The following is a 121,896-nucleotide window of genomic DNA, read 5'->3' as shown; positions in this document are numbered from 1 at the left end:
AATAAAACAGTGGAGAAATATTTAAAATGTAGATGCCTTTGTCCACCAGGACTCGCTGAGCGCTTCGGTGAGGATGAAAACGAGGTGAATAAAATGCTGCGGCCTTTACAGCCACCAGACATCAGTTTAACACCCATGGGAGAGACTTAATGACATAATATAAACTTCTTTATGTCCAGCTGTGCTTGTACTTGACCTCAATGAGATCTCTTGATTCAATAAAAATGAGGGAATATCTTTCCTTTAATTTGTCACTCGTCATTACCAGGGCGTCAAATGTCACCGCTTTGTCACCACCTTTGCCGTCTGATACCGACACACAAGGGACCCTTTGGTGTGAGACACTAATGTAGTGTATCACAGCAATAAATGGATGCATATGCAGGTTTCCTGTTTTTCCTGTGAGAAACCCAAACTGAAACTAAAGTTAACCATGTTTTCCTAAATCCAACCAACTGGTTTCAGTGCTTAAACCAATTTGTTTTACTGCCTAAATCTAACCAAGAAGTTTAGTGTGTAAACCACATAGTTCCAGTGCCTAAACCTAACTAAGCAGTGTTAGTACCATAACTAACCAAGTGGTTTAGTGTCTAAACATAACCATGTAGTTCCAGTGCCTAAACCTAACTAAGCAGTGTTGGTGCCATAACTAACCAAGTGGTTTAGTGTCTAAACATAACCATGTAGTTCCAGTGCCTAAACCTAACTAAGCAGTGTTGGTGCCATAACTAACCAAGTAGTTTAGTGTCTAAACATAACCAAGTAGTTCCAGTGCCTAAACCATGCTGCAGGCTCAGAACATTAACCACATTTTTATTGTTATATATTGTTTTTATTTTTTATTGTTATCGTGACAGTCAAGTCCATCAGTATCTGACGGACAGGAGATGAGAGCTGTTTGGAATGAACAACAGTTGCTCTCAGCGTCTAATACTGACGTATAAGAGCGCCTTGTGTGTCGGTACCAGGCGCCAAAGGTGGCGACAAAGCATCTGCACTTATATTTAACACCCCGTACATGTGACTCATGTGTTCCAAGCTGTGGTTCGCTGGTTATTAGATGGATGAAGTCCTCTAGTCACTGACTTACTGGCTTTAACTTAAACAAACCAGGTACAATCATGCGTAAGAAACTCCACTTTTCAGCAGGGTGAAGAAACGTTTTACTCCAAGCAGGTTCCATAAAAACAGAAACCGTAAAAGCATTTGAACTTCCCGTTGAAGCCCGGTGTGGAAGCCCCTTCCTGACCCTGAAGGTGCTTTAACATGCTATAACTGTGTAATAATCCATGTGTGTAAATATAGTTGGTTGTCAAATATTACATTCAGTATCAGTGTCGTCCTAAATCTAAAGTAGTAAATGCTGTTCAGGCCTTTATGTGATCCTCTGTAAAGCTTGGTGTGTTGCTCAGGCTCGTGTCGTTTCTCTTAAATAAAGAACATCGAACATCGGAGAGCTCAAACTTTGCAGCCAATCGCGAGCTAGCGTTTCTCCAACTTTCCCAACATGTGCTTATAGAGTTGCTTTACAGCGTGTGAGCTTGTGTTCATAACCGGACATTCGCGTTGCTCGCGGTGAACTGTGCTGTAATTTGTGTTTTGTTGAGTAATTTAGGTTAAAAAAAAAAAAAAAAAGCTTATTATGAAGTTCCAGCTTTTCCAGTTGTGTTACTATAAAAATATGAAGCAGCACAAATCAGTTTCTGCAAACTTTTGGCTGCAGACAAACACAAAATATGGCTCATGGCCACATTTAGTGACACACGAGTGATTTGTGGATAAATGTTCTTTTAATTTTACCATAATTTAACCCACTTCATCAGGACTGTAATCACCTGGAGAGATTGAGGAGCTCCACTTTTTAGAGGATTATATCATGTAAATGAGGCTGCGGCTGAGTAGCTGGAAAAACCTCCTGAGATTTTTACTCAAAACAAAATTACTCAACCTAGTTTTTTAATGTGTTTGGGGAAATAACAGTCAGAATTTTGTATCAGAGTTTGTATTTGACAGATTTCAGACATGACGTGGGGGATTAAAAACACAGACGGGGCTCGACTGTCATTTAAAATCTGTGTGAGTGACTCAGGTTATAATCGTCCAATTCTAATAGGGCTTTAAAAATTCAGGTCTGAGTGTTCAACAAGAGGTCACGAGGTGGAGACACGTCTTAGAACGTGCGGTTGAGATTTAAAGAGGAAAAAAGCAGCTCAGTGCTTAATTTCTTCTTAGAAAACCTCAGAGCTGCAGCCTTAGAGTCTGAATGTTCACTTTTTCAGGTACTACACTGAATTTATTGTATCTTTGCAGCAGGAATTCACTAAAATGTCTAATGAAGATCTTTTTTGTCATTTTTCCATGTATTCAAAAACAACTATTTCTGATGAGACCGTACTCATCAACACTATCTGACCAAGTTTGATCATAAATATTCAAATGCAGATTATTTTGAGGTTGTATGATTCTATTCAGGTGGAGTTTGGCACACAGGAAGTAAAATAATCAGCAATATTAAGATGTTTTCATTAAATCCTAACTTAGAGTTGAGCCACTATTTTGCTTTAATATAATTTGATCATCAGGTAAAATCCATTTGAACTGAAGCTCAGCGAAAGACGGACAGACAGGTGGTTTATATCCCTGAATTCATGTGCCAACAGAGCAGCAGAGATTTAGTGTTTCAAATTCTGTCGTTTTCTCTTTTTTAACTGGAAAGTTTGTATGCATAAAGTGGTGACATACAACAGAAGAGCACAGTGGTGTGAAAACAAAGTGACAGGATCAGAAACTGACCCTCGGAGGATTTACAGCACGGCGTGAGAAAAGCAGAAATGGTGAAACACGACTGCCAGCAACTAACCAGCGCCTCATCAGCCGAGTCCCTCTTTCTCGCTGTCATTCACACACACTGTCACACACACACACTCATATTCACACTCACAAAACAAAGAGACAGGAGACTTTTGGTTCCAGTATCACCCTCCAACCGTCACCCCTAGGATGGTGCAATATCATGCAAACCATGCAAAAAACAATGAAAATGTATTCATATAAAAAATAAGTGTTACAAAATGGCATAGCAAGTATATGTATCCATTCAATCGCTTTTTCCGTTTCCTGATATCCTGAACTTTGCAGTGTCTACACTAAAAATCGCATGCGTCACATGCAGTGCGGTTGGCTTTGCAGCGATAAAGCTTTTGGGTGTATATAGTAAGTATATTAATGTTCTTTTTAATTTTAGCTAAATTTCTGCGAAGAGTGCGCTGTACAGAGATTTACTTTACAAACTGTCTGGTTTCCCTTTTTTTTTTTTGTGGGCAGTCTTGATGCCATGGCTCTCCGTCTGGATGGCGGTCGGTTTATGAGATCGGCGGTGGCCCCTGAAGGTCGGTGACCTTGCTCATGACCTCGCAGCATCAAGGCGGATCAAACCACCTTTCCTCCACGTGGTTTGGTCCGGAGGTGTGGCTTTGACCCAAACGGATTTGGGTTTAGAGGCATGGGTTGGATTTTAGGTCTTAACTCAGAGTTGTGGATTTCTGCGGGGTCACACGAACACCTCTCAGGGCGGCGTGCTCCACACAGCATCGCCAAATCCCTCCCCCGTGGAGGAGAGCGGCAGGGGCCCCCCGCTGGGTGTGAAGGGGTCCGTGTCCGTGTCCGTCTCCCCCTCCGCCAGGTAGCTCGGTCTGGGTCTCGTCCAGCTGGCATCCCCGGTTGCCACCCCGCCCCCCATCGACAAGTCCTCCCCATCCTCCCCCTCCCGTTCCCCGGAGATGCTGAACCCGCTGGGCGAGCGCTCCAGCTCCTCGTGGTTCACCGATAGCATGGAGAGCGGCGAGTCGCCCCCCCGCCCCCCTGTGGTCCTGCCCAGCCCCACTGACAAGTCCTGCAGGGAGCTGATGGGCAACACTGTGGGACGCTCGGTGTAGGTGGGGATGGCAGCTGGAGGGTGGCGTTGGTGGAGGTGTGACGATGGGGGTTGATGGTCTGAAGGTACGTGGCTTCCACCAGCCACCCCCGGCCCCTCCCCACCTCCTCTTCCTCGGCCATAATACGGATTCACCTTGCTGACAGGCACCTGGTACGACATGTGCGGGAACGCCTCAGCGTAGTTGAAGAAAACCCGACGGATCTCACCGTTGCCCGTAGGGTCGCACGTCTCCAGGGTCATGTGGGCGCCGCCGGCAGAGTCCACCTGCAGGTGCTCAGTGTGCTGGATGTGCATGTCCACCAGGAAGTCCAGCTTCTTCTCCATGTCCTCCACCTGCGACAGGTACAGATATATTCGAACAACTGAAATTTCATCACGGGTTAAAGTATCTCACAAGGTCCTGTGTAGTTCTCGTCCTCACCTGTCTCTCCACCCTGACAAATCTACCCATCATGCTTTGGTCTTCGGCATCTGGCATGGAGGCGGCTTTGGCTAGGTAGGACTCATGCCTGGAACACAGGGACACTGAGTACGTGAGGACTGCATGGACATTTGTTAGGGGGAAATAACCCAACTAACACATGTAACATTCCCATAATGTTTTTTTGGCGTTCAGTTCTATATTTGGTGACCCACCCACAACGTTCTGAGAATGTGGTTCAAATGCTTTTGTTCAATTTATCGTTCTCAAAATGTTCTAATAACCATATGAAGTACTTTACTTTTTGTGATGTTCTTCTGAGGTTCCCTGTGGAATTTAGAATTTTTAGCAACCTCCCACAATGTTCTAAGAATGTAGTAACCCTCCTGGAACATTCTGGAACAAAGTAACCAAGTAACCTTCAGGAAACATTCTGTTAACCTTCCTAGAACGTTCTGGAAATGTAACGATAACATTAGTTTTATGTGAGGAAAAACTTTACATCTAGGGAACGTTAGGGGGAGCATTCAAGTAACTTTCCTTGAACATTCAACTAAACTTCCCAAAAATGTTCTTGGAACATAAAAATAAAATAAACTAAAGCCATTTTTACACCTAGGGAACATAAACGTTCCCAGAACCTAAAACAAACATTCTCTGAATGTTTTGGGAACCAAATTTTACTCACTGGCAAAAAACAGTGCGAACAGTGTGACTGTACCTGGGTGACTGGTTGGGCGGGTAGGTAAAGGGCGTTTTCTGAGTTTTCTTCTGTTTGGGGGTTGAAGGGGGTCCAGGGGCAAGAATCATGTCGATCCTTAAAGGAAGAGAGACAGGATGAGGATGAGGATGAGGAAGAGGAAGTACTCCGACAGACTGCCTCAGCCGTGGTGCAGTGTCTGACCTTGTCTGGAGGTATTTTATTCTACAGAGCATGTCCAGGTGTCCAGCAGAGTACTGCTCAATCACGTCTTTGACATCGTAAGGCCTCAGAGTTTCCTTAAATCGCTTCTTGTTCAAGAGGAATTGCATGATCCTGTGAGACAAAGATTTTTAGATTCAACAGTTTGGACAGAAAAAAAACACAGCGACTTCCTGCTTCAACTTTGATGCACTTTACTTAACCAGTGGTTTTTCCAAAGCAGTGAGGGGTGTTAACCATCATTTATTTCAGACGTGGTAATCCTTGGTTTCAGCTACAAATAATACATTTATACAATATTCATTTTATATGATATCCACATTATTGTGGGTCTGTAACCTCAGTGATCATGTGAAAACTCTTGTTCCTGCCCTGTTGGACTATTATAATTAATAATTATGGGGCTGTTGTTGGAACTATATATTATACTTCCATATTTTCTGTCAGACTGATTTTAATCGTTTAATGCTGGAATCAGATATTCAGGGGCTACTTATGTGAGCCAGAAAACAGCGAGGAAGAATTACGGCATATGGAGGAAAAGGAGAGTCAAGCACTGCCACCAGGATAGAGGAGCAGTGCATTCTGGGTGTTGTGGGTGTGCATTCACCAGACAACTCTTGCTGATTGTGCCCGGGACCAAAGAAGCCATCCTTCAGTTCTTTGAAAGTCACCTTGGGGCTCCGTCTTTTGCCCCCCCCTGCAGTCCCGCTTTGAGCCGACTTGAACCTGATTCTTCAGTACGAGCGTCGCTGTTTGGCAGAAAGTCTTAGGTGCTGAAACTAGAACTCGCCGGGTCTGAGCATCCCATTCAGAGACCCATTCAGCCCCGAAATAATGGCGTGGAAGGAAGCAGCACTTTCACAGGGTTAATCACTCATCTCACAGGCCCTCACACTAGATTGAGTTCCTGCATTATGTCAGCTGTGTGGCCTATAGGTTTACCAGCACGCTGTGAGCATGAGTGAGTCCTGCCGAGGCTCTCTGGTTTCCACTGAATACCTGACTGTGTATCCTGATTTAAATGACCATGAAGGTGCTGCTTTCTGTCCTGTACTGGCTGTTTTTGAGCAGGTTGATATGAAGACCAAGACGAACTGATTTTTTGTGGAGCTTTAGGGTTTTGTTGGCATTGTGAAAACTTATTTTCACTTATTTCACAGACAAAAACCAGTCACATGATCACTTCAGTAGGCGTATTCAGAAACGAACAGATATGTACAGACAGGCCCTGTTCATACATTTACAGATATTTTTGGAATTGTATTTTTTCTGCGCTTTCGCCTCTTGTAAACACAAAAAACGGTGGAAAATTGAGTTCTGGCTCTCTGAAAACGGAGCTTTAGGAAAACACCATCTAGGGTGAAGTTCTTCCAACACACTTGTATTTATTCTTAAAAACAGTGATGTTGCCAGTGATGAAAAACCCACAGGGTGCCTTTAACTTGACACCGTGATCACCTGGAGTACACTTCTACATCACCGCAGCAAGAAAAACAAACCTGGGGTTCAGTACAACAACATTTTCAGCCGCTAAGAGGTTTCTGAGTGCTTCCTGGATTTCTATTGCATTTAGTTTCAGCTACAAGAACAGATTCTGTAAGAATCACACTATCCAGTCCTATAAAAGTATAATTTTCTTCTTAAATATCACATTTCACTTTCAATCGATGTTGATTCATGGACCAAAAAACCTCAAAAAGCTTTTTTTTTTTTTAAGGGTGGCTGTGGTTCGGAGGTAGAGCGGGTCGTCCATCAATAGGAAGGTCGGCGGTTCGATATCCGGCTCCTCTAAGTCAGCATGTTGAAGCGTTCATGGGCAAAACACCGAACCCCAACAGGAGGAGACTATTCTTTCATAGTTATGCTTCAGTGTGAGAAAAAATAGTCTCCTTCAGCTTCGATTCCTCCTGTGTGAATGACTCGTGAATGATGTGATGTAAAAACGTCAAAATGACTACAATGACGCTCTACAAATAGACCAGACCAGCGTGAAGTGGACATTTAAAGTTCCTGACCTGACGGCCCTGATGACCAGTTTCAGAGTGGGGATCATCTCCTCCATGAGGATGTCCGGGGGGAAGCCCCGCTCCTCTAAGGCTGGGTCTGCCAGGGCGCCGGCGTCTGACAACGAAAAACACAACCGTAAGAGTGGCGACCCAGACGCAGTTAGAGCCCGTACACCTGTGCCCTGAGCCCCACAGACCAAACCCATGTTTTCATACCTTCGGAGCTCTGGCGGAGCGTGTAGGCCTTCATGCGGAAGGCGGTGCGGAAGCGTTCCCGGTTGCTGAAGCCGGCGGGTTTGGGCTCCTTGGAGGGACTTTCCTCGATGGAGTCGGCGTTCCCTGTGAGCTTCTTGGTCGACCCGACCGACGGCCGCGCATTGGGAAGGCGAACACGCTCAAGTAAACTCAGTTTTTGGCTGAAATGGAAGGAACAGAGAGGAGACGTACAGTGTGGAGGATGAGGACGTGATTAACAAAACTATTCACTTTATTTTCTGTGGAAATACAGACGGAGCCAGTTTGTGTTTTCGGTCCTGCTTCAAAGCGGTCGCCCGTCATCAGATAGTCACACCAATGTGCTGTATCTTCCTCTGTATCTTTCAGGTGCCATTCTTTTGAAACAATCATTTTACATATTCGTGCTGAAGCTAATATTAGAGCTAACCTTAGCTAACTTGGCTAGTGTTAGCCTAGCCACTGTAGCCACTGACTAATCCATATTCAAAAAATACTTTTGTTGTTTTTCAGCATGTTTATCACACCTTAACATTTTCCAGGAGAACGTGACAAATTATTTATTATTCATCACAAATACTTTGAATAGGTAACTTTTTGCTATCATTGTGGCATAACATTTTATTGTACGTAGAAAATACCCCCAAAAAATGATATTTGTATTCAACTTTTATTTAACCAGGAAATGTTTACGTCCACTCCAAGTGGTCGTAGGCCTAAAACACTTCAATCTGGAAAAATATCTGTCATCTAAAAAACATTTTTTAACACAATTTCTACCGATTTAAGACCCTCAGGCCGGCTCCTGCCTTCTGTGGCCGAACCAACGGACACCAGCATGCTCTACAACTTCTGGTCTCAGCTACAGTTTCCTCGACTCTGACTTTGCTCTCACAGAGGAGTCAAAGTCTTCAGGGTCTGCTGCCTCGGCGTAACAATGCTGCTCTCCTGGCAGAAGGAAGCCTCAAAGAGCTGCAGGATTGGTCTCCTTTATTGTCCAGCGGCTGACAATATTTGGCAGCACAAAGACAGGAGCTCCCTGGGTAAAATAAGACTCCTGTGTGCCTTGGAAGAGGCAGAGAGGCGGGGTAACCGGAGCCGACGACAGCCCGAACGGGGCCTCTGAAACGTGGAGCGTTCTCAGCGACTTTGCTCCCACAGCGGACACACAATATGAGCCTCTATGTGGCCTCGGGGCAGAAAGGGGACGGCAGATTACGGCGCTGAGAGGCTGCAGAATGGGAAGCTTTAAAGGAAGAGGGAATCTCTTTCTGACTGCTTCTCCCGCGAATAAAGAGCAGAAAATTACACCTGATTATCCCGTGGCTCGCTGTAAACGAGGAAACACAACAGGAAAAAATAATGCTCCTTATCTCCCACAGCTCTGGCTTCCCAAAACACACACACACATATATCTATAAATATTGGTTTACTGCACAAACCTGCAGTGACGACATTAAAGGACTCAGCTCAGTCACTTAATTACCCCAAATGGGAAACTACAGTCGCAGTCAGGGGCACAAAAACAAACATACAAAGACGTTTCCTGTTGTTACAATATAAAGAAACCAATAACACAACACAGCAACCTTCAAAATACTAAAATAGCTAATTACATGTGCAGATTTCGGACGTTACTAAGCAGTTTTTACTCTTATTGCACTTGAAACTGTTATAAAGTTTCAAGTCCTTCCTTCTCTTTAATTAAAATTAGTTATTATTATTATTATTATTATTAGTGTGCTGGGTGTTCAGCGCTATTGTTATCCATCACAACTATTTTCCTATCTTATTTCTTTGATTGGCCTCACCTGAGCAGGTGTTGGCTCTGTCTACTACCGCCTGTGATGTGTTCCTCTGTGCTACCTGATGAAGGTCTGAGGACCCAAACTTTAGATTTACAATAAAGGTTTTAAAGAGTTTTCCCTTTTTCCTCTCTTGCTTTTGGACATTTTCTCCTACATTCCTGTACACAAAAAAACTATATATAATATAAAAATATATAATACAATTGAATACTGAGTTCACAGGCTTCACGGACCCTCAGACCCCCTCTGATCCTGGTTCTGTTCCAGGTTTCTTCCCGTTAAAGGGGAGTTCTTCCTGCCACTGTGTCCTAATATAATATCTGATGCTGCTCATTCTTGAATCCTTAATGTTGAATTCCTGAATCTTTGGGTCTCTCTCTCTTAATTAAAGAGTTTGGTCTAGACCTGCTCAGCGTCGAGATAACACAACGAGAGTGATTGATTGATTGATACTAATAAATTAATAATCCACTAAATGAAAACCTCTTACATGACCGTTAAGTACACACAAGCTTCTTAGAGACTGTTATTGGTGGTCTGCACTGAAAATAAAGATCCTACACACACACACACACACACACACACACACACACACACACACACTCTTGCTACTCAGATGGGGTATAATTTTCTCTCAGTGTTGTGTTGAATGGACCACACAATGCCACTGGGTGACTCAGATAAAAGGTCTAATATCGCTCAGTGCTGTGAAACACACACACACACACACACACACACACACACTCTGAGTGGCTTATCGCCCTCTCGTTGAACATGGCAGCTCTGTTGTAGTTTCTGGCCGTCGTCCACCTCTTCGCTCAGAGCAACAAGATAATGTCAGACTGCTAATTTCCCAGCCGCTGATCCTACGAGGGACCAAAAACTCTCTGAGTCTCTATTTTCTGACTCCGTTCTTCCATCTCTCCGTCCTCCAGGCTCCCTCTACCATCTGAGTCCCTTCTTTCTTTCGCTTTGTTGGTTTGTTTCTCTCTCTCTCTTTCCCCACCTCTACCTCTCTCCTCTATTTTTGGCCTCGGCATGAAGCACCATGATTTATTTTATCTTATTTATTAGTTTATTTATCAGGCACAGTGCACATTAATCTGCCAGAATTAGCCAAAATGCTAGTTTTCATCTGGGCAAACAAAAAAAAGGTAAATATAAAACAGAGATATTAGAATAAAGTGCATGCAGCAACTTTTAGGTCCTCACAAACTAAAGGTCATTTCCGACCTTTGTGCTGCACTGGAAGCAGAAATCTCAAAACCTGGACAAATAAAAACAAAACTGTGGGTGTTTTTTTTTGGTAATTTGGGTGAACTGACCCTTTAAAACAAACAGTATTGCCCTCCTCTCTATCGGTGTGTGTATCAGGGCTCCTGTTGTAGCTTTTAGTGGCAGTAACTTAATCTGGCGTGCTGAACACGGCGGCGCGGTGAAGGCCAGGAGGCGTCGGAGCAGAACGAGGCTACGTTACGACCCGGAGAGTCGAACAGCTCCACACGGACGGAGGTCACCATCATCACGGCGGTTTGTGTGACATGGGTAGTGTACAAAGAGCTTTAAAGGGCCATACCGCTGTTTTCCTTTATATTTAGTTTCCACAGTTTTGTTGTGGTTGGTTACGCTGGTGCTTCTGTGTCCAGATGCTGCAGTTCTTCTGCTTTCCATTTGTTTCTTACTGTTTAATGCTTTAAACTTAACGCTCCTCTGACGTCATCTCTTGGAGGATCTTCAGATGCTTCATGTCCCTGAAATCTGTCCAACCTCAGCTAAAAGGTTAAAAGAGCAACGGAGATTTGATAGAACAGAAACATTTCCCCAGAGCCTCCATTGGTGTTTCTGCTTATTGTCCTCATTGTGACCTCCATAGACCTCCACTACACACTGACACACTGACTAACTAGCACACACACACACACACACACACACACACACACACACACTATAGACCTCCACTACACACTTCTCAGCAGATAAGTTTTAAAGAGTCCCAGGTCCACATTACATTCAGTAAAAATGGCCGCCTCCTCTCACTGCTGGATTTAAAGAGAAAAGAACATAACTGTTAACTGTCTGAAATATGCGGGCAGACGTACTGCAACCAAATATGACCGAGTATTGATTACTGCAGGAGACTTATGGCAACATTTCAGCAGCTTATGAGGACGAGATGGATTCATTTTACCAATCAAACATCCTCAGTGAGGCATTTCAGTGACGTGTTGATGTAGAGACTCGTTAATATCCCTCAGCACAGCGCAGAAAAAAGGAAATCATCAAACCCAGAGACCCCATCTCAGCCCCTAATTACTCGATCTTAAGTGTCATTCATTATTGAAACATAACTAATGGACTCACTAATAGGTTTCTAAAAAAAAATCTCTTTGCTTAAATGTCTTCAAAGTAGCTGATGTGGAAGGCAGCGCTATTAAAGAGCGAGACGAGCTGGAGCGTTATATCACAATTCACATATTTACCATCAGCCCAGAGGTTTATATGACGTGTGAATTATTATAGGAAGCTATTTAAAAGCGGACATGGGGATATTCTAGGAAACCATCATTAGTCTTTGCAGCGTGTAGGGCTAATTAAAGCGCCATCAGAAGGGCGCTGTGTGATTTAAACAACAGTGACCTACCTCGCCATGACCTCCAAGTGATCCTTCCTTTGGACGCAGAGAGACACAGAAAGGACAAAGTTAACACGTTTGCACGACAGAGTTTAAAGAGATAGCTCAGATTTTTTTGGAAGTGTGGTTGTGTGAGGTTCATATCCATAGTCGGCCAGTTAGGAGAAGCAGGGACGGACGCTAAGCTGTGAACGGAGGCGGCAGGAAAACAGATTTTAGCCTCCTATAAAGGGGCCCGCCTAAAAGAATCAACATCAGCTTAAGTATATGTTATATTTAGAATTATTTGACAGCTTTACAGAGTCGGCAGATGTCTTTTCCCTCTCTAACGTTGCTCTCTTCAAAGTTGCCAGACTCCATTGACAAAAACAGCGATTTTACCTCAGAGGACACAGGAGCTGCTGGACTACCGCTGCCTCAATCACTTAGTTTGTTTTGCATTATTGTGTGACTTTGGTGTTTTAAATGGTTAGTTTGGGCCCGAAGTAACATGTTAGCCTCATTGATCGAGGCGGCAGAAGACCAGCAACTCTCGTATTCTGGTATGTAAAATTGCTGTTTTTGTCAGTGGAGTCTGGTGGCCTTGAAGTGACCAAAGAGAAAGAGAGAACGGCTTCTATTCCCCATCAAAACAGCTGTATGACTAAATATAGAGTGCATTTAAACTGATGTTTAACGTAGGTCTTTTTATATTTTCCTGCCCCCCCCCCCCCCCCCCCCCCCCCCTCTCGTCCACAGCAGCACAAGGCTCAGCGTTACAGCTTCTCCAAACTGGGTGCGTGCAGACCAACATCTACAAAACAAAACAATAAAAACACCACAATTCATGTATTTTGTGTTCATGCACAGGAGTGTTTGGAGGAGCAGAAACTTCTTTTTAACGTTTCATGTCACTTACCTGAAACAGGGAAGAGAGATGATAGTTTCATAAAATCTCCACGTGGCAATGAGGTCTTCCCTGATTGGATTGGTGGAATAATATCGCCAGGCAGACTTGAAATAAGCAGAGAAAGAACAGTAAATAATGTTAAAGTGGACACTTGTCCATGTTTCAGATTGACACTAGGAGCACGGCTGTGGTCATGTGAGAAGGTCGCCGATGATGTCGGGTGGCGTCTCACCTGGATGAGCCCGGCGGCTGGATGTCGGCGCTTCTCAAAGTGCTTCTGTCTGTGCTGCTCCTGGACCTTCAGAGCCAGGCCTGATCCCAGGATCCCCTGCAGCCACAAAACATCACGGCTGAGCATAAATACCACCAGGGGTTTAAATTAAGCTTCTTATGGTCTCATCTGTCGAGGTTCAACGTGTTAATTTCCCGCCGTAAAGGGCAGAAGACACAAGCGGAGACTTTATGCTCGTCATTTGATGCTCTGACGTGGTTCAGACGGAGCAGTCGAGGCAAAAAAACGAGGATGAGGAGATCCGGGTGCTGCTTTCCTGCTGCGTCAGCATGTCGCTGAAGGACTTAGAGCCAGCAGGTCAAATATATGTGATTTTAAACATATCGTCAACACGTGCTAAGAAGAGGTTGATTTTTCACACGCTGACAACAACACAGCATCAATATGATAGAAACATGTTATCAACACGGCATCAGGACGTTAGCAACATGCTAACAACATGTGTAAAGTCAGCATGTTCTTTATGTTAGCAACATTAGTATTCAAGTGTTATCAGCACATAATCAACATGTTGTAAAGAGTCAATGAGAGCAGGACAGATCCTCTAAACTATAAATGAGCTTTGTGTTTGTTAAGTTTTGGAGTCTTAGCTCTTCATCAATCACACTTTCTTAGCAAATGAACCAACAATGTCTGCGTGTATTCAGAGCTCAGTGCTGGTGGATTTCATATGTGCTGTACAGGAGTGAGTACCCACTGCAGGCAAAGCGAAGAAGGACACCCCGATCAGAGCAAAAGTGCCAGCTAACAGTCTCCCAGCCCACGTCTTTGGGGTCTTGTCCCCGTAACCGATGGTGGTCAGCGTGATCTGCAAAAGAGACACAAAGTTTACAGTATTTCTCTCTGTGTTTCCAAGGTTACCGTCAAACGTCGGGGCTGACGAGGACTGTTTGAGGGATTATTCGGCTCTCTGTACCAGCAGTAATGGCTGCGTTTCAGAATCAGTGTCCTTCTCTCTGCAGTAATGTGCTGCAGAAACTCGTCTGTGATCCCCGCGCTGCTCTGTGACCTCAGTATCGATTCACCGAAGGACAGTTCGGTGTTTCAAAGGGTCACAACATCATCTACAACCCGCAGCCGGCCACGATTGAGCGTCCTGCTCGAGGACGCTTCAGTGGGGCAGATGCTCGCTGTCACAGAACTTGAACTCCGGCCTCCTGGTTGAAGGACGGTCGCTTTAATGAGGCCGCGCTGCTGCAAAAGTCGCTCATTAGAGCAGGAAGCTGTGCCAAGACTGCACCGCTCTCCACCAACAGCGCTCACTTTTTGTCTCTCAGTTTGGATTTCCCAACAAAACATCATGTTGTGCAGGAGCTGACTTTGACGTTGTGAATGTCTGAGCTTCCCAACGACCCGAAGATTAGACGGAGCAGAGTATTAGCGCCTGAAACTGATAATTGTTTGTTGGCAGAAATCGCTCATTTGAATCGCGGCCAAAATGTTATCAGTGGATCTTTTGGCCGACTGCAATCTGTCGGCGCCGAAGCTCCAGCCGAGTCCACACCCGACTGAGAGGATGTCAAACTCACAAACTGACAAACGGGGGAAGAAAATACAACCTCATAGCAAAAAAAACCCATAATTTAACCCGTCATTTAGTCTTTTATTCAACATACAAGACTTAATGTTAATGTTTACTCTCTGGTATCAAGTTAGAAGGAGCTCTAGAAATGTATTGGTAAAATAATCTCACCTCATTGGCAGATTTAGTCACTTTAATTTAAAAAACAGTGTATTAAAACAAAAAATACTAATATTTATGAGAAAAAAGCTCAGATATTCTGATATTATTACCAAACTGCACCAAATCTGACAATAACGGCACTAAAATGTTCACCAACTGTGCAACAGATTGATTCAGAACAAATGTTTCCTCACTTTATCTTCTACATTCCCTCCTTTTACATCGTTCCTGTTTTTATACTTCATCTAGTTTAACTTTTTTTATGTGTATCTCTGTCCACTAGATCATTATCTATTGTATTATTTATTGAACTGTGCATTTACCCCGCAGAGGGACTAATAAAGGAGCATCCTAACATCTTATCTTATCGCTTAAATTAGTCATAAATTAAATTGGATCGACAAGTTTTCTAAATTTTTGTCTTAAATCATTTGTGAGTTTGATCTCAGGGAGAATTTATTGGTTTAGGACTTTACAATCTTGGAGAATATTAGAATTTTCTCATAAATGTGTGAGTTTACTTTGATTTTAGAGGAACTTTTTCCTAAACGAACCCCTTTCATCTTGGAAATCCAAAATGATCTCTTAACGGTCCGACTACTTTTATCTGAGATCGTGTTTGTCAGAGATCCTGCAGGAAGTCTTTCCTGACGATGCATTTAAGGACTTCACATTAAAACAGAATAATGGAGCTTTATTTAAAAGCTGTGTCTGGATGAGGAAGCGGACGTACCAGCCCCCACCACAGAGCGTCGGCGTACGTGTCGAAGTCCTGCGGTTTGGGCTGAGCGGTGGGGTTTTCGTGGTCGGACACGTCCATGGAGACGTCGTCCTTCTCCACCAGGTAGACCAGGAAGGACGCCAGGATCAGAGACAGGAAGCCGATGTACCAGGCTGTGATCAGCTCCTGCACACGCACACACACACACGCACACGCACACGCACACGCACACGCACACGCACACGCACACGCACACACACACACACACACACACACACACACACACACACACACACACACACACACACACACACACACACACACACACACGGTTTCACATTAGCCGATTCATTAATGTCCATTCTGCATGAATTATCGCTCAGATGTTTCACGTGTTGTTTGGAAGCTGAACTAACCAGAACCAACCAATGTAACTTCTCAGTCTTTACAGGCTCTTTGTCTTTCTCTGCAGACATGAAGAACTTTTCTCTGATTTGAAAAATGTACCTCCCTGGTGTGTGTGTGTGAGCTGTAAGGAGGTAATAAATACTCTTTTTCCATCAAGATATAGTTTCAGAAGTGTCCAACATGTAACTCAGCCTCCACAGCATTCACAGCATGAACTTAACACACACAGATTAGTCTGCAGATCAATAAGACTGATAGAAATCAGTTCATCTTCTGCTACAACATTCATGTAAATGGCTGCAAAATTCCCATAAATTTCATTCACTTTAACTCCACACGGCGTCTCAGCTATCAGCAGCTGATACGACAATAATTCAGTTCTTTACTGTCGATGTCGATGCATTTCTGGATGTTTAGTTTTGTTTCCTGTTTTTGGATGTTTGGTTTTGTATTTTAATTCTATATTTGATGGGACAGGAAACACAGATGTGCAGCAAAGTGTCACAGGCCGGACTCAAACCCTGCGGCGAGGATGAAGCCTTAATGGTACAAGCTCTAATCTTTTTGTTGCTTTGTCGTTGAGATGTTTGATTGATTGATTAAATCATACTTCACATAAGGTTCTACATCATTTCTATTCTTCATGTTTATACCACACTTCTGTGAGGAGACTTTGTCCCAAACTCTCTTGAATATTGGACGTTAGCAAGGAGCAATTAGCTTAGCTCTGATCCGGCTCTCCTCTTCCTTTACACAGATGTTTAGCCTTTAGCCTGCTGTCCATATCCATCCTAACATATTCACATTTATATAAATCTATAAATTCACACATACAGTAATATTTCAGTGCTTACACTCCCTCTGACACTTCAGCTACTTTCAGTCATTATTTCTCAAGTTACACCTCAAATACCTTTTCAGCTCCTTTTACTGCCATGTTCTGTTTATCTGCACTTTAAACTGTTTCAGCTGATCAGTTTTTCCATCCAGTCAAACTTTGTCCAGATGTTCTGAAACTGATTTTGAATCGTAGATGAGAAATAGTTGAGATACTCAGTCTGTTGTGCAGACTTTAGGAGACCTAGAATATCTCCCTCTGGTGGGACGATGCTCCGTCACACCAAACAGAGGGGGCGGGGGGGTCCGTTCCTACCTTACTGTGTGCGTAGATGGCCGACCCCAGCAGTTTCCAGGTTCCTCCTCTCCGGTCCATGCGCAGCATCCGCAGGATCTGCAGGAAGCGCAGGCTGCGCAGGGACGTGGCCAACACGTTACCCTGGTTACGCACCGCCACCACCGGCACCGAGGCAATCAGCACGAAGATGTCTGGGACAGAGGAGACGGGGGGGCTCATAACAGAGTCTCCGTGTGAGGCTTTGATTAATGAGTCTGACCCGGCGCAGCTATTAAGTCTTTGTGAAGGATGAAGAGCTGCGATGGAGAGCGACGGAATTAAATCCTAACGAGACGAACACAAAAGACGACGGTGAAACGCTGTTAATAAGATTTAGCTGCAGCACATCGAGAGCAGTTTAGTGGAGGTTTGCATCAGATTAGATACATCAGAGTTAAAGCAAACCCAGGTAAGATAAGATCAGGTGAGATCAGGTGAGATCAGGTGAGATCAGCTAAGATGAGATAAGATAAACTTTTGCATCGGGGGAATTCACTTGTTGCTGCAGCTCAGAAATAAGAAAAATTTAGAAAGAGAGTATAAAAAAATAGACTGAAAAGATACAAATTTAGTAAAAAGTAAAAAAATAAAAGTAAATCAATAAAATAAAAATAAACTTGAAAATGAAAAGAAAAAAATAGAAATAAAATAAGCAAATGAATACTAAATAAATTTAAAAAAGAAAGAAAACAAACAAAATTAGATTTAAAAAAATTAAAAAACAGCCTGTTTAACAGCAAAACAACAAAAAAATCAGGTGTATTATAGTTTTTACTTTGTTTTTCTCTCCTTTTATTCGTCTTTATCAGCCTGTTTCATTTAGTTCTTACAGGATTATTATCAGTTTTCTTGTTTCTCTTCTTTCTTACTACAGCTACATACGTCTCTGTGTTAATTATCCGTCAGTAAACATCCAGATTTTCAGCCTCGTGCTGCTTCTGTGTGTTTCTGAGGCTCCTGCAGCCGATAAACATCACAGCTCAACGTTTTCTTTTACTGGTTCCTCCAGAGGTCACAAACAGAAGCTAACAGAAGCCGCTGAAGCCGATTCTCTGCATATTCGAAGGACAGTTTTATGTTCAAAGTATTTTACCCAAGATGCACAGAGGTTTGCGAGCGAACTTCAGCCTCCCCCTCCATCCTTTGTAGCGACAGCAGCATCCGGCCGCCCAGATCCTCAACGCAAACTCTGCTCCGAAGATGAAGATGGCGAAGGTTTCCTGCATGGGGAGATCAGAGAGCAGCGAGGGGAGAAAAGTCTTCTGGTGAATCTTACTGAAGGTTTTCTGTTTATTGTTCATTTGTATAATTCACATTTGAACATGTTTATTTCTCTGACTGTCTTAAACACTTCCAGGTAAGAGAGGTGCTGCACAAGCTCAGTTTATTTTAACTAAACAACAGTTCTTCTTCACGCTTTAAAGTAAGAAGGATTTTTACCATCTTTACTCCGACAACTCTGAACCATCTTATCTCAAGATCAGAAGTATTTTACGATAAACTGGAAAATCATCATCTAAAAAAATGCTGCTTTTATCCCCACAACTACTATTTTCTGTACAATATAATAGAAAATATAATAAATTCATACTATTTAACACATGTTGACGAGACCTGGGGGGAATGTTTAAGCTTCTTAAGGAGAAATAAAGGAGGAAAACTGGAAATATAATAATAATAATAAGTCCTCTGTAAGGCAACAAGGGTTCAGTGATCTCACCAGTATAACCAGCCAGTGTGCCGACACCTTCTCGTGCTCCTTGAACGTCGTCAGTATGGCCAGAATCAAACAGCCCAGAACGATCAGAAACCTGCAGACACACGGAAGAAACCACGATCAATAACAAAGAAACAGGCCAGACTTCAGGCTTTCGGCTGCCGTCTGATCGTACACGAAAAACATGTTAACAACGGACGTTTTAAAAGGTGAAATCTGTTGAATCGAGGTCGTCTGGGTGCAGAAGTTTTACTTTATCACGTTCAGATGAATTAACTGATGTCACCATGAAACGTCACCCCGCTGATCAATCACATCAACATGATCCCCAGCAACAGGCCGACACGATGACAGGTGTGTTTCACCATCATGAACACCAGAACTATAAATCAACAATAATTCATAAAATCACAGAGAGAAACATTCAAAATACAGACAAAATGTTTAAGCATGTCGACCAGATGAAGATCTGAGGATCGAAATGTTGCTAAGAAAAACATATTTGTAGCATGAAGCGAGTGTGCAGGTGTCGCCTCATTTGCATAAATATGCAAATTAGTGCTTGTCTAATTAAATATGTGCTAATTTGGAAACATTTCCAGAACAGAAATCTGAACTTTGGATAAAAAAGGTTCACAGTTCCTGCCAAAGCCAAAGGGTTTTTACAGGTTAAATGTGTTTTTAAATACTCCATATATCAGAAAATATTGTCAAAATCCACTAAAAAAAAGAGACAATTTTACCTTTTTTTTAAGGATATATGAATGAAATATGAGCAAACTCCCTCAACAGAAACCTTCAGATTATAGAGAGGAATAAAACTGGAGAGTCTGGCGTCTGTAGGAGCTGCTGAAGAGGAGATTTCTGCCTCTGAGTGAGAAAATCCTCATTTAGCCTTTAAAGATTAAAGATTTTCTTTCCACTGGTCTGACAGAAGACGTGTTGAGGAAGAACAGCCCAAAATCTCAAAACTGACCAGAACATGAACAATCCAACAAATGTTTTTGCCTGCAGCGTCTCTCCTCACTTAGATCTGTGTTTTCATGTTATTTTTAAAAGAGACCTCAGTGGGACAAACCAGCTTAAATAAAGGCTAAATTAAATTTTAAAAAAAAGATGATAGACAGGAAATACAGGAGCAAAAACAAGAGGACATTTCACATGAATACACTAAACCAGACGTGTTTGTGCCTCAGTGTCTTAATGTGGCCACTAGAGGACGCTACGCCTCTGCTGTGAAGGTCCTCTCTGCTGGGAACATCTATTTCTGAAACAACTCCTCCATTATCTCCTTCAGCTCGCATAAATTAGAGTAAAAACACTTTTTTTTTCCTGACACAGCTGAATAAATCTGTATGTTGCCACTCTGTCGAAAAAAAAGATATTTGGGTGTTTGAAAGGACAGAAAAAGCTCTTTGCTCCATTTTTTTTTTTAAAGACTAAAATCAGAGCCGAGGGAGAATCTATCATTCATCAGCGTTACTTTATATTAAACACCATTTATCTTTCATAAAGCGTGCTCGGCTCCCTGGGGGACGGGGTATCACAGGATCAAATTTTAAAAAAAAGTAATATAACCCATTAATCAGAGATGACGGGACGGTTGTGCCAAACACAGGAGACATGTGGCCACATATAATGTTAATAAAGTGAGTTAACAGATAGAAAAGTGGGATACATAAGTTTATCTTTATAATATATCAGATCCAGATTGTTTTAACTTTTAATAAAGAGTGTAAAGATAGATACAGACAGACAGATAGATAGATAACTTTATTAATCCCTGAAGGGAAATTAAAGTTACATCTGAATACAGTAAGAACACTATAAAAAAAATATAATATAAAAAATAATACAAAATACAGGCCGATATACACACACACACACACATATATATATATATATACAAAATGAAATAACAATACTGGTGATGATAATGTATGAATTATTATCATATAATGAGTTATGCTATACTATATATAAATAAGTATATGTAGTTGATATAATAGGTATCGTAATAGCAATATAGTAATAAAGTATACAAATATATTTAATATAGATAGACAAGATAGACAAATTTGTTCAGTTTACCTTTAGTTATATATTATTATTAATGATTAATGATACTGATCACATTAGTGATTTCTCACAATAATTATCAACAATGACTTAACAAGGTGGGAAACAGATAAAATCAATATTACACATTTAAAGATCTACCCACTGACAAAGAGCCTTTTAACAAATCATCAACTATGCTGCACCATGTTTGTAAAAGTTATCAATTATGTAATGTTTAAGAGAAATCAACTTTTTCCTCCGGCCTGGTGAAAACAGACTGCTGCTTACCCAAAGCTGCCTTCAGCTCACGGGCTGTTTCCGCCCGTCGCGCGCTTCCCGGTGGGCAGTTAGCATGCTAGTTAGCATGGTAATTAGCATGCCAGCTAGTGAAGCGTCTCTCCACATTGAGCCGCTTTGTCGTCGCCCCGCAAATGAGACACACGCAGTTTTCTTTCACAGTAGTAACAAAGAACTCTTCCTCCCATTCACTGTGAAAATGATGAGCCTTCTTTCTTGTTTCTGCCATGTTTTTTGGGTTAGAAACCGCATTCAGCCCGCTAGCTTAGTCTCCACGAGCGCCAAAGTTTTGTCATGCGCACAATAAACACTGACCTTTGACCTTTGACCTGGAACAGGTCAGAGTTCACCTAAAACTATCTAAACTAATTCTTTTATTTTTAAGATATTGTCATTTTCAAATCTATATAAATGCAAGTGTGATAAAAAAAAAGAATAGCGACAGAAAAGAATTAAATTTTAGACGCAGCTCACTGGTGAGTTTTTAGAACAGGCCTGCGGGGGGCGACTCATGAGGTCCTTGGGGGCGACCTGGTGCCCGCGGTCACCGTGTTGGTGACCCCTGATATAGATATAAATGTAAATGAAATAATATAATAGATAAATGGATAATAAATCAAATCCCACCACAGATAATGATAAAGAGAAATTACGTTAAACTCAGTAAATCTGTGTTTTTAATTTTTAATTGGTTAGTTGGTGCTACAAAGGGGGCGGGACTTAATGATTGACAGCCAGCTCTAACCTGTGATTGGTCACATGACTCTTGCTCAAAGTGACGTCGTGAGGGCAAGATGGCGGCTGGATATTTCAGCTTCATTTTCAACACGTCGGCCATCTTTGCTGACTGTCAGATATTTTTGTTTGAGGATTGAATAATTTGAGTGTAACAGTGCTTTCATGTACTGCAGCAGCATCACGACAAAGTCTTTAAGTCACATAAATCACCTTTACAGGCTAAAGTCCTTTAACATGGGAACATTCAGGCCTGTGCTCGTCACATATGTTCATCAGGTGATGCTGCGGCGCTTCTCTTTATGTATTTAAGTACGTATAAGTGTGTATATATCAGTCTGTGTGATTGCTTACTTGTCTTTCAGCTCCATCAAGCTTAATATCGAGTATCACACATTTTAATCCTCAGCCAAACCCCCTTTTTACGCCCTAACATCTATATTTAGCCCCTTCTGAGCTGAAATTAATTGGATGCACACATACAAATGGTGACTTTCATTCCCCTGCACCCAGATAGAGTTAACCACCCTGCTACGGTATGTGATGCGGAAACGCGCTAAATAAACTCAACCAGCTGCAGAACCGAACAGCAGCTCCTCCAATTAACATTTAGCCGGCGCCGCGTGTCCAATATTCCCCACCATCACCTCCGTGGAAAAGCTTTTTGTTCTTTTTCAGCTCGTTTGGCAGCTGCTCTCACAGCTCGGGCCCCTCGGAGGCTGGTGCACTCTGGGAAATGGCGGCTTGACGTTTTATAATGTGTTCAGCACGGGAAGTCTGACAGCCTGATTATTTCACCTGCAGCGCAAGAAATACCTGATGAAAGTGTTCAACAATCAGAAAACAGGATTTTCATGAATTTTCCATCTTATTTGGGAACAAATGAGTAAATAAATGCAGTATTACGAGCAAACATGTCAAATATTAATAGAAAAATACATATTTTACAAGTGAAGCTACGTTACAAGAACCCACCCCAAAGGACTTCTTCCCACAGACTTACACTGAGAGAGAAAAACGTCTGTAAATCAGCAGATGAAGTCACAACCCCCCCAAAACGACTCGTTTCACCATCAGAATTTGATCCATTCAGTCCGATAACATTTGGAAAGTCTGGAAGGATTCAATCATTTCATCCAGAGGGCAAACCGGCTCGGCAGAGGATCCCGATACTTTTATTCCCAGAAAGTTGAACTTTTTTGGCTTCATGCTTCACAAGCCAGAAAATAGGAAATAGAAAATACACCAGGAAGAAGGTGGGGGGGCATTAGGACGGGGCTACCTGCTCACTAACCAATCAGAGGAATGACCGCCCAAAGCCAAAATGTTGAGCGCCATGAAACCAAGATGGCGACCGCAGCTGTGCTTTCTGCTGTAAACGTTATTCTGTAAGCACGACTGGCCGACCGCTGCTGACTCTCGTATGTGATTGGCTCCCCAGGAGGACGGACCGCCCCCCCCACCACCCTTGCTTCAGGAGCCAAGATGGCGCCGGCTCGGGGGGGAGAGGAGACATGAAGCTCATCCTGCTCAACTGGACACACATGCAACAGTGTAGATGTCTTAACGCTGTTATTTCTTTGTTCTTTTGGTCACTCTGACGTCTAAACCTCAGCTCCAGACACGTCTACACATATAAATAAACTCAGCCGCCCCTCCATCATAAAACCAAACTCAAGGCTTGAAAACAGCGGCCTGCAGACCAACAGGTGACGTCATGGCGGCTACCTCCACCTCTTTTATAGAGTCTCTGGTGCCGTTGAGCCGCCCTCCACATGGCAGAGCTCCTTGTGGGGTTTGCAGCCAGACCAGATCCCAGTCCGGCTCCCCTGGACACCAGCTGTAGTCTTTAATTTGTGCACCAGAACTCATTAAAAACCAGCGGACCACCTGCAGCTCTGCCCTTTGGCCTCCTCCTCTGAACCTGTTTCACATCCTGAATCATTCATGGCCTGTTGTGCTGCCATTAGGCCGTGTTGACATCTCGGAGAAGTTTCTGAAGTGCTGCACAACCATAACAACATGAATATTTTACGGCCAAACAGCCTGGAGAGTTTTACATAATTCACCAGGAGGAAGTGATATCTGAGAGCTGAGACGCCTCCTGATTGACGTCCAGAGCGCTGCGCGTTTGTTCGGGTGTTTTGTTGGCTCTTAAAAGTCGTCGCACCGTGCGCTCACTTCCTCACGCCTGAAAGGAATCGGATCGTTTCTCCTCAAAGTCACCCAGAGGACAGAGATGATCCCGGAGCGAGCGGAGGTGATCGATGTTAACTCAATATGATCGAACAGATACAGATCTGCAGCACGGTCGGCTTCCTATTCGGCTTCAACGAGGCACACAGAGTGACGTCGATGTCCATTAGCGGACGCATCAGGAGGAGCAGCAGCGGGAGAAGAAACTGTTAACAGAGCTTCCTTTTCTTTAACCTCAAACAGGAAGTAGAGTCCCAGCTATAAACAGGTGTAATCACATAATTCAACCAAAACCAGAGCTTTTCATCATCTGAGCATCAGCAGCTACAATGGAACTTTTTAAACAGGTTAAAGAAAAAGAGATGATTAGACATAAATCAGTAAAACTCCTGTGGTTGCTGGAAGGAAGTGATCCTCCAACTCCTCCACCATCATCGGCACATTAGCGATATAAAGGCGGGGGTGATGCTGCCGGACGCCACCACAGTAACACTCCACTTCCTGCTGTGGGCTAAATAAATGGAGCACAGAGTCCAAGCTGTGCTGTGATTGGCCATCAGAGGCTTCAGAGAGAGAGAGAGAGAGGCTATCTGTGTTTCCATTTAATGTCTCTGTGTGAAGGTGGAGCTCAGACACTGGCCTGGCAACAGCTTAACCACAAGTAATCATCGACATACACAAAAATAATGTTTGTTTCCACCCAAATGAACCCTGTAGCATCATAAGCCATAATTCACACGGCCTCTACTAAACATACAAACTCCAATCAGATCCATATTTATCTATAAACTACATTTAAAAGCAACAGCAGTCGACCCAAAGTGCTGCACAGTCAGAACACCAAACCACCAAGACCACACAGTGGAAATACAGTAAGGTAAAGGGTTTAAAACACAAAAGGATGAAACAAGAGTAAAGACAACAGGAGGAAACTCAGAGGAACGACCGTCCTCTCTGTTTCACTATAGACCTCCACTACACACTAACACACTGACTAACACACACACACACTATAGACCTCCACTACACACTGACACACTGACTAACTAACACACACACACTATAGACCTCCACTACACACTGACACACTGACTAACACACACACACACACTATAGACCTCCACTACACACTAACACACTGACTAACTAGCACACACACACACTATAGACCTCCACTACACACTGACACACTGACTAACTAGCACACACACACTATAGACCTCCACTACACACTGACACACTGACTAACTAGCACACACACACTATAGACCTCCACTACACACTGACACACTGACTAACTAGCACACACACACACTATAGACCTCCACTACACACTGACACACTGACTAACTAGCACACACACACACACTATAGACCTCCACTACACACTGACACACTGACTAACTAGCACACACACACACACTATAGACCTCCACTACACACTGACACACTGACTAACTAGCACACACACACACACACTATAGACCTCCACTACACACTGACACACTGACTAACTAGCACACACACACACTATAGACCTCCACTACACACTAACACACTGACTAACTAACACACACACACTATAGACCTCCACTACACACTAACACACTGACTAACTAGCACACACACACACTATAGACCTCCACTACACACTAACACACTGACTAACTAGCACACACACACACTATAGACCTCCACTACACACTGACACACTGACTAACTAGCACACACACACTATAGACCTCCACTACACACTAACACACTGACTAACTAGCACACACACACACTATAGACCTCCACTACACACTAACACACTGACTAACTAGCACACACACACACTATAGACCTCCACTACACACTGACACACTGACTAACTAGCACACACACACTATAGACCTCCACTACACACTAACACACTGACTAACTAGCACACACACACTATAGACCTCCACTACACACTGACACACTGACTAACTAGCACACACACACTATAGACCTCCACTACACACTAACACACTGACTAACTAACACACACACACTATAGACCTCCACTACACACTGACACACTGACTAACTAGCACACACACACTATAGACCTCCACTACACACTGACACACTGACTAACTAGCACACACACACACTATAGACCTCCACTACACACTAACACACTGACTAACTAACACACACACACTATAGACCTCCACTACACACTGACACACTGACTAACTAGCACACACACACTATAGACCTCCACTACACACTGACACACTGACTAACTAACACACACACACACACTATAGACCTCCACTACACACTAACACACTGACTAACTAACACACACACACTATAGACCTCCACTACACACTGACACACTGACTAACTAGCACACACACACTATAGACCTCCACTACACACTGACACACTGACTAACTAGCACACACACACTATAGACCTCCACTACACACTAACACACTGACTAACTAACACACACACACTATAGACCTCCACTACACACTGACACACTGACTAACTAGCACACACACACTATAGACCTCCACTACACACTGACACACTGACTAACTAGCACACACACACACTATAGACCTCCACTACACACTAACACACTGACTAACTAACACACACACACTATAGACCTCCACTACACACTGACACACTGACTAACTAGCACACACACACACACTATAGACCTCCACTACACACTGACACACTGACTAACTAACACACACACACTATAGACCTCCACTACACACTGACACACTGACTAACTAACACACACACACTATAGACCTCCACTACACACTGACACACTGACTAACTAGCACACACACACACACTATAGACCTCCACTACACACTGACACACTGACTAACTAACACACACACACTATAGACCTCCACTACACACTGACACACTGACTAACTAGCACACACACACACACTATAGACCTCCACTACACACTGACACACTGACTAACTAGCACACACACACTATAGACCTCCACTACACACTAACACACTGACTAACTAGCACACACACACTATAGACCTCCACTACACACTGACACACTGACTAACTAGCACACACACACTATAGACCTCCACTACACACTAACACACTGACTAACTAGCACACACACACTATAGACCTCCACTACACACTAACACACTGACTAACTAGCACACACACACTATAGACCTCCACTACACACTGACACACTGACTAACTAGCACACACACACTATAGACCTCCACTACACACTGACACACTGACTAACTAGCACACACACACTATAGACCTCCACTACACACTAACACACTGACTAACTGAGCTTCCTCTGTCTGTTACAGTGTTTATTTAAAGGGGAACATACAAACAGCGCCCCCTGCAGGTCTGTGTCTTTGGACTAAAACCTTAAAATGAGCAGCAGACGTAAAAGAGGCAGCAGTTTGGAAAAGAACGAGCTCCTCTGAGCTTCAGCTGGTTGAAACATAATTTCCTTCAGTTTATCCTTTAAAATGTTCTGATCATGTTCTTCTGACTGAAAGCCTGACGCTGAGAAAGAAACACTCCAGTCTATTAGTTCCATTGAACTGATTATTTACACTTGAGCTCTGGTGGATGTTTTTCATTAAAGGTCATGTGTCAGCGACGATGACAGCGGCCCACCTGTACCGCCTCCGTTAATCCACTTTATATCCATCGGCCCAGCGGAGGCTCGGCCCTAGCCGGGCTCCCCCGGTGCTCACGCCGCCCCTGAGGATTCCTAACAACCAATTTGCCGGCGAGATTCAATAAAGAGAGTGCAGACGATGCAATTCTGACAGTTAATTTGCTCGGCGATATGCAAACACTGGTGGGAAAGGACAGCAGCAGCAGCGCGGCGTTAATGACTGCAGTCGCAAGGACGAGATGAGAGGCGGCGATCTTTATTCAGCCCTCTGAGGAGACGGTTCGGAGGCAGCCGGACGTGTTGGAGTAAAGCCGATCAGGCCTGGATGTTCGCTGCAGTCTGACAGCTGCGGTGTTCTGATTCACTGAGATGTTACAGAGAGTTTTGCATAGTGGAATAAATCCAACATCTGCATCTTAAATATGTCAGGGGAAAAAAATCTGACTGATGTAAAAGTGAAATAAAACCATCGTCCCCCCTGTGAGCTCCAGATTCTGGCAGCTTTAGTTCAACCTGAACTGATCTGATTTACCGATGACCTCAAAACACATTACGGCCACATAAATCACAGCTTAAAGGGGACAGATTATTATGCAAAATGCACTTTTTAATGTCTTTACAACCTGAATATGTGTCCCAGGAGTGTGTACAAGTCCTAAAACTATGAGAAAAGACTTCTTCTGTGGTGTTTAATGTAACAACGGGCCCCTTTGAAAATGGCACACACACCATTTTTCAAACTATTTTGACGCAACGACCAAATGTTGGAAAGTGACCGTGAGAAGGGCTCCAGTTCTCCACCTTCACCGCTGCTGGACGCCAAATGCATTCTGGGATACTCCATGAGGCCGGCCGCCCTCTCTGGCCTCTACCTTTCCTTGACGCCTCGACAGTGGGGTTATTTCCTCGTGTGTTAACGTCGGGGCGGCTGCAGCTCAGAGGAACCTGTCTGTCAGGAACCTGTCTGTCAGGAACCTGTCTGTAATCGGCCCTGAGCTCCTCCTCATGGGACGCTCTGCTGACCCCAACGCCGCCGCTCAGCCTCCTCGGGAGGTCACATTTGCCGGCGTTCGCAGCGATCCTGGTGGGAGACGGTGTTGGGAGTGATGGATTTGCCCTCAGGCGATCCACACACACACTCCCATGCTGGGCAGCTCCGCGGTGGGAGAGGAGAAAAGGATTTTCAGGCTGTGATTTGGGATTTGCTGATTATGCAGAAGCTGTTTGACCGGGAATATCCTGACCCCTGGAAGAGTGTGTGTGTGTGTGTGTGTGTGTGTGTGTGGTGCACCATGGCAGCTACATCATACTTCACATTTTCATCCAGTTTATGGAGATGTGGCCAAATCTTTTAGACATGGAAAATAAAACAATTCAGCTACGATTTGCACTTTTTATTTCACGTTTTTGTCGGAATTTTTGACGTAATGCTCCTTAAAATTACAAGATCATAAGAGACATGATGCTAAAGTACGCTGTGGTTGTGATTCAGCAGTTTGAAGCAGCTTTTATTTTATGAGATTTACATTTTATTTTTTACACACTCGCTCTGTGTGAGTGTGTGTGGGGGGGGTAGGATTAGGCTACTGGTCTTTAGTGTTTAGAGTTAGTTTATTAGAGTTTAGAGTTAGTTTATTAGTGTTTAGAGTTAGTTTATTAGTGTTTAGAGTTAGTTTATTAGTGTTTAGAATTAGTTTATTAGGATTTAGAGTTAGTTTATTAGTGTTTAGAGTTACTTTATTAGGGTTTAGAGTTAGTTTATTAGGGTTTAGAGTTAGTTTATTAGAGTTTAGAGTTAGTTTATTAGAGTTTAGAGTTAGTTTATTAGTGTTTAGAGTTAGTTTATTAGTGTTTAGAGTTAGTTTATTAGAGTTTAGAGTTAGTTTATTAGTGTTTAGAGTTAGTTTATTAGAGTTTAGAGTTAGTTTATTAGAGTTTAGAGTTAGTTTATTAGTGTTTAGAGTTAGTTTATTGGGGTTGGAGATGTTTTTTAGGGTTTAAAGTTGCTTTTTTTAGGGTTTGGAGTTACTTTATCAGGGTTTGGGTAGGTAGGGTATGGTTACTTGTGGATTAGAAACTGAAATGCACAGGATGTTGATTCAGGTCACAAACACAACAAACGCTTGGTTTTGAGTCTAAATATCTCCAGGTGAGTTAAGCAGCTCTGCAATTTCTCTCAATAAACTATGAAATATCTGCATAATGTCACTCTGAGGCAACAGTTCATCGTTCGCTCACTGAAACTAGAACAGAACAGTGAAAGAGCAGCTTTTCTGATTATGATTAAAGACTCTGTATTACAAGAAACGACGTTTTCAGATGTTACTGAAACAAAAGTTTTCCCGCCGTACCTTCCCTCCTCGGCTGGAGCTCAGTTTTGGTGTCATCCTGTTTCATCCATTATCTTTTCTTCGAGTGAGTCGAGGCTTCAGCAGCAGACGGTAAACACAGTCAGTGTGTGTGTTGACTCCCTCCCTGACTCATGTTTGAACAGCACACACGAGCTAATTAGTCAAACTAATCTGATTCATTAGAGCCAATTAAGTAACATTTGTTAATGCAGGCGTCACGACACAAAAAGCCACAGCAGCAAAATCACATCGGAGAGTTTCCTCGAGGAGCTGAAGAGCGGAGACACTTCAGGGGGGGGGTCACTGGAGGTGGGAGGGGCAGTTTTAGTGAGTTTTAGCTGTGGCTGCTGGACCGTGAGGCGTCCTGTCCTTGGAGCGAGCCAATGAAAACGGCTCCTACGGTCCCGCCGTGAAGTCGTCCGGGGCCTCGTGGGACCAAACTCAGCGGCTGGAAGAGATCAATGAGGCTCTCGTTTAATCTCTCCTTCTGTGTCTGCTGGATAAAGATTTATGGGAGTTCAGCTGAAGCAGGACGTCGTTCAGCAGATTTATGTTTTCATCCTCATCCTGGTTTTTTTTTTTTTGGTTTTGATGAGTCGAACTTTGACGAGTCGTTTTATTTTATTTAGCCTTTATTTCAGTAAGTAAACCTCGTTAACATTAAGCTGAAATAAGACAATAACACCAGAGATTATTGTGTAAATTAATTAAAAATTTGCCAACAGGAATCAAGTTAAAAATGTTATAATGAAGAATAACGAACTAGAATCAGTCCAAATCTTTTTTTAAACCAATTTTATTTATTTCAATGTCTCAGTTTTAAGAATCAGTCCAGGAATCATTGTTATGATTTTATGCTTTTAAATGAATCTATCTATCTATCTATCTATCTATCTATCTATCTATCTATCTATTTATCTATTTATTGATAGATTTGACTTCTTCTATAGTTTTTAACATGTTTTTTATTGATTTCATATTTTTTATTTTCATCATTTTCATATAATTTTCAACTCAATTAAATCAAATTCTATTTTCTATTAATCTTTAATCAACTTTTGCGAAGCACTGTGAGCTGTTTAAAGTTTATTATCATTATTATTATTAGTAGTAGTATTAGCAGTATTGTTGTTGCTGTGTTTTCATTATTATTATTATTAAGTCAAATCATCCACTGAAAAGAAAAATCATGTCACAACTATCTTTTATACTGACAAACATCGTGTGTGTGTTTGTGTGTGTGATTCATTTCTTTCTACTAAAAACGGCAAAAAAATACAACTTAACCCCCTGGGAGACACAGTGAGGTATTCTGGGAAATGTAGGACATCACAAAGAGACAAAGAGCTCCCAGCAGGTAGAGAGAACGCCCCTGAGGTTTGATAGGTCACTGATGTTTTAGGTGAATGTGAGGTCTTAAACCTTCTTCTCTCTTTAAACCTTCATCAGTTTTCAGGCTCTGTGTTGTAAACTTTCTGCACATAAAGTGATGCTCCTGTTCCTGTCCTCTATTTTGAACGACCGAATGCGACTTTTCCCTGATTTTCTCTGCAGGGGACACTGACGCACTCGGCTGACCTCGTCTTTGGGGAGTTAAGGACCAAATCTCAAATCCTGAGTGCTAATTATCTTAGATTTCCTTACCGTATAATTAGGGTCATTCCAAAGGAAATGAGGTTCAGTAACGCCTCTCTGCCCCTTCAGTAATGGACAGACAGATGAGTGGAAGACAAATATGGCTGCCAAAGTCACACTTCAGTAAAATCTAAATGTTTCTCAGCTGAGGACACAAAGAACCTGCAGATTAGTCGGAGCAGACGGCAGAAAGTAGAAACAAGGACGACGGAAAAACACTCTGGTGCAAGGAAAACTTCAGACACTAACTTTTAAATAGTTCACATTACTTGAAGTGTGGTTGTATAAGGTGCTTATTCATAGTCAGTGTATTACCTGAAGTAGATGGCGGTCGGCACACCCCCCCCTTTGGAGGAGGAGGCAGGAGGCTAATCAATATACTGCTGGATGGGGGCAAAATCAACATCATTTTAAGAATACGCTATATTTAGAATATTTTTACTGCTTTATATTGGCATCAGACAGGCCGTTTCTTTGCTCTCTTCAAAGCCACCAGACTTCATTGATAAAAATAGTAATTTTACCTTCCAGAAAACGGGAGTTTACTGGTTTATCACAACCCATCAATCAATAAACTAACACGTTAGTGTGGATCCAAACTAACCATTTAGAAAACCAAAGTCATACAATAACACAAACAACCTAACAAATCAAGAAATCGGCAGACTAGCAACTCTGGTTTTCTGCAAGGTAAAATTACTGTTTTCGTGAATGGAGTCTGGTGGCTTTGAGGCGAGCAAAGAGAAAGAGAGAAAAGCTGTCTGACAGCAAGGTAAAGTGGTAAAAATATTCTAAATATAGCATGGACCTCATACAACCCCACTTCAAATACTCCAAACTACCCCTTTAAAAAAAGATAGAAGAATTCAAAGTCAAACTGGGATCAGCAGTAAGAACATTAGAGACAAGTAGGGTTTAGTTTCACTTTGGTAAAAGTATAAGTAGTGGAGTAAATGTGCTCAGTTACTTCCACCTCGGGCATTTGGTTTTTCAATCCATTGTTCCTAAAGGGCATCAGTCACTCATCAATCAATAGCCTTCCTCTGACAGCAAATCATTCATCAATCAGCGGCGGCTCGCTGTCACACTCGTGGCCTGTTTTCAGGTTATTAACGGCAAAACGGAGAGATGATGAAAAATCACACTATTAAGAGTCCCGGAGGGAAGCCGGAGAGGCTCTCGCTCACTCCTGCAGCTTTTTAATGAGCCGCCATTTGTGTTTGTTTACCGGAGTTATGAAACCAGACTTATTGACCCAATTCCAAAACCATGAATTATCGTCATCATCCTCTGGGAGCGAGCGTCACCACGACCAGCTGTCTCCGGGTGGATGTGAGGGAAATGAAAACAAATGGGACGTCGATCGGCTTCAGTCGATACGTAAACGATGATGAGGGGGGCGTTTTTTCTTCTTCTTCTGTTAGAGCAGCACCTCACTTTGTTCCTGACATCCATTTATTTCTATTTCTGCAGCTTTTCTGTCACTTTAAAAATGTAGAAATCAGCTTTAATGACGGTTATTGTAGTAATAATAATAATAATCATCATCATCAAGGCAATAATCAACAAGTACTTCTGACCAAGCAATCTGATTGGTCAACTAGACAATGGGCTCGTTTGCCGTAAGGGGTAACGCCCGATGACGTGTCCATTAATTCCTCATTATGGACACCTATTATTGGCATTATGGCGTTTACACCACGGCCACTCACCAAAGAAACAAAATTCATTTATATTTTCATGCATTTTGTAGTTTTTCATAAGCCATAACACCGTTTCCCTGCCAACACCTGAGGGTCTGGCTAATACCTGGATCAAAGCCTAGCCACAAAGCTAACGTTATACTAGCCACAACTCTAACGTTATGCTAGCACAAAGCTAACGTTATACTAGCCACAACTCTAATGTTATGCTAGCACAAAGCTAACGTTATACTAGCCACAACTCTAATGTTATGCTAGCCACAAAGCTAACGTTATACTAGCCACAACTCTAACGTTATGCTAGCACAAAGCTAACGTTATGCTAGCAAGATTCAAAGTAAATAACACTGTGACATTCAGTAAATTTAATTTCTTTTTTAACAACATTATCTAGCAAACCAGTTATGTTACTGTCCCCGAATCAATATGAAGAAGATCACAGGGGATCATTATTATTATGTGTGAACAGTTCAAAGACGTGATCAGAGAGTGATCGTGTGATCCAAAGTGTCTGTGAGGTCAGAGCGGATCAGTCTACTTCCTGCAGGAGACACTGAAGGAGCAGCGTTACTCACTGTTAGAGATCAGCTAACGTTAGCTTGGTGAGGCGTAGTAACACGCTGCGAACAGAGGCTCTGACTGCGCATTAATTCAGACGCTGAACCGGAACTACTTTATAGGTGCATTATCACCCAACAGCCAATCAGAATCCAGTATTCATCCAGACCACATGGTATAACAATCAATTAATCAATTCCATCAGTGTTTCCTAAAGCACAAGACGTACAGATAATCAGTTTACTGTCACTGAGGAGCAAAGAAACCAGAAAATATTCACATTTAAGAAGCTTGATTAAAGAATTTGGGCATATTTTCTTGATATTTTTCTTAAAAATTGATTTAATAACGATTGATGGTTGCAGCTCTGGTCAACAGCAGTAGTCTCTGTGCTCATTTATCTCAACATATGCACAGAAAACCTCAGTGTGTTTTCGTGAAATAAACCCTTTTTACTTGATGCTGCTTTGGACCCGTCAGCCTTCAGCGGCTTTGTTGTCACATGTTGGGATGACGGGATGCGGCATACAGTCCACAGCTGTGTAATTCAGCAGCGCCTCCTCTATGAGCCCTTTCACCGTGTGATCAGCAGAGAGCCCGACCGGGTCTCCGAGGGTTTCGCCTGCCAAAGGCTGTAATTTGTCACCTGAGTGCCCTTGAGGCCGGGGAAGCCATTACTGGCTTGGCAGGAAGAGGTGTAAGCAATCAGTGTCAGCTCGCCGACAGCGCTGTTCATTTGCACAAATACACCTCAGCTCGCTGCCTGACGTCCGACTGTCTGGACCAGAGCAGGTCCAGAGCTCACTGAACTCATGACGAAATAAACACAGGGTCTGTTTGCATCAGGGTGCAACAGTAGAAACTTTAATGTATTTGTAAACTTAGTTTACTTTTATATTTCAGTTTTATTATCAGCTTTTTTCAGTAGCAGCTCGGTTAGGTTTAGGCACCAAAACTACCTGGTTAGGTTTAAAATAAATAAAATACAAACACAAATACAAAAGTTAGGGTACATTAAACACAAAATATACCTCTTTCCAGGACTCACCTGGATGTAAATAGCATCTGCCATAAATAAAAGTCACCATTTGGTAAAAACATTGCAGGTAATTCATCTTAAATCAAAAGTAACCATCAACACGTCTTGTCCCGTTTAGAACCAGCACTGAAAGACAGTTACTGTATGTATATAAAATTAACTATTGAAGGCCCCTATTCTAACTGTGTTACTGCCCCCTACTGGATTGGAGTAGAAATGCCCAAAACACAAGTTTGGTTGGCGTACTAACACGCCATCATACATCCAACTAAAATAAATTTCCCTCCTGAACAGGCGACGGTTTGATTTTGATTTATAACTTCCTGGTTTGGGCGCCCCCTGGTGGTCAGGGGCTTTACCTGGCTTTGGTTAATATGGTGTGTTGAATGAAAATAAAAAAAACTTTTCCTACATGAAGCCGTTGTGGTGGTGACTTTGACAACATGTGGCGAATTTCAAGCTTTCAAACAGTCGTTTATCTCTTGTGTGTCAGAGACAAATGACAGCAAAGCAAGTGGGTGTTTATTAGATTTCTCTGGGCTGAACATGAGTTTTATGAGTTGAGGTCTGAGGGAAACGTTTCCACCCTGAAGAATTAATCGGCCTTGTTTCATTTCCAGGAGCCCCTGATTAGCTGCAGCTCAGCAGATGATGACGATCTGCTTTCCACTAAATATTGATTTCATTTGATAAATCAGAGTCTCGTCTTTGTCGCTTTGCTTAGTTAGCCTCTAATTTAACGTTCAGGTGAACAAAACAAGCGCACAGTGATGAGGCGAGCTGCTGTCTGAGACTATCAGAAACTTTTGGTCAACTCTGGACCTGCAGATGGAAAAGAACTGCGTATTTAGAGCTCAGTGTAAGCCCATCTTTTCAGCTTATCAGCTTAAATCCCCACTGAGACAAAAAAATTGTGTAAGACAGAAAAATTAGGAAAAAGTAGGAAAAAGTAGGACTCCCCATCAGGAGAGTTTCTCCTGCTGATCAGTGTTTCTGCTCAGATTTAGCTGGTTTGGTCCTTAAACTGATGTTGGAGCTTCTAACAGGATCAAACAGGCCTCGTTTCTTCTTCTGCTGCTTTAAATGTGTTTCTAACGGGATCAAACAGGCCGCGTTTCTTCTTCTGCTTCTTTACATGTGTTTCTTCCCAGATGATCCTCTGGTCGTCATGGTGTTAAAACCCTCTGAGCGGCTGACGTCTGGCCTGGTGCCCCCCCATTAGAGAATAATACTGATGTGCTGCTGGAATATACCACTGACAGTCTGCACTGGGGCTTTTATTTTGAAAACTGAGCGGATTCTCACTGCCGTTTGTCTGTCTGACTTCCTGCCTGCCTCAGAGATGGACCAGGCGCTTAGCTTTAGTGCTTCTGCTGGGATTTAAAGGGTAAACTAGAGCGGACGCTATCAGCTCCGAACGCGACGCAGACGCTCCTGGTGGATTTTAGCCTTCAGAGGTGGGGTTTGCCGAAACCTAACCAATCAGAGGTGAAGAACAAAACTCATCCGTCACTTCTGGCTCCAAAATCAAGATGGCGATTTTGAAAATGTTCAACTAGAGGCTTCAGTACGGCAAGAACATCAACATTTACACAATAACAGAAATAAAGATCAGTTACAAGAATCAACAAAGACTTCAGGTAATGAGGTTTTAAAGCCGTTAATGAGTGACTCCAGTTTGAGGGCAGTAACCCAGGAACCCACTTCTGCCGACGTTAGTGTGGACATGAGGGATCTGTACAGTCAGGCCACTGGATCGTGTGCTGAAGTTAGAGATTTTGAATGAGAAAAGCGACATGAGGTTTCTTCTTGATGACGATCCACAATGGAAATAAGGCGCAGGCCTATTTGCTCATTGCAGAAATGTGATTAAAGTGACTAATTATCAGGCTAAAAGTTCATCCTGAGCTAAAGGGTGACTGCTAACTTCTCTCAGGGCTCGTGTTAAAGCCTTCGCTGCAGTAAATAACAGCAATAAGCAGCGGCCTGTGTTCCTCTGAGGGGTGTGGGGGTCATCCTGCAGTCACACGTCGGTTCATTAACGGAGAGCTCAACACAGCGGTGGCCGCTGTCACTCAGACCCTCGGTCTTTTCTCCGGCAAACAGAGGCTCATTACAGAGGAAAGAAGCCTCAAGTGCACCTGATGGCGCTGGAGATGACCGCGCTCTGACCTTGGCCGGTCGGGGTGGTGAAGCCAGAGGCTCGCTCATTAATCCTGCAACAGAGTGGACATGCGGTACTGTCCCAGCAGAGTACAGTAGAGACGGGTGACGCAGATGGACGGGAAGCAGCAGGACTCAGAGGGACGGATCAAAAAAACAAAGGAGGATGAGAATGGTGTATTTCACAGAGCCAGAGATGAGGTGTGGAATCATAAAAACTCAGAGACGATAGAAAAAAGAAATAAAACTGATTCATTGGCATCTGCAGCTATAAAACTCGTCATTAAAACTCTTGTCAACTATTCATTTTTATATTTGCACTTTCAGGGCAGAAAAAAAACAGGCGCACTCAGCAGGTCTGACGGTGACGAATCAGGCCTGACATCCTCGGCTCTTTAGCGTGACAGACTGTGACATTACATCTTTACAACTGTCCCACTCTCTGCCCGTGACCTCGGCGGCAGACGTCACTCGCCACACGTCGTAAATGCTGAAGCCACACGCCGTAAATGCTGAAGCCAACTACTGCACAGTTTCTCAGCGGCTCTGCAAAAAGGCCGTGGCCACGACTCTCAGATCTGCTTTTATTTTTAGCGTTTATCGTTGCTCTGACACATAAAATGCCAACTTTCTTCATTAGTTATGTCAGTATACAGACTGTGGGCGTCCTTCTGGTCTTCAATTATGAGCTTAACGTTTGTCGGACCGTAATGGACGAGGAACAGCTGATTGGTGGAGCTGAAATGAGGAGTTAACTATACGACAGCTCCTCATTTGAACACAGGAACCTGAATAAGTTGCTAATCAGGCTGGAGAGCTAGAGAGAGCTGATATCCATCCAAACATCTAAATAAAATAATATAAAACGTCTGTTTTCACCTTAAAAAGGACAAACGTGGGCAGAGAGTCACTCCCCATCTTTTATTGGAGGTTACGTCTCCAGTCTGATCAGCTGATGGCTACATGCTTTGTTTACATGATGACAGAGGAGCTCGCGTGCTGTCAGGACACAGTTCCAGTCATAGACGGTATTTAAGAAGTGGCCCACTGGTTTGTGAACAGTTTGCCGTTGTGCCCGTCGCCATCTTGGTTTTCTGGAGCCAGAACAGTGACATTTGTTCCACAAAGACCTCCTCTGATTGGTCAGTGAGCAGGTAGCCCCCCTCTCTTCCTGGTGTATCTTCCTCTAAATGGACCATCACTGACTACATGAACGTCCTGCTGTGCTGAAGAAGACTGTAAACTAGAGACTGAGAGCAGAAACTGTTCACTGAGCTGATAAATCATTTCCTCATTGACTTCCATCCAATCAGACTTCTGTTTGGAGCCGGTGGAGTCGCCCCCTGCTGGACGTAGAGAGGACGCAGCGTTAAGTCTCTTCAGTCTGTGAATGGAGGTCCAAATGCTGCAGCGTACAGCGACACTGTTAACTTTCTAGTTTCAACATGACGTCCTCACCTCAACCCCGTCCAGCACCTTCGGGATGAACTCTAACCTCCGACCGCGGCACCTGTCCTCATCAGCCAACATCAGAGGCTGACCTCAGCTACTGGGTGCCCCCCCCGCTGCAGCCACAGGAACTACAGCGAGGTGAACGACAGGCGTCTGACCGATAGAGAAGAAAGGTCTTTAGGCAACATCAGCCTCAAAGCCTGAATATCTGTCCCGTTAACCAGCAACACTTGATATTTGGTGCTATTTTGTCGCCCATGTCCTCTAATCTAAGCTACAGCTGGCTCTGAAGTGTGTGGCTACATGATGCCATTTTATTATTACACAAGCCTGCAGTGTTCGGACCGAGCTGTTAGTGGGACTGGAGGCTGAAGTGGAAGCTGTTCTGGCACCATATTATATTTATATATATATATTTATATAGACGTGTTCAAAACGGTGTGTTTATGTGTCCCATCCTTCAAAATAGCACTGAACCCTCTGATCTTTGACCCCTCTGACCCATAATTTAAGATAATTAAGACAATAATTGTGTCTTTTCTAATCGCAGAACAAGAACAACAAACAAACACCACAGTAGTCACATGCAGCACATTAAGATGCTGTATCATTGCACCCCCCCCCCCCCCCCCCACACACACACACACACACACACACACACACACACACACACTTTGTTGCTCTAAGCCTTGGATGACATGCATTGTGCGTCTCCATGGCAACAGCTGCTCATTCCACTCTCGCTGGAGTATCCCTCCATCTCCAAATCACCATGGCGACACCTGCTCGCTTCCCTCCTCCCTCCCTCTGATCCACCACCCCCCCCTCCTACCATCACTCCTATCAGGGATCACCAGTCACACCTCGTCTACTTGAGTTTCCATGGCGACGCTCAGCGGCAGCCTCGCCGCGGGGTGAGCAGGTTCAAGGTAACGGCGCGTGCTGTGCTGCGATTGGACGGTTTTGAGGTGGGGTGGGAGGGGTTGGGGGGGGTAGAGGGCTGTGGTTGGTGCGGCTGGTTGTCAGAGCGTTTCCTCCGAGGTTCACGGCAGACGGTGGACGGAGTAAACAGAGAATCCTCACTGACTCACCGCCTGCATCAACACACAGTCTGTCAGTCTGTCAGTCTGTCAGTCTGTCAGTCTGTAGCTGCTATCGGCCAAATGTGTGAACACATACAAGGAATTTGACTTCTGTCCTTCCGCTGCTCTCGAGTACGTACAGACAACCATGTATATGTATGACTGTGACAAAGAGTGTGCAAAGACAGTAGAGCAATTACTGTGTACAGGTTCAAAGATATGATGACATGATCCTGCTGGTCTTTAAATCTTTAAATAGATTAGTAGAGGAGAAGACTAGAAAATAAACTGTACGATTCGTGCAGTGATATTTCTGAAAGTAAACAACACCTGTAGATAAGGAACGGCTTGACAAAATGTGGCATCTTCACCTTCTTTAAGCTACAACTTCAAATTCAAAAGCCACTTGATTTCCTTCAAGAGCACCAACTTCATTTATATAAATACATTTGAAAAGCTCCAGCTGAGTCGAGCTTCTTTTATCTTTTCAGAGGAAGTTTGCAGAGGGAGAATTTCCTTCAGAATATTTCATCTAATTTCTCTCTGTTTTGCTGTTCTGGCCTTGCAAAGTGCCTCAAATGCTGCTGGATTTATCTAAACTGTAACAGGTTGAAACGTCAGGATGAATCTGGTACAGACTCCGTAAAGCTCCGGCCCTCACGGAGAGCTGCAGCGTTCACGTCTGCAGTGCGTCAGGAGCTGTGTGAGCTTCCCTCCGTCTCCGTCTGTCGAGTTATTAAATTGAACTCTGGATGAAATGAGGGTCGAGGTGCTGAATCTCTCCCCCGTCGCTGCCTTCGGCCGTCACTGATGATGATGAGGCGTGGATGTGAGGAAGGACACGAATGAATGCGTGCCAGGATGCAGTTTATAGTACTTTGAGTTTTTCAATTTACATGAGAGATGTTGAGAGAATTCTCATTGGTCACGGTACAGAATCATCTTTTCTCCAGTATATTTTTCCTCCACGTCTTGTCCACAGTTTGTGTCCCGAAGGCGACCAGCAGGAATCTGTTTTCCTGCATCGATGGAGAGCGCTCTGCCGGGAGCCCCGAGGTCATTCTGGGATACGAGCGGCTCCCTCAGCTGTGAAGGAGCAAAACACTACCAGAGCTGCTGATGTTCTCGTTCTAAAAACTCAAAATGCCAATTTATAACAACACAGATTCCCAGTTTATATTCAGCCTGAGAGAGGGAGGATATTAAAGCTGCACATTCTGTATCCTGAAGGTGTGATGGTCCAAGCAGCAGGCGGCTGTTGTCTTGCAACATATGAAGCCTGTTTGTTGGTGAAGGAGGCCCTCGGGTCTTTGTGGGACCCTGGCAGAGTGCTGGATGGATGCTTGTTGATATGCTGAAGACATTTATATCACATGGACCCTCTGAGTGTCTGGCAGCATCATGGAAAGGATCCCTACAGAGAGAGACCTAGAAGATCCTTTTGGTTTAACCACAAACAGCCGTTATATCGCTCAGTTGAAAGCCACCAGACTCTATTGGCATAAATAGGAATTTTACCTTGCAGTACACAGGGGGTTGGTGGTTCACCGCTGCTTTGATCAGTTTGTTTGTTTGTGTTATATCGTGTTACACAAACCTGAACTAACCCTTTAAAACTCAAAAGTCACACAAAAACACAAACAAACTAACTGATCGAGGCAGCGGTGAACCAACAACTCCTGTGTAAAATCACTGTTTTTGTGAATGTAGTCTGGTGTGTGTGCAGAGAGCGATATAACGGCTGTTTGTGGTTAAACCAAAAGGATCTTCTAGGTCTCTCTCTGTAGGGATCCTTTCCATGATGCTGTCACACACTCAGAATAACAACCTGAGGATTACAGGACAGCTATAACCTGCTCAATCCCACTTTAATCTACCAAAATATGCAAAAATAGGACCCAGGTTTAAAAATACTTTAAACAGATATATCAATTATCAACCAGCTCAACACTAGTTTGATGTCTAGTTAAGACTTAAGGCCTCTAAACCAGCTCTGCCTGTTACTGTTATAAACACCTGCTGTTCTCATAGTCAGTCGGAGCTGGAGGTACCTGTGCAGCGCTCGTCTCTTGTTCCTACTGGCGCTGTGCTGTGCTTTTTTTAGACTGAGCCACCTGATATCCTCAAATAAGAATGCTGACAGCAGCACACACATTGGATGGTTCTGGGATGTTTGCTTACGAGGAGGCATTCGACATGCAGCACGTGCAGGGCATGCTTGTAGGTGCATACAGCCTGTAAGGGTCACAGGCTTTGATGGAGACTCGTTGATATGAGCAGCTGATGAAATTCATGCCACATGGATCCTCTAAGTGCCTGTAAGATCCTTTTTTGTTTAACTGGAATCAGCTGTTGGACCGTGCTACTCACAGCCACCAGACTTCATTGGCAAAAACACTAATTTTATGTTGCAGAACAGAGGAGCTGTTGGTCTACTGCTGCCTCCTTTGGTTAGATTGTTTTGGTTATTGTGTGTGACACAAATATTGTGTTGGATCAGAAATAACCCTTTAAAACTCAAAAGTCACACAATAACACAAACAAACTAACTGATCGAGGCGGCAGCAGACCAACAACTCCTGTGTAAAATCCCTGTTTTAGTGAATGTAGTCTGGTGTGTGTGCAGAGAGCGATTTAGAAATAATATAGTTATCCTGTAAAGCCATAATTACAATTAACTGAATAAAATTTTATTTAATTTACATCTCATCAAGAGTCCTAATAGCCGGTCACATGATCACTGGCCCAAAAAGACAAAGCACTGACATGAAAGGGCAGCGAAATGTCCTGTAAAAAGAGGTCAAACGTAGCTCCCCTACGTTCCCGCCCCCCCTGTGGTCCAGGACAGGTACGACCTACTGTCATTAACTACTGCGGAGGCCTTACTGCATGTAAATTCCCCTTTTTCCCCTCCCCACCCTGTTTCTGATTAACAAATAAAGGGGAAACGGACAAAAAAAGAGGTGAATAAACCTCAAAAGTTCATCCTTCAGCTCATAATTCACAATTTCTGGTGAAGTTTGGGACATTTGTTCATGGTTCTGTTTGTGCTGTTGTTGTTGTTGTTGTTGTTGATCCTCCTCCGTCTGCGTCCCCGTGCTGAATAAAGTGATCCGTCAGTGCAAACACAACAGCTGAGCGATCACTGACCCTTATTGACGACTGATGGATTATGAGCAGCAGAAACCTGGAAATCATTTTGGAAAGAATCATTGAGGAAGGCTATTAGAAGGCAGAACTGTGCTCCTGCGATAGTGGTATTGATATCGATGCTTTCATTATAGCAATGGGACGACCATCGATCGGAGGAACTCATGAGTTCAGCTGGTAATGCTTCCAGTCTGAGGTGCGGGGGCCTCCTGGGGTCTCACGTTAAATGAATGACTCAGTTTCTCAAAAGTTGCAGCTGAGTTTGGAGCATCACTTATACATTTTTTATGGTCATTTATTTAAATTCAGCGCTCAAATGGCTGAAATTAATGAAGAAACTGAGATGAAACAGAAAACCTGCTTCATGTCTAAGCCGAAAACCGCAAATACTCGATACTTTCACTTGATAAAATTACTTTAAGAGAAACTCACACAGTCGCACAATAACATGTGCTGGACATGCCAGTCGGTGCTTACAGTCAGCGTGGTCACAGATGTAGATGGATACAACATTATGGAAAGGATCCATACAGAGATGGACCTGTAAGATCCTTTTGATTTAACCACATCAAACCCACCAGACTCCATTGGCAAAAACAGGAATTTTACCCCACAGAACACAGGAGTTGCTGGTCTTCTGCTGCCTCCATTGGTTAGTTTGTTTGTGTTATTGTGTGTTACACAAATCTGAACTTACTCTTTAAAACACCAAAGTCAAGCAATAAGACAAAAAAAACTCACTGATCAAGGTGGTAGTGGACGAGCAGCTCTTGTGTAAAATCCCTGTTTTTGTGAATGGAGTCTGGTGTGTGTGCAGCGAGCGATATAACGGCCGTTTGTGGTTAAACCAAAAGGATCTTCCAGGTCTCTCTCTGTAGGGATCCTTTCCATGATGCTGTCACACACTTAGAATAACACTCTGAGCCTGTCAGTGGATCAAACAAGCTCTTTTAGTGGACCTACTGTGATCGGGCCCTCTCTGCTGCCTGCTGAGTCGATCTACTTCCATAAGTTTTTGCACCTTCCAGTTATTTCAAACCCAAACATCCAAAAATAGGGCCCAGGTTTAAAAATACCAGAGTTGTTCTTTAATAAGACGTATCAATTATGCCTTTTATTTCTTAGATTTTCTGTCCATCAACAAGCTCGACACTTGTTTGATGTCTATTCTGAACTTCTATTAGAAGCATGCTAACACAAAAAGATGAATTATGTAAACTCAGTGTAAACTAACATGTACAGAGCACAGTACCGGCTGTGCTGGGTCTGTACATTAAAATGTTTCCTTGTTATGTTCACAGAAGATGTAATTCAGCTCATGCAGACGCAGGATTGTGGATTCAAGATAATCATTTGTTGGTGAATCTAACAACACTGATTCAGCTGGTGTTGTAAGTTTTAGGGGGACGGGTCTGTAATTGTTCCACTGACTCCACAGACGGCAGCCGTACCGATGTCGACAGTAAAATCTGATTTAAAGTAACTGGAAACTCTCCACCCAACTGTGTGATGGTCCCAGACGTGGCATCTGACAGCCGTCTTATTAAAGCAGAGCAGGAAAAAGTCCAATATTTCTGTCCCTGAGTTCCACACAGTCCTGCAGTAAATGTGCTGAAGCACCTCGGACCCTCTCTCTTCGTCTTCTGTCTGTGCTCCAAACATGAAATGATTCCCTCCTCCTCCTCCTCCTCCTCCTCCTCCTCCTCCTCCTCCTCCTCCTCCTCCTCCTCTCTCCGCCTGCCTGCACACAAACATATTTCCTTCAAAATGTTCCTTGTGTCACCAGGAGAGGAGACCCCCTCACAAAACACACACTAACACACACACACACACTAACACACACTAACACACACACTAAAACACACACACTCTAACACACACACACACACACACACACACACACACTAACACACACACACACACACACACTAACACACACACACACACACACACACACACACACACACACACACACACACAGACACACACACACTAACACACACACTCTAACACACACACACACACACACACACACACACACTAACACACACACACACACACACACTAACACACACACACACACACACACACACACACACACACAGACACACACACACTAACACACACACTCTAACACACACACACACACGCCCCCGCGGCCCGGTGAGTGTGATGTATGCGCCTGGTTATCGTGGGAAATAAACTGTTAAAAGCAGCAGAAATAGCTTTTTCACAGTCTGGATGTGGAGTCATAAATCTGAGCGAGACGGCGGCGAAGGACTCGCTCAGCTGAGGTCTCAGCGCGGCGGGAACAGTCGGGTTCATTTATGTGGGATTTTACCCAGAATGCACCTGGCCAGGAGCAGTGACTTTTACGTGCAGTTCAGATTAAAGCTTCTGAACGAGGTTTCCCCCTCAAACACGTCGTCAGGACCCACGGAGAGCAGCAGGAATGTGAATTTCTTTATTTGAACGAGAACGATGGACAAAGAACGTTAACCTTATTAAAACGCTGCCGTTCTTTGGCCTGCAGTCGTGCAAATACAATAATAAGAGGGTGAGAAGATGACAGCCAATTAAAAAGAGCGCCAATACTGAAATCTCCCTCAGAGGCTTTGCAGCAAAGAAATGATGAAACCACACACACACACCGAAGGACAACGGGACATCTGAGGAGACGAAGGGGCAGCAGCACGACGCTGGACTTCATTATTCCTTCAAGTGCAGGCGAGAACCTGCTTTCATCTTCGTCCCCGTTTAATCTCTCCTCATCTTCACCCGAGAAGACCTTTCTTTCTTCTTCTTCTGTGCAACCTGTGAGGAACATCTTGCTCCTCATTTCACTAATTCCCTCCCCGGAGGAGATGGGAGCTCATTGTTTACGTTTTAAAGTCGTTCTAAATGCGGCGCCGGGCTCAGAGTCGGTGTCAGTACGAGTAATTCAAGCAGCGCTCACAGGCCTTTTTATTATTACCCTCCGCATTGTTTTTAAAAGCAGCAGCACCGCCGGCTCTGAGCGACGTGTCATCTCACACTTTTCAGGACGCAAAGCATCTTCCCCCGGGTGTTTCTGAGCTCTGCAGCTTTAGGAGCCGGATCTTGAGTCATCCGGTGGAGCAGAAGGAAAAGTTACTGCTAACTGGCATTTAGTTGTAACTGGACATCAGAACCTGGGTCACTGTTGGACTCCTGTTGGTCCATCAGACATACGATAATAATCCAAACATTATCATAGAAACACACTGTGAGCACTGGAAGTAAAACACAGTTAATTTCACAATCTGTTCTTCTTAACATTCCCCTCATGTATATTATAGTGTTCCTATTCTTATATCTCCTCCTGTCTGCTGTGACGTTATAATAAGGGAATGTAATCTTATCTTATCTTAGTACATTATGTCTTTGAAAACTCCAGTTTTAAGTCAGTTAAAGGTGCAGTCTGTAGGGTTTAGTGACAGACTGCCACCAGCTGAATCTCCCTCTCCTCCCATCCTTTCCAAGCATGTAGGAGAAGCTACGGTGGCCGGCGAGGATCCACTCTCACTTTGCCTTTCCTCGTGATAAATGATAAATCTGATCCTCCGTATGTCCTGATGCACAAGCTGTGCACCGAACACCTTTTTAATATCTGCTCCTCGTTAACTCCACAGTCACTCAGCCACGCTAAACAGCTACAGCCACAAATAAAGTCTGTGTTGTCTGATCAGAGCGGCCGGCGTCCTGCAGGAGACGGCAGCACGTGGGAGAAAACACCAACCCGCTCCGACACAAAGAGAATGAGCCACGATGACTAAACTACCAGCTTTAATCACAAACTAAACGCTGCACCGCCGCCGGCTCTAACACAAAGCACACATCAGGGACGGAAATAGATGAAATCAGACATGTTTGGTTTAGTTTTACTTTACCTGATGGACAATTGTGTATAACTGACCAGAGAGAAACACTGACTGACTCAGAATGATGTGATTCACCGTGACGTTTGCAGAGTTTCCCGTCAGGCTTCGTCTGGCCGAAACTCACCACCCTGACCAGGCTGAATCATTGATCGCCATAAGTGAATAGACATTATTCATGATTTCCTCTCTTCTTTCATTTAGCAGCTGAACAGTCAGGGTGGGGGGGGGTCAGCTTACACAGATTTTAGGGAGAAAATGAAAGAGAATTAAATCCACTTTTAATCTGGTCAGCCCCAGTTTGTGCTTGTTATCTGATCTGCTGAGATCTTGTGCTGCGTGCTGAGACAGATATGAACAGAGGTTTCCTGATTAATGAGCAGGTACATTAGGACGGTAACGAGGGAGGAGGGCGTTACAAGAAATCACTCAAACGTCGTCGCTGTTTGTCCTGCAGGAGACACAAAGATCAGTTTATGCTCCGGATCAGAAGACAACATGTGCATTCAGAGGGAGAAACTGGGCTAATCAGATGCAGCTTTAAACCCTCGCACGTCAGCACACGTTAACACACGGAGGCAGCAGAGAGAGAGAGGCCTCCAGGACGGAGACGCTGTCCTGTAAAGCTACAGGTATCTGTCATGCGAAGAAACTAATTCCTCATTGCCGAGCGGCGTGTGATAACAGTGTTTGAAGTCCTCTAAAAATTCTTCAAAGGGAATTCTTAACGGTGATGACGGCAGCAGCGCGGCACCTCATCTCCTCCTCCAGAAGCAGCCGGAGCAACAAGCTCCCGCTGCCGTCTGCACGTCTTCTGCTCAGATGTCATTTGTTTACACGGACGTTTCTGAAATCAGGTCACTGCTCAAAGTGAGCGATAATCATGTTAGTGTGTGTCAATACCGACAGGAGCCATGAGAGCAAACGACGACTGATAAAAGATAGAAATTACACCACAACTCAGAGAGAAATCTGAAGCTACAACAGCAGAGTCTTTGTCTGAATTTAGTCTTTAAAGCCATCAGACAGCTCTTGATGCACAGATCTTAATGTGGACGCTGCAGACGTGGAGGCCCTGATCGTGTCACCGATACATCAACGTTTCCGATTCACAGCTTCTGATTTGGCCGTTAAAGGGAAGAGACATCTCTAGAAACAGGTTCTGGACACTGTGAACGCTCAGGCTGCAGGCGGGAGTCAAGATTTCGGATATCTGAAGCGTTCTGGTTTCCATTTGTTGTCTGTTTTAGTCCAAGTCGTGTTGACCGATCATGCACCCCAGAACCCATCGGCTGTCGTATCTATCTGCGGATATCTGATCATCAGAGATCAGAAGAGGAAGTCTTGGCCAAACAGAACCACTGAAGCATTGACCTTTGCCCCCAGAGGCCAAAATCATCATCAGACGATGGCACACAGGCCATGAGAGGGTTAAAGGTCCCACATTAGGCAAAATGCACTTTTTAATGACTTTAAACAAAAGTATTAGTCCCCATGAGTCTACGGATCGACACACTCCGAGTAAAGACTCAGTAAACGTGTGAAAACGCTCCTTTATGGTGTCATAAGCGGATCTGTTGGTCACATGTTCAACGGATCCCCTTATGGATCTGAAATCCTCCTGAATCCACCTCGCTGACGTAGAGCTCACCCTCCAGTGTCACACTGTGATCATACAACAGTTACTGACTGAAGAAAAGATCGAATCATATTGTGGCTCTAATTCGCAAAAATGAAGCCAGTGTTGCATCCGTTTCCATGGAAATATGTGGGGCTCTGTCTAATTCCTGGAAATGATCAGTCCCATCAGTAATGAAACCTAGTTTAGCGCTCCAGCGAGTAGACCCTTAGTAACGCCCCTAGTAACGCCCCTAGCAACAGAGACGATAACTAGTCCCTGCTGAGCTGATGCTTCCTACAGATGGAGGGATTAAAAACCACAGGTAGAAACTCAGTCAGCCACAAAAACCAACACCAACGACCAAACGCACCATTTTGGATCAGTGTCGTCGGCTTTTGCTCCCATTACGGTAGCTAAAAGTTACCATGGAAACAGCGGAGTAGTATTTTCGCTGTAATAAAGCTCTGCTGCGGCGTGTCTGAGACGTTCTCAGGTAAAGGTGGTGGTCAAGTGGTCGCCAACATGTCGATTCTTCCCACGTTTAGTGAACTTTCCCACAGTCTGGTAAACAGTTTCACAACCAGTCAGACGATGTCAGAACTAAAGTGGCTGGAAAGCCGGACGAAGTTGGAGCTGTGTGTTTCCCAGAAAACACAGAATCAGCTGTTTTCTGCATTATTCATTCTGTAGTTTTGGACAATTTCCCCCAAACTGTTCAGCTTAGCTCCCCTGAATGAAAACTGACCCCAGACAGCGTTGGTGCCCCGACTTGCATTACGAAGCCCAAAAAGCTTTTCAACCGCGACTCATTTCAGCTGCATTATGTCTTCTTTTTCCCTTAATGACTGTATGCTTTAATCTGGGGCAGAGCCAGAGAACATTTCTTTAAGGATTAGACGTGTGGTCCATTAACTGCACGGCTCCCTAAGCTGTTGCCTCAGATCAGACATGTCTGAGTGAACATCTCCTCTTAATGCACAAGTCTTGTCGTCCGCTGAGAGCTTCGGCAGTGACGGAGCAGAAAGATCCAGACAGAGACGCACTGCCGAGGCTCCGCACGATGACGAAACTCACGGTACAGTAGGAGAGAGCGAGGACGGGCCAATGGGGAGGGCGGAGGGAGCGGCGTCACGGTGACGGGGAGCTGGTATGAAGAGTTGAAAAGTTTGCACAGACTGTAAAAGGAAAACTACAAGCTGGGTGGAGATTTCTATCCAAACACAAGCAGATAGGAGCTGAAAGATGTACTCAAGCATCCAAACTGGCTGCTGACAAAGATAAAAGTACAAAATTTAACAGAACAAAAGCATTAAACTGGCAGCAGAAACATTTGTTGTGACGTTGTGATGACTAATCTGACTTTGGGGGTGTCGTAGTTTGACTGGCACCTCTCTGCACATGTGCAGTTCATCCGCCGGCTCACAGATTTTCATGACGGCAATTAAAGGAGAGCACATAACGCCCCGAGTAGGCCACAGTGAATACAGCGACAGAACATGTTTGACTACTGTGACACTTCATCGCTGCCTCTGGTTTTTATTCCCACCTCCTCTGTGAGCAGCGTGGAGTCAACACTACTGATCTGTGTCTCTAGCAGCTGTGCACAGGATAACGTCTGTATTTTCAAATTAAAATGAAGGCAGGTAGAAGGAATTTTTTTGGAAATGGCCCAACAGATTGCATTTACTGCAACACAATCCTTCGGGGCAATCGTGCCCAGTCAACGTATGAAAAGTTAAAGTGTGTGTTTTCGTCGCTGACAGGCTCAGATTGTTATTCTAAATTGATCTCACGCCCTTGAAAACCACCAGACTCCATTGCAGAAAACAGTAATTTTAGCTCACTAAACACAGGGGTTGCTGGTCTACTGCTGCCTCAGTTTGTTTGTGTTGTTGTGTGTGACACAAATATTGTGCTGAATCCAAACTAAACCTTGAAAACACCAAAGTCACACAGCACAAACAAGCTAAGTGATGGAGGCAGCAGCAGACCAGCAGCTCCTTTGTGCTGTGAGCTAAAATCCCTGTTTTAGTGAATGTAGTCTGGTGTGTGTGCTGTTTGTGGTTAAACCAAAAGGATCTTCCAGGTCTCTCTCTGTAGGGATCCTTTCCATGATGCTGTCACACACTTAGAATAACACTCTGAGCCTGTCAGTGGATCAAACAAGCTCTTTTAGTGGACCTACTGTGATCAGGTGCAGTTGTCCCAAAGGATCACGTTGCAGCCATTGCAGCCCGTTTGGTGTCTGCTGGCTGAGGTGATCTACTGGACCAGTTCCAACACTTTTACTACCTACCAGTCACTCAGACACCAGGATGAGGACGAATAGGGCCCTGCTTAAACAACACCACAGTGTTTGGACTGTGGTTCAGTCCAAACACTTTACTCACTCAGTTAAACTTTTCTGTAAAAAGAAATTCTCTAAAATAAGAAAAGCCCCAAAGGGACATTCAGGCAAAAGTAATCAAATTCAACAGTGAGTTACATATTTTATATCAAATATTAAGCGTTCAGGCGTCCCCAGCTTATCAATAAACACATAAATGTACCTACAAACACACACTCATGTACGTTTACGCAGCTACCAGTAGATATATTACACACTCAGTCACTCTGAGGTCTCAAGGCCGATCCAGTCAAGCCCATTATTAACACCTGAGTCTCTTCAGGGACACCAGTCCAGCAAAGGATCCCATATTCAGGAAAAACAAGACATGGAGTGAAAATGTACCAGCGATCGTTTCTTTCTGAGCCGCATCTTTATGTGTAGGTCTGACTTTAACTTGTGAATCAGTGGGAATCCCTGTGTGACCCTGCGACGTCCCTGCAGGTCCGGAGCTGCAGCGTTGCCGTGTTTTTTGGCACCACCACTGGGCCAATTCATCACCGGAGCCTCAGGGAGAAGATAGATTTTGTTGTGTGTGTGTGTGTGTGTGTGTGTGTGTCCCAGGGGGTGAAAAGAGGAACATTATCTGGATGTTTTTGGGATCAGGGTGAATGGAGGGAGTGTGGTTTGCAAGTGTTGTAGTAGAGCCATAAAACACAGTCGGCCCTCCGCCAGCGGGGGCAGGATCTGGACAGAGAATGTGGAGGAAAAGCTGAGGTTTGTCTGGCTGACGTCTAAAACACCAGAAGTTAACACTGAGGTGAATCCAGGTCAACGCTGTGATCCCTTATGATCTCACCGGATAAATCCATCAGCCATGAAGGCAAACAGGAGGAGGACTAAAGGGAAGCTTTACACACCCTGTTCACATCTTCACAAAATGCCTTAGAAGCTTTCCTTTCTGCACTGGACATGTACCAGACTCCATTGGCAAAAACACTAATTTTACCTCGCAGGACACAGGAGTTGCTGGTCTACTGTTGACCTTATCGGTTAGTTTGTTTGTGTTATTGTGTGTTACACAGATATTATGTTGGATCTGAGCTGACCCTTTAAACCACCAAAGTCACACAATAACAAAAACAAACTAACTGACCGGGGCAGCAGTAGAGCAGCACTCTCCATGTAAAATCACTGTTTTTTTCAGTGGAGTCTGGTGTGTTTGAAGAGAGCGATAAACGGATGTTTGCGGTTAAACAAAAAGGATCTTACAGGTCTCTCTCTGTAGGGATCTTTGTAGCTTTCAGTGTGTAACATAACTCAAGCAAGTTTCAGGACTCCACAAAAGAGAGAATTTACCGTGCTGAGCTGAAGAACATAAATCAATAAAGCCATTTTTTAAGCAAAAGTACCAGAAATTCTTTGGTGGTGGATTCTCCAGTGTGAAGATTGGCTCTTATTTTCTGTTTTATATCAGTGAAAACTGAATATTCTGACAAAACAAGACATTTGATAACATCAACAGGGACACTTTGATCATTTACTGCCTGAAAACGAGCTGCAGATGAATCAATAATGAAATGAATCGTTAGTTGCAGCCCCACATGCATCACAGCAGGTTCATGTTGGGATGTAGAAAACACCACAAGAATAACATAACTCCTAGAAACTTTACGCTCAGTATGATGGAGGGAGTGGAGGCCTGTGGACGTCTGGATCTGTAGATAAAACACACCCAGACTTCTGAAACACCGCAGCATGAGTCTGAAGTGGTGATTTGTGATGTAAAGTCATTTGCAGTAAATGAGCTAAAACGTGGAGGAGCAGCGGTTCGGTCCTTCACCCTCGACCGCACGACCCCGCGAAGCACACAAGGCCTCGTTATGTTAATGTATTAATACACAGACTCTGTACGCAGACTTGTTCAAAGACTTTCTCCCTCTCTGACCTTCTGCTTAATACCATTCATCCTCTGGATCCACCGCATGCTGCTGCACTTTTCACAACTCGCACTCCGGACGCGCTTCTGCCCGCTGAGGGTCGTTCTTTACCCGAGCCGAGGAGGAGAAGCAGGACCAGAGGAGTCCAGAAGTCACACTTCGAAGGATAACTCCAGTACCTGTAAGCCTGGGCCCAATTCAAAATGACAGGTAGGTAAAGAAACTTTTTTTTAGAAAGAATTAGTCTGGTAGATGAAGGGCAGTGATGTAATCATACAAGGCAACAGGACTTGATTAAGGTGCTTGTTTGATCCACTGACAGGCTCAGAGTGTTATTCTAAGTGTGTGACAGCATCATGGAAAGGATCCCTACAGAGAGAGACCTGGAAGATCCTTTTGGTTTAACCACAAACAGCCGTTATATATCAGGCTATTCAAACCCACCAGACTCTATTGACAAAAACAGTGAATTTACCTCACAGAACACTGGAGCTGCTGCTCTGCCGCTGCCTCGATCTGTTAGCTTGTTTGCGTTACTGTGTGTTGCACAAATATTGTGTTGAATCCAAACTAATAACTCAAAACACCAAAGCCACACAATAACAAAACCAAAGCAACTGAGTGAAGCAGGGATAGAGCAGCAGCTTCCCTGTAAAATAACAGTTTTTTTCAATGGAGTCTGGTAACTTGGTAACCAAGCAATACAACAGTTGTTTGTGTTTAAACCAAAAGGATCTTACAGGCCTATTTATGACAAGCTGATGTATGGCCTGGTGCCCCCCCCCCCCTTAGAAAACAATACTGCTAGAATATACCAATGAAAGTCTGCACGAGGGCTTTTATTTTGAAAACAGAGTGGATCCTCAGGGGAGCATCTTTATAGCGGAGCCAATTTCGACTGTTGCAATAAACAGTTAAATCTGTGACAAGAGGTGTCTTTCCTAAAACATATTCATTACTTGAACATGAAGTAATGAAGGGGATTAACTGTGTTTATCTTCTGTCTCTGCTTTTCTTTTGCAGCTTAAATGGACAACAGATGATGTAATTATTAAACAAATGTGAGACTCTGCTCACGTCGGGCGCTCACAAAAATACTCCTTTGGGCAAAACAAAGGATTCATATGCATCTGTATGTTTTACTGTTATTAAGCTTTAGATCTGTGTGTATTTCTGGACAATAGAACATTTCTTTTATGATTTTTTGTTCCTTAAAACTTACACATGTAACGTGTGTAATTCATTTAATTTACCCAAACAGCGATGTAATCAATATTTAATGACAAACGGCAGCAGAGTGTTTCCTACTTTGCTCTTCAAAGATGTTGTCTTCACTTAGATTTTAATTGGTTTTGTGCTCTTGAGTTTCCCGCTGCGTCTCCTCTCACAAACTGGTGTGTTTATTGTTTCTGTTTCTGCAGCTTCCTCAGGGTTTTGTTCTTACTTCTGTCTGATTCGCTTCATGTTTCTCTGACAACAGGAATCTCCGACACGCTCCAACCACACACGAAACTTGTTTCATAATCAATTAGCTCCTCTGTGAAAATCTGCACACTGGAGGTTGCTCCTTTAATTTCACATCCCTTTAATTAGTACAGGATTATAATGTGTCGTACAAGTCACACAATCATCCTGTGTTGATTAATGCGGTGGAAAAGCGGCCGGGTTAATCCATCCCTCAGCGCGGTCTGGACGGCTGAGGACCGGCCGGCGTGAGACACAGAAAACCGGTGAATATGGGATGAATTTGAATCTAAATAATAATCAAATCTGTATATTATTTTTCAGTGTCAACAGTAACCAAGGTGACGGCTGTCTGTTGCCGTGGTCACAGTGCAAACAGACACAGCCGGAGACGCTTCACGGTGCTGATTCAAACAACAACAAGAAATAGGACTCATGTAGCCCCCAGCTCACCGGCTGTCTCCGTGGCAACGCTACTTCCCTCTTGAAGTGCGTCCTGTTCAACTGTCGACGTCACCCAAAGCATGCTGGGAACTGCAGCGCCCACACTCATAAGATGAATAGGTTGAATTGGCTACATTAGAGGAACCACTGGTGGTTTGAGTCACTGCCGAGGAAACCACGAGCGGCTTTTATCGAGCATCAAACGTTGTTGATCATAAGTGGGAAAGATGCAAGAAACTGGCTGAAAAACACCAGCAAACCTGGCAGGTGAACGTCCATCTGAGGAACGGAGCTGGAAAATGCTTGTTTGTGGCCTATTTTTACATACTTTGTGTTATAATGTGACTGGTAGGTGGTAAAAGTGTTGGAACTGGTCCAGTAGATCACCTCAGCCAGCAGACACCAAACGGGCTGCAATGGCTGCAATGTGATCCTTTGGGACAACTGCACCTGATCACAGTAGGTCCACTAAAAGAGCTTGTTTGATCCACTGACTAAAAATGTGTGACAGCATCATGGAAAGGATCCCTACAGAGAGAGACCTGGAAGATCCTTTTGGTTTAACCACAAACAGCACACACACCAGACTACATTCACTAAAACACTGATTTTACACTTGAGTTGCCACGATCAGTTATTTTGTTTGTGTTATGGTGTAAGTTTGTGATTGTGATTTACAGCTCTATTTCAGATACGACACAATTTTTGTGTAGCACACAATAACCCAAACAAACTCACCAATCGACACAGCGGTAGACAAGAAACTCCTGTGTTCTGCGAGGTAAAATGGCTGCATTTGCCAATGGAGTCTGGTGGCTGTGAATAGAGCGATATAACAGCTTTTTCAAGCTCAGATTGTTGAGTGTCTGACAACAAATATGTTAAGGATCCCTACAGAGAGGGACCTGGAAGATCCTTTTTTTGTTTGTGTTCACTCCAAAGCCACCAGACTCCGTTGACAAATTGCCATATATCACATAATCTTCTTCAGCAGGAAGGAGTTTGCACACAGAATTGTAGATGTTCAAATTCATTATGAAAAAAAAGGACTTCAAGGACTTTAAACCTGCAATCACTGACTAAGAAATATATTATATATAATATCATACATCTACTCGTCATCATTAACTCAACCCAAAGTCTCATTTGGGCTGAATTAAACCTAAATCTTCTGGGTTTTACATCAACAGCTTCTCCAAAATGTTTGACCTCAATAGATAAAAATCCAACGAGCCCCTGAGCATCACTAAAAATAAAAAGACTTATTCTGGGATTTAAGGAAAGAAACAAACCCTCCTCCTCAGCGCAGACACAGCCACCTCACAGCATCTTAATCTGAAGAATCAAGTGTTTTCAGCTCTGAAAAGCTTCATCTGCTGTTTTCATCTGAGTTCAGCAGCAGTTCAGCCTCACCTGAATACTGCAGGGTTTTATCACTTCAGCACAACAGCAGCACAAACTGTAAGCCTTCAACATGTGAGAGCAGCAGAGACGCTCCGTAAACACGCTCGACAGAAATAATGCAATACCGAATCGTCAGTATTAGTCCTCTTCAACTCCTCCAGCTTCTGTGGGAACACACTCGTGCTGGCGGCAACGAAAAATAAAGGACTGAGGAAATAAAGAACAACTGAAGCAGAGAAGGAGATATTCAATCATCAAGCTTGGCTGTATCCAAAAACACATCCATTACATGTTGAGAGTTATTGTGCATGATCTTTCATTTTGGTTTTTGGTCAGACTACGTTTTTTGAGACCTAAACTGACATCAGCATGTCGTAGAGCAACAGGAGCAGTCCTAACAAAAGAAAAGATCAATGGCAACATGACTCAGTAAAATCCGCTCAGAATCTGAAACAATCAGGAAATTATCACAGTGACTTTAATACTGTAATTTTTTCAAGAATGTAAGAATGAAAATCATTTCTTTGCAGACGATGGATGATTCTATATGCAAAAGGATGTGCTTTTATTTTGAAAGGAAACTCATCTCTGTGTTTGAGGTCTGGTTAAGTTTTGACAACTCGAATGTTTGCTTGTTGTCGGTGGAAGACGAGAACAGCGGTACGGTGTCTTTAAAGTCTCAAAGATCTGGCGACACCTGATGAGGTGCGATGATGAGCGATAACTGCAGGTGTGTTTTTGAACCTCACACTAGATCATTGTTTTCAAACCTAATAGTAATACTTCTACTACTAATAATAATGATAATCTTTATTTGTAGCATTTGAAAATAGAAAGGACTTAAAAATATGAATCACATTAATGTGATATTAGATGGAAAATAAAACCAGAAAATAAGATTAAAATAAAAGCAGAGCTCACAGAATGATGCTAACTTTGGACATCATCATACATTTGAACTTCTTCTCTTTTCTATTTGCAGTGGAAAAGGCCAAACGTCCACGTCTGTCATGCAGTCTGTTACCAGCAGCTGCTTTAAACCAGCACATTTCTCAGTAGATTACTGAAGCGCGACGATCAAGATGATCAAGATGAGAATAAAGTCACAGGTTCCACGTTATTGTGCTTCAGCGCCTCAGATCTCACAGCGCCGCTATTCTGCGAAGTCATGACGCAGACTCACATTCCTCTGAGTTTGCAGTATGAAACATTAAATTAGGTGATTTCCTCTTCGCTCTGTTCCTCTCTGGCCCTGATGTGTGCTGTTCTCCGGGAAGAACGAAGCGCTGCTGCGTTTGGCATTTTAGTTTCCATGGTAACAGAAACATGGCAGGCTGAAATAAAAAAGAATTATATATATATATATATATATATATATATATATATATATATAATATTTTGCCCATTATCCTCCCTCCTGGCCATGCAGTCATTTTTAGAGCACAGACCTGCTCACTACAGGAGTAAATATGGTAATTTGTGTTTTTATCTGACTGGAAGCAGACAAGCTGTGGTTATTATCAACGTTTTGCTTTATGGAAGAAAACTGCAAACACCAGCGAGCAGCTCAGTTGCATCTAAATTCTTCTTTATGGAATAAAAAAACATATCTAGGACCTCTCTAAAAGTGTGACTGTTGATGGGTGTCACTGCTTTTGATGATAACAATGTTCATTTTGCTCTTGTCTCATTCCTTTGACACCAGTTCTATATTCACCAGAATATGAAAGAGCGTCGTTGCCAGTTTCCCCCCCCTCCAAACGCTGCAGGCTGAAGTCTCAGCTGATGAGCAAATCTGCACACAGATGAAAGCATTCTGCCTCTCAGTGAAAATCCTGTGTAAAGCGCCCATAAAGCAGAAAAGAGAGGCATGATGAGCCCCTCGCTGTGCGGCAGAGATGCATCAACAAGGAGGAGCGATTTACACACATCATCCACAGCAACATGATGACAACAATTTAGTTCAGCTTCAGGAGGGAAGCAGCAGCAGGGCTGAGGATCACGTCTCCATAACGACCCACAAGTGTCCCCAAAACATCTCAAACTGTCAACTACTGACAGCTGGCGTCAAACGTCCGGTCACACTAATCTTCTTTACTCTCTTTGATCAGATGGTTGATGATTTTAATCAGAATGTTTTGGCATTACACAAGATCTCAAACAGCTTCTTGGCTTGTTTTGTTTTTGTAGATTTCCCAAAGTAGGGTTTTCTTGTGCCGCCATCAAATCTAGTCCGTCTTAGTCTGACTGAAAGACTCTCAGCTACAGCACACTAAGAAGAACATTATCTCTATTTTCCATTGTGCCAAATCACATCAGCTTTGTTATGAACTTACAGTTGCATGTCAGTTTGTTTGCAGGAAGCTAAATGACCTGTGAAGTGACACGAACACCTCCTCCAAACAAACAGAAACTCCTCCTCTTTGTCTCTGCATGACTCTGCAGCTGCTAAACCCCGACGCTTCACTTGATTCAAGGTCGTTTACTGCGTCCGAATGAACCTGGAGGAGCATAAAGCCCCTCAGCGCCGCCATGTTTCAGCGCCCGACTCAGACTGCACACTCATTGCAGAGGGAGTCTGGGACTCGTGACAGCGGGAGGCTTTTAAACCTGTCAGAGACTGACTCACTTTTTTATTTAGGGTGTTGTTGTTCCGTGTACTCTCGGCCGCAGGGAGTATTTCATGGTGTAAGTTCACTTGTTGCAGCCGCAGCACAACAGGAATGAATCAACATGCTTCTTCTTCTGGTTCATTTGGTTAAAGAATACCTACACGTTATAATAATAATAATAATAAATGTTATTTATGCAGCATATACGAGGAAAATATGAAACCAATAATAAAGTTATTAAAAACAGAGGACATAAGAAGGAACATGCTACTAAATAAGAGCCATGAAACAATAAAATAGCAAAGCTATAACAATAATTCTTGAACTGCTTCAGTAAAAGAAATAAAAGCTTTGATGTAAAGGAGGTAAAATCCATGAAAAGCATAATCACAAGTCTTTAGCAGGACACTAAACTCTTATTTCACAACCGATTCAAACAAAGTGCAGCAGCTTCATCAGGACAAAGGTTTCAGTAGCAAAGCTCAGGGCAGCTTCCTCTATCGACTTCCTGTCTTTACGCTTTGACCCGCTCGCCAGACCGGATAGATTTATCATTCAGGACCTGTAAGTTCTGGAAGACTGTCTGATGAATCGATCACCTCATCCAGGTGGTCGAACTTCAGGTCTGAGCTGAGCGAGCGTCACAGGTCACTTCATTTTGGTAACCTCTGATTGGCGTAATCAGGAGTCATTAGTGCCGACATGAATTACTATAGTTACACTTATTCTCCTTTAACAGTGGACAACTGCCTTTAAAGAGTGAGAACACTCCTTTAAGATTAAAAAACAGCCTTTTAACATTAAAAAACAGCCTTTTAACAGTGAAAACACTCCTTTAACAGTAAAAAACAACCTTTAAACAGTGAAAACACTCCTTTAAGATTAAAAAACAACCTTTTAAGATTAAAAAACAACCTTTTAACAGTAAAAAACAGCCTTTTAACAGTGAGAACACTCCTTTAACATTAAAAAACAGCAATTTAACATTAAAAAACAGCCTTTTAACGGTAAAAAACTACTTTAACATTAAAAAACAGCCTTGGACGTTAGAATAAATGCAGGTTTAAGGCTCCTGGAGGCCACGTCCACTTTATACAGTCTAAGCTCTAAGCCTGAGCCCCCTCCCTCAGTGATCACGTTTTAAACTTCTCCTTCCAGCCTTCACACAACACAACTCTCTGCCACTCCTCACGTGCACAAACAAAATGAAGAGCACGCCGTCTCACTCCTCGCCTCACCTCCAGGTGCGGCTGTTCGGAGCAGCTCATTTCACATTCAAACGAACGACAAGCTCTCAATCATTCGCTCTTCTGCTCAGAAGTAGGAGCAGGGTGCGGAGAGAGGAGGACCCTCTGAGAGAAGAAACCCGAGATGTTAGAAACCAGCTGATGTGACCAGTGTGTTGTTTTTCTATTTGTCTCCGTCATCAGATTCACTACCAATAAAAGATCAGAAACCTGTCCAGTAATAAATAGATCACGACGTGCAGCTGCCTCATCAAGTGTGGAAGCAGATGCACAAACGTGAGGAGAACCTGCTACTTATGTGCAACTGCATTTTAATTCTCCTCCGAGCGAACGAGTTCAGAGCGACGCAGGAGGCGAGCGGCTGGCTGGAGGAGGCGTTCAAAGGGTTGATTCCCCTAAACAGCCAGCTGACAAAATGTCCTGCAGCAGGATGATGAAAAGCTGCTGGCTCACTGCTCCTGAGTCACTCTGGGAAATAAAACAAAGCAACCACACAGTAAAGACAGACAGAGTGCAGATATATATATGTGTATATATATATATATATATACTACTCTGAAGAATCTGAAATCTAAAACATATTCTGGTTTGTTTAACACATTTTGTTTTACTCTATAACTCCATATGTGTTCCCTCTTAAATATTAATCTAGAATGGGAAATGATAAAGAATAAAGAAAAACCACAGTCTCCACACTTCTGACTACAGATTACAGAGACGGGGTGTTTGGGGGTTTGGTGTTGTGTGTTTTAATGGTGTGGTGTTATGGACTCGGCGGTGGGCGGGTGCTGAAGGTGGGACGCAGACGCCGGCCAGGAACAAGCCGAGAGACGTAGGAGGCTAATACAAAACTCCCCCGCGGTCCCTCTTACCGACCGCTGCTTTCCTGCTCTGCTTTATTGAAAAATTGGTTTCGCAGCAAGACGCACAGACAGACGGACGGACAGAAAACACACACCAGCACAGGAGCATAAAAGTGGAAATTAAACAAGATAAATGAGCAGGAAGTGGGAGTGTGGGGCAGATCGGTCAGCCAGCTTAAGATAAGTGGAAGTCTGCTTGGTGCAGAGAGAAGCAGCTGTGAGAAGGAGACGACTTTGATCACTCAATCAGCAAAATCAGGTTTTTTTCAGAGACGGCCGGCCTCCTGAGAGACGCTCACACTTCCAGAGAGATGCACCAACTCCGTCCAGCTTAGACAAACCTGGAGGTTACTGTCCTCTCATATTATCTGATCTGAAAGCCTCATCAGCATCAGACACGGACGTATCACAGCTTTTCTTTTACCTCTTTACCAGCGTTGTTTGGAAACAGAGAAACAGTCGATGTGAGTTGTGTCAGTCGAGGGTTTTTCCTGGATTGTGCACATGTAGGATTTCAGACTGTGGCACACTCTGACTCTGATTCAGGCTTGTTTGGCCAAAAAAAGACGTCTTAAGCATCTAAGCTAGCAAACCTTGAATAATCCTCTCACAAAACGTGTTTATTAGAAGGTGTTTCATTTCATAGTTGGTTAACCGTTGTAACAAATCCAGTCTTTAGCCTACAGAAGAGAGATTATCACAAACAAGCCAACATATTGATTATAAACTCACATGGAGTAAGATTAAGAGATGACTTGAACGTGGTTATTCACACCTGCATCATTCAGGTAACTCAAGATACTAAAGTGAAAGAGAGCTCACAGGGACGGTCACGGACGTCTAAAGCTGCATTCAGGTGCTCAGAAAGTTCACCAAACTGTGAGGCGAAGGAGATTTAAAGATTCAGAGCACAACAGGAAGTTAGTGACTGAAGATTGGCCGCTGATTTGGCCGCTTACCAACAGCAGCTGTGCGTCGCAGCCGCTGCTGCTCAACACGTGTTTTCAGCTTCAGCTTCAAGTCGCTGCCGCTCATGTCCAGGAAGGAACGTCCACAAATCCACTGAGAAATCACAGAAATAAGCCGCTTCTTATAACTGCAGAACCTGCCTGAGAATCTTCATGTTTTTAAGTTTGCTTCATCATCAGAGTAATCCACCGACAGCTGTCTCTACATCCATGGGTACGCTGCAAACAGGAGATGCTAACGGCTAAATCGGCATTTGTTTGATTTTGTCAATTTGCCAAAATGTAAAGAAATTGAAGCTTTTTTTTGGTAATTGTAGTTTTGCTGAAACCACAGGAAGAACAGCTATTCTTACTAATGGGATCCAAATGATTAAACAAATAGTCCAAAGCCCAAAGATGTTCAGTTTACAATGAAATAAAACAGAGAAAGGTAGCAAATCATCACATCACATCACATCAAACAGCCTTTAATCTATGAATCCCACTTTCCTCTGGGGCTGAACACTTCTACAGGAGGGTCAGCGTCACCGCACACGCTCAGTAACCTCCAGCGTGTGAAGCAGCACTGCAGAGACAAAGAGCTCCATATGTCCCAGAGTTCCCTCTGGCTCCTGACAAAGTCACAGCAGAATTCATTAACACATCTGATCCCTCCCCACAGTGGTAACGCCACCACCAGCTACAGTATCGCCACCTTAACAAGAGCTTACTCACTCCCAATGGGTAACTTTGGTATTTTTAAACCTGGACACCATTTTTATATATATCCTGGTATCTGAGTGACTGGTAGGTAGTAAAAGTGTTGGAACTGGTCCAGTAGATCACCTCAGCCAGCAGACACCAAACGGGCTGCAATGGCTGCAACGTGATCCTTTGGGACAACTGCACCTGATCACAGTAGGTCCACTAAAAGAGCTTGTTTGATCCACTGACAGGCTCAGAGTGTTATTCTAAGTGTGTGACAGCATCATGGAAAGGATCCCTACAGAGAGAGACCTGGAAGATCCTTTTGGTTTAACCACAAACAGCACACACACCAGACTACATTCACTAAAACAGGGATTTTTACCTTGTTGAACACAAGAGTTGCTGATCTTCCACCACGGTTTGTTTGTGTTATTATTTGACTTTGGTGTTTTGAAGGGTTAGTTTGGATCCAACAGAATACTTGTGTAACACACAATAACATAAACAAACTAACCAATCAAGACAGCAGTAGACTAACAATGTATGTGTCCTGTTCTCTAAAATCCCTGTTTTTATGAATGTAGTCTGGTGTGTGTGCAGAGAGCGCTATAACGGCTGTTTGTGGTTAAACCAAAAGGATCTTCCAGGTCTCTCTCTGTAGGGATCCTTTCCATGATGCTGTCACACACTTAGAATAACAATCTGAGCCTGTCAGTGGATAAAACCAGTGCAGCATGTTTGTGATTTAGTGGAATAATTCCAAAACTTTTTGTACCAACCCCAGACAGCAAAATAAAACTGGGCCAATCTGGGCTAGATATATCGCAGCATCTGGCGCTGATGTGCCCCAGTGTATTTTTGCACAACAGGCCAGTACCGACACCGATCCGGCACTAAAATCAGCAATGGGCCAGTTCAGCAGCACATTGTCCATAATGCATTATAAATACTCTATTTCTGCAAAAATCCACACCTGTGTTCTTCCATATCTGAATCCCTTATTGGAAATGACTCATTTGGCCAAAACAGCTACAGAAAAAAAAAAATATATATATATTTATATTAATCTAGCAGAGTGGATGAACAGAGCGGTCTGGAGGCGGACGGGATGGGAGCAGTCATTTTAAACCCCACATATGTACAAATAGGGCCCCGGCTTAAAAATAGCAGAATTCTCCATTAAGTTCAGTTGTATGGGGTCATTATTATACAGCATTCACTACCATTTAATGTGAAAAACATACTTGTATGTGTCTTTCAGAGAGTTAGACGTGCTTTCCTGTGCAGGTGGAAATTAAAAGTGTTTTAGGTGGATGTGTCTTAATTTTACTGGCAGGTTTCTTCATTTTGTTTGTGAATCAAAAAGTGACCTATTTACAGAAAATGTTTGAGGCCACTCAAAGATAACATTATTCATTATCTGGGACATTTTTTGTACTGTAGAGTCCTTAGGGAAGAGTCAGCGTGACGCCACTCGCAGCTCAACACTTGTTCTTTCTCCTCTGGTCACGGCCCAGCGTTTCCTCGGCCGTCAGTACCGGAGCTGCTCTCCGTCCAAATGACTGGACGGGAAGATGGAGACAGAGGCAGAGACGGAGAGAGTGTGTGTGTGTGTGTGTGATGGAGGGAGTCGAGGGAAAAGAGATACAGACTTGATTTGAAACAAATCAGGCAGTGAAATTTAATAAGGAGGTGGACGGAGCGTCTGCAGTGAGGTGGAGATCAGGTGGACAGAAGTGGCTGCAGAATTCATCATAATGAAATTTACACCTGAAGTTGTTTCTGTCTTCAGTTTGAAACACAAACTGAATCTTGTCGAGCAGCATTGACTGGTTTGCTGTGACCAGTGATACCGACGCAGTGCGCTCGAGTGTGGGTTACATGCAGAAAGGAGACCCGGGGACTTAAATAAGGCTGAGTTTGCCTTTGATGGTCAAATAAAAGCCTCGTTAACGAATGAGGGGAACAGACGCACCGTCGGGCTTCTAGTTTTAAACCGACACAGGAAGTGACAGCACCTTTTTCACGTCTGTTTCATATTCTACAGGTAGAGACGCTGGAATTGTAGTGAAAGGTGTATATGACCTGTTAACACACTGCCCTCAGGTAGGAAGGGTGTACTGGACTCAGTAGCCACAAACAAAAATCAAAAAGGCTTAAAAACATAAAAGTGGTTTGATTCCAGCTTCAGTCTGTAGGTGAGGAATCAATAGACTGTCAGTATTTTCTATATTTGTCAGTTGCGGTCAGAAGCAGAGACACTGAGTCAAGCAGGAAGATGTCGGGATAAACATGCGCTGACGTACAGTTTGTCGTTGTGGAAGCACAGCAGATCACTGAGCTGAACGGGGGTGTCGGGCACCTGCGTGGGTTTGAAGTTTGGGACTCAGGAGAGCCGCAGTCTGGTCAGGAGCCGCACAGAAATAGCAGCTGCGAGGAATTCTGGGCCGTTTGTTTCAGCCTGCACAAGAGGCTGACAGTGTGACGCTCGAAGCGCTCAGGACAGATCAGGGATCAGTTCCTGCACAGCCGACCTGAGAGAACTCTGAATAACACAGCGGCTCACAGCAACAGACTGCAACCAGGTCTTCCTGAGTTCTACTCAGACGTTTTGATTGGTCCAGCCATCAACCAATCAACTACCTGTGCTAGCCTTCCTGTTAGCCCTCCTGTGTTAGCCCTCCTGTGTTAGCCCTCCTGTGTTAGCCCACCTGTGTTAGCCTTCCTGTGTTAGCCCTCCTGTGTTAGCCCACCTGTGTTAGCCCTCCTGTGTTAGCCCACCTGTGTTAGCCCTCCTGTGTTGGCCTTCCTGTGTTAGCCCTCCTGTTTTAGCCCTCCTGTGTTAGCCCACCTGTGTTAGCCCTCCTGTGTTGGCCCTCCTGTGTTGGCCTTCCTGTGTTAGCCTTCCTGTGTTAGCCTTCCTGTGTTAGCCTTCCTGTGCTGGCCTTCCTGTGTTGGCCTTCCTGTTTTAGCCTACCTGTGCTAGCCCTCCTGTGCTAGCCTTCCTGTGTTAGCCTTCCTGTGCTAGCCCTCCTGTGTTAGCCCTCCTGTGTTAGCCTTCCTGTGTTAGCCCTCCTGTGTTAGCCCTCCTGTGTTAGCCCACCTCTGTTAGCCCTCCTGTGTTAGCCTACCTGTGTTAGCCCTCCTGTGTTAGCCTACCTGTCTTAGCCCTCCTGTGTTAGCCCTCCTGTGTTAGCCTACCTGTCTTAGCCCTCCTGTGTTAGCCCTCCTGTGTTAACCTACCTGTGTTAGCCCTCCTGTGTTAGCCCTCCTGTGTTAGCCTACCTGTCTTAGCCCTCCTGTGTTAGCCCTCCTGTGTTAGCCTACCTGTGTTAGCCCTCCTGTGTTAGCCCACCTTTGTAGTCATGGTATAAAACCTTGCACTGAATATTGATTTTGAAGAGAGTTCATGACTGCTGTGAACTCGATGTTCATCATAACCATCTGTGATTCTCCTGAACTTAAGTAACAATCATTTCTTCAATCTTGGACGTGAATCTCATTTCACTAAGATTCTTCAGCAGTAGTCTGCTGTCTCTGATCAGACATCTGTATGAACCTGCTCCACCGCTGACAGGTGTGTCTGACGTTAGACATCTGTGAGGGTCAGCTCAGGGCAGCAACACTGCGCTGTGACTTTCAGGTGACATAACACCACAAGAGCATCCTGTCAGACCGATAAAAGCTTCGTGCGTGCGTTCATCCTTCAACTGTATCGACAGAAACCTGCTTCACAGGCGGGTCAGGGGTTCTTTGAATGGACGGACCCACCAGACTGCTTTTTTAACACCTTAAATATCCCCGTTTTCCACCTTTCTGTCCATCCCCTCTTCTCACATCACAACCAGCCTCAGTCTCCTCCATCCCTTCTGTCCTTTATCCAACTCCTCACATCTCCTTCCCTCCTCCTGTCGGCTTGGACCTCCTCGGCCCTTGTCCTCCTGAGTCCAAACCTGCTTACCTGGACTATTTGTTTCCCAGGAATTTATTGTATTTTCCCACCGAGCTGCTGCTCATCTGCTGCCTTCAAACATCGATTTAATTTGTCCTGAATTCGTCTCTGTATCAGTCTCTCTAAAAATATCACTGCATCCACAGACGGGACTAAGAAAAGCTTCCACCGCTTCAGTATGTAAAACAAGTAACTCTTCTCTTTGAACCAACAGTTTCAAAAACCAAAATAAAAAGCCTGACTTGTCAGTATTCAGATATCTGACCTCTCTGCTGTCGTCAAACGTCCATCAAAATTCAGCCCGGAGACATTTTTGAACTAAAGCTGCTTCTTCTAAAGGCCAGCTCAGCATTACTGAGCTCTGGACAGACACTTTCTGTGCCGCTCTGCTCGCAGTGAAGTAATTAACCAAGGTCATTCTCCACCGACTAATTACTCAGCTTGGCTCAAACTGCAGCACAGAGAGGAACTGGAAGGGTTTTTTTTTGAGGCAAACAGTGACTTGAACTCCTGCCACCGGGCTCTCGAGGTCACCAAGGGACGGTTTTATCACCACAAACTTAAATGTGAGTTTGAGAGTTTCACAGGTCGACCAAAGCTCAGGCCGAACTCGACCCGAACAGGTTCAGGTCCGTAGAATAGACCGAAGACCTGAGAGGTCTGTCTCCTCTTGGACATGAACCAGGTCTGGTCTGTAATATATATATTAACCATAACCTATATTTGTTATGTATTTATAAAGTATTGGGTCCAATCAGGTTACAGAACAAATTTCCACTCAGGTTCAGGCCTGTCATTTCGGGCCCATGAAGACCTCTGCTATAGGGAACAGGGGGCAGATTGGAGGTCCAAGACGGCTCTACAAGATACCGAAATAAAGAAAAACAAAAGGACAGGAGCCACCAACATTTAAAAAACTACAGAAATCAGGTGTCAGTGACACCTGGTGAACACTGTGGTGTGACCTAAGACCTACAGCCTCACTGGGAGCTTTTATTGTGAAAATCACCATAAGAATGTGTTCACATCAGCATGCGCGCGCACACACACACACACACACACACACACACACACACACACACACACACACACACACACACACACACACACACACGGCTGTTTTCATGATGACGGCCCCTGAAGCTGCTCCCAGGAACCACATTAATCCTCTGAAACACTCCGACTCCTCCAGCTGAGAACCTGCTGCTGCATACTTACTATATTTTGGTTAGTGAGCGCTTTTTGATGGGGTTGCCTAGCAACTAAGACTCTTTGTTGTACATGTCTGTGTCATCGTGCTGTAGCATGCACACGCACACACACACACACACACACCCTAATCTGAACAAGCACACCCACCAACATGCTAAATATAGTCGGCCATTGATGGAGTCAGCATACTCGTGTTGTCTCGGGGGAAGCAGAGGATTACAGCTCTGTGTTTTATGTATGAACACCTCGCGGTTCCTCCGCTTCGACTGTGTGCGGCAGTCTAAAGAACCTCTGACAGCCTCCACGGCTCTGCTGCCGCGAGCAGCATCGACAGAGATCACTGCCGAGCAACTTCAAACGCGGCGAACTGAACCGCCGAGACGGGAACGAGGACCGGAGCGACGGCACGGCAGACCCCCCGCCTGCCCGTCCGGAGGGGTTACCGTGGCAACGGGTCACATGGTTACCCTTGGCAACCGTTGCAACTGGTCCAGATGCCAGTGGGGAGGATGAAGAGGAGGGGGTGTGCATGTTGAAGAGCAGCGGATGGAGGTTAAAGGGTGGGAGTGAAAAGTGTTTTCTGTCTGCTGCTCACAGGTAGAAGCTCCAGCTGGGAACGATTACAAGACTCCTCTGGTGTCATGAGGGAGAAAAGAAATTAAATCTCTGGTCAGTTTGCTTGAAGTTGAACAGAATTTAGCTTCAAAATAATCAGGAAGTGACAGAAAACACCCTGAAACACTGTTTTATTTGGAGAGACTTATTTCAGTGTGAATTTTCATGATCAGCAGCAATTATTTCATCACATAATTCTGATTCTGATCTATAATTTACAGGACTGGCACTTAATGCACCTGGTATCATATGAAAGAATCCAAATAAAAGCTCAAATTCAAGTCATTTTACTAATTTTCTGTTTATATCTATATTCTTTTACAGCACCACAAATTATTTATTCCACTGCAGGTAGATTATTACTAATTCTGCAGTTGCACGTGTTACAGAAACCTGAAATAGAAGGAGTGTATCTGCTCCTGCACTGATGCAACGTTAGCATTAAAGTCATGGGTGTTAATTAGTCCTTCAGTCGAGTTCCTTCGCTGTGATACATTTAATCTGTTTTGATCCAGTTTCCTGTCACGAACATTTGTTTTACGTCTCTCCGCCTCAACATTAATGATCCTCCAGCTCAGGGAGACTGATGATCCGTCTCCTCCTCTATTTTCTCCTTAAATCAGGACATTTACAGTTCTCTGCTGTATCCAGTATCTCTCTTTTATTAGCATGCAGCTGCCTCCTGCTTCCTCACAGTGTCTGGGCTGCTTTCCAGTCTGTGTGCTCTGAAGCTTTCTGGGTCTGGGAACATGTGCTCCTCTCGGTTTTTTAACAATAGAAAGGGTGAAAAAATCTGGTGCTAAACATGTTGTTGTAGCTCTGGATGTTAGGAAAACAGATTTTACTGGCCTGTGTGTTTGTGGAGGAGCTGTTTGGGAGGGTGTGGCCGTGCTGAGTCGGCTAAAACACACTCATATATATTTTATAGCTAATGCATGACTCATTGACCCAAAGTAGCACACATTTACTGTTTATGTCGTCTTCAGCCACAAACACTAAGATGTTTGAAGTCCTAAAACGACCTCACAAACACAGGACTGAGACCAGAAGCTTCCAGTCAGCGTTTAGTTATTTTAAACTTTCTTACTGGTCTCAATTTAATACTGACGCCTCTGTAGGACCAACATAAGCAAACAAGACCATCAGTGAGAAGATTAAATCCTCCTGGAATTAAATCCTAATGTCTGACCGCACATTAGCGGGACGAGCTCTTGATCCAAACGCCACACTTATTACACCCATGTGTATTTCTACTCTTCATTCCAGGAAACATCACCGCTTTTGTCCACAGAGATCGACAGTCAACATAAAATGAAGCTTACATTAAGGTAACTTAACATACTTAATTTAACCCAAACCATGATCTTTTCCTAAACCTAACTAAGCTGCGATCAGGTCACAATGTTCACCGTTATTACTGTTACCATCATGACAAACTAGCTAGTACCAAAGCTCATATATGACATATATAACGGCTTCTGTGTTGTTTACAGGTTGGTCCAGTTCCACAAAACAAGGAGGCGGAAAGAAGAAAGAAGTCCTGGTTGTACGACAGGTGTTGTTGTGACAAGCTAACAAGCTAACAAGCTAACGGTGTACTGAACATGGATGTAAGCAGGGACCTGGACTCAGCGTTGGAGGCTGCGTTCATTCCCATGAAAGTTACTCAGTGGTGCATGAAGCCAAAAAAGTTCGACTACCCAGGTGCCTGGAGGACTAGCGACAAGCCAGCTAGCCTTGAGCTAACTCGAATGGGGCAGACGTCTCTAATGAAAGTCTTTTTGGGCCCAGCGGCGTCACGTGATGCACGTCATTGTTGTAATTACACGGTTTGGCCACGATGGAAAACTGTGTGAGCTACGCTACGCTAAACACATCCTGGTCACACATGAAACCGATATCTAGCTTCTGTTCTGACTGTGGGGAGGGGGGGGGGCAGACAGACAACAAGCGTAACGATCCTAATGTCGGTGAAATCACAGCCACTCAGCTCGTTTTATTGTATTTTTCCAAGGAGCTTCCACATTTTGCATTAAGTATGGATCTGTTGGTGCTGCAGCAGGGTGTGGTCGCTATCACGGCTGAGGAAGAGCATGGAGATGACGGTTAAAGAGGAAGAGAGGACTGAAAGAAGAGAGCGGGGAGGATGGAGTTCATCTCGGATGGCTCCAGGACATGATCAGAAAACAAAGAGGAGAGAGAGGTGGGATGCAGTGTGGGGGTTCGGGGATACAAGGGGGAAAGCCACCAGAGAAATAAGAAGGGAAAACAAACAGAGGGATGGGGGTGGAGGAGCGAGAGGCTGGATAGAGAAAAGGGAAGAAGAGAAGCAGAGACAACTGACAGCTGGTGGCAGAAACTGAGCGAGAGGTGACAGAGGCTGATAAAAGAGCAGAGAGCCGAAACCGAGAACACTGTGAATCCTCAAATACTTGGAGAGAACCAGACCTTCACTAGAAACAGACTTGCATTAAACACAGGACCTGTTTTCTTCATATAGGTTATCATTTAGCTAGATGTGTGCACAGCATTGGCATTTCACCACCTTTAAGGTTGATGTGATGAACTTATTTCCATTATTTCCCGATATTTTCTCTCTTTTAGCTCCATTTTTGGTCTCCACCACCTACTGATGGAAACGTTTGGCTCTTAGCTGGTAAATGTTCCATTTTATGGCTAAAGTTGCAGCTGGACAGATTAAAAAACTGAACCAAATGTCTCTGTGAAGCTCCATGAAGCAGATTAATTTAATTTTAACAGCAAAAGAAAAAGAACAGAAGTAAATTACAGTATTTCTGTCTCACAGCAGAAAACTGGTTTCTCATCACTCTGTTGCACTGATGGAATTAGTGGAAAATAAAATCAGATTTTGCTGAATTTGCCCCGTGAGCTTTTATAGACCAGATGATATCAATAATTTGTTCTGGTCATTATAATTTCATGCCAGTTTACTGAATTATTTAAGATTATTTAAATCTGGATGATCAAGCTTTTATTTATGAAAGATTTGTTTTGAATAACGACCGACTAGCTGCACCTCTACTTACTAAAGGAATGAATAACTTGACACAAAATCTTGATTTGAAGTGATTTTAGTGCTTCTGCCATCAATAACAACGGCCTGTTAAACAGACATAACAGCAGAACGACGTAATCGACCAGTCAAACTCGAGTATTTAACAAATCCCTGAGAGAAGAATGAGAGTGAACGACAGACCAGAGGAGGGTTTGGATGGACAACTGACTGAGAGATTCAAAGAGGTGAGGCCTGTGATCAATTATTCACCAGCCTGGGCAGGGTGCAAAATGTCAGTGGCCTCTGCACATGCTCAGATCACACCACTACACACACACACACACACACACACAGGAATCACTCACTGAGATGTGATAGATGCAGGCCGCCATGCTTTTGTGCATCTAATCAATGATAAAATGTGTTTTCTGTTGATTAATCTGTGAAAAAACATATCGGAAAAATGTAGAAGACACAAAAAGAAGACGTACAGAAGGATGTACAGGAGAAACATCACAGGTGGAGGAGGGGAAATAAATACTTTCCTACGGTCTGAGCAGGACGAAGCTGAACTCAGACATGACACATATTTCTTAGATTCAAAGATCAAAGATTAGATGCAAATAAACGTCCATAAAAATAAAAAACAATTATCAAGAACAACAAATTATCAGATTTTTAACTTTTCTTCTGTCAAATTAATCCACTGATGGTCGTCTATACATCCACGGGTACCCTGCAAACAGGAACAGCTGATTCAGCATCATTTCAATGGGGCTAATTCGCCAAAATATGAACAAATGTAGGCTAAATAATTCCTGCCGTTTTAGTTCCATTGTTGTAATGGTTCACAAATAGGCCTGTATGTTGGTGTTAGCATGTTTCTGTCTATGAAACTACACAAAATCACACAAAAGTCAAAGTCAAGCTGATAAAAAGATAAATAAAGTAGAAGAACCAACAAACTCAGAGATCTTAAAAATACAAAGACGTCTCTACAGATGGGATTTAAGGCGGACTAGGTGTTTATAACCATAACCAAGCAGTTTTATTTTCTAAGATTTAACCAAAATAATCAGAAAATGCTCATTTGAATTGGATTAATTTCTCCCCAACCTCACCCCAACAAGATCTGATCTCATTATCATCTCAGCCTACCACAGTTTGATGCTAACCAGCACCAGGAGTTGATATAATGCATCTGTAACTTGATGAATATTTAATTATCTGGTATGTTATTAATGCAAATATAGACAGAAACAGAGCTACAGGACCAGGTTCTTATGAATCCTTCACCCTGACACACGAAACCAGGTTTGGTATTTTCCTGACACCAGATTACATGTGAGAGTCGGGAATAATCAGATTACTACAGAGTGGCTGTATGAGATCAACGGTGGGAGACGCTTGCTGTTAATTAACCAATCAGAAGTCAGCAGCCGGTGGACGACTACCTGGTCTGGACTTTAAATGTGCGATTGATGAGTTATTTGTCAGCGTTCGAGGTCTCGTTTTAAAATCAGACGATGTTTAGTCCAACAGTAGACGGATGTGTTGAAATAATAGGTTTTCCTGGAGGCTCAGGGGTGTGGTCCTCCTCTGTCTAAATGCTCGGAGCCATCTGTTCTGCAGATTCCATTATGCGAGTAAGAAAAAGACATCTGCACGTCCCAGAGCCCAAATGTTTTCCAGATCTAATTATCCCTTAAATGATCCCTTAAAGGCTACGGAGCAGGAGGAGTCCTCAGCTCCTCGTCCTGAGCTCCTCATCCATCATCTGGGAGACGGCAGCAAACATCACGAGCCATCAGGAGGAGGAAGGAGGAGCAGAGCGTGGAGAGACGACGCTGAGGGGTTTTCTGTCGGCTTCTGTTGTTGTTGTTCTAATGGAAAGGCTGCGTCTGTTTATTCTAAGACATTTTGGACACAGACAGCATCATGCTCCATATTATAAATCTGACAAAAAGCATCCGACATCAGCGTCTCTCCAATCCTGCTGTTAAACACTGTCATTAATACATTATTATAGTAAATGTGGTTGTTAAAGTGATTATATTCCCGTTTATCTGTCGGTGCGTCCTCCTCTCTAATATAATGTACATGTAATGTATGTATCTATAAAATCTGCAGTCTGTGGTTTTTAAATGACATGTTCAGGATGTTCAATATGTGAAACGATTAATCGATTAGTTAATGAGAAAATTAATCTGAAACTATTTGGATCATTTAAGTAATTAATTAAGGGTTTTGGACTGTTAGTCGGATAAAATAAATTACTTACTGAATCATCTTTCTAAGTTTTAACTATGTTTCCAACCCACATTTACACTGAATGTTCTTTATATTTTGCACTAAATGTTTGAAGTGGTTTAAATTGATTGATAGTTTAGAAAATAATCTGCAGATTGGTTAGTTGCAGCCTCTTCATCTGTCTGTCTGTCCACAGCTAATCTCTCGGACTACTGGACCGATTAGCCTGACTGACATGTCCGTGCACATTTCTGCCTGATTTACTTTCTGCCTTAAAAAACAAACCTTACTCACTCTGTTCAGGGGACATGTTGGCCTCCATCACAGCTCAAAAACTCAAGTCAAAACTGAACTCTACTTAAAACATTTCTAGTTTAGAAATAATTACTGATCACAAGAATCAGTTAAAAGTAAAAATGGCAAATGATGTGGTGCATAAAAATGTAAACAATCACATAAAGTGCTCAGAAATGTTTTAAATGTTGAGTAAGTGTATTTAGTTACTTTGCTCTCTGCCTGGTGTCATCAACCAATATTTAGAAATCTCAACATAAGGTTCATTTATTAGCTGTTTTTTCCAGAACTTTTTCTATAATCAAACTCCGTCCACTAATAAAGATAAGATGCAGCTGAACGCTCTGCAGAAAGCTTGTCAGTAGATTATTTTGCCAAACTACTGGTTTCATAGTGAAGAAACTTTTCTAATATTCTGATTTATCATTTTAATTCATTTTTACTGCTGTTACCAATATTGATGTGATATCACAATAATATTTCTGTGTTTTTCGCCTCCTAATCTGCTTCACTTGGATTCAAACATGCAGCCAACAAAGTTAAGAACACCTGAACCATCTGAATGATAAGAACATTAAACTCTCCTGATAGAAAAGCCATGCCAGGTTCTCTGACGGCTGCAGCAACATTTCTCTTCGTGAGCAAACAATGAAAAGAGGAATTCAGACTTCCAATGAGTCCTGATTTGTTTGCAGAATGGATTTAAGTGGACAGCTTGGCCTGTTGTCAAAGATTACCAGGACGGGGAAAGTGGAAAGTGGAAAAGGGAGAAACTACTAAACTGAAAAGCATCATTTTTGATCAGTTGACACAAAAGACCCTTGTGCAGCAAAAGGCAGAAGAAAAGTGAATCCAGCTACTGAGGCGCAGTAAAGAAGTCATTGTCCTCTTAAACAGGAAGTGCCGCTGCCCTTTCCAAACGTTTGGAAATGAAAAATCCAACTTGTCAAGTCAGCAGTGCCCCTCAATCCCTCTGCCATCGCCCCCCGCTGTGTCCTCTCCCGCCCTTCAAACACCACACGTGGGCCGGCATCTTTGCCAGCGATTTGGCTCCAATATGTGTTAAACATTAGCGGACGTACCCTCCCTGCCTCTGCTCCTTCACTTATCATCCCGTTTCCATGCTAACACGACACCTCCCGAGCCTGTGCCTCGGTCCTACAGCTCACCTTCACTTCACAGGTCTGAAAACACCTCCAGCGGGGACGAGGGGGCAGGTAAGAAAAGGATCACTGAACAAAAAGGTGATGAAGCAAGTATCTCTTCATTGTGCACAGAATAAAAAGCCTCCGATTCTGATCAAAGTCAAGGTTGTGATTTATGTCAACTAAAAGAAACCCTGACAAACATCATCGATATGTTCTGCTGATACACAGAACAGCTCCTGTGCAAAAGAAGTGTAGCTCTGAAGTGACTTAATCTCTCCTGCAAACTCTGATGACTCACATTTTGAATGCTAATTAGCAGCGTTCGTCAGCTATTAAAAAAACAAAACAAAAAAAAAAGGTCATGTCAGCACTTCCAACTCCCTTAAAGCCCTAATTAATATCTTCTTAATGAAAAGATCGTTTCTAGAATTACCACCCAGACACACATCACAGAGGGATGAGGTATTAAGAGTCAGAGCACCTGTGGAAAACTATTTACTTTATATTTGAAAGGACTAAAGCAGGCCGACGCCATCTTTATTTATTTATTCTTCCTGATCTACAACACACCCACAGCTGGAAACACTGTTGGTTATTTTTCAGTTATTATTATGAATTTTTTGGGTTATTTTGTGTGTTTGTGTAACTCAGGATCCACTGACTACACGTTTTATTTCATTAGGTGGGTCGAACTGATTATATCTATATTCCTCTTCTGTAGATTGATTGACAGGTTACTAAGCTCAGGAGGCTGATTTATTACAACTAGACTGATGCTTGTTTGGCCTCGTGTTGTGAGTTTATAACTCTGATCCACAACCTCATCCAAAAGATGACTATTTACATACACTGATGTTTAAATTGGTCCTGTGATCGCTTCAGCCCCCCCAGCAGGCTTTAAGGACAAGAGGTATAGACAGTGGATGGATGATATTTAAGGTCAAATTCAACAAAAAATTGTCAGTATCAAAAATAAAACATAAGTTTTTGTCTCTGGTTGGGCGACGACCCTGTTCACCCGTCACTAAACTGCTAATGTAGCGTAGCATAAAAATAAAATATGATATCATATCATAACGTGCGTCAGTGAGAAGGATCTACAGTCAGACTAGCGCCTGTTCTTAGCCACGGCTAACATCAGGGTGCTAACATGCTAACAAAGCTAGCGCTAGCACGATGCTTTAATATTCCATGTTCACCATCTTAGTTTGGCGTGTTAGCATGCTAACATTTAGCCAATTAACACTAAGCTCAAAGTCCGGCTGAGGCTGTTCCGGGTGTTTGTCACAGCTCATCAAAGTCAGTAGATTCGTCCTCTGGGGACCATGAATATCTGCAGAAAAGTCAGTCTGTGGTAGTTGTTGCCATCCAGCACAAACACGAGCACACCAATCAGAAATGTGGATTTCTTGTGTCACATTATAATCACAGGTAAATTCAGACTGTGACTGAAGAAGCAAACTTCTTTTCATTTCTGCATCAGTCCCCCCCCCCCTCTGTTGACTCTGAACTCCCTCCAAAGCCTCACAGAAAGACAACAAAGCCCCTCCGCAAACACAGAGCGCTCCCCTCCACCTCCACCTCCATCTCCATCTCCTCGCTGCCAAAACAGGCCACTCCCAACAAAAAGAGGAGGAGACACACCTTGTGGCACAGCCGAAGCTTTTTGGGGAGGGACGAACCTCAGCAGGAATTGGAAATGATGCTCCATTAGAGAGAGCAGGGGTGGGGGGGGGGCAGGGGTAGAAAGGGCAGAACAAATGGTTCCTGGTGCAAAATAAAGCATGAATAAATGATGGAAGCGTAGTTCACACTGCAGCTAAGTGCCCGGTCAGCTGCAGGGAGGTTTGGCTCTGCAATCTGATGCCTCAGTCTCACGCTCAGCGTAGTTCTGTTCTGTTTAACGTCAAAGCTTCGACCAAAACAAAACTCTGTGTCACTAAATACCCCAAAAAAACCAGCACACACAAACACACCACCTGTGTCCTCGGGGAGGCAGTGAATGCCACGTCGATGGTTTTCTGGACTTCCTGCTGATATCAAACTTTTATTGAGAGAAAAATATCCCTTTTAACATTATTAAACCTAAATCTGAACAGATGTGAACGCTTGTGAATGTCATATTAACTCATTAATGGGTCGTTTCAGTCAGCTGTTCAGTAAACTTTTACCTCGACTGAAACACGACCATGTCATCCGGTCGGTCACAATATTATTTCATAACCAGCGTCAGAAGGTCAACCTGTCAGAGGGTTTTTAACACTATGGACGACCACAGGTTCATCTTATAAGTGGAAAAACACTTTTACTTTCACTTCAGTAGGAAATATCAACAGTAAACATGATTAAAACAGATACAATGAGCTGGTCGACTAGTCAGCCAGGTGAAACGCTGCCGGTGGGCCATGAGTGAGGAGGAAGGAGTTTACTTCAGCTATCTTTAATCTGATTTATTGTGTTTTACAGTCTTAATGTTTCACTTTCTGTTTCACTTTAAATACTGTGCCTCCACTACATTCATACTCACTGCACTGTGTCTTCCTAATGTGTTGGAGTGTTTTGTATTTCTATATTGTCAGCAAAGTGTTTTTAGCTCCAGCAGAGTGTATTTATGACCCTGCTGTCTGACTGAAGGTGCTGCTGTCCATCTACGCTGCATCACACCGTCTACGGCTGACAGGACTAATAAAGCTCAACTTGAAGAGGGACTTTTGGGCTTTTATCCTCTTGTCTTCATGTGTTCCCTCTGAAACTGAGCTGCAGACTTTCCTCTGTGCTCCAGACGGAAAAGACTTTCTCACATAAAAACGACTTACTGCAGCACGAAAGTGTTAAAAACTAAAACATGTACCACAAACACTGAAGAAGGAGGTCGACAGAGGAAGCTTTCAAAGAGTCTGGGAGCCACAGACTGGTTAAATACCGTCTGGTTCAAACCACAGGCTGTCACTTTCCAAAATGGATCCCAGGGAGGAGAAGGCAGAGTGTAAACAACACACACACACACACACACACACACACACACACACACACACACACACAGGAACAGGCTGGAGGAAACTGTGTGTGTGTTCAAGTGTGTGCGTTGAGCCGGAGAAAGTGTGCGAGTCAGAGAGACAGGATGGAGAACCGGCTGGAGTGTGTGTGTGTGTGTGTGTGTGTGTGTGTGTGTGTGTGTGTGTGTGTGTGACATAAATCTGTTTACAGTCACATTGTGAGGACTCGTTCTTCCTTTTGGGGACAAAGTGAAAGTTCATAGAACGTAAATCACCAAATTTTAGGGTGTAGATTTGGTTTAAAGTTAAGGTTAGGGAAAGTGTGTGTGTGTGTGTGTGTGTGTGTGTGTGTGTGTGTGTGTGTGTGTGTCTGTGTGTGTGTGTGTCATTAGGTAATAATGGTGCCTAATGTCTCCTGTACAGAAAGCTAATAACAGCTAATGGAGTGTGTGTGTGTGTGCTTTTATTGTTTAAAGGTTCATTCCGTGGTTTTGGTACTAAACTAGACACATCCGGTCGCTGATATGAAGAATTAATGGGAACAAAAACAAAAAGGGTGAAAACCAATAAGTTGATTATTTAATAGAAAGAAAAATTCATTGAATTGAACTATTTTGGAAGGTTCAGTCCATTTGCTGCTTTTCTCGGTTTTACATTAATAAACTTAATTTCTGATGTTTCATGAACCGAACGGTGAGTCAGTTATTTGAGAAACAGTCAGCAGATTAATCAATAATGAAAATACCCATTAGCTGCAGCTGCCCAGGGCTAATCTATACAAATCTGATCATCCGTACGAGAGGCGAGGCTCCAGATCATCAGTTAGATGCCGTTAGTCTGCCGAGGAATCCTCAGAAAGCTGGTAGCCACACAGGGCTCATTATTTTAGGTTATAATAAAATAATCTGGACTTTCGTGGATTAAAAAAATGAGAATTAACAGTAAATTATGACTGAAAATCTAATTTAAACAAGAGCAACAATCTACAGTCCTGCTGTGAGACTGTACCTGGAAACATGCTGATGTTTAGTTAGCATGTTAATACTTGAGCTAATTAGCACCGAGCACATACATTATTAAAAGTCTGGCAGATATTATTTTATTTCCCTCTGCTGCAGAGAGGCTTTATTCTACAGAGCAGACTGGAGATCGAGTCCAGAAACCTTCCTTACTTCACTGACGTTGTTCTTTTAACCCAAACTATCATCTTTTCCTGAACCTCACCACATAGTTCTGGTGCCTAAAACCAAACTGCGACGGTTTCAGAGAGTTAAAGTACGTGTTTGACGACACTTGACGCCCTGAGATGAGCTCGTGTTGGATATCAGAAAAAAATCAGCAAAACAAGGTGCTGAAAATATCAATGTTATATTATTGAATTCATTAAAGTAAATAAAAGGAATGAAAATGTACATTATGATTAGTTGACATGAAGATTATCTGAATGAACAGGCGGCCGTCGTCTTTTACCCCAATCTGTATTCAAGACCAATTATTATGGCAATTATTCGACTACCTGCTTTTATTTTGAAATAAAGGACAGACATTTAGACTCCATATTGGACCCAGCAAGAGAATGTAAACATGGAAGCTGCGGTTTTGTTTTCAATATGGTGACGATGTTGACGTACCGCAGCAACAGGCTGAAGCGCTCGCTGCAGCAGCGTCTCCATAAACTACATCTATGAGTGTGAACATGTGGATTTAATCTCATCCCAAAGCTGCTCAGAGACTTCAGTCTGGGCCAAAGCAACAGCTAACTGATGCCGACACCCCTGAAGCTGTAATCTGTTAAACCTCTTCTTATGAGATTGAACAGTAGAACGAAGTCGCTGCAGAGCTTCCTGTCAGCTCACAGCACAAACTCAACACGTCCTGCAGCCGAGGCTTTTATTGTGAAGCAGCTGACGGCAGGAAGTGGTGAGTCACTGCAGCTTAGGTGGGTTTTTTCCCTCCGAGGTTAGAGGTCAGTGTGGAGTTGGACATTTTTCCTCGTGCTCTAATTGAGATGAAACACAACACGTTCGCTCATCACCAGGGATTTACTGCAGTAACACACACACACACTGACAGAACAGCTACACGGGCTAATTAACTGCAGATTCATTGTTAACACAAACTGTGCAAACCCTCTCACACACACACACACACACACACACACACACACACACACACTGAGCTTCCTGTGGCTGCAGTCAATCAGGCAGGACGGAGGAAGATGCTAACATGGTTAGCATGGAGTGGCTCAGGCCGACCACAGGCTGGCTAATGCTTAAATAAATCAGCCCAGGCCGCGCTGTAATTGCTCCGAGCTCTCTGATTGGAGCAGCCGGTCGTACATCATCGGCTAATGGAGAGGAAGCTGCCGACCGAACCTGCACAGTAATGACGCCGAGCCAGACGTGAACCGGCCGTGATTCAGACACCGGAGCGCTCGCCGCTGATGATTCAACCCAGAGCTGCTGGGCTTTAATGACTTTAATGAGATGATCAGGTTGATTTTTACTGCCGCGCAGCACAAAACGATTATAATAAACTGCGTCTACTGGGACTGAACACAGATAACTTTATCTGGAAATGTGAAGAGAGGGTTAGCGTAGCTTAGCTTAGTTTAAAATCTGCTAAACAGTCCACCAGCTCATTAATTACCAGTTCACCTTCATGATGAGGCACTTAACTCGTACAAAAACTGAAGTGTAACATAAGTTAAAAGTCTTTATGCTAAGCTAGGCTAGGCTAACCATCGACCGTCTGAACTCCGTAATCTAATCTGGGATATTCTGCGTGATTATTTGCTTCTTGTCAAGAGGAAGATGAGAAGATCAACACCTCTCGTCTCTGTAGATGTGTAAAAAGTTACAGAGGGTTAAGAAAGTAAAGCTTTTTATTGCATCTTGATGTTTGATGTGCCAACTTCTCCACATCAGTGAAGCTTTCGCACACCGTTTTTTAATTTTTCAGCAACTGTTCAGGTTTCAGACATTTCCAAAGAGTTTTTCTATGCAAAAATATAAAATGCCAGTTGGTTAGTAGCAGCGTACCTAACAACTTAACTACCATTTCTGTATTTCTGCACACTGATCTGATCTGGAACAAGTCAGAGGTGTTGAAATGTTCCATCAGCAGCTGTTAAGAAGCTCTCAGTCTGTTTTTACCTCACATTGATTTTCTTGGTGGCCGCTTTAGTGTTTCAGGTCTCTTCTTTTTCCATTCAGCACAAACATCATTTCAGATGAAACTTGCACAGCAGGGAGGCGACTCCGAGCCTTTGAGCGTTTGCATCATGTACCGTATCCCGAGGCCAGCGGCAGCCCGAGGCCGTCCTGACCCACTTTCTCCATAAACACACGATGAGAGGGAGGCGACAGGTTTGTGGCAGCGCCTCCGTCTTCCTCCTCTCTTTAAACTCATCTATTAAATATTGTCCAAGATATTTATTTATTCATTTCAAAGGCTCATTCATGCAGGTTGAGATTCAAAAGCTGTTTTGCACACTTGGACAGTAACAGTCGGATCTACGTCTTTGTTGTTTAGCTGATTTTCAGGTTCATGCTTGCATTTGGGTTCCTGCTAAAACATGTTGATGTGTTCAAAGTTCAAAACACACATTATTTTTCTCATGCAGTGCACACTGCTCTGCTCAGCCTCTTTCTGTGAACGCTCTGTTTTAGCTCCTGTCTCTTTAAGCCCCCCCCCCAGAAAGGCCCAGTCTGCTCTGATTGGTCAGCTCTGCAGCCACGTTAGCCGAGCCAAATGCTAACACCAAGCTCAACGGACTAACCTGCCAAATAAACTGCAAAACAACAGAAAATAGAACTTAAACATTTACATCCAAAAGGTTTGAGGACCGCTGTCTCGAAGCCTCATGTTTGACTTTACGGGCGTTGCCATCTTGGTTTTTTTTGGAGCCAGAAGTGACGTTCATTTCACGAAGACCATCTCTGAGCAGGTAGCCCCGCCCTAAAGCCCCCCCCTTTGCTCTAAATGGACCATCACTGACTAAATGAACGTCCTGCTGTGCTGAAGAAGACTGTAAACTAGAGACTGAGAGCAGAAACTGTTCATTGAGCTGATAAATCATTTCCTCATTGACTTCCATCCAATCAGACTTCAGTGGAGTCGCCCCCTGCTGGACACTAGAGAGGATGCAGCTTTAAGGCTTCACTGTTCAGACCCAGAAGTTGTTGGGTTTTTGCAGCCAACAGCAGAACAATCTGTTGCTCTGCTCCAACCTTCGACATCTTATTAGCCGAGCTAGCGTTAGCCACGTAGCAGAGAGGTTTTTGAAGGTTACTGCGAAGACGGAGCCAAATCTAGACGGAGCGTTTTCACACATATTTACTGAAAGATGGAGCAGAAGGAAAGAGACGACGAGTCTTTACTCAGAATCTAATCTCAACGTTAGAGCCACACAAAACATCAGAGTATCAAACCACGCAGAGTCTGATGCCGTGAAGCAGATCCACCTCTGACCTCTGACACTATCAGAGAGTAAAACAGCTGCAGGGCTCCTGATGCGTCGTTTGTCTGCAGTGCTGATGTTTCTGATTCAGCACGGTGACGGTTTGTCCGAGCGCTAGCGTGCCGCACACAGTCTGATGACTCCACTCTGCAGGCTAAATCTGTCCACCAACCACACATGGAGACGCTCCACAGCTCGCTGGCTCTAATCCACAGAGGCTCTGACTCATCCCTCACTGAGGGGGGGTGGGGGTGGGGGGGGGGTTATTGCGTCCAGCTTGCACAGTTTAACTTTGTTTGCACTGCAGCAGGTGTGCAGGATGCCAGATCTACCAGCACGTGTTTAAAACAGGCAACGGTAAGTGAATCAGTCCCACGGTTCGTCTGCATCAGGGTCGCAGGGGGATACGTCTCCTGAGATCGTATCGCCACAAGAAGATCACTTATGGACACAGGAAGTGACCATTATCACGGGATCGACAACCAGAGACTGCAGACGGTTCATTTAGCAACAGACGACGAAGATTATCAACTTGCCCAGACATAAAACCTCTAAAGTAAAAACCACGTTAGGCTGAAATCGGCGTTTGGCAAATGGACGAATCAGCAATCAGCTGAGTCGGTCGCCAACTGGTTTCTTTTGGGGGGGGGCGGAGTCATTTTCTTTGGCTAATTTACCTTTTATAGTCTTTTTTTATAAGTTGGTTATTTTTTTACTAACTCAGTCATTTTATTTTGTTAATTTGATGGCCTGCCTCCGTTAACCTGACCGATCTTTTGACAGCACTATATGTCCTTCTGCTTGTTGGTATCGTCAGCGTATCCCACAATGCAATTCACTAGAGACGACAACAACGTGAAAGACAATGGCGGCCAGCAACACGGTCAGTAACACCTCAATTCAAGCAGAATATATTGTTTAACGTTTGGGTTTCCATGGTGACGCACACCTGCACAAATATGTCTGCCATCATGGTCGCTGAGCTGAAGGTGGTCGGTTGGAGGGTTTAAAAAAAGAAAAAAGACAACGACCACCCAAACACATCATGCAGCGTTCACAGACAATCGGAAAAACGTCGGTTTGGATGGCAGCAAGTTATTTTTACCGTCATGTTACAGGAAGTAGCGAGAGGCCGCAGGAGGAGCCGTGTGCAAAAATCACTGACACGGCAGATTCAGGCCGGACTGAAATTACAGACAGTAATGATCCCCTCACCCCGACTCACCCTCAGCTCTCATCTCTCCTGCAGGGCGCTAACTCCCCCGCCTCACCCCCTACAACTCCTCACCAACAGACTGCAAGCATGTACAACACACACACACACACACACACACACACACACACACACACACACAGGGAGCCTGGCTGAGGTTTGGTGTTCAGCACCAGCGGTGGAGAAAGGCATTGTGGGATTGAAGATGGGGTTTCCCTTTACAAAGGCCAGATCTCCTTTCTCCTCCCGGTAAGATCATCCTCCTCAGGGTCCGACTGCTCCACCTGCACCCATCGATCCCTGTCTGTGTGCACGAGTGTGTGTGTGTGTGTGTGTGTGTGTGTGTGTGTGTGTGAGTGAGTCACATATCACATTAACCAGCCAGTGAAGGCAGTGATACTTGTCAGTGATGCTATCTGTAGTGTGTACGTGTGTGTGTTTGTGTGTATAAGTGTGTGTTTGTGTGTATAAGTGTGTGTGTGTGTGGTTCAGATATCACATTAACCAGCCTGAAGTTGACGACGAGAAAATGTGTTTGTCTGAGAAATTATACAGCAACTCCCAGAATCACAACATAATAATACTAGTACTGCCTCTCTGATACTACTAATAGTACTAATAGTACTACTAGTACTACCTCTACTACTACTATCATTCCAGTACTGCTACTACTTTAATAATTCATATCATTCTATCAACTATTAAAATATTTCATGTCGTAATCCACAAACACCGAACACTTTCAGTATGGATATACAGACTACATCTGAAATATAAAATAAAATAAACCATTACCAGGTGACCTCATGTGATTCAGAGTCTGTGTAGGACAAGAGAAGTCTGTACTAGGCTCTGTGTAACATCTGAATCGTCCTGTGAAGAAGAGTCAAAACTCCGTAATCCTCCACCAGGAGAGACCTCAGATCACCAGGACAGACCTCAGATCACCAGGAGAGCCCTCAGATCACCAGGAGAGCCCTCAGATCACCAGGATAGACCTCAGATCACCAGGAGAGACCTCAGATCACCAGGAGATACCTCAGATCACCAGGACAGACCTCAGATCACCAGGAGAGACCTCAGATCACCAGGATAGACACCTCAGATCACCAGGATAGACCTCAGATCACCAGGAGAGCCCTCAGATCACCAGGAGAGCCCTCAGATCACCAGGACAGACCTCAGATCACCAGGAGAGACGCCGATTCACAGTTTAAGATCAACACATGAGCTCTGTTATTAGTAACTTATTCCAGACACGGGATTAAAACAACAGAGGACCAGTTCTTCTAGAGGTCTCCAGGTGAAACTACCTGTGTGAAAACAGCTTCAGGCCTCTGTGGCACCGTTTAACTTTGTTCTGCTGCATCAGTCACCAGCGACACACACAGATCACTGCACGCTCCAAACATCCAAACAACTAAAAGTTGTTTTAGTTACACACTCTTCCAGGCTAAAGGCAGTGAGTGTTTAATGCTTGTGCAAAAAAAAAAAACTGTTGTAATTAGACTTTAATGTTGCCCATTCGACATGTGGCCATCTGTCTGCTCCGTCTCTGCACAGCTCTGCCTCCTGAACGCAATCACTTGTTCACTCACTAATAACATTAAAATGATTTGTCGGGCCGACACGGAGGGTCACAGCCCACATCTCTAACGTCATCCATCCCCCGGCTGAGCGTTAATTACCAAACGCCTCTGAGCAGAAGTCAAATCCAGCGAGGATCATAACAATAAATCTGTGAGTAATGTTTCACCGCTGATGATGCTCAGTGAAATCACTTATTACTCTGTTTCCCGGCATCCGTCGCTTGAGCCGTAAACCTCGAGACAAACGGGCTGAGAAATCATCGTTAGCCACCTGTGCTGATCGCTGCAGCGGGCTGTGAACATGAAACACGTCGTATCAGGTCAGTTTTGGGGTCAATTCAACACTTTTCTTGCTGCCTTGTGGCGACTGGCCGTCACTTCTGAACAGGGTGGACGTGTGAGCACACGTTTCAGTCGGTTTTTATTCCCTCACACAGGAAGAAATCAGGCTGTGAAATAAAGGAAACACCTGTCCAGCAGCAGCACCTCTGAGAAAGATCAATACATGAATATATTTAAAGTTAATCTGTGCTGATCAGACGGTTTCTGCTGTGGTGAACTGTGGAGTCCAAACAAATGCTAATGTGGTGCATATGAACCGGGGTCTCGGTGGCAACAGGTCAATCAGACATCCTCCTCCTGAGCAGCACCGTCCAGCTCCTCCTGGGGGAACCTGAGGCGTTCCCCCCAGCAGGTCCTGGGTCTGCCCCTGGAGCCAAACTACCTCCACCAGCTCTCTGAGGCCGAACTCATCTCAGCTGCTTGTATCTACGATCTCGTTCTGTTGGTCATTACCCAAAGCTCAAGATTACAGGTGAGGGTCGGTAAATCGAAATCCTCACAGACACATACATGGATTAAACAACAAGGTGCCACAGACTGATCTGTTGGAACGAATGTTCAAGAGGAAATTTGTTTCCACAGCCTGTGCATGCTCGTGTCTGACATTAAAATCATGTGATCACATACAGATCCGCTCCTAAAGATAGTAAAGATCTATATGAAACCCGTGGAGAGGTCACCTGAAGTAGCCTTCTGGAGGTTCATCACAGTTTTAGGAGAAACACAGAGCAACAGGCCAAAAACAAAACCACCATGTGAGGACCAGATTTCACAAGACGTCACTGCAGATCAAAAGCAACATACAGAAGCCTGCTTGCTAGATTCCACAAACACAGACGTGTTGGAGACGGCCGACTACAGCTTGTGATCACCGCTGGACTTCCTGCATGAGACAAACACCGATTCACAGGATGAAACTCTTCACTCCAGCTCACTGACTCATCGCTGGAGATTAAAGCCTTCTGAGGGAAATGAGACCTGACGGCGGTGTTCTCGAGGAGGCTGAGGCCTGAGGCAAATGGCCTCGGGGAATGTTGGAGGTTGGAGCCTCTGGGCGCCACGAACATTACAGCCGTCTGGGTCCGAGGGAGGAGGCGAAGAAGAAAAGGACGGATAACAAAGCACAAAGAGTGGAGGAGAGGATGGAGAGAGCAGAGATGTGCAAATACTGATAAGAGCAGGAAAATTGGATTTGCTCTGGTGTTTGGGGTAATTGTGCTCGAGAGGAAGAACAACATCCCGTCACGGAAACGCTGAATCATCCTGAGTAATGTGGATGAGAGAGAATCACCGATGAGGGGCGTGATAGTCGAGCACGACGCGGCCGCCTTAGACAGTCACCATCGGCCTGAAATCTGACCCCTCCCCCGTCTGAGACACGCCGCTCGGAGGGTGAGGCGTGTTTGGTCTGATCAGCACAGTCCCACAGATGCTTCATGTACAGTTTCTACTCAGTAGAGCAACAGAGTCCACTTGTATATTGTTTAATAGTAAGACGGGGCAACTAATGTGTGAAGAATTGCTGGTTCGAATCCTCGTTCTGGCAGGTGAATCCAATGAAAACTCCCCTCTCCTCCCCTCTCCTCCCCCAGGAGGCGTTTAAATGCATCTAAAATAAAACCAATAACAGAGGATTCATTCTTTTTGCAGCACAAAGCTCAGACTTGACTTGGTACGCCTGTGTTCATAACATCGACTCTTATCTTTACGTGTAAATCACTTCTGCAGGGTTAAGAAATATTTAGTTAGTTTCTACATTTAGAATAGTATTGGATCAACATGTTTTTTACATCTTTATTTAGTCACATTTGATGAAAAAAACATGTCTGACTTTTGTATCATCTGTACCAATGTTAACCTTTTTATCAGTTGTTCTGCTTCACTGACTTCTGGAACCTTCTAGCTGAGCTTGGACACATTTTTTAGGGACACGAAGAAGAAGAAGGTCCTCCAAGAAACGACGTCACCAGAAGAAGAAACGTGGACCTGGCAGTAGAGCTCGATGTGACCGAGGAGAGCCGGGGGCCAGTTCATCCCAGTGGTCAGCTGTGGTACTGCGACTGAAAAAGCCTTTTCTCCACAGACCTCCGTCAGAAAGAGACGTCTGTGGAAAGGTCGACAGCTAATCTTTGAATCTTTTAATGTATTTGTAAAACTTTACCAGAGGCCAGAAAGTACAGCAGCTGGTCTTTGAGTCTGGTCTCCTGCTACATCTGATGATGGCTCCATAAAGTCTGTGACTTTAACATATGAACAGCAGCCACAGCGCAAACCGACCAGTGACCTCATGTAGCTGTTAGTTTTGTCATTCGTGCATTTCTTTCTGTCTAATTTGTTGATCTTGTTTGGAGAGGATGAACACCTGAACACACCTTTACCTACAGCCTGTTTAAGAACACATCATCTCCTGCAGAAACAGGATGAACTCACTCTGCAGGCTCGTTAACACCCTGATCCTCCATCGTTCTCTTCTGCTGAGATAAAAGCTTTCTCACAGCTGCTCTCGTAACTTTCCACTCGTCGGGAAGGGACGGGCGCCTTAAAGACGAGTCCCAGCAGAGCCGAGGAACGTTTCATCAGTCAGACCCGACGCATAAAAACCCGCCTAATCACCTTCATCGATTCAGCAATAAAATAAATTCCCTCATACTTGATGTCTCATTAACTCCTCACACAGCATCTCCTCGTGTGAGCAGCCTGAAATACCAACAACATGACGGATGTGCTCTCTGTTCTTTGAAATCATGCAGACAAGCAGCTGCGGACGGACATGAAACCCGTGTCCAAAGTTCAGCTGTAACATGAGGGATCTGGCAGCAGCAGCTCGGTCACCTCGGCTCAGAGCCAGCTCAGTGGGAGCGACTCCTAAATGAACACGTAAGTTCAGACTGTCAGAGCGGCTGGAGGCTTGGCGCAGCGACAGGACGCCCGGCGGCACAGGCAGGGACGAGCCTGAGCTAAACCTGACTGGTAACACCTGAAACAGACGTCGGGACGTGATGCTCCTTTGTGGTGAGACAAGTCTTTCTCTTCTTTGATGGTTTCCTCTCCGCTACACCTTTCTGTCAGCTTCTCTCTTTAGCAGCAAACACAGACTTCTGCTCTCAATCTGTTCCCTGAACTCATCAAATGGACTTTTAGTAACAAAAAACTAATAGAAATCACGTTTAATGAAGGAAAATGTGTCTACTTTTATCAGCAAAATTAGGTCTTTCATTGGTGTGTTTCCTGTGGTTGCCATGGCGATGTAGTGATGGAGTACATCTGAGCCACAGATGAAGAGAGAACGACAAAGTCCCTCAAGTCCTCCAAACTAAACCGACATAAGATAAATGAGAGCCTCCAGTTTGGGGTTCAGGACCTTCGAGGACCCTTCAGCATGTGGACCAGAGGACCCACTCTGACCACTGCCGCCCTTCAGTGTGTGTCGCCCCCCCTTCTGAGGAAAATAACTAATTAGCTTAGAAGAAAAGACAAGAAGAAGCTCAAAAGCACCAAGCAGAAACAAACAATCTCCTTTTTGCTCTGTGTTGGTCTCCACCAACAAAAATACCTGGCTCCACTTTCCTCTAAACTTAATCCGTCTGTGGTCCAGATATCCACGCCGACCTTTTGTTGGGTTTTAACGACTGAGCGTCACTTCGTCTTTTACTTCTGACAGACGAGTCAGTTTAAACATTCCTCTGATTTATGTAATTCCTCTCATTCCTCTCAGACTCTGGATGAGATTACATTTCTAGTTAACTTAATCTCACGTTTCATCTCTCCACCAGTCACCGCCGAGTGACTCTCCCTCTGGTGCAACATTTGTAGAAGATAAATGTCATTACGCTAAATGACCACAACCACAGAGTCCATTAGGAACCCTGGAGTGAGTCCACCGGTGGTTAAAATGAACTCGTCCACAGAGAAAACCTTATAAATGAGACTGTTTTCATTGGCTGAAGTCCTGCATCCATCCATCCATCCATCCATCTGAAGCACACACACTGATCCAGCTCCAGCATTTCATCATGAGAATCTGAGTAATAATTCAGAACATTTTAACAAACATAAACGTCTGTTTTGTGCTACTTTATTTCATCAAACTAAACATTCATGACTCCATTTAAACTGAATATCCGACCTTTAGATTAGACAGACCAAGTTTAGATTTGCCGTCTTGACAGAAGCTGAAACACACCGAGCCGGTGATGGTTCCAGTGATGGTTCCAGTGATGGTTCCAGTGATGGTTCCAGTGATGGTTCAGGACAGAAGTCCTCCCCCCTCCAGTGGGCACCACGGGACTCAGCGCCGAGGGACGAATACGTTTTTGATCTTGTTTGAATTGTTTCATGAATCAAACACATGATGTTTGTTAGATTAAAAGTGAAACTGCTTCGTCACAACGTAAATGGTAAATGGTCTGTATTTGTACAGCTGCTTTCCAGTTATTTCAACTACTCAAAGCGCTTTACATGACATCCTCATTCACCCATTCACACATCAATCATACAGGAGGAGACTTTGGAACGTCCTCTCACCTCCAACCACATACGTCTCCTGCTAGCTAGTGAGCTAACTCTGCTACGTCCCCGTGCTAACGTCCCTAACGTTCTCTGAGCTGCTGTGTTGGATCACAGACTCCTGGTCCTCTGATGAAGGATCACAGACTCCTGGTCCTCTGATGAAGGATCATCAGACCCTCCACCTGCTGCTGGACCACATCCTGGTACCAAACACACTCAGAGCAGCTTTAGCTTTAGCGTCGCTAAAGGCTAGCTGGACACCATGACGCCATGACACGTGTGGCTGTGGGAATAGCATAATCTAAACGCTAATCTGTGATCTAAAGCATCAGTGAATGTGAGAAAGTCTCTGTTCATGAACTTACATGTTCCCACAGCAGTCATGTGTCCTGCTGATGGATGCTGGGAAAAGCATCGAGGTCAGCTGGTTTATTAAAGCAGCATCTCAAACGTACATTATTCTGCAGAAGCTAAAATATAATATTCACAGTTTCATGTGTATCATTCATTATCTTCCAGGACAAAGTCGTCAACTGTTTGTCTGGAGAATCGATCCGACACACGTGAAGAGTGGCTGCAGGAACATTCACACCGAAGCAGAGCAGCCGTGACTGATTGAACGAAGGTTTTCTGAGTTTAAACGCACCACCTCTAATTCACGAGACCCTTCAGCCGTGCAGGAGACAGGAGCCGCCAAGGTCTGAGCGGAAGAGAGCAGCCGGTGGGTGAACAAGACGAGCAAACTGAAATGTGTGTTTCAGGAGGGACGGAACAACAAAAACAGCCTTTTCTGCACTTTGTTGGTGACAACGATCAAACTGTCAGCGTCAGAACGACCAGCTGAGACATGAAGCTGTCAGCGGAGCTTCACAGAGACACTTCAGCTGATCTGAGGGCTAAAAAAAATATCTGAAAATCTGCTTATATCACTTTCTGATCTTTGAATTCAAGCGTCAAAGATGAAACTGCAGAGATACGAGCTTTAAAACTTCCTACCGAGTCATCTGCCTGTAAGCTCAATTAACTGTGTCGTGGTTTCCCTGCCTCCGCTGCCACTGCCGCCGCCTCGCCAAATGACTGTCGCCCTGTGAAATCTGCATTTAGAGGCACTAATTGCTAATGAGTGCTCATAGCCCCTAATGAGCCGCTTCCAGTCTCTAACTTCGTCTGTTTCATCCTGCCTCGGTGTGATCGGGTCACTTTCACCCACGAGCGTCGACTCCCATCTTCATCAGAGCAGAAACTTCAAAAAGTTCAACGTTAGGAGGGAAAAGTCTGCCGTCATTATTCAGATTACAGAATCAGCACTGGTTTATATCAACAGGCCCTCAAAGACACAATATCAGGGCAGATAAAAGAGCAGAAACATCCTCCAACCAGCATCTATAAGACGGTAAAACTTCCCTTCTCCATCTGAGGAACACCAGTTGTCTTTAAGTCTTCTCAGAGCTCCCTGAATGTGTCCGTCGAAGGGTTGGGATCAGGGACTGAGGGTTATTATTAAATCCTCTGTCCAGAAACCCCTCCAGCGATGAAGAAAAACATTTAGACCAACTCCTAAAACAACACGGCTGCTCTTCCTCAGCGTTATAATCCATGAGACTTTCATGAAATCAACCCCCATTTGGGATTTTATTTATGATTTGGCAGATCTGCGTTCGGCCGTAAGGACTTGATGAGGATTAAAACCCTGAATCTGCCCCACAAACAGGTTTGTTTAGTGTCGGAGCGAAGCAGATCTCAGGTCTGCTGCCTTCACCGAGGCTGCAGCACTTCCCTTCACTCTAAAGGAGGTTTCAGGCTTGTTCGCTCATTTATTAAGTGCATTCCATCCAATTTCCTTCAGCAGTGACAAAAGAGCCCGGAGCGAGGACAAAACAAGGACACATCAGCAGGGAAACACATTATCTGACCCACAGAGTCGATGTGCAGAGGCAGATTTAACACCAGTGAGACTAAATCCTCGTCCTGCCAGGTTTCAGACGCTAATTTGGGGTAATAACGAGCAGGGCTCCTCAAACCAGGACACTGAGAGCGAATTGTTAAGTCGTCAATGAATCAATCAGATTCATTGCTGAGAAACAAGAAAAGAAAACTGAGCTGGTGAAAGTGAGTGAAGTGTGTGATTAGATTTATTGATGGTATTATTATCTATATTAGATTCTCCAGTGCTGCAGCTAAAAATCATTTTCTTTATCTTCATAAAATACCAGAGAGTTTTTGACCTTTTAAACAACAGTTACACACAAAAAAAAAAGCCTCCAGTCAAACTTTTTCATCGATCAATATTTCCTTTTAGATAAATCAATTTATTGTTTGGCCTGTAAAATGTCAGGAAATTGTGAAAAAAAAGTTCTTAGAGAGCCGACAGGCGTGTTCAGATGTCTTGTTTCGTCCAACAACGAAAGCTGTTCAGTTTAAAATGATAAAACACACAAAAGAGCAGCCAGTTATCACGTTTGAGGAAGAAACGAGGAAATCTAGTCTAATCTGTCTAATCTGAAAGTTTAACTGATCACTTCAGAATATTACGCTGAATAATTCGTGGTTTTCTGAATGGAGTTTGGTGCACAGCTCCGTCTCTGTCCGTGGTGCTGAAAGCTCTGCACAGTACCAACCTCTTTATAGCTGCATCATAATAAACTGTCCTGTGCATCAGATTATATTATATTATATTATATTATAATCTAGAAACTCTGGGCTGTTTGAAGCTCTTCATCAAATATTTATCGATCTCAAGCAATAAAAATGAGCTTCCCTGTGGTCTGATTACTAAACTATGTAAAACTAAAGGTCAAATTTTGACTTTTAAGTTGAAAAGCGCAGACATTTAAAACAGGAAGTGTTTTTAAAGTGTTTTAAACTGAGTGTCCATCCCAGTGGGTATCTGCTGGTGCTTCTTGGCCCCTCAGAACCTCCCTGCATCCACATTTAAACTCTGAGAGTAAAATGTTATCATCACTGACAGAAATGATGAGAAACATAAGCTGTAATAATAAGGGGGGGGGGCAGTACGTGTGCCTGCAGACACCCCTGACATGAAAATACAAACAGCATCAGAGGCTCCAACGTGAACACAAAGAGAAACTGAACACGACTTCTAATGTAAATGTCTATTTTAAGCATTTGGACCACTGGTCTAAAACATTCAACCTGTCTGAGGGGGGGGGCATCCTTGGATGACAGTGCATGTCTGACATTAATCCAACGAGCCCCAGGGTTTGGAGAACGGCCTCCACCTGCACAGGAGCGTGTAATCCTTCACCGCGATCTGGAGCTCAGACGCCACGAGGTTTTCACTGCTGCTGCTGTTCTCCAGTAAAAAGAACAACATCAACACGACGGACAAGTGAGGGGAGGGAGGGGAGGGAGGGGAGGGAGGGGCGAGAGAGCACCACACCAGTATCAAAAAGACAGAGAGAGAGAGAGAGAGAGAGAGATGTGGGGAATTATGCAGCCGTGCATTCTGGGAAGCAGGCCGCCTGTCAGGCCTGTCTGGATGCCAGGACGAGGCCAAGGATCACCACTGATCTGCCACCCAAACTGCTGATGTCGAACATCTCGTGTTTCCCTCGCTCGCCCTGCACATCTCTATCTGTCTCTCTCTCTCTCTCTCTCTCTCTCTCTCTCTCTCTGCTTTCACACATGCTCGCTCCACCCGACTCTCGGCCTCCACTGCGGATCTCATTTCACTCTCTCTACAGTGTTGTTATGGTAACCAAAATTTTGGTACTACAGTACTTCAGTCCTGTAACGGTAGCTTCAATCTGATACCTGTGACACCTGATACCCCCCCGACAGTGTCACCTGCAGAGGGCGCACACACACACACACACACACACACACACACACACACACACACACACACACACACACACACACACACACACACACACACACACACACACACACACACACACACACACACACCAGACAATCAGGGTTTCAGACCACGATGGTGTTTAAATAAAAGACACCTAAAACTCGTTGTGTTCAGTTTCTCTGCAGACACACAAACTGTATTTCCCCCCCGAATTGATCATCATCATCATCATCATCATCATCATCATATATCAGTGAAAACATTGCACCAAGTTTCTATCTGGGACTATATTACCTTTCAAAATATAGATGTAATTGTAATCTGACAATGTGCAATAATCTCTTCTTTATATTTTACATCAGGTTTTTATTTAACGATGTGACTTTCATCATTTGTCCATTTTACTGTTTGTCAGTTGACTGTTTGAGCTCCTGGATACCTGAATATCCCCTGTGGGATGAATAAAGTATCCTTCCTTCCTTCCATGTGCAGGAAGCCGAACTTCCATGTCTGTAAAATATAAATCCAGCCCTAAAACACGTTGAGTGGTTCACTCCATTCGTCAGCACGTGTAAAAACGATGTTACGTCTTTGTTTCATTTAACACACTAAGACCAAAAGTGTCTCAGATTAGACGTCTCGGCGGGAAAAACAGAATCAGATCAGACTGGTGTCGATGGATGAGGAAGAAAAGTTAGTTTCTAATGCTGACAGACTCACGAAGCAGCTGCTGCGTCTGCATGTCCTGTTTTCACTTTATGGAAATCAAACTGCCGGGGGATCCCTCTGGGACCTCCTCTGGGACCTCCTCTGGGACCTCCTCTGGGACCGCTGGTGTCCCTGAACCCCCCCGAGGGATCAAGTGAAGTGACCCAGTGTCATCCAGCTGATAATAAAAACCCCTGCAGGGAGAAACAGGACTGTCTGCTGCGATTCAATTAGCTGAGTGATCGGTCTGACCTGCAGAATCAGGTTTGGTTTGGGATAAAACGCCACCTGTGGAGGAACACGTCTGATTCTATTCAGCTTCTATTCAAGATGCAGCTTTGTTCAACTTCTCATGTGGACTTAAAGCTGTAAATGAAGCCGTCGGAGTTCCCACACATTAGATTTTACAGTTTTTACTGGTGCTCTGACAGAACGACGTCTCTCTCCACCTCTTCACATATCTGTGTTTTCCCGTTTCCTTATCTCAGTCCGCCCATCTGTTCCTGCTCTTTAATCCTCGTCCCACTTGCCTCTCCTTTCCTATACATGTGTCACGTCAAAGCGCTGCCTGTGCATCATAATCTGTGGGTGAGAGCGTGAGTAACGCTTCCCCTGCTGTCAACACGAGCCGCTGAAGTGCCCTTGAGCAACACGAGCAGCGGTTTGAAGCTGCAGCAGATGTGTCACGTCCACGTCTGTGACAGATTTATTTTGGCTGCGTCTGCGTCATCTCCTCCGTTTGACAAAAGACCTCCAGAAATTATGTTAATTGTTCTCGTTTTAAAGGATCAGTTCACCCAAATGAGAAAATGACTGTTTTTCTAATTTGTCTCATTCAGTAGAAGTGACACTGCAGACAGCACTTAACACTAACACTACTGTTATTTAGTTTGCTTCTTGAATATAATCTCTTTTATTATGTGAGTATTTATCTCCTCCTCTTTACTTTTTAAAACAGCACTGATGGTTAAAGTGACGTGTTTTTATCTGAGATTATAACAATAAAACGATTGGATTTTAGTTGAATCATCGTAACCTTAAAATATACAAGACACAAACATTATACATGTCACCATAATAATAATAATAATTTACTCACATTCTGTCAAAGTACCACATTAAACTGTTCAAACCTTTTCTGTCATAACCAACTTATTCACTGACTTCATTAACTATCAGAGCATTTGGAAAACTAACAACTAACCACAACTATGGGAGTTAAACTCAAAGTTCAAGTGTTTCCAAGTCTGTCTGACAACTAAAGTCAGCTGCCAATATGAACGGTGAAACTTTAGAATCACTTATGTTACATCATAAAGGGATTTAATAACAGTCTGGGGAATAATTACAGCAAGAAAACAACAGTTTCAGCTGGATCCTGAACGCATCACTGTGGTGCCAATAATGGCAGTAAAACTATAACTTTTGGTAAAATAAATCAATATGTAGGGTTTGTTCTTTCTACACACATTGGTAAAGATATTTTAGAGCCATTTATTCTAATAATGTGACGGGAATCTAACCAGAAATAAAACCAAAACTATCCACATGGCCGGAGTTGACTGAAGGAATGTTAGGGTGAACTGTCCCTTTAAAATTGTTAAAGGGACAGTTCGGGGGTTTTGTGATGTCATAAAAGTGTCTAAATGACAACGCTTTGCTTTAATGACGTAAAATCTGTCAACTGAGGTGCAGGAAACACACACACACACACACCTGTGTGACCTCAGATCACCTCGACGTCACATCCCCGTTGCAATGATGTCACGCCTCTACCTGATGACATCACACAGTACGCGTGTCACTTCCTGTTTGCTGGGCTGTTTTCACACCCAAACACTCAGCAGACACGTTTCTTCTCCCCTCAGGCCGAGCGACTCCGCGTCTCGTTTCACGCTCCGACAGCAGCGGCCCATATGGAGCGGCCATATTGGAGGCTGCATATGTTGCACTGAGGAGAAACACGCGTGTTGTCAGTGGATCACGAGACACGGGATGAGTCAGGCTCACCGCACGGCGTTTTCCTGCCTCGGCTCAGGCTTAATGAGCCGAGAGGAGCGGAGCACGTAAAAACGTCCGAGTCCGTCAGGAGGTGAGAAGAAGGGGCGGCCTTTAAAGGTTCGCTTTGTCCTGAGTTGAGACTCTCAGGCACAACTTCCTGACAGACTGCACCTCCGTCACATTAAGCTAAAACCGTCTGTCAGGCCAAAAATAACCAGGAGGACCAGGCAAACTAGACCACAGATTAAAGAGCACGTCCCTCCAGAATAAGATCAAGGGGTTTTTGTGATTACTGCAGCAAAAAGACAGATTGTGGTAGAATATTTAAAAATACTGGACATAATAAGCTTCAGGGAGAGAAAAGTAAGTCCAACACACTTCTTTTTGATTCTCCTCAGCTCAGTCTCTAAGGAAACCTCACTTCTGACTTCTACATCACTACTGCGACGTCACCTGCTGGTTTGCAGGCCGCCATTTTGAAGCCTCGAGTTCAGCAATTTTCAAAATCGCCATCTTGGTTTTGGAGCCAGAGGAGACACATGAACGTCCTGCTGTGCTGAAGAAGACTGTAAACTAGAGACTGAGAGCAGAAACTGTTCACTGAGCTGATAAATCAGGAAAGAAGTCGCCTCATTTTCCTCATTGACTTCCATCCAGTCAGACTTCTGTTTGGAGCCAGTGGAGTCGCCCCCTGCTGGATGTTAGAGAGGATGCATAATCAAATACGGCAGCTTTGGTCAGAGGCTCCTACGGTTCAAACTCTTACTGATATTCTGATGTGTCGGGGTGGTTGGAGGACGCCGTTAGTGTCCCGTGTGAAGCTGAAAGTCAATGTAGAGGAATTTATTTTAACCCAAAACCATCTTTGTTCTAAATCCAACCGAGTGTTGCTCACACTCATGTTGTGACTGTCAACGGGTTGTTTAGCGTCACAAATATACAATTACGAGCTTTTTATTCTCTGTTTTTTAAAAGTTGACAGGAGAGATCAGTGATCCTCTTCTCAGGACGCCTCAGATATCGCCATAAACTCATCTGTCGCAGTGAAGACAGAGTCAAAAGGTTCCTTTAGTTTTCCTCCTTAAGGTTTTTTTTGTGCCATGGTTTAAAGGACTCTAAGTATGAGACCGAGATCAGGAGCAACGCTTAAATATGTAAGTCAACATTTTAAGGAAATCTTTTAAGTGTTCTTTGTGCAATGGTTTATTTATTTTAACTTGAAGTGTTTTGTCCAACTGACCAAAGGTTAACACCAGAGCCAGTGTTTGTTCCTGCATGCATTAATAAGAAAACATGACATGAACGAACATTTTCCCTTAAAAATGATCCACGTTTGAGACACAACGGATTAAAACCAGCCGACCAGGAGCCGGCAGAGAAGGAGGGAAGCAGCAGCAGCAGCAGCACGTCTGCAGCTCTGACAGCTACAAAACCACCATTTGGACCAACAGTGAATTTTGAGAAGAACGAGTTCAGGAAAACAAACAAACTATCGGCTGTCATTTTGGCAGCAGGAGAGTCTGAAACACATCCACACAGCTCTGGAGGGGGGGGGGGCAGGATGGTTCAGGATGAGAAAGAGGACGAGATGAGACGGTGAAGTCGGACACAAAGAATTAGTTAGGACTGAAAAAGGTTTATTAAAGAAGTGCAGCCTACATAGAAAATGTTTTAATAAATGATACGATTCCTGAATTTAAGAAATGAAACCGCTGTCAGTCAGCAGGAACACCATGAAACTCTTTTAGTGAGTCATTTTTATTTGTAATGTGTGTTGTCTGTCCTTTCTCTGCCTTTTCCTGTCATATCAATAATCAATAATAATGATTAGTATTGATATTATTATGTGAGGTTATTACACATGTTTGTTAACAGATTAAATCTTCATCGCTCAACATGAAACCAAGCATTAAATAAAAATTAGGATTTTCTACCAAACGTGGTGTTTTTGTCATAACTAAGAGCCAATCAGCGCTTTGATCAGGTGACAGCCAGCCATTTCCCATCATGCACTGGGTCTTGCAGTCGGTGGACAGCAACCGGCTCTTAAAACTGTGTCACAAAAATCGATCGATCGATCCTGCGCAGGCCTGGATCATCTCGAACGAGCCAATTATTAGTTACTGCTTCATGGCCCAAGAGCACTGAATCCTACATTTCCCACGATGCAACTGGTGAGTGTCTCTGACTGGAGCCTCGTCACGTCTCTGTGCTGTAAACTGGAGGTTTGGTGTTTTAAACTCTCCAGTCTGAGCCAAGATAACCCTGATGATGTCACAGTGAGGTCATCGGGGTCTTTTGATGAAGATGATGAAGATGATGAAGATGATGAAGATGATGAAGACTAAAACAAGCAGCCTCTGAGCTGCACCGTCTGTTTTCACCTCCACACTGCCAAAACATCCACACATCCACACATCCACTCCTTCCTTTGAAAATTAGACTTCTAGTGCCACAACCAGAGGCCGTCATTAAGGTACCGTTTAAATAATCATTTCTGATTTACTGACTATTTCTGACTGTTTTCCTTCACAACACTGAGAACTGAATCTCTGGACGTCATATTTTCTGTTTTACAGGCAAAACAATGTGATGTTTCAGCTCCACAACACTTCTGACGCCTCCACCTTCAACTTTTCAACCAAATTCTGCTCTAATCTGAACTCCTCTTCCTCAGACATGCCTGTGGACGTGACACCAGCTGAGGAAGTTAATCAGAGCTAAAAGTCCACTGAAGTCTGGTTTCAGCTGCACCTCCACATCTGGAGCATCAGCTCAGACTAAAAGATGTGCAGGAGGAAACTCTTCCTCCTGCAGCTCTGTGAGCTCACAGCTCTTCCTCATGACAGCCAAGTGAGTCCACTCTTCCCCGAGCAGCCTCCTCCTGCTCCGTGACCCCCCAGCAGGCTGAGGAGGCTGCACTCCTCATCTGAACCTCCCAAGTTGTAAAAACGCCCTCATGTACTCACACGAACGCGTGGTAGAGCAGCGCCCATCCTCTCGGCCTCTCCAGCGCGTCGTACAGCAGGTTCTGGATCCTCCTCTTGCGGATGTTATTCCTCTTGGCCGGCCGGGTGTAGTTCAGGGGGGTCTTGGCCAGCAGCCCGATGCCGATGCCCTGAGAGCCCCTCTTGTAGTCGTCCCGGCCCGAAGCCACCAGCAGCAGGGCGCCATCCTTGTCCGCTCCCCCCGTGCCTTGGTCCAGTAAGTCCCCGGGAGGCGCGCCGGAGGTCTTCTTCTGCTCCTCCGAGCCGCTAGCGACGGTCCTGGACCGGAGCCCCATGGTCAGTGCTGGATGCCCGCTGTGGGCAGCATGCCATGATCCGGGCGCTGGATCCGGAGACACCCCCTCCTCAGCCGCGGGTCATTTAAGGATGTGGTCCCCGGCGCGAAGGGAGGTGCTCAGCAAGAGTCTGACTGGAAAACAGAGAAAAGGAGGAGGGATGGAGAGGGAGAGAGAGAGAGAGAGAGAGAGAGAGAGAGAGACAGAGAGAGAGACAGAGAGAGAGAGAGAGAGAGAGAGACAGGGAGAGAGAGAGAGAGAGCGTTACATCCTCTTTCTTGTTGGGAACCATCAGCATCTGGACACTGATGGAAGCAGAGAGCAGAAAACAGAAGAAATATGGAAGAATTGTGCGTAAAAATCACTAAGAAAACAGAAAAACACGCCCTGCTGGTAAAACACACGGCGGGAATATTACAGTGGTACAGTGCTGGGGGGGGGGGGGTCAGCACAAAGTGGGATAAACTCACTACAGAGCAGCACAGACGCGAGTTCAGCCCGGAATTATTACAGCAGCAGAGATTTTACGCGACGAAACACCTGATTCCCTCTCACTCAGTCAGAGGAGCATCCAAAGGGGGCATCAAGCAACAAATGCCCCCTCAGACACCCCCTCTCCTCCCCAGAAACACGCTCAGCCACGCTGGAGAGACAAAGACCGGGAGCTCCGCTGCCTCCCTCTCTCACACACACACACACACACACACACACACACACACACACACACACACACACACACACACACACACACACACACACACGGAGGAGACACTATGGGAGGAAACCCTACCAGCAGCGGCTCCCGTGCATGGCGCGTGTCTCCGGGGCTTCCAGCCTCCATCCACCTGCAGAGGAAGCGGCGCTGAGGCGGAGGAGGAGGAGGAAGAGGAGGAGGAGGAGGAAGGTGGAGACGGAGGATGGAGAGCGGAGATGCTGCGTGAAGAAGGTCGATACTAAAACTGAGACGGAGGAGAAGCAGAGAGGGAGAGAGAGAGAGAGAGAGAGAGAGAGAGAGGGAGAGAGACTGAGGGAGAGAGGGAGAGAGAGAGAGAGAGGGAGAGAGAGAGAGAGGGAGAGAGAGACTGAGAGAGAGAGAGAGAGGGAGAGAGAGACTGAGGGAGAGAGAGACTGAGAGAGAGAGAGAGAGGGAGAGAGAGACTGAGGGAGAGAGAGGCTTTCATCAGCAGCAACGCAGACTGACGTGCGCGTACACACACACACACGCACACACACATGCATGCGCAGAAGGACACTCCACACCTTGATGAGCTCGGTGGGGGGGAACATGCGCGTAAACACACACAGGATGGAGGCAGGCGGGAACTTAATATGCACAGTCATGCACACGTGCACGCGCTTGTGTAGGAAAACACACACACACACACACACCTGACAGTACTCAGGTGGTACCACACACACACACACACACACACACACACACACACTCACAGAAACAAACAGCCTCCTCATCCTCCACTGTTATGTAACATTATTTTGTATCACATATCTTTATTGATTGTGAACATGATCCATCAGTTTCTCACCTCTGAGCCTTAAAACAGTCCTGACATCAAACTACAGTCTTCACATCCAACAGGTGTTTATTTTACTTCACTCTGTCCCTTTCCCTCGAAGTTCAGATGTTTAAAACTCTCCAGGTTTGTTCCTGTTTGATTTGACACAGCAGGTTTGCTCATTATAGAGTTTTATTACTATTATTTTTATTTTTATTACTATTCAAAAAAAAGTCTTTTCTGATTAAAAACACTGAACCAGAGCTTTAAACCTGGAATCATCCAGCGTTCACATAATGTTCAGATTAGCAAAGATTTAATCTGACAAAGCTTCATTTGAATATTTGAACTTGTAATAAAAGAATAATCATCTTCAAAATGTGACTTCCCCGTTTGTTTGTGAGCGTTTCACACTAAACTCCTCTGGTGTTCAATAACACGTGAGCACAGGTGAGTAAAGGTGAGTAAAGGTGAGTAAAGGTGAGTAAAGGTGCTCTGTGGCGCCTCAAACATCACTGATGAGTTCACCTGATGAACAGCTCAGGTGTGCTAGAGACAACAGCTGATTTACAATGAGTGATTGTGTTCAGGTGGTCGAAGGAGAAACCAGCTGTAATATTAGTGGTGCTGAGCTGTTTAAACTGGTCTTTGAACGCACCTCAAGGTGTGGAACATTGGAATAACTTCAGGTGCAGCTGTTTCTCACCTGATGTTCCAGACTCCCTAAAAACTACAGACCCAAACAAAAAGGTAAAGATAAAAACACCACCTGCTTCCACCTGTGTTTACAGACTCGTCACTCACTGGTTTGTTTGGCTTCACAGGCGCCGCCATCTTGGTTTTTCTGAGCCAGAACATCCTGCTGTGCTGAAGAAGACCGTAAACTCACTCTTTGTACCTACAAACACTTCTTTATGCAGTCTGGTTACACTTCACTTGTTCAGTCCTTGTTTCCTGTTTTATTTTGTAGGAGTTCTATCCTCTCTCCCATCACCTCCTGCCCTTCAAAATAAGGTGCGCACAGCAACAAATAGATAAGAAAAAGCTAATGCTAATGATACAGGTAAACATGGCGTGACAACAGGCAGATCCTCAGAGACTTTAGTCCAAATGAAACAGGAAGAAGATCTAAAAACACGAACCGAAGCATGAAGGGAGGTGAAGACAGGTAAGTCAAACAGGGAACAGGTGCAGGTGATCAGGGAAAACACACAGGGGCAGGAAGTGAGGAGAACCGACACAAGACTACTACAAAATAAAACAGGAAACAAGGAAGCTGATGATAATCAAGTCCTCAGAGTGTCTGAAGAGCCTTTAAACACAAGAAGGAGTGTTTTCTGGACACAGTGAAGCTGCCGACTTCCAGCTCGTGAAGATTTTACACTTAAAAGGTAAAAACAAGAGCAAGAAGAAGAAGAAGAAGAAGAAGAAGAAGAAGAGAACAGGAGTTGGTTAATTCTTGTCTGGGAGGCAGCCGAGTCTCTGAGGCTCATTTGGAAGCGAAGGCAGGCGTCAGCAGCGAATATCAATGAGATCAAATCCCAGCGGCAGCAGAGCCGACTCACCTCACATGAACCCGACAAGCCGGAGCTGCAGACACACAGACGCTCAGCATGTTTGGTTCTCTGTGAGAACAAGAGGAAGAAAGGAACAGACCGACAGCTTCTATGCAAGTTTGATGCATTTCACTTCATAATAACTCAGTTTCCCTTCGATATCCAACTACTTCTTTGGTGTTATGAGGCAGACAGAGCTGTCGGAGGTGAAGCGCTGAGACACAAATGGGTTTAAAAAGACTTAAAATCACTTCTGCCCGCTCAGGAGAAGCAGCAAACATGAAACAGCAACCAGAACATCCCTGAAAATCACATTTAAACGTCAAAGGATGTTCAGGAGGATTCAAGGCCCCGACCCAGAGTCCTGATTATCACACAGCTTCATGCTAAAGGAATCAACCGTGTTACACAAAATACTGATTTTTATTGATTTAAAAATTATTTTATTGCTACTGAATGCTGAAACTGACTAATCAGAGTCAAGTGTTCAACAGAGCCGTGTTTTATTTACATCTAAATGTGTTCATGCAGCCAACAACTAGGCTAAAAGATGACAGGTTCTTAAAATCAAAAGGTTTTATTCCCCTTACAAATAAACTGAGGGGATAAAACCTCCCTTAAAATGCGTCACGATGGTTTCTGTCTTCAAACGGACTGATTTTTGGGGCTGTCACAAAAAAACAGGAAGTTAAAGGAGCCGTCAGTGATTCTTATTACGTCAGAGGCTCCGCCCCCAAAAAGTCACGGACGTGTGTTGCCACGATTTTTATCGCTATGAAAATAAAGAGATGCAGCGAATCAAGTGTGACAGAGAGAGACAGACTCTTACCGATCGGCTTGTTTTCTCCTGGACTGTCGTAGCTGGACGCCGTGACAGCTCCTCTTCTCACCACAGACGCCTGAACAAGTGGATGAAGGAGGTCCGACATCCACAACAACGACCTGCTGGATCGACGTCTGAATAAAACAATAAAAAACATCTGTTTCCACTTTAAAAAGGACAAACGACAAAGACGGTAAACCTGTTCAGAAGTATTAACACCTGTATAAGTGCTGCTTTTCTTTTATTTTGGAATATTTCTGGCTGTTCAAATAGTTTTGGGTGTGATATCATACTGTGATACTAAATACTTGTTTTTAATCTTTAAAAATAATCACTAATTAGTCTTTAATCATGATTATATTTTTTAAAAAGCTGGTGGTCACTGCAGTTCTTAACAAACGTTACTCTCACAGGAGAAAATGCTGCGTTACTTTGGGTGGATTTAGTTCCTAAAAAGGCTCAGTTCACCTCAGTTTATTTATTCTCTGTGACTGTGATAAAAAATACTAAAATCAATATGATGTGAGGCCTTGTCACTGTGTCAGATACACACAGGAAACACAAACATAGAAGTGCACAATTAATAATTAAAATACAATAACACTCGTTCATTCGGTGCTTTCCAGGGAAATAAAACCCTCCATTTGACCACACACACACACACACACACACACACACACACACACACACACACGCAGCCTAACAGGATTTGCAGAACAGAACAGAGCAATCTTAAAATAGATTGATTGCGTGTCTCGGTGGCCTTTAGTATTTCTACTTAATCATTGGCGGTCGGAGGATTTGACTAATTATCTGGATGAAAAACGGCAGCAGGAGTCTGTAATTGAAAAAGCAATAATTTGACTGCGGCTCACACGGACGAGCTGGACTGAGCTGCTCTAACATCTCCTGATAACATGGATCTTCTTCATGGTTTTTGTTTTTTTTTACCTCGACTTCACAAGAAACATCCAGGACGAGCGTCGATCGATTGGCTCGTCGTGTGTTCACGTCTTTATCTTTTCCTCTTTAATTGTGTTTGTTCAGTTCGGTTCATCTTGTCAGACTGTGAACGTCTGCATCAGGGGAAGAAACATCACAGCACACAGAAACAGAGTTTGGTTAAACTGTGGACGTCTGCAGAGACTCTTTTATTCCTGCAGCATGAAGGATCTTCCTCATCGTTGGCCCCACGGAGGCCTGCTAGCTTCCTGTTAGCTTCCTGTTAGCTCTGCGCTAACTTGAATGGATAATGAAAGGATTTTAATCGTAAGTCTCTTCTAGACTTTCCAAATGTTATCGGAGTGAATAGATCTTAAAAAAACACACAGAACGTAGTTTCTGCCACTGGACGTCGCTCAAAGCTACAACTACTACAGGAGTAGTTTAAAAATGTGCAGGGCATCATGGGAGTTGTTGTCGGCCCATGACACGGCTCTGGTACTTTTATTCAGGTTACATCATTTTATTGTGATGTCGTAGCTGCTAGTAGCGTTAGCTAATGTAGCGCTAACTAGCTAACGTAGCATCAGATGAGCCACCGTAGCTAACGTTATGAGTTTATGATCTATTTATTAATAAGACAACCGGATGATGGTGGTTTAGGTTCAGGACTTTCACTGTGTGAGACCTTCACTAAATATCATTTATTTATTTGTAAAACACAGTTGAATTATATATTTCACTTTGCTTCACAGTTCGGTTTGGTTTAGGCACCAAAACTGTTTGGTTTGGGTTGAAATAATAAGTCAATAAGTCAAATCCAAATAAAAAAGATACTCGCTCCAGCATACGTCTGCTTAGAGCTGCAAACTGTGTAGTTGACTACCGACACTAGGCCCCATCACACCGTCGTAGGTTTGCAGGCGGTGCAGGTGGTTTTAAACCTGCAGCCTGCAGCCCTGACAGGCAGCGTGAGGCGTTTAGGGGGCAGCGGTAGATTGATAGAGCTCGGCAGGACACTTCAAAGTGCCCCGTGTGTCAATATGAGGGTGTAAAGTGATTGGTGATGGACGAGTCTGCGATCGATGCTCGTGTCCGTGAACGGAGCCAAATTCATCATCCGTGTAATTTTACTGGCTGAGGGGAGCATCCGTCCTGCAGGAGGCTGACAGGCCACGTGCTGCTGCTCCCGGTGGTGGTACGGTCCGCCGGGCTGACGTACTGTAACGCCTCGGCCACAGGTTCGACTCCCACAGCGGGAACGACCTCCACCTGCTCACAGCGACCGTATCAAATATACTTTCTAGGACGGCTTGATGCTCACAAGGCTGACAGAACAAGAGGAGCGCAGCAGTGCACCATGGGAGTTGTAGTTACCTTCTCTCTTCACATCCACAGTGTTGAATTCATCTTCTCCATCAGGTACTTTGTGACCCAGCTGCTCCTCTTCTCACTCGATCATTCAGACTTGTGGTGTAAAACTATTCGTTCATTATTCCAATAAGTTACTGTGGTGCTGTAGTGATCAGTAATCAATGTCCACGTGTTTACCTTTGCTTTTGATGCTTCATTTATTACTTAAATATGTTTAACATAACATGAACACAACGTCCTGCTACTGTTCATGGAACTGATTATTCTGATTGTTCTGATTATAATATTAGAGAGAAACAGCCTCTCTGGAGCTGTGAGTGTTTGCACACACTGCTGGTCCAAATTCAGCAGCACTGCAGCATTTTGTCAATTCTGATTATGAAAATAAATGAGCCTCTGCTCGCAGGAGGCTGAAATTGTGACTTCCAATCCAGGCGACTATTTGGTTTTTGGGCGATTTACAGCAGCGGCCATCCACACGGGCTGTAAATCATGCCGTGAAGGAAGCAGGCCGGCAGCCACAGGAACACAGAAACACTCTGGATTACTTAAGAATGTGTTTGCTCACGCTTTGATTTAGTGTCTCCGTTTATTTTTGCCAGGAATTAGTTCAGCTGAGCTCAGATCCAAGTTTCACAGCTCAAGTTAACGAGGCAAAGCATTCAAATTAAAGATTAAAGCTGGGTTTTGTGTGGGGGCACATTTATTATAATGACTTAGGTCTGCCTTTAACCATGATCCCTGTGACTGGTTTCTCTTGATGGTTGATGTTTGGTTAAGTTTAGGAAACTGTCTACAGTAATTGTAGTTAACCCTACAGGACGGGTCGTGAACGGTGAACTCTGGTAATGAATTCGGACACTTTGTGTGTCCAAAAGTGCGCTCAGACAGACGCAGTGCCAGAAAAAAATTAGTTTTTTGCACAAATCTGACTGCTGGACTGTTTATGAGTTGTCGTTTATTTGCCCCCAAGCAGCCAATACGCCGACAGCACAGACGTGGCGCTCATTTCAACTTGGGTAGTGTAATCTGCAGCAATGCATCATGGGATATAAGATCATCATATGTTTGCAACGGCGTTTGCGGTCGAGATTTTTACTGGACAGGAAATTAAACTAAAGCTGTCAGACTGATGTAGTGCAGGTTAGTACCTCCTCCCCCGGGATAAATGGAGTATTTCTGACTTAAGTTCAGCACTTGGGTAAAAACAAACGGAGAATCAGTTGAATTAAATATCATATACTTAAAAAAACACAAGAAAACTGGTCCTTATGCAGCATTTAAGACTTCTGACGATGATAAAACTCAGAATTGTGACTTCTTACCGTACAAAGACTTGGACTGTTTTGGCTTCCAGGTGTTTCCCGCTCAGCGTGACTGACGGATGGTGCGACCCGCTGACTGATTTGGCTTCCCGGGCGGTCGACGGCTCTTTGTCGGAGCTCCAGCTGGTGAATAATTGAAGGCTTTACAGCCGTTGTGTTCTATCTGCATGATGCGGCCGCATGTTTTATTCACCTGCTTCATCCAACTTTCATAAAACAACGTTAAAAGACACAAAGGGAAGCGACTACGACGGCGAAGGAGGTACGCTGGCTGTAATGAAGGAAATTAGAGGAATCACAATTTTCTTTGAATCCAGGAAGGTTTGCTGGTAACAGCTGCTTAAACTCATTGTTTCACTTCACATTACTATTCATTAGCACGACTGGGAGCTTCCCAGTTTAACCAGCTGTCTGACGGCTACTGGGAGGATCTCTGAGCAACTGGAGGAAGCTAAGATATTTATATAAAATGAGAAAATCTGTTCTCTATTCTAATATTACAGTGAACATAGAGGATGAAACACCAGCCTGTTATAACACCAAAGGTTTTTCTCCTTAATAATGATAAAATAATGTAGAATAACAGATGACTTGACTAAAGAATGGATGAACTTTGGTCATGTCAGATATTAAAGTTATATTATATTCACTATTAATCATATCATAGGTGTATTTCAGGATATTAGGAGAATCACCTGCAGTGTAGTTAAGCAGAAAACAGCTTTGCAGATTTTTTGCTGGTTTTTGATTTCTTACAAAACTCTGCGTCTCTCAGCCGTCGAGGAAAAGAGATTCGGTTTCAACAAAACGACAAGACGAGCAGAAAAAAGGAAACTCTGATATCTGCGCTCTGTTTCAGCGAAAGCGTCTTCGTGCCGTCGTGGTTCCTGTTACATGATGGCTCCTCGGCACGCACACATCAGCACTTTCCCTCAGACGAATCCCAGTAAACATGATACTGAACATGAGACCTAAAGAGGAGCTCCGGCCTGTAAAAGAAAAAAACTATCGCTGCAGAAGAAAAGTCACATTTCAGCCTTTTTTAGCTCCTAAATTTGCTGTAAAAACACGACCGGCTCAGCAGCAAACAGCAGACAGACGCAGTTAGAGACGAGCTGGTGAAGAAAGTGGAGCGTTTAGCAGTGAAAGAGCCAGATATTTCCCTCAGGAGGTGGTGGAGACCAAAAACTGAGCTAAAAGAGTGACTAAGGAAGCTCCAAAACTTGACAAAAATCAACTCTTTTCATTCATTTTTCTGCTGTGGGTCATTAGAACAGAATCGTCAGTCAAACTGAACAGTTTCTGACCAAAATCATGTAACTTACAGTCAGTTTAAAGGTGCAGTCCGTAGCATTTAGGAGGATCTAGTGGCAGAAATGCGACATAATATTCATAACTATGTTTTCATGAGTTTTCGTGAGCGTAGAATTTTTCCTTTGCACTAAGACCGCCACTAAGACCGCCATGTTTCTACAGTAGCCCATAACAGACAAACAGGGTCCTTTGTGTCATGTTGAGGAGGCAGCTTGGATTAGGTGGTGTGAATGCTCCAGCTGAAGGAGGAGAGTAAGTAAGATCTTGACTACAGGAGAGTGAGCAGAGTATTTTTCTTTTGTGGTATTGATACTTTCAGTTAAGTAAGTTGCTGACAGTATAGTGCTCACAGCTCCTAATCTGATTATGTGTCTTTTCATCTGTAAATGGGTGTGAAGAAGATGTTTTCAGCTCACAGGAACTCCACACAAACATTTGGACTTGTGTAAAAGGTGACGGTATCATTGTGTTGGTTAACCTTCATGAGTCGAACACGTGAGGCCGCTCTGTGCTTCGGCCTCTGGAGACGTTCGCTGACTTAAAGCCGCCATGAATCAAGCTGCTCGTGTCTCCAGCCGCATGAAAAATGACTCCAGCTGTCGGCTCCCGGAGGGTTCGAGCTGCTGCCGAAGTGACACTCACAGTTCACCAGATCCAACGATTCAGCATAAACGCTGAAATAAACATATCAATCACCTATCGGCATAAATCACCATGTGACCTCTCTGAGTGGAGGCAGGTAGCCAACGTACCGCATCGTGGTGGAGTGTGTCATGGAGAAGGGCCCGAGGCCTGCCGGCGTTACCGTGAAGAAACCAGGAAATACACCGTACCCACACGAGAGCCCACGGCTGCTGCCGGCATCTTCCCACGTGAATCAGAACCCAGAAATCTCTCTGATATCAGAAATCTTTGATAGCAAATCAATTTCGAGAAACTGCAAATTAATATTTACCTTAATCGTGATGTTTTCCGCATGTAGTACAAGTGCAGGCTCCTCCGGGGCAGCTGCAGCATTGATTATTGATTTTCTGAACAGCTTTCGTCCCTCTTCCCACGCAGACGTGGAGGTGTAACGACTCGGCTACAAGAGGTCACGTGAAAAGGTCGCACAGCAAGCAGCTTTGACGATGCATCCGATGCATTTATTTGTGATTTGATGTCGACGTGTTTTGAAGACACTGATTGATTGTTTTGATTTCAAACGCACATTTATAAGTGGAGGGCTGCTGGTTTTGATGACCAGGGGATCAAATATCACATGACCTGCACTGCTTAAAGGGTCACTCTGGTGTTTTTAACCCTGGTCCCTCTGTGTCCACATCCTGGTGTCTGAGTGACTGGTAGGTAGTAAAAGTGTTGGAACTGGTCCAGTAGATCACCTCAGCCAGCAGACACCAAACGGGCTGCAATGGCTGCAACGTGATCCTTTGGGACAACTGCACCTGATCACAGTAGGTCCACTAAAAGAGCTTGTTTGATCCACTGACAGGCTCAGAGTGTTATTCTAAGTGTGTGACAGCATCATGGAAAGGATCCCTACAGAGAGAGACCTGGAAGATCCTTTTGGTTTAACCACAAACAGCACACACACCAGACTACATTCACTAAAACAGGGATTTTAGAGAACAGAATACTGCTGGACTCCTGCTGCCTCACAGTTTGCTTGTGTGTTACACAGATTGTGTTGGAACTAACCCTTTAAAACACCAAAAACCACAAAATAACAGAAAGAAACTGTGACAGGAAGACACGTGGTCCAAATATACCAAAGAACAGTTCAGTCAAAAGCAGCATTGTTTGGTTACAGTAGCACTGATGGCTGGTGGTGCAGAAGACTTGTGCACCCCTAAAAAAATGTCCATCAGATCAATGGATCACTTGTGTGATTAGATTTAGGACATGCATTATGTGTGTAAAACATCTTAACTAATATTAAAGCGGCTCTCTGCTCCCCTTCTGCTTTAATGTTCTCAAATGTTTGTTGTTGGCTCTTTCTTGTCACGGTGCTGCAGCCCATCACGGCTCTGCATCTGTCCTTGGCTGCAGCACAGGACGCCTGGCCCAGCAGAGATACAGAAGGAGATGGAGAGAGAGAGAGGCGGGGGGGTTTACTCTGAGGAGAACGGCTAAATAATTCATCCCAGAGAGGAAAGGAAGGAGAGAGGGGAGCTGGAGAGTCCGGAGAAAAAAGGAAAGACCACTCAGGAAACAGAATGTCTTTGGATTTCCTTCCCATGAATCCTTGAAGAGTCGCTTTGATTCTGTTTTAGGCTTCAGAGTGAGAATCAAACACTCAATCTGAATGTTCATCCCCAGCAGGGATCCAATCTTCTCAGCATAATTTCTGGGCTCTGTGTGCAGCCGTTTCGGCGTCCTCGGAGGACGCAACCCTGCAGAGTGTCGGCGTGGCGTTAATTAAACCGAGCTGCAGCTACCGCCGATTCAAAGCTGGCACGACTCACAGCTTTTACCGTTTTAACCGTCGTTGGCTCCAACAGCACAACACGTGCCGACAGTGATACCAGGCCGCAAACCTCCCATCAGCCCCCGGGGGGCAGAGCTACGAGCGCGTCCTGTTCATCACACAGACGGACCTGCTGCTACAGGAGGCCACGCTTTAGAGGTCAGAGGTCACATAAACACACACACGACCTCAGCGACGCCTTCAGAGATCAGACCATCACCTCTGATCTGTAAGATGAGAGAAGTTTGCTGCTCTCTGATCAAGGCGACACGCTGAAGCCTAAAGGACTGGCTCACTCCACCAGGTGAGCTACCTGGGCCCCCCGATGGCTCCACATTAAAAGTTAAAGCTCCCGTATTCTGCTCATTTACATACATGTGTATGGAGGTCCTACTAGAGCAGGTTTACATGGTTTAATGATCCAAAAACTAGCTTCATGTACATCTTCATGTAACCAGGATCTGACGTTAGCGAGGACAAAACAATGGTGGAAAGCGAAGTGGGTTTTTTTGGGCAGGGACAGTCGGCCTGCTGGAGGGCTGGAGGAGGTCACATGATCAACAGATCCCCTTATGACATCACAAGGGGAGCCGAATCTAAATGGATCGTTTTCACACACATTTAAAAAAGAGAGAGGACGGTCTTTACTCAGAGTTTGGAGGCCTGTAGACACACCAGGGACGGAGATTTATATTCAAAAGACATGAAAAAGAACATTTAGCATAATATGGGACCTTAAAGTCAATATGGTTCATCTGGACGGGAACATGAATCTCTCAATACAATATTTCATGGCAGCCTCTCAGACAGTTTAGATATCTGCGGCCGAGCCAAAGTGTCCCCGGAGCTGTTAATGATCCATCAGCCGCAAACCAAACGACAACAAAGCTGGAATTTCCACCTGGCAGCGTTGCAGTTTACGTTCCGAGTCTGCCCAGGAGATCGGTGTCGCCGCCTCAGCATCCAACCAAATGTGAAATATGGTCACAATCTCCCCGTCTGTTCCTGAGTGATGGTGTTGAATAACGGCTGGTCGTGAAGCGCTGAGCCCCTAAATCTGATCCCAGTGATGAAGTTGGTGAGAAAACGTTTCATCGCTGACGGGAACGACTGGCCAGAACCCCCCCCAGCTAATAAAAAAAGGGATTCTATTTCCCTTTAAAGCATCACTGAGCAACGCGGGCCAACCTCACAGATCACGAACGCTGTTTGAACTTCAAAAACCCGGAAATCCTGCAAAGTGACGACGGTAAACTGCAGACAGCGAGCTCGTGTTTGCCGCCCCGTCTGGTCTGTGAGGCTCTAAACCAAAACAAACCACCGAGACGGGAAGCCTCACTGCTGCTCCCCACCATGTTTGATGTTTGAGCTTTGTTGGTTTGTGCCTCCTGGATTCATATTATTTTCTGCCCTTATGTGCATCTTCTATATTGTGCACTGTATGAATAACACACAAGCAAATTATACGTGTTTAAGTGTGTGTTTATATTCACGAGTGTGTTCAAGCGTATGGAAATGTTGGTAGATGTTATGAAAACTGGATATGCAAATATTTGGGTATGCACATATATATATATTCTTCTGTATTTATTTTCTTTTATCTCCTTATGTGTGTCTTGTCATTTGTTGTTGGTTATACAAAATTGAAAAACTGAAGAAAAAATGTCCTGAATTGGTCAAATAGAGGAGTGTGACTGTTACATTTGTTAGAATAGTAACTGTTCTAATCATTATTTGCACTTTGAGAGTACATCCTTGTTTTTCTGAGCTATTTATCTGCACCAGTGCGAAACACAAACCCTACTGACAAATATGTGACCACAGAAAAGCAAAATCCTCTCTATGTTTTACAGCCAAAATGACCCAAAAAAATGAGCTTCAGCCTCCTTTTTTCTGTGTGAAAAGAAACTGCTGAATAAAAATAACTCACGGCTCCATGAGCGGTGTCAGGAGGGGCCGAGTAACGGTGAAAATAAAAGAGGAAAGTTACGAGTCAGGTCCGTCTGACTCAGGTCGGCACACTGAGTCGGCGTTGCATATTCAAAACTAGTGGGACCATCTGCTGTCATGGCAACAGACAAAAATCGATGCTGCAGCGAGCGATGGAGCCCGGACAGATAAGAAGCAGATAGCTGAGAGGAGAGGCGGCAGGTGGTTCAGGCTTTTTTTTAAGTCTCCCGATTTAATTGCACAGGAAACAAATATCAGACTTTGGATGCTTGGCGGTCTGGTCCTGATCTCCGGCGGTCTGATTAAACAGGACAGACGTGTTTTTGTCCTGTTTGCAGGGATAGAAGAGGATGACTGTGACGGGTGTGAAGGAGGGCTGACATGATGGCACAAGGCCAGAAAAGTGAAGGATTTCCAGCCTTAGGAAATGAGACGTCTCACTTTAAACAGCTTGGAGGGTCCACAGCGAAGACGAGACCAGGTGATGCTCTGAAAGACTTCAGAATAAAATGTGACGTCTTGTTTTGACCTCATTTGTTCGATTTTGAGATCTCCTGATTTAAAGAGGACTTATTATGTTGAATGCACTTTTTAGTGTCTTCTTAACATAAATACGAGCACCCAGTGTATCCACAGATCCTCACATCCAACAGTCTTCGTGTCCTCCCCCCTCTGAGGAGGATGCACTTTATTTTGAAGGGAAATGTCTTCACAGCAACTGGAAGATGAATTATTTTACTCACAACTCCAGGATCGATCGATCGATACCGGCTGTGAGTGATCGACTTCAGACTGAAGCTGTACGGTTTTTTTTGTGTGTTTTCTCTTGTTTTGCTGCTTATTTAGTTAAATTAGCGTTAGCACGTTGCTAATGTGGCTCCCCTTAGGAGAGCTGGAGGGCGGGGCCTGCTCAGGCTTGTGGGAACTGACCAATCAGAGCAGACTGGGCTTTTCTTAAGGTGTGGGGGAGGGGGGGTCCTTAAAGAGACAGGAGCTAAAACGGAGCGTTCAGACAGAGGCTGGAAAAAGCAAAGAAAAGTAATGTGTTTTGTGAATATTACAGCATGTAAACGTCTTCTAGCAGGACTTTAAAAACAAGCAAGGACACTGAAAATCAGCAGAATCAGTCTCTGACAGGTTGAGTCTGAATTGTGTTAATTTAAAAGTCATTATCGTCCCCAAACCAGGCTGGACCCTCTGAGACAGGTTCAGACTCACTGGTCTGAGTTCCTGTCTGAGCCTGAAGCGGTCTGTTCATCTCCTGTGAATAAAGACAGTTTTAGGCTGAGACTTAAACAGAGAGACAGGTTCAGGCTCAGTTAGACAGATTTAAGGAGACATATTCTGCTCATTTCCAGCTCAGACTTGCATTTGGGGGGGTCCTACTAGAACACTAGAACAGTTTGCATGCTGCAATGTTGAAAAGATGAATACCATTTTTCTCATGCTGTACATACCGGCCTCTTTCTGAGGCCCCCTCCGCCAAGCCTGCTCTGCTCTGATTGGTCAGTTCCCTGAGCAGGCTCCGCCCAACAACTCCTGCTTTGGCTCTGCCGTCACCAAAAGGGGAGCACGTTAGCCGGGCAACGTGCTAACGCTGGGCGAGGTCACATGACGTGTGACATCACAAATGGGGCCAAAACCGAACCGAGTGTTTTTACACACATTCACTGAAAGAGTCGGAGAACCAGAGAGAGGACGAGCTTTTCTCATAGTTTTAGGGACTGTAGACACTCTGGGGACAAATATTTGCATTTAACAGACATTAAAAAGTCCATTTTCTACATTATGTCCCCTTTAAGGCTCAGACTGAGTTCAGGGTCAGAGGTACAGACCCTGGCGGAGGAACCTGGATGTTTCTCTGTGGGGAAACTACAAACTTCTTTAGAGATACTTTATATGTTACTTTTAACACGCTGCATCGATCCGATCTTAAGTTATTGACCACACATCTGTCACACTGAAACAACCAGAGGCACATCAGCGATGCTGGGAGGCTTTTTCTCTGGGAGAAACCACTGAGCCATTAAACCACACCGACATAATGGTCCCAGAGCGATAATAAATCGGAGCTAAGTGAATTATTCAATATTACTAATGACGCATTTCCCACTGATTGTAGGCGACTCTGGTAACAAATTAGCATTGACGGCATATTTCAAATGCCAGTGCTGGTGTTTGGTTTGTCTCATTTGACAGAAGAGGATTTAGCTAAATGTTCACGAGCACAACATGTGTAATCTGCACAGTCGACAGACCAGGAAGATTATTCATCAATAATTAATGAGGTGGAGCATAACTCTGCTGCCAACAGACCACCGATCAGCCTCCACTGAGCTCTTAGATCTGGGTGGAAGTCATATTTTAAAACAATTGTTCTCTGATCGCTCTGGAAAAGTCTAAAACTGTCAACTGCAAAGTTTAGTTATCTCATTAGGTATCGATAATAACCCCGGCCATGGATCTGACGTGATCGGTAGCACAACAAACAAGCTCCAAGCTGAAACTTTAAGAGCAGCAGGAGATTTAAATCAGTCAAAACACCGGCTCAGTGTGAGCCTGCGCACCAGGACATGTCGGCTCTTCACATCCAACAGGAAGCTACAAAAATGGCGGAAACAGTCCCAAAATATGGTTTTGATCCGCTGAGGAGGAGCCAACAAATCCTACGAAATCTATTTAGAAATCCACGTTAGAAAAGCAGACCCACAGATTCACATGTACATGAACTCATCTGGATTCACAGACACAAAGACTCGATCACAGACACCTTTTCTCACAATAAACGAGCACGAACATCAAAATCTCCGGGATGATACGAGCCAGGCGGTGTAAATATAGAACGGCGGGATGATCAGAGAGGAGTGTAGCTGTCAGGAGGAAAAATGGTCCGAAGCCAGAACCATCTCTCAAGGCGCCGCGGCTGGAACGGCACTCAGAGCTGCTCGGGGAGGAGGAGGAGGAGGAGGAGGAGGAGGAGGAGGAGGAGGCGATGGAGTCGTGACCTCCAAGCTTTTCGGGCGACAGCTCCGAGGGAAGTGAAGAGCGAGGAAGACTTTAGTGGAGTTTCAAGGAGAGAAGAACAAGAGAAGAAAGATGTTTGGACCAGTGTCCTCTGGGCACAGAGAGCCGCTCTGATCAAAGTCTGGCAGAATATCAGTCGGTGAGCATCACAAGAAAAAAGAAAACACAACGGGGGGGGAAGTCAAATGAGCCACAGGCAAAGCAGACCAAACTCCACTGGTTGAATTTCCAGCTTTTTGGAGCGTCGCAGTGTTACAGCCACAGAAAGTAGGTAAGAAATATCTAACTTCCTCCCTGAGGCCTTTTTTAGTCATTGAAAAACTATTAATTCAAAGAGGCACCTCACGACTCAGGAGTATCCTTATCAATATCTAATAACACGTGCAGACTTTAATAAATTATTGAGGTTAAGGTGCCGCCCATAAACCACAATGTCTGACAAGAAGTTATCTGTAGCACGTCTGTCCCCCTCCGTCTTTTCCCTCGTGTCCTGTCATCTGTCTGATAAAAGTATTTAATATTAGAAATACATGTAAATATTTATCTGACTATAAGGACAAACACTAGAACTGTTCACCTGATCTGCCACACACTCGGCAGGTGTTTGGCTGGGAACCAAAATGAAGTGCTGAGTTGAGTGTGAATTCTCCAGTTTCCATGTTGAATTTAGCACAAAAATCTAATTTACTGTCTGGAAATCAAAAGCTATTAAGGATATTTTTCCACAAACAACAACAAATCACTTCTTATTAATTGAAATTGTGTCAACAGATACATAAAATAGGCGAGAACATGCAGGTCAGAACATGATATTGACATTCTTTGTGCAGGTTTCCAACATTTTCAGTCAGTAAACTGATTTTCCATCTCAAAATGAGCAGAAGATAAATGCTTTGTAGGTTTATTGCCTCTGAAACTAAAATCTAAAAGTCCAATTAAGTCTAAAAATCTACTGTATGAAAGTAGCTGGTTTGTCCTTAAAGCAGCCCTCTCAGATTTCTACCTCTCAGTTTGAAAGTCTTGCTGTCTTAAATCAGTGGGGGGACATCAGGGTCGTCCACAAACCCCTCGGAGGCTCTGCTGCGATCTGCGGCGGGAGGCGGAGCCATCCTGGACGCTTCCAGCGGACCCTCTTTGGCGCTGTGGCGCGGTACGATGTTGGCGAGGTCGACGGCCGTGTGCTTGCTGGGGTCGACTTCCAGCCGCTCAGGGGCGTCACTTTTCCTGGAGAGCAACAAAGTCAGTCAGTCAGAGGAGATAACACAGCGTTCTTCTTACAAAACACAAAAGGCTGCGACTCCCTGATGCAGGAGGGTTTGTTTTTAGGCCTCACGTGACCACGTTGGTCATTTAGAGATACCTACATTTAATGTCATCCAAGGAGCAGCTCAGAGTTTAGTCCTTCTTCTTCTCTTGTGATGAAACAGCAGACTGTAGGAGTCTGAATCGAGGAACATGTGTGAAATCCAGTCAACATGTTTTGGTGAAAACCACTAAATGTAAACTGTTTCATTGTAAAAGGTCCATCTGAGCTTTTAACAACATTTCATGGACTTCATCAGTCAATTTAAAGACTCCATTTTAAATAAAAGCAGCAGAAGAAAGCTTGAGCTGAGATTAAATACTATTTCTTGGATTTTGAATGACCTGACGATGCTTCTTGAACCTTTTCTCTCCACCAGGTTACAGATTAAACCAGATTAAACTCCTGACTGGTGCCGTACTGGTTTATGTGTCCCTATGAGTGATTTAGCCAATCAGAAACAAGTAGTTTCAGAGGCACCGGTTTAAAAGAAAAACACAAAAACTGTTTAGAGAACCACCACACAGACGATCCATCAAACCTGAGCCACATCCTGTAATAATCCCCAACAGGAATTATAGTTCTTCTTCTTCTCTCTAAACTAATTTAATCAACACCAGATCATCTCTGAGGCGACGGGCGTGAAAGGGTTAACAGACGAGGAGCGGCTCTGATGTAAAAGCACGATAAATCACTTGTCTCTGGTCGCGGTTATGTCGTAGCAGAGACGTCAAAGTTTCAGGATTTATTGCGACGGCACAAAGTCAATATTGGACCTGATGGATTTTAGGGATATATGGCACGAAGGCTGGAGGACTATTAATATGACTGTGCATATATTCACTCCAGCTTAGGTGTTATGTTACATAAAGCCTCAGACCCACATATTCTGGGCTCCTGCAGAGCTGTGAAAAAACAAATTACCAGATGTCATATACAGTGTGTTTAATGTCTCAGGACGACATAAATTCTCTTTGGGTTTCCTCTGGAAGGCGTCATGAATATCTGATGAAAACACGCTGCAGAGATTCTTTATGTTTGATTTTATTTCATGTTAAACTTGTCTTACATCAAAGCTCCCATGTTCTGCTCATTTTAAAGTCCATACTCGTGTCTGGAGGTCCTGCTAGAGCAGATTTACATCCTTTAATGTCTCTCACCTCTGCAGGGAGCTGGGGTCAGCGAGGGAGAAACAATAGAGGACAGAGGGGTGGATTTAGCCTGCTGATTGGCTGGAGGAGGTCACATGATTAACAGATTCCCCTTCTGACATCATAAAGGGAGCCAAATCTAAACGACGTGTTTTCACACACATTTACTGAAAGATGGAGGAAAAGAAAGAGGTCGGTCAAACTCTAGAAAAGACATTCAAAATTGCGTTTTGCATAATTTGGGACCTTGAAGATCAGAGAAAAATACTTCTCTCGTACCGACTGAAATGTCAAACACCAAAATTTTACATAAAAACAAATAAAAAAAATCTGATAGTTCAGGTTAAATGTTGGTGGATTTTTTTCAGAGAAAGTTCTTATATGATTTGTCGAGTTTCGTCAGCATTTAACTTCTTTCTTTACATTATAAAGAGATTAGAGAGACATATTTCTGAATAAAGATATTTTAGAAAGTAGCTCTACTACCGCGTGTTTGAGTTTCTTCTGCTGTTTTGATCAAATCCAGTAGAATTTAATTGCTTGTTTAAAACATACGTCTGATGATTGGCCTTGTTATGTAATGACTTATGAGCGTTTTAAACAGAGACGATCAATCGATGCCCTTTAAAAAGCCTTTTTTCTTTTCATCTTTTCCTGTCGTTAAAACTATCCAGCTGATTCCTGACCCAAACATCATTTGGAAAGCGGCAAAACTGAGCGAATATCTAATGACCTTCTCCTAAAAAGACTTCAAGTAAAGCAACATACTGGAAAAATGTGGCTGTGCAAGTTGGTGAAGTGTAAATATGTGCAGGCAGTAAGTAACATTATATATGATATAAGAAGATATATGATTATGAATAAATGAGACAAGTTGGAAAAGTTTTGTTTGTGCATATTAAGAGTCTTAACAGTTTAACGTGCGCTCTAATTAAATAAGCCAAACTAATTGCAGAGCATGAAGCAGCAGCGCCTGAAGCTTGAGGCTGTTTGTCGGTGAAATGGAAATAATTGTGACTGTGCAAACACACAGTAACGAGCTGATGTTGTTCCATGTTTGTCTCACGGACTCTCCACAGCACCTCGTTATCTAACGAACCAACCGCTGCAGCAACAAAATGAACACATCAGCAGATTTAAATCACATTTAAATCACCGCCTCACCGTCTAAAAGCTAAAAAGTAACGATGGTAAATCAGCGGTCGACTTAATTATAAAGACTGTTGTGTAAATAAGTTTCTCGGACATCAAAATGAAATCAGACCTGTAAAATCCTTTTTGTTTAATCAGAATCAGCCGTTATATCACCGAGCCAAACCAGACTCCATTGACAAAAACAGTAATTTTACCTTTCAGAACACATCGATCAAACCCTCGATCAGTTAGTTTGTTTGTATTATTGTGGATTACATAAATAGTGTTGAAGGGTCTGAACTAACCCTTTAAAACACCAAAGTCAAACATTAACTCAAACAAACTAACTGATGGAGGCAGCAGCAGAGCAGCAGCTCCTGTGTCCTGTTCTCTAAAATCCCTGTTTTAGTGAATGTAGTCTGGTGTGTGTGCTGTTTGTGGTTAAACCAAAAGGATCTTCCAGGTCTCTCTCTGTAGGGATCCTTTCCATGATGCTGTCAGGTCTAATTTTAACACTTTTTGTACCTACTAATAATTTCAAGGCCAGGTTTAAAATGTGGGAGTTGGAGCAATGAGCATAGAGAAATGTATGCACAGCTTTTGTAGTCATCTTAAAGTTTAAAAAACTGCATACTGGAAGTGTTTTATTATACTAATTAATGACGATTTTCTACTTTAATGCTTGTTTTTGTCCTTTGTAACAATAAAAAGTACATTGTTTAACCAGACATCCAAATAATAAATAATATTAAAAGTTAAATTCATTGTACAGACTATCTGTTTATAAATCTTAACTTTAACTACTTTAGTTGGGCAGGTTGATCTGTAAAAATGAATCATAACTAAAAACATAATCGTATTTCCTCTGAGTAAAATCCTTGTCTGCACGTAAATAGAATCGTTATTCTGTAAAATAAATGTCGTGGAGTAACGGAGTAACATCAAACTCAAGTGCTCAAGTAAAAGAATCTCAAAAATGTACCTTGGTGTCGTAAATGACGTGAAATCAACACATCAGTAATGATAAAGCAAAGAAATGTGCAGTAAAAATGTTTTTTTAATGGGTTAATCCTGGACTTACAGTAACAAGCGGCACTGCCAATTACAATTACGCCTCCTTTAATGCTTCTCATACGTTCTGAGAATGTGAGAGAGCGCCGGGGGCAGGACCATGTTAATGAAATGTGCTGATATTCCAGGAAGAGCGTGGTAATTATAATTTAATCCTCTGCTGCACAGCGGCAGGACGCAGGAGGAGGAGCCACTTCATTACTGTGTTCATTCTGCCACTTGTTTATTGAGGTGAGGGGGGGGTGTAAAGCTGCCAGAGGACGGATGCTGAGTGGGCCAAGCACACCGGCACGTCCGTCCCCGCCACCAGACTCTGCAGTGAATTCACTCAGCTGCAGGAAAATTACCTGCTCGGCTGGAGAAAATGGAAAAGTAATTTAGACTATTTTGCTGCTGATAGAGAACGAAGGGAACAGACGTGTTTCGTTTAACAGGCGCGGTGTTCAAACAGCATTTTAACAGCTGCTGCAGCTCATACAGGAGAAGGAACAGGTGAAGAACAGGTGAAGAGAAAATCCCTCTTTTAGGGCCGCAGACAGAGGTCCTGACATCAAGTCCCCCAAACACCCCCCAGATGAGGAAACGTCTCTAAAAACATCCAACCTGTGTAGATTAGTTTTATTTATGACCACTAGAGCACACACACGGTGTCCCTCATCATCAATCGATGCCTTGTTTGGTGTTTTATTTAGTGTGTTTAATCACTCCAGAACTGCTGGGAGGAGATTTTCATTGTCTCTTGTATATATTGACGACAGAGGCCTTCTTATCTTATTGAGTTTACGTATTAATCCAGAAATCAGAGCTGCACCTGATCTGCTACAAACAGCTTTTTACCCCTCTGAGCTCTGTGATCCAAACTAAATCCAGGAATCAGACATGTTGTTCATCAGATGAGACTAAATAAAGACAGAGAACATGTTGATCCAGAACAACAGTGGATGTAGAAACAGGAACTAAAGATCTGTGAACCCTCCAGAGGAGATCTGAACTGTTTCATGTTCATATATTTTCATGAGCAGCGTAACATAATTTAATCACATCCTCTTCCTTTTTATGCTGTTGCTGCTTATGTGTGGTGAGCTGAAGACATGTTTCCACT

At 43.9% G+C, this 121,896-nt stretch overlaps 2 protein-coding genes across 2 annotated transcripts in view; both read right to left on the bottom strand.

Annotated features, from left to right (window-relative positions):
- Positions 1 to 3,565: 3,565 nt before the first annotated feature.
- Positions 3,566 to 99,846, bottom strand: kcnq3 (potassium voltage-gated channel, KQT-like subfamily, member 3). Its single transcript, XM_070844804.1, has 15 exons — positions 99,533 to 99,846; positions 18,852 to 18,942; positions 18,225 to 18,351; positions 17,111 to 17,283; positions 15,562 to 15,735; positions 13,842 to 13,952; positions 13,085 to 13,180; positions 12,862 to 12,956; positions 11,973 to 11,999; positions 7,506 to 7,705; positions 7,299 to 7,404; positions 5,263 to 5,394; positions 5,080 to 5,175; positions 4,359 to 4,446; positions 3,566 to 4,270 (listed from the first exon to the last, which is right to left on the bottom strand). The coding sequence occupies exons 1-15, from the start codon at positions 99,844 to 99,846 to the stop codon at positions 3,566 to 3,568; spliced, it is 2,535 nt and encodes an 844-aa protein (XP_070700905.1).
- Positions 99,847 to 117,048: 17,202 nt separating this feature from the next.
- The window catches only part of dnaaf11 (dynein axonemal assembly factor 11), a 38,942-nt gene continuing 34,094 nt past the window's right edge, over positions 117,049 to 121,896 (bottom strand). Inside the window, exon 12 of the mRNA XM_070845389.1 lies at positions 117,049 to 117,359. Coding sequence (XP_070701490.1) covers positions 117,164 to 117,359 — 196 coding nt within the window. The 3' untranslated portion in view covers positions 117,049 to 117,163. The remainder of the gene's footprint in view (positions 117,360 to 121,896) is intronic.

Source organism: Pempheris klunzingeri, chromosome 15, assembly GCF_042242105.1.
Source record: "Pempheris klunzingeri isolate RE-2024b chromosome 15, fPemKlu1.hap1, whole genome shotgun sequence".
NCBI lineage: Eukaryota > Metazoa > Chordata > Actinopteri > Acropomatiformes > Pempheridae > Pempheris > Pempheris klunzingeri.
The sequence above is the reverse complement of the archived record's forward strand: the minus strand, read 5'-3'. Positions and strand labels throughout refer to the sequence as shown.

Excerpts from the sequence above, each read along its gene's own strand:
- kcnq3 (XM_070844804.1), bottom strand. The coding sequence starts at position 99,846 with ATGGGGCTCCGGTCCAGGACCGTCGCTAGCGGCTCGGAGGAGCAGAAG. Across the intron at positions 13,181-13,841 it reads CCTTCTTCGCTTTGCCTGCA|GGGATCCTGGGATCAGGCCT; the intron begins GTGGGTACTCAC and ends TTGTGGCTGCAG. Across the intron at positions 12,000-12,861 it reads ATCTCTCTTCCCTGTTTCAG|GAAGGATCACTTGGAGGTCA; the intron begins GTAAGTGACATG and ends CTGCGTCCAAAG.